At 39.4% G+C, this 144,179-nt stretch overlaps 1 protein-coding gene across 2 annotated transcripts; it reads right to left on the bottom strand.

Moving 5' to 3' along the window:
* Positions 1 to 76,407: 76,407 nt before the first annotated feature.
* Positions 76,408 to 139,657, bottom strand: GPCPD1 (glycerophosphocholine phosphodiesterase 1). Of its 2 annotated transcripts, XM_004321881.3 has the most exons (20): positions 139,517 to 139,657; positions 133,842 to 133,918; positions 130,539 to 130,635; positions 125,944 to 126,028; positions 120,130 to 120,205; positions 118,215 to 118,256; positions 116,104 to 116,227; positions 112,317 to 112,548; positions 110,019 to 110,181; positions 109,582 to 109,714; positions 108,761 to 108,815; positions 104,328 to 104,420; positions 100,409 to 100,486; positions 99,667 to 99,706; positions 97,949 to 98,010; positions 95,240 to 95,305; positions 93,723 to 93,859; positions 93,121 to 93,256; positions 92,536 to 92,696; positions 76,408 to 79,803 (listed from the first exon to the last, which is right to left on the bottom strand). In XM_004321881.3, exons 2-20 carry the CDS (start codon positions 133,888 to 133,890, stop codon positions 79,614 to 79,616), a joined length of 2,019 nt encoding a protein of 672 aa, XP_004321929.1. In that variant the 5' UTR covers positions 133,891 to 133,918; positions 139,517 to 139,657; the 3' UTR covers positions 76,408 to 79,613. The 2 variants fall into 2 exon arrangements, with proteins under 2 accessions (XP_004321929.1, XP_019797024.1); XM_019941465.3 differs by lacking the exon at positions 104,328 to 104,420.
* Between the last annotated feature and the right edge of the window lie 4,522 nt (positions 139,658 to 144,179).

The following is a 144,179-nucleotide window of genomic DNA, read 5'->3' as shown; positions in this document are numbered from 1 at the left end:
ATAGTCTGAAGCCAGGGATTCTGACTCCTCCAGCTCTGTTTTTTCTTTCTCAAAATTGCCTTGGCTTGGAATTTAATTTTATAATTTAGTTTTCAGGTAACAGAATATTCAGTGGAGCCATGATGAATTCTGAAGAATAATTAATATAGTCAGCAATGTATATAATGACTGTTGGAACTGTGCATTTCCTTATTATGGAGAGAGGGTGAAAATGTCTTCAGATATACAGAAGAAAGCTGTATTTTGTTTGGTGGAAATACACAGTTACATTGTTTTATATAAGTTCTAACATGTGTTGAAGGGTGCATAAGGACACTCAGCAAACAAAAGGGTGGGCAGTTGTCCCTTTCCTTTCTCCTTGTAGGTGAATTTACATTCTAAGGGGCAGAGTCTGCTTTAGACTTAATCTTTCACAGCAAATTTTGAGAAATATGTTCACCATGTTGACTCAGAAAATATTCAAATCATACACAAGCAAAAGTGGGATTCAGGAGTGTAATTTTCTACCAGCTGTCTTGGGAGTGTGGAGGTTGGGTAGGTGGGAAGAACACAAGAGACAGGAAAGAGCAGAGAAGGGAGGTCGAGTCAGAAGAAGCAGAGTCACCAACCGTGATGTTCTTTGTAGAAGCGGGAGTTTTGAGCATTGTGATTGGAAGAGTCACTGTGGCTGTGCTGAGCAAGGAGAGAGTTGAGAAGGGAATGGCTGCAGATATGAAGGGGATCAAGGAAGAAGGGCACTGGCCACACAATACCTCTCCCTGGAACACTCTTCCCACCCCACTTAAAAATCTCATTCTTCCTCCAAAGCTCACATCTCTCCCAGGAAGTCTGCACTGATTTCAGTGGTCTGTGCCAGCCCTCTTCTCTGGACTTCCTACCTGTGTGCTCACTCCTCTCCCCCACTGTGGCCACACTCTGTCTCTGATTAGAGTCAATTATCGTTTCCTTCTCTGGCTCATCCAATGAACCACGAGCTCCTAAAGGAAAGGAACAGAGTCTTACTTTTGCCTTTTATCTTCAATATCTGCCACATAGGAAGCCACACACAGAAGACAGGTCAATTTATACATGTTTTGTTCGTGAATGATTTCAGAGGTGCAGAGTGGGCATTTGATTGTACCTTTGCAGAGCAGTTCTTGGGGATTCCCCAGGTGGGCCCCAGTGATGGAAGTGAAGCTCTTCATGTAGAAGAAGCCCATAAACCTGCCATCCTGCCAACTGAGGAGCTATGGTGCAATATTGGAACCTGTTATGGGGGCCAGGAGATGTGGTCATGCTTTTGAGGCCTCTCTCCCAAACTGCGGCAAGCTGTCTGCTAGAATTTGCAAAGAGTATGATCTTTGTGGGGCTCTCATAGACTGAATTTAAGGAACATGTGTACTCTGAGCCCCATCTTCAAAATCGCGCTGTTATGAGACCATTCTTTTTTGCTCTGATAGGGTGTATTTCTCACCTGCACTGTGGTCCAGGACATTCAAGGAACCATCTCCACCAGGTTTCTCTCATTTTGAAGCAGGCCTGATGACCCCAGGTTGGCACGGATATGCAGGGACAGATCACCAGGAAAGTCAAGGGGAGCCTTTTGTTTTAAGGAAACCTAAGAGCAGGACCCAAACAAGGAGAGAAGCTGGAGGTGGGTGGGCCACAAGTGGAAATGGGGAGAGGATGTGGGATGGCTGGGGCATCCTCAATGCAGCCCCATGCATCGGGCTTCTCTCGGCAGGTCTCATTAGCATGGTACAGCCAGCCCCACCTGCCACTGACCCACAGTAAGAGAAGCCTGTGATCTGCTTCTGCTGGGCTCAGAAGTATCAGCAGGCACCTGCCCTGAGCCCTACTGAGGAGAGAGAGAGGGGAGGAAGTTGGAGTTCTCGTTAGAGGAGGTGTGAAGGGGTCAAAGAGGTTGGGAGCGCCATCTCTCTGAGCCCATCTCCCTGTTGGGCTCAGGTCCTGGCAACCAACCTCTGATTTATCCTCCCCATTCTGTTTTCTTAGCCAATCCCCACTCCACTGGGCAAGGAGTGTGTCACAATGAGACCCTCATGACATCCCTACAGCCCAGCCCCCCATTCCTAACTGTGAAATGCTTCTAGTCACTGCCCCAGAGGGACCCAACCAGTCACAATCCTTTCTTCTAGCTCTTGCCTTGCTCTCACTCCATTCTACCTCCGTCTGTCCAGTGTCCGGATATATCAAGTGAGCCAAAGAAAAACGATTGGGGCTCAAAAATGGTGACATTCTCACTTCAAACCATCATGTTGAAGCCCACAAGCCCTTGAACCTGGAGCTCTCAGAGAGTCAGGACACCACCTGGACCAGCTGCTTCCAGGATGATGGACAGCTGAAGAACCCAGCACTAGGGCTGCCCAGAAACACTGGGGGTGGGGTGGAAAATTTACCCTGCCCCCTCTCTTCTGATCCTGCCCCTTGAGTGTCTAGCTGGCAGTTTTCCTTTTCTTTTTTTTTCTTTCTCTTTCTTTCTTCCTTTCTTTCTTTCTTTCTTCCTTTCTTTCTTTCTTTTTCTTTCTTTCTTTCTTTCTTTCTTTCTTTCTTTCTTTCTTTCTTTCTTTCTTTCTTTCTTTCTTTCTTTCTTTCTTTCTTTCTTTCTTTCTCTTTCTCTCCTTCTCTCTTTCTTTCTTATTTGTTGAAGTATAGTTATTTCACAATGTTATAGAAGTCTCAGGTGTACAACATAGTGACTTACAATTTTTAAAGATTATACTCCATTTACAGTTATTGTAAAATATTGGTTATATTCCCTGTGTTGTACAATATATCCTTGTAGCTTTTTTTTTTTTTTTTTTTGCGGTACGTGGGCCTCTCACTGCTGTGGCCTCTCCTGTTGCAGAGCACAGGCTCCGGACGCACAAGCTCAGCAGCCATGGCTCATGGACCCAGCCGCTCCATGGCACAAGGGATCCTCCCGGACCAGGAACGAACCCACGTCCCCTGCATCGGCAGGCAGACTCCCAACCACTGTGCCACCAGGGAAGCCCCTTGTAGCTTATTTTATGTGTAATAGTTTATACCTCTTAATCCCCTATTCTTATGTTGCCCCTCCTCCCATTTTTCTCTCCACTGGTAACCACTAGTTTGTTCTCTATATCTCTGAGTCTGTTTCTTTTTTGTTATATTCCCTAGTTTGTTTTATTTTTTAGATTCCACATATAAATGATATCATACAATATTTGTCTTTGTCTGTCTTTGAAATAAGCATAATGCTCTCTAAGTCCATTCTTGTTGCTGCAAATGGCAATATTTCATTTGTTTTTAGGACTAAGTAGTATTCCTTTGTGTGTGTGTGTGTGTGTGTGTGTGTGTGTGTATATATATATATATATATATATATATATATATATATATCCCATCTTCTTTATCCATTCATCTGTTGATGGATACTTAGGTTGCTTTTATACCTTGGCAATTGTAAACACTGCTATTATGAACATTGGGGTGTATGTATCTTTTCAAATTAGTGTTTTCAGTTTTTTAAGGATATGTATACCCAGGAGTGCAATTGCCAGATCTGTGGTAGTTCTACTTTTAGTTTTTTGAGAAACCTCCATACTGTTTTCCATAGTGGCTGCACCAATTTACATTCCCACCAAAAGTGTACAAGGGTTCCCTTTTCTCCACATCCTCCCCAACATTTGTAATTTGTGTTCTTTTTGATCATAGCCCTTCTGACAGGTGTGAGGTGATATTCCACTGTGGTTTTAATTTGCATTTATCTGATGATTAGTGATGTTGAACATCTTTTCATGTACCTGTTGGCCATATGTATGTCTTCTTTGGAAAAATGTCTATTCACGTCTTCTGACCATTTTTAATTGGGTGTTTGCGTTTGTTGTTGCTTTTGATGTTGAATTGTATGAAATGTTTATACATTTTGGATATTAACCCCTTAACAGTCATATCATTTGTAAATATTTTTTCCCATTCAGTAGGTTGTCTTTTTGTTTTGTCAATGGTTCCCTTTGCTGTGTAAAAGATTTTGTTTAATTATGTCCCATTTGTTTATTTTTGCTTTTGTTTCCCTTGCCTTAGGAGGCAGATCCAAGAAAATATTGCTACGATTTATTGCAAACAGTGTTCTGCCTATGTTTTCCTCTAGGGGTTTTATTGTCCCATCTTACATTTAGATCTTTAATCCATTTTGAGTTTATATTTGTATATGGTGTTAGAGAATGTTCTAATTTCATTCTTTTACATTTAGCTGTCCAGTTTTTCCAGTGCCACTTGAAGAAACTATCTTTTCTCCATTATATATTTTTGCCTCCTTTGTCATAGATTAATTGACAATAAATTGGGCTTATCAGAGTTCTCTATTCTGTTCCATTGAGATATGTGTCTGTTTTTGTGCCAGTACCATACTATTTTGATTATTGTAGTTTTCTAGTAGAGTCTGAAGTCAGGGAGTGTGATACCTCCAGCTCTGTTCTTCTTAAGATTGTTTTGGAAATTCAAGGTCTTTTGTGTTTCCATACAAATTTTAAAATTATTTGTTCTAGTTCTGTGAAAAATGCTATCAGTATTTTGATAGGAAATTTCATGAAATCTGTAGATTGCTTTTGGTACTATTGTCCTGCCATTTTTTTTTTTACATCTTTATTGGAGTATAGTTGCTTTACAATGGTGTGTTAGTTTCTGCTATGTTCTCATAGCTCTACCCTCTTGCATCTGCCTCCCTCCCACACTCCCTATCCCACCCCTCTAGGTGGTCACAAAGCACCGAGCTGATCTCCCTGTGCTATGCGGCTGCTTCCCACTAGCTATCTATTTTACGTTTGGTAGCGTATATATGTCCATGCCACTCTCTCACTTTGTCACAGCTTACCCTTCCCCCTCCCCATATCCTCAAGTCCATTCTCTAGTAGGTCTGTGTCTTTATTCCCGTCTTACCCGTAGGTTCTTCATGATATTTTTTTTCTTAAATTCCATATATATGTGTTAGCATACGGTATTTGTCTTTCTCTTTCTGACTTACTTCACTCCGTATGACAGACTCTAGGTCCATCCACCTCATTACAAATAGCTCAAATTCGTTTCTTTTTACGGCTGAGTAATATTCCATTGTATATATGTGCCACATCTTCTTTATCCATTCATACGATGATGGGCATTTAGGTTGTTCCCATCTCCTGGCTATTGTAAATACAGCTGCAGTGAACATTTTGGTACATGACTCTTTTTGAATTATGGTTTTCTCAGGGTATATGCCCAGCAGTGGGATTACAGGGTCATATGGTAGTTCTATTTGTAGTTTTTAAGGGACCTCCATACTGTTCTCCATAGTGGCTGTACCAATTCACATTCCCACCAGCAATGCAAGAGTGATCCCTTTTCTCCACACTCTCTCCAGCATTTATTGTTTCTAAATTTTTTGATGATGGCCATTCTGACTGGTGTGAGATGGTATCTCACTGTAGTTTTGATTTGCTTTTCTCTAATGAATAATGATGTTGAGCATCCTTTCATGTGTTTGTTGGCAGTCTGTATATCTTCTTTGGAGAAATGTCTATTTAGGTCTTCTGCCCATTTTTGGATTGGGTTCTTTGGTTTTTTTTTATTGAGCTGCATGAGCTGCTTATAAATTTTGGAGATTAATCCTTTGTCAGTTGCTTCATTTTCAAATATTTTCTCCCATTCTGAGGGCTGTCTTTTGGTCTTGTTTATGGTTTCCTTTGCTGTGCAAAAGCTTTGAAGTTTCATTAGGTCCCATTTGTTTATTTTTGTTTTTATTTCCATTTTTCTATGAGGTGGGTCAAAAAGGATCTTGCTGTGATTTATGTCATAGAGTGTTCTGTCTATATGTTTTCCTCTAAGAGTTTGATAGTTGCTGGCCTTACATTTAGGTCTTTAATCCATTTTGAGCTTATTTTTGTGTATGGTGTTAGGGAGTTATCTAATCTCATACTTTTATATGTACCTGTCCAGTTTTCCCAGCACCACTTATTGAAGAGGCTGTCCTTTCTCCACTGTACATTCCTGCCTCCTTTATCAAAGGTAAGGTGACCATATGTGCGTGGGTTTATCTCTGGGCTTTCTATCCTCTTCCATTGATCTATCTTTCTGTTTTTGTGCCACTACCATACTGTCTTGATTACTGTAGCTTTGTAGTGTAGTTGGAAGTCAGGGAGCCTGATTCCTCCAGCTCTGGTGTTCTTTCTCAAGATTGCTTTGGCTATTCGGAGTCTTTTGTGTTTCCATACAAATTGTGAAATTTTTTGTTCTAGTTCTGTGAAAAATGCCAGGGGTAGTTTGATAGGGATTGCACTGAATCTGTAGATTGCTTTGGGTAGTAGAGTCATTTTCACAATGTTGATTCATCCAATCCAGGAACATGGTATATCTCTCCATCTATTTGTATCATCTTTAATTTCTTTAATCAGTGTCTTATCATTTTCTTCATACAGGACTTTTGTCTCCTTAGGTAGGTTTATTCCTAGATATTTTACTCTTTTTGTTGCAATGGTAAATGGGAGTGTTTTCTTGATTTCACTTTCAGATTTTTCATCCTTAGTGTATAGGAATGCCAGATTTCTGTGCATTAATTTTGTATCCTGGTACTTTATCAAATTCATTGATTAGCTCTAATAGTTTTCTGGTAGCATCTTTAGGATTCTCTATGTATACTATCATGTCATCTGCAAAGAGTGACAGCTTTACTCTTCTTTTCTGATTTGGATTCCTTTTATTTCCTTTTCTTCTCTGATTGCTGTGGCTAAAACTTCCAAAACTATGTTGAATAAGAGTGGTGAGAGTGGGCAACCTTGTCTTGTTCCTGATCTTAGTGGAAATGCTTTCAGTTTTTCACCATTGAGGATGATGTTGGCTGTGGGTTTGTTATATATGGCCTTTATTATGTTGAGGAAAGTTCCCTCTATGCCTACTTTCTGGAGGGTTTTTATCATAAATAGGTGTTGAATTTTGTCAAAAGATTTCTCTGCATCTATTGAGATGACCATATGGTTTTTCTCCTTCAATTTGTTAATATGGTGTATCACGTTGATTGATTTGCATATATTGAAGAATCCTTGGTTTCCTGGAATAAACCCCACTTGATCATGGTGTATGATCCTTTTAATGTGCTGTTGGATTCTGTTCGCTAGTATTATGTTGAGGATTTTTGCATCGATGTTCATCAGTGATATTGGCCTGTAGTTTTCTTTCTTTGTGACATCCTTGTCTGGTTTTGGTATCAAACTCATAGAATGAGTTTGGGAATGTTCCTTTCTCTGCTATATTTTGGAAGAGTGTGAGAAGGATAGGTGTAAGCTCTTCTCTAAATTTTTGATAGAATTCGCCTGTGATGCTGTCTGGTCCTGGACTTTTGTTTGTTGGAAGATTTTAAATCACAGTTTCAATTTCAGTGCTTGTTTTTGGTCTGTTCATATTTTCTATTTCTTCCTGATTCAGTCTTGGTGGGTGGTGCATTTCTAAGAATTTGTCCATTTCTTCCAGGTTGTCCATTTTATTGGCATAGAGTTGCTTGTAGTAATCTCTCATGATCTTTTGTATTTCTGCAGTGTTAGTTGTTACTTCTCCATTTTCATTTCTAATTCTATTGATTTGAGTCTTCTCCCTTTTTTTCTTGATGAGTCTGGCTAACAGTTTATCATTTTATTTATCTTCTCAAAGAACCAGCTTTTAGTTTTATTGATCTTTGCTATCATTTCCTTCATTTCTTTTTCATTTATTTCTGATCTGATCTTTATGATTTCTTTCCTTCTGCTAACTTTGGGGTCTTTTTGTTCTTCTTTCTCTAATTGTTTTAGGTGCAAGTTTAGGTTGTTTATTCGAGATGTTTCCTGTTTCTTAAGGTAGGATTGTATTGCTATAAAGTTCCCATTTAGAATTGCTTTTGCTGCTTCCCATAGGTTTTGGGTCGTTGTGTCTCCATTGTCATTTATTTCTAGGTATTTTTTAATTTCCTTTTTGATTTCTTCAGTGATCACTTCATTATTAAGTAGTGTATTTTTTAGCCTCCATGTGTTTGTATTTTTTACAGATCTTTTCCTGTAATTGATATCTAGTCTCATAGTGTTGTGGTTGGAAAAGATAATTGATACAATTTCAATTTTCTTAATTTACCAAGCCTTGATTTATGACCCAAGATATGATCTATCCTGGAGAATGTTCCATTAGCACTTGAGAAAAATGTGTATTCTGTTGTTTTTGGATGGAATGTCCTATAAATATCAATTAAGTCCATCTTGTTTAATGTATCATTTAAAGCTTGTGTTTCCTTATTTATTTTCATTGTGGATGATCTGTCCATTGGTGAAAGTGGGGTGTTAAAGTCCCCTACTATGAATGTGTTACTGTCGATTTCCCCTTTTATGGCTGTCAGTATTTGCCTTATGTATTGAGGTGCTCCTATGTTGGGTGCATAAATATTTACAATTGTTATATCTTCTTGGATCGATCCCTTGATCATTATGTAGTGTCCTTCATTGTCTCTTCTAATAGCCTTTATTTTAAAGTCTATTTTGTCTGATACAAGAATTGCTACTCCAGGTTTCTTTTGGTTTCCATTTGCATGGATTATCTTTTTCAATCCCCTCACTTTCAGTCTGTATGTGTCTCTAGGTCTGAATTGAGTCTCTTGTCGACAGCATATATATGGGTCTTGTTTTTGTATCCATTCAGCTAATCTGTGTCTTTTGGTGGGAGCATTTAATCCATTTACATTTAAGGTAATTATCGATATGTATGTTCCTATTCCCTTCTTCTTAATTGTTTTGGGTTTGCTATTACAGGTTTTTTTTCTTCTCTTGTGTTTCTTGCCTAGAGAAGATCCTTTAGCATTTGTTGTAAAGCTGGTTTGGTTGTGCTGAACTCTTTCAGCTTTTGCTTGTTTGTAAAGGTTTTAATTTCTCCATCAAATCTGAATGAGATCCTTGCTGGGTAGAGTAATCTTGGTTGTAGGTTTTTCTCCTTCATCACTTTAAATATGTCCTGCCACTCCCTTCTGGCTTATAGAGTTTCTGCTGAAAGATCAGCTGTTAACATTATGGGGATCCCCTTGTGTGTTATTTGTTGTTTTTCCCTTGCTGCTTTTAATATGTTTTCTTTGTATTTAATTTTTGATAGTTTGATAAATATATGTCTTGGAGTGTTTCTCCTTGGATTTATCCTATATGGGACTCTCTGTGCTTCCTGGACTTGATTAACTATTTCCTTTCCCATATCAGGGATGTTTTCAACTATAATCTCCCCAAATATTTTCTCAGTCCCTTTCTTTTTCTCTTCTTCTTCTGGGACCTCTATAATTCGAATATTGGCGCATTTAATGTTGTCCCAGAGGTCTCTGAGACTGTCCTCAGTTCTTTTCATTCTTTTTTCTTTCATCTGCTCTGCAGTAGTTATTTCTACTATTTTATCTTCCAGGTCACTTATCTGTTCTTCTGCCTCAGTTATTCTGATATTGATCCCTTCTAGAGTATTTTTAATTTCATTTATTATGTTGTTCATCATTGCTTGTTTTATCTTTAGTTCTTTTAGGTCCTTGTTAAATGTTTCTTGCATTTTCTCTATTCTATTTCCAAGATTTTGGATCAACTTTACTATCATTATTCTGAATTCTTTTTCAGGTAGACTGCCTATTTCCTCTTCATTTGTTAGGTCTGGTGGGTTTTTATCTTGTTCCTTCATCTGCTGTGTGTATTTCTGTCTTCTCATTTTGCTTATCTTATTGAATTTGGGTTCTCCTTTTTGCAGGCTGAAGGTTCGTAGTTCCCATTGTTTTGGTGCCCTTCCCCAGTGGCTAAAGTTGATTCAGTGGGTTGTGTAGACTTCCTGGTGGAGGGGACTAGTGCCTGTGTTCTGGTGGATGAGGCTCTACCTTGTCTTTCTGGTGGGCAGGTCCATGTCTGGTGGTGTGTTTTGGGGTGTCTGTGGACTTATTATGATTTTAGGCAGTCTCTCTGCTAATGGGTGGGGTTGTGTTGCTGTCTTGCTAGTTGTTTGGTATAGGGTGTCCAGCACTGTAGCCTGCTGGTCGTTGAGTGAAGCTGGGTGCTGTTGTTGAGATGGAGATCTCTGGGAGATTTTTGCCGTTTGATATTATGTGGAGCTGGGAGGTCTCTTGTGGACCAGTGTCCTGAAGTTTGCTCTCCCACCTCAGAGGCACAGCACTGACTCCTGGCTGCAGCACCAAGAGCCTTTCATCCACACAGCTCAGAATAAAAGGGAGAAAAAGTAGAAAGAAAGAAAGAAAGAAAGAAAGAAAGAAAGAAAGAAAGAAAGAAAGAAAGAAAGGATAAAATAAAATAAAGTAAGGTAAAATAATATAGTTATTAAATTAAAAAATAATTATTAAGAAAAGATTTTTTTAAAAAAGTAAGAAAACAAATACAAAAAAAATTGACGGATAGAACCCTAGGACAAATGGTTAAAGGAAAACTATACAGACAAAAATCTCACACAGAAGCATACATATACACACTCACAAAAAAAGGAAAAGGGGAATAAATAATAAATCTTGCTCTCTAAGTCCACCTCCTTAATTTGGGATGATTCGTTGTCTATTCAGGTATTCCACAGATGCAGGGTACATCAAGTTGATTGTGGAGATTTAATCTGCTGCTTCTGAGGCTGCTGGGAGAGATTTCTCTTTCTCTCTTTTTTTTTTTTTTTTTGCGGTTAGCTGGCCTCTCACTGTTGTGGCCTCTCCTATTGCGGAGCACAGGCTCCGGACGCGCAGGATCTGCGGCCATGGCTCACAGGCTCAGCCACTCCGTGGCATGTGGGATCTTCCCGGACCGGGGCACGAACCCATGTCCCCTGCATCGGCAGGTGGACTTTCAACCACTGCACCACCAGGGAAGCCCCCTTTCTCTTCTTTGTTCGCACAGCTCCCGGGGCTCAGCTTTGGATTTGTCCCCGCCTCTGCGTGTAGGTCGCCAGAGGGCGTCTGTTCTTCACTCAGAGAAGACGGAGTTAAAGGAGCCGCTGATTCAGGGGCTCTGGCTCACTCAGGCCGGGGGGAGGGAGGGGTACGGAGGGCGGGGCGAGCCTGCGGCGGCAGAGGCCCGCGTGAGTTGCACCAGCCTGAGGCGCGCCGTGTGTTCTCCTGGGGAAGTTGTCCTTGGATACGGGATGCTGGCAGTGGCGGGCTGCACAGTCTCCCCGGAAGGGAGGTATGGAGAGTGACCTGTGCTCGCACACAGGCTTCTTGCTGTAGGCTGCAGCAGCCTTAGCGTCTCATGCCCGTCTCTGGGGTCCGCGCTGTTAGCCGCGGCTCACGCCCGTCTCTGGAGCTCCTTTAAGAAGCGCTCTTAATCCCCTCTCCTCGCGCACCAGGAAACAAAGAGGGAAGAAAAAGTCTCTTGCCTCTTCGGCAGGTCCAGACTTTTTTCCTGTCCTGTCATTTTAAAACACCTTCCAAAGCTGAATGCCTGGGGTTTCCATAGTGATGGAAAACAAGCCTCCATTGCCTGGTCCACTCCTGCCAAGACGCTGGTCACCCTAAATCTTGTCATCAAGAGTGCTAGTCCAGACGTGCAGCTGTTATGTGCAGGGAGGTGGAGAAGTGCAGCCCTAATGTGGGGGCCTGGCCTTGGGAAGGGGAGAGATGTGGCTCTGTGGTTGGTGACTCTCAACCAGGACACTGGGCAGCACTGATTGAGAGAACAGGGTGTTGGGGGGGTCTCTGTTCTCCAGCTCCTCTGAGAAGCAGATGCCAAGAACAGACTAAACTTGCAAGGATTTTGATTAGAGGACACAACTGTATGAAAAGAAAATGATATTGGAGCTTCAAAAGTCTAGGAGAGCTGTCAAACCACGATGAGAGTCTCATCACCAACAGGCACAGAAGGGAAGACAGTGGGAGTGCCCCAGCCCCCGGGTCAGTCAAAGGAAAGTTCAGCAGAGCTTTTGGGAGTCTTTGAAACAAAGCCAGTCAACAAAGAATTCTCCTGGCAGGGAGTCGGATTTGGGATCTCCCCACACTCTGGAAGAGAGCTGGCCTGGTGGCGTGGCTTGGTGCAAATCCCAAAAAATGGATTCAGAGCACAGTCAATTCTACTCCAGCAGTGGGAGGTGGGCCACAGGGTCTCAGGTATGGAAACTGGAAACTGCAGAAGAAAGTGAGGCTGAGAGAGCCCAGAGGTTCCTAGGCGTCCAGAGTCCAAAGCTAAGACCAGCCAAGAGAACACCCACTGCAGTTCTGGGAAGTTCCAGTTCTAGGAAGAACTAGAAGACCTTGCTGGTGAGATAGTCTTAAAAGGGAGCAGGCAGGTGGGGCCTGAGCTGAGTGGTAGTCAAGAAAGAGGTTCTTTTCTATTTAATTTTTAAAAAATCAGTTATACATTCACTTGGAACCAACGAATGATGTGTCAAATATCTAAGGGGCTTTGTTTCAGAAAATAGCAACTCTGTACATCTTTCCTCGTATCCAGTCCCCTCAGAAGCCATTTTCTCCACTGTGAGCTGAGCCACGGAAGTCTTCTCCTACGTTGTCTACCTGGAGGGTGGGGGGAAAGCGCTGGCTACCCCTTATTCTGTGAACCCTTAGGTCCATGAAGGATTGCTGCATTGGTCATTTGTTGCAACAATTTATTGACAACAGTCTTGACACTTAACACAGTTTTCTGTGTGTATACCTTTTCATAGCAGATTAAGTGAGACTAATTTTCACTTATATTGCTGATTTTCTTTTTTTTAAATTAATTAATTAATTTATGGCTGCATTGGATCTTCGTTGCTGCAAGTAGGCTCCCTCTAGTTGTGGCGAATGGGGTCTACTCTTCATCGTGGTGCACAGGCTTCACATTGCAGTGGCTTCTCTTGTTGCAGAGCACAGACTCTAGGCGTGGGCTTCAGTAGTTGTGGCTTGCAGGCTCTAGAGCACAGGCTCAGCACTTGTGGCGCACAACTACTTAGTTGTGGGCTTAGTTGCTCCGCGGCATGTGGGGTCTTCCTGGACCAGGGCTCGAACCCATGTCCCCTGCATTGGCAGGCAGATTCTTAACCACTGCGTCACCAGAAAATCCTGCTGATTTTCTTAGGAATTGATATTCTTTATGGTAAAACACTGATAAGATACATATCAACTTTGGAAAGTTGGAATGGTTGACTTGCTTTATTTTATTGAAAAGTATGAAATTCTTCTTCCTTTAGAATAAGGAGAAAAAAGGAGGAGGGTCAGATTGTGGTTCTCATTTTTCCACTCTCTGCACGGTCTGACTGTAATTTACATTCTTTCACTCTCTTTGAGTTTTGCCCTGTAGCCATATCACTGTTCTAAGCCGCTGTCTGTTTAGGCTGATACTAGAAGACTTAGAACAGTTTTTCTCACTCTCCAGTATGGGAAAGACCCATATTATTTCTGAATAAGTTTTATTTCATGGTACCTCATTTGTTTCAAATTGAGAAAATAGACTTCTGATACCCAAAAAATCCAATTTAGTAGAAGCACACATATGTGGGGTTTGCTCTAACTATACTTTTTAATACTATGAAATTTAATAAAAGGGATGGTTTTATACTGAAGCCACTATATTTCAGCTCAAGACATGAAAGAAGCTTGTTATAAGGTCCTGTCACTTGTGAATAATTCTGGAACTTTAATTTTAAGGACAAGAGGTAAAGAAGTGCTAAGAGGCATGATGAGAGTCTTTCTCTCTGGTTTCCCTCTCTACAGCGCCTGGCTCAGATCAGCTTCTCCTCTCTCCTCAGTACGGTGTAGAGAACATCCCAGACACCCAGCATGTAATTGTGGAATTATTTCAGATGTAAATTAGGGTTGTAGTCATGCTTTGGAAAAACTTATATTTCATTCTTTTGTGACCTTATCTTTTCTAGTCTCAGATTAAAAAAATTATATGTGACTACTGAGAACATTTCCTTTTTTCTGCCTATGCATTATGTCTCTCTTCTTACCTTCTCAGGATGGTTGTGAATCCTTAAGGACAAGAACAAAACATTATCTCTATGTCTCTTCCAGCAGCACGGAGTGTTACACACTGAGTATTTGATGATGGGTCAATGATGATTTATTCTTTATATGTGCATGTATTAAGGTGAAAGAAGCCAATTCTTTATAAGAAGGGAAAATCTCTGTTGCCTACTGGGCAAGTCTGTTGTCTATCTTAATTTATTGTTATACCCATAGCTTAAGGGATGGTATCTTATGGGTGGGAGGTAATAAAATATTTTCTAAATGAATCATAAATGAATGAAAGTTGATATTTCAAATAAACACCAGTAAAAAAAATTGATAATTGCATAAATAAGTCCTAAATGGCCTGTCATCAGAGCTAATAAAATATTTTGAATGTCATTTGCTCTACAAAATAATGAGGATGCTCTGGGCCAGATGAAAGGCCTGTCCATCCACCTAAGGCCCCATAAGAGTAGGAGTAGGTGGTGGCTTGACCACAACTGGAACATTCTGGAAGCTCTGGTGTTGTGAATCCCTTCTTGCCTTGCAACCTTAAAGTTTCATGCCTTTGCCTACTCAGTTATGTCTGAGGGGGTTTCTGACTCTCGCATTGTTGCCATCAGCTGTATGGATTTGAGCTCTATCCTTGTTGATGCTCAACTGGCAGACACTTAAGTACCTGGAAGCTTTGAGCCAGTACTCAGTTGTGGGCCAGGAGTGGCAATATGAAGGCAGCTATCATTCATTGGCAGAGATACAGAATAAGATATTGTCCTTCCCCTTAAAATTAAAATCCCACATCAGAAAGTGAATATTTATTGAGCCTTTTGCCAGTTATCAATATATTGCCTCTCAGTTCCCAATTCACACTTCCATTCCTGCTGTGTGATAGTGGTTGGGATTCATTTCAGCAATTCTCATACAGGAAGCACAACGTTAGGTTTATTAATAGATGGTGCTGGATGAGCATTGCAGGAGGAAGGGACTTCTCATGCTGGTTCTTGCAGTAACTGGTCACTGGTGTGGGTGTGTCCTTCCTTGGGTACAGTCCCTCAGCTCTACCCTATAGAGTTTTCTTTCGTCTTATCATTTATCATAGCTTAATTATTCTCTCTTACCTTATTAAATAAGGGAAGTTTCTATATTAAACTTCCCTTATTTAAATCACTCTGTGGTTTCTGTATGATTGGACCCAGACTGCCATAAACATTTATTATGTGCTTAGGCCCTTTGTAAGTATGTTACAGGCATTTCCTTATTTGTCCCTATAACCCTATGATGTAGGTGGTTCTGTGGGTCTCATTTTTGAATGAGAAAACTGATGTCCATTGACATCTAGTAACTTGATGAAGGATAAAGTGAAAAATGTGAGATGCATATTTGACAGTCAAGTGGACATCTCAAGTAGGCAGTTGGCTCAAGTAGGATCAGGAGGGTAGTCAGGGCTGGAGGTAGAAATCTGGGAGCCATTAGTGTGTAGCTAAGGATCTTAGTCTATGATTCTAAATCTATACATTAATCCAAAGTCTCTTTTATGCCACCATTGAGCAGCCAAGATGGAGGAAGACCCCACTTTATATTTTTAATACTTTTTAAAATATATATCTTCTTAATATTTTAGTGAACTTGATATTATTATGCCAACTTGAACACCATACCAACTGTAAGAGGAATGGTACCTGGATGTTTCCTGGGTGATCAAAATCCAAGCTGGGATGTCCTACATTTTCAACCAGGACAAGAATGAGAACTACTAAAGAATCCTCTTTCTTACTATCACCTCTAATTCCATTTTCTGCACAGATTCTTGGATATAAGTTAGCATAATATTCAGTGCTCAGAGAGCCAGTACGGCCATGTAGGTGGAAGGGACTAAGGGCAGAAGGATTAGTGACCAGATGGAGATTAGGAATCATGATCTTATTGATCAAACTTCTGGCTTCAAGCATCCTTTGCCAACAGCAAGACTTTTAGAGCTGGTTTATACTCTGACTAAAGGCAAGGGAGCCATAGATGGTGTTTGAGCTGGTGAGGGCGCAGTGGAGCTGAGCTGGATATGGGTTGGGTTGGAGGCATGAAGCAGGAAGGGAAGGCCACATCACCTCCAGGGAGTGGGAGGTTGCTGAGGGCAGGACTCAGAGCTCACTCACATCTGGAGTTTGGATAATGCCCTCTAAATATTTGCTGATGTGTCTTGGATAGAATAGAATGGGGAAAGAAAAGGATAAGACAAGATAGAATAGAAGTGAACTAAAAATCTAAGGAAGAGGACAACACAGGGCACTTGGGGCACGGGAGTGGAGAGGAATGCAGCAGCCTGTGACAAGTGGTCTGGGGAATGTCAGAGGCAGAAAGCACACAAGTGAATCAGAAACCTCTTCCATTCGCCCCACCCCACCCCAAACAACAGCCAGCCCACAGGTGTGACTCTGTGCCTTGTCACTGAAGATACCAGCCAAGGGCTCTGATCCACCTACTTGTCCATTTTCAAACGGAAATGCTGAACCACAGAATAAGTGGAAGAGGAGCCAAAACTGTAGAACTGAGCACTGAAGATGTTCAAGGATGCAGGAGCTTGCAAGGTGTATCCCTCCAAGACGAGGGAGGCATCCTGAGCTGTAAAACAAAACCACTTCCTTGTAAGATGGGGCATGGGGTACACAGGTCCTGTAGGTACTTCCCTCCACTTGGCACCCAGCAGCAGAGGAGAGAGAGCCCCATGAGGCTCCAGAGACAAGTGATATTTGCGGGAAGTAGTTTGTTTGATGGAGAAAAGGGAGTCAGCTTATTCTTGTGAACAGGCCTACAGCTGCCTGTCACTATTAGCAAGGTCTGTTACTCTGGGGTTGGGGGTGTAAAATTAAATGTGGATCTTTCCTGTGAACCAGCAATTCTGTACCTAGATATATAAAGGGTCATTCTCAAATTGCTAAAAGCAATTCTCATATAAATAAATGGTAAGTATATGTCATAATGTTATTTAACCCATTAATGAAGAAAGCAGCATAATTCAAAATTAATTCAACAAGGACACAAGAACTAGTATTTATATAATCTATTGAAAAAGTACTGCTGAAATAAAATTGCTAAATTCTATACCAAATTGATTACTGGCCTACAAGGCAATAATATTTTAATGCTTTGTGTTATTATCTCCTTTATTAAATATTAAAAAAATCAATACACCTAGCCAGTTTTCTACAAAGTTCACCTTTAACATTAGAACCCTAATCAACTGCAAAAGTAAGTCAACAAAGTTTCATTCCATGAGAGTCAGATGACCTACGAAGAGGCTTAATTAAATGTCACACAATCATCTTCTTATTTTACTTCAAACTTTTGGATAGTTATGCTAAATAGTCACATAATCCATAGCAATTCTTGCACATTTGCCTTATTTGGACACATTTGGATACATTTGCAAGATTGTTCAAAACAGCATTATCTTCATTAGCAAAATCTAGAAACTACTGAAATGTTAAGAGAGCAATACATCAATGAAAAGGAATAAGTACATCTACATATTCCAATATGGCATAATTCCTCAATGTAATTTTGGCATTATTTGACTTTTTATTATGCAATATGTCTTGCTTTGGCCAATGTGATTAGTGGACATGACACAAACATAAGCTAAAATGACCTTGCATGTTTGGTCTTGTTCTCTTGTGCCACCCAAACAGCTTGCCTTGAGAAGCCATAGATTCAAATAGATCAGAGACATGTGGACCAGCTCTGGACAGAGCCTGGACCCTGAACCCCAGCCCAGCTGAGCCCCCTGAGCTCTCAGTTACACAGCCATGAAATAAATTTACTTTGTTCATTGTGGCATCCCACTGGGATTTGAGATGGTTTGTTATGCAGCATTATTGAACAATAACTACCTAAGACAGACATACAGACTAAAATCATTGATATGTAATGTTCTAGGACATGCAAACACAGTTAATGAATTCTGTAAATATACCAAAAAATGTAGCAAAACAACAAAGCAAAGCAAATTATTAATAAACATAAAATTCTAGATAGTGGTTACCCTACATGTGAGGGAGCTATGATGTGTGGGGGCACAGAGGGTCTCAAGGATAATGGTGGTTTCTTTCTTAATCTGAGAGGTGGGCACACAGTTTGACTTATTAGTCACTGTAGCTTACTATATATATTATAAGACCTCTCATATATACTATATATTTCATTTTCCTTCACATGGAAACCACACACAAAACCTTGAATTACAATGAAGTATATTAGAACCTGAGACACAGCCCACATGAAAGTTTTAAAAAGTTTAGTACAGGTAAACTCAATTCATTCAAATACGAGTTATCACAAAAGGTTGAGCACAAAATTTAATGAGACCTGAAAAAGGAGGACAGGAAAATCATTTTAAAAAAAATGTTGCCACAATGCAAGAAAATATGACCAAATACTTTCAAATTACAGAGTTTATGAAGCAATTAATACTAAAAGAGGCAAATGTAGAGATACTTGAGACTAGGGAAGAAATATTAGGGGTAAAGGATGAGATGAAAAGAGAGCTGAAGGAGTTTTTTTTTAAATAGGAAAAAATCAAATTACTAACAATATTTTAGTCTAAGAGCAGACAGTTGGGGGAAAAGAGGAAGTTCTTTGTGTGCCATGTAGAGCTATTTGTGTCTTAAAAGCATGGGAATTTGTCACTTGGGTTTTGGAAAATGCTAAAATGCACCTTTCCTACCCCCACCCCATGTCTGAGTCCCCTTGGCACTATCCCTGCAGCAGTGTTTGGGCCCCAATGCCTGGGAGACCCCACACTGATCCAGGTGTCTGCCTTGTTCTCAGACAACCTTCTAGCTCACTGTCTTTCCTCCAGCCAGTCCTAGCTCTGCATGCCCAGGCCACAGGAACATCAGTATTCTCCAAACCATGCCTATATTCTTCTTTCCCAGTATAAACTTGGTTCCCCTGGGCACTGCTGCTCTGCTCCCAAGGTTTGAAGCCCCAGAACTCAGAGCCCCCAGCTCCTGTTCTGACTCCAGTGCCACCACCCTGGGTCTGCCCTGTAACCTCAAGGCTCCATTCTCCCTTGATTCTGTTGCTCATATCTGGACATTCCGCATGGACCAGGATGAGAGGGGACATGGCAGTAATGGAAGAGGCAGTAGGTGAGGTTTGTTTACCATCACCATGGAAGCTTCAGTCCATGGGCACTGGGTGGGGCTTAGGTGGCAGGTTAGACAGCCCTCCTCAAGCCCCCTGCTCATCCCAGCTCGCTGGGAGTACTCTTGGACATTAGGAATCCCTGGGGAAAAGCCCCCTGTGTTATTGAGCCCTGGTTTCAAGGGCTTACTGCACTAACTCCATGTGATCTTGAGAAGGCCATCCTCTCTCAGCCCAATTTTTTTTTACCTCTAAAGCATGGGACATTTCCTGACTCCATAGGAAACAGTGGGCAGGTGGGATGGAGTGAGAGACAGGCCCAGGTGGAAGAAACAAGGAACATTGTCGGGATGTTTCACTAGGCGGCACAGAATTAGAGAGCAAGCAGATCCAGGGAGATGTCTGTGGATGAGTCACAGAGGGAGGAATGGGTGCAAAGGTCTCAGTGAGACCCAATCAGAGCAGGAGCTGGCTGTGGCCAGGCAGTCATCAAGAGGAGATAGAAGGCTCATGCCAGACCCTGGGACAAGGCAGAGAGAAGTCTGGGCACAGAGACTCTCTCCAGCCTTTACACTTCTTCTGACACATTTTTTCCCAACACCCTGCAAATATGACTCTGCTGTTGAGTCCACCTGGGGTGACCAGGGTGCTGGGAGGCCTGGGTAGCCAGGGTGAGAACGGCTGATTCAAGAAGATGAGAAGCCATGGGGATGAGTAGGGCAGCAGGCAGCACCTCAGTGTGAAGCTCAACACAGCAGGTCCATGCCCTCTTCAGGGTGTCCTGTTCCCCTGGCCACACCTTGGACCTTGGATGACAACTACTTAGTGACATTCCCTAATCAACAAGACATGGAGAAGAAAGGATGGAAACATCAGTAAGTGAACTAAATGAGGTCTCTCACTCATGCAGAAATATGAGAGGACACGAGAAAATGAGTCTTCAGGGGGAAGTGCCTATAGCTCAGATGTATTTGATCACATTAGAGCCAAAAACACCAAAGTTTCACCTTAAACCTGGAAGACCTCTCATTGGAAAGCTGCAGATGGAGAGGATAAGATTGGGTGGCTTTTGCTCACAGACCTGGGCCAACTTTGGTTGAAGTCTCAGGAGAGCCTACAATGACCATTTTTTTTCTTTTGGTAAATTCCATAAATGGACAATAATAGCAGGGGATCAACAATGGATTTAGTAGAAGCTCAAAAAAGTCACCACAAAAATACAGAAAGGGGTTAAAATCTTATCAGATTATGAAAAAAAGACAAACCAGTAAGGAACCTTTTGAAAATATCACCATGGCTCATGCAAAAAAGCAAATTCCAGAAAAGAATGGTAGGAGGTGAGCATAAGCTCTCCAGGGAGGTGAGCCACTGGAAAGTAATTACTCTGTAAGACCCTGTGAACAACCAGCAAATGAGCTCCAAAGACAATGGGAATGGAAGAGGACAGAGAATGAAAGTCATGGTCCAGCAAGAGAAATATTTCAAAGACCAAAACCTGTGATAACATCTCCAGGACGATCTGGTCATGAAACCCTTCCAGAGAGGTCCTCAAGCCCAAACTCACCGTTTGGGCCAAAGACAGACACTAGCAAGGTTCCCTGCCCCATCCTGTGCCACCTGCAATGACCTTCTCCCCTTTTAATGAGAGAGATGGGCTTAGAATGTAACTTGGGTTTGAAGGTGGGCGTCACTTCATGTCCAGGTGATTATAACTTGATTACAACTTAAGCGTACGTGAAATACATTCACATATTTTGTTTCGTGTAATTAAAACAAACCTGAACAAGCACACCAATAACATCGCCTGGTGATTCTCACTTAGGAAATGGACCCACTGGTTACATCAAAAGTACTCTGACTTGGAGAGTCTGGAGGAATGACACTTGCCCGGCTGGGTGGCTGTTGAAGAAGGTACTTGACCTTTACCTCATTTGACCTCACAAGCTGTACAACTGTGGCCAAGCTCTGAGAAGTCATCCTGCCCCAAGTCCCTCCTGGTAGCAAGGTGCAATGAGGAGTAAAGCTCACCCAGAGCCCCCAGTGCTGCCCAGGGTCTTTGCATGGAGATCAGTAGAGACCCCCCAGCACATCAGTGGAGTCAGTTCTTTTATTATCATCCTTCTGGGGAGGAGAATAAAGGCACAACGAGGTTAGTTAAACTTGCCCAAGGGCACACAGCCAGCGGGTGGCCCAGCCAGCCTTTGAAGTCAGCATCTGATGAGCAGCATCTGGAAAATGCTGGTTCTTCAGACTCCTTGCCCTGCCAGCTCTCTGCCCCACTCTCAGACTGTCCCTGGGCTCACGGCTCAGAGAAGGAGGAGGAGGAGAAGGCTGAGGTCTGAGAGCTCAGAAATGGACCCAGCAGGCCCAGCAGGGGCTGCACCCAAAATCCAGGTTTCTCTGGGTCCAGGCCCTTTCCTGGCGGACATGAAGGCTAAGGCCAGGGTGGCAGCAGAGGGGAGTCCTGCTGGGCAGAAGTTTCCAGGGGAAGCCAGAAGGTGCAGAATTTCCCCAGGGTCAGCCAAACCCAGGTGGGAGGCAGCATCTGGGGTCCCATGGCCTCCCTCAGCATGGGAGTCTGAACCTGAGGCCCCAGGAGGGGCATGGATCCCCCTTCTGGGAGGAGGGAGCCAGCCATGCAGCCACCTTCAGCTGCCTCAGCATCCAAACTGGTTCAGCACCTGTGAATTGGCAAAAGGAGAGTGTGAAAGGCCCGAGGGCTTCCGTGATCCCTACCGAGTCTCTGCTGGTTCCATCCATGGGTCTTTCCCTGCCTTCCTCATTTTCTGTCAAAATGAGAGGCTAAGATGGACAGGGCAGGTAGTGGAGAGAGCAGATCTCAGGACCAGCCCTGTGTTCCCTCCTCTCCCAGGCAGAGTGGCCAGAGTCACTTGCTCAGGCAGGAGTCACCTGGGTCCAGTGTCTGGGACACCCCTCTCTGACGGTCCCTCTTGGAGTCTGACCACTTGATGCATGCAACACCATTGAGCACCAGCCAGAGCAGAATCAGCAAGAACAAGGTCAGTCTGAGGCCTGCCTGCTGACTGTTACCTTTGCAAATCCTTCCCTGTTTCCTGAGCATTAGGTTTTTCAGACATATGAGGATTCTAAAAAATAATATCACAACCAGCAGGTGAACAAAAGTTTCATTTTGTTTCCATGACTCTGGTCCCCTAAGGGTCAGGAAAGCAGTGACCATATTCCCGTTTTCTAAACTACAGGGCCCAGGCCTAGGTGGGTGGTGGGGAGGCTTGCATCCTATGGCCACCTGGGATGGCAGAAATCAGGTATTTCATGTGGGGAAATGGGTCCCTAGATGGCAGGAGTGGCCTTTCAGCAGATGTGGAGTTGCACCTCTGTCCCAGTCTATGCAGATCTGAGAGGTGCTGGGGGAGGGCACTGGTCCCCTGTCCTCATCCCAGGGGAACACTTCAGCCACTCCAGTGGCCTTCTTCTGCTCTTGGGCTGCAGGGAGGAGAGCAGAGGTGTGCCTGATTGTGGCCGCGTCTCGGTGTGTCTGCTATCGGCATGCACGTGTGCACGTTTCTGTGGTTTGTGGGCACAGGCTCAGCAAACCACCTCTTAGCTGAGTGCCCAGCTGACTCTTCTCATCAGCTCAGGAAACCATCCTTGTGGGCCCTTTAAGTTCTGTGGCCCTGGACTGTGCCTACCGTGCCCACTGTCCCAGGGCCCCACCGGCCTGCCTGTGGCTGTGCTGCCTCCACTCACCTTCTGCCCCAAGACATTCCACACAGCATCTTTCCGCACAGAGGACAGAGGACAGTATCTCCATGTCCAGGGATGGCTCCCACATCACCGCTGAGCGACATGCGTCTGCCCTGCTCACAAGATGCTCTGTGCCTGCTTCCTTCCTTTACATCATCTGCTGACATGTGTGGGGTGCTTCCCAGGGCCTGGTAGTGCTCTAAGCCCATTCCATTGACTAACTCCAGATCCTCGACTCACTCCCACGTAGAAACACTGTCATCGCTCCCACTTTACAGATGAGGAAATGGAAGCACAGAGAGGTGATATGAATTCCCCAGGCCGGGGGTCTCTAATGGGGGAGCTGGTGTTGGAACCCAGCAGTCTAACCTAGAGCTGGTTCCCTTCCCCTCTGTGTGGACCATGGAAGTCATTCCAAGAGCCGGGCCAGCTCATTCAGGCCCTGTTTACCTCAGATAAGTTGGGTGGCTGGGATGAGGGGACAAAGGCATCTAGGCTGCAGATCTTGGCCCCAATGTCACCTTCATCTCCTTCCTGCATTTTCTGACCTAATTCTTAACCTAGAGATTCTGCAACCTGGCCTCTCTGGTCACTGGAGTTCCTGGAGTTGGAAAAACCAACTGGGTCTGTTTTTCTTTCAGTTGAAAGAAACGACCAAAGTGACAGTGTTTTCTATATTATGTGTCTTTCTCTGGCAAAATCAAACCGGAATAGGGTGTCTTGCTGACAGCCAAGAGAGGAGCAGGAAGCAGCCCTGGGTGACCTGCCTGAGGGTCCACCCATCCTCTTACCAGACTCCCGCGGGCTGCCGTGACGCAGTGTCTCCGGTTCTTAGGGAAGAGGCGATGTCCTCCTGGGCACCACACACCAGCCCTGGGGCCCTGAGGGTGTCCCTGCCCTGGGGCAGCCCCTACAAGAGGATGAGGCTTGGCTGCTCAGAACGGGACTGTCCTGAATGCATGTGATCCCCCGAGGGAGGGGCTGTTCCTGGCATTTAAATATGAGGAAACAGAAGAACAAAGAGGTGACATCACTTGCACAGGTTGACCTTGTGGTCATGACAGAACTCAGATGCGGTCCAGGTGTACTCAGGTCCCTGCAGCCCACTCTCCAAGGAGGAAAACAGGATGGACATTTAAGGCTGAATTTGCACTCAGCACCAGTGGTCCCGCCTCATTCAGGCCACGGCTCCTGTGGCACCTTTACCTGTGCCCACCAGGAGGAATCTGGTAAAACCAAAATCAAGGTTCAGACCGTGATCCCCAACAGCAACCACGGTGGGTGCTCTTCTCATTCCCCAGGGGCCAGGCAACCCCCTCTCGACCCCAACAGCTCAGATCCCAGGATCCTGTCCTAATCCCCGTACCCAGAACTCTTCCTCCCACTTCTTCCCAGGTCCCAGGCTGTCCCCAGCCTGCTCTGAAGGAGGCCTGTTCTCCTTCAGGTTACAGGAGGGAGTCCGGCCCTGGGAGACAGCCTGCTCTGGGAGGGGCACTCATCCTGTCCCATCCCTGCTGTGGGCTGTCACCTCTTACCAGGCAGATGGGGACTCTCCTTTCTGGAAGCTCCTCTGCCTGCCCACACACAGCCGGGTGTCTGCCCTTCTCTGGGCCCAGGGCATGCTCCCACTCTGTCCCTGCACTGCCTCACCTTCCACTGCCTCTCTGGCCACAGGAATTCCTCAACTACTCTCCTGACTGAGCCTAGACAAACAAATAGTCCTGACTCACTGAGGAGTCTGATGGAGGCCTTGTCACTTTAACTGATTCTGTCTCTAAGGGACCAAATGCTGGATGATCCTGATTGGCTGAGCCGTGCGGCCCACATGACCAACTGAATTGCCAACTGCTGCCTGTCAGTGTTACCAAGCTGCCTGTCAGATGGATGGACTCTGGGATCCTGGAGGGGCTGACAGACAGACGGACATCAGGCAGGAGAGGGGGCCTGGATGGGGAATGCCTAGGGGTCATCCATAGCCTCTTTGGTCACTTTTCTTTCTTCTTCTCTTTTTTGTATTTTTACAGATTTATTGAGATATAATTCACATACCATATAATCATCCATTTAAAATGTACACTGGTTTTTAGTACATTCACAGAGTTGTGCATCCATCACAATATAATTTTCAAACTTCTTTACCACCCCAAAGAAAAACTGTACCCCTTAGCAGTCATTTCTATTCACCAAGATGCCCCCAGTCCTAAACAACTACTGTCTAGGTAATCTACTGTCTCTATAGATTTGCCAACTTGAACATTTCTTATAAATGAAATCATACATGTGGTCTCTTCTAGATTATCTTCTTTCATTTAGTATGTTTTCAAAGTTTGTTCTTATTGAATCGTGTATCAGAACTTCATTCCTTTATTGCTGAAAAACAGTCCATCTTATGTATAAACCACATTTTATTTATCCATAAATAAATGGATGGGCATTTGACTGTTTCCACCCTTTGTCTATTATGAACAAAGCTGCTATGAGCATTCATGTAAAGTTTATGCCTGGATGTAGGTTTTCATTTCTCTTGAGTATACGCTTAGAAGTGGAATTTCTCGGTCAAAGTGTAACTCTATGTTCAACATTTTGAGGAAACACCCAACAGTTTTATAAAGTGCCTGCACCATTTTAGATTCTCACCAGCAATCTACAAGCATTCCTTTTCCCCCTATCCTGACACTTTCTGTCTGTCTTTTTAGCTATAGCCATCTTAGTAGCGGTATCATTCATCTTAGTGGAGTGGAATCTTATTGTGCTCTCAATTTGCATTTCCCTAGTGACTAACGGTGTTGAGCATCTTTTCATGTGCTTATTGGCTATTGGAGAAATGTCTATCCAAATTTTTTACTCATATTTTAGTTGGGGTTTGGGGTTTTAAAGTCGAGTTGTAAGAGTCATTTATGTATTCTGGATAAATTCTCTTATCAGACATATAATTTGCAAATATTTACTCCCATTTTGTGAGCTGTCTTTTTCACTTTTCACTTTCTCGGTGGTGTCCCTTGAAGCACAAAATTTTTAATTTTGATGAAGCCCATTATTTTTTCTTTAGTCACTTGTGCTTTTAGCATCATAGCTAAGAAATCATAGCCTGATCCAAGGTCACAAAATTTTATTCCTATTTCTTCTTCTAAAAGTTTTATAGTTAAGTCTTTGATTCATTTTGAATTAATTCTTGTATATGGTATGAAAGAGGGGTACAAATTCATATTTTGCTGGTGGCTATCCGGTGGTCCCGGCACCATTTGTTGAAAAGACTATTGTAATAGCAGCCTCCTTATCCTGAACCTGAAGCATGATGGGCCCTTCTCTCCTCCCTCCCTGTCGCCGACCCGCGCACGGTTAAGGTAGGGGCCGCTCACCTGTCCTCTCCCCACTTGGCCGCACCTGGCCCACCAGACTGGCCCGGCGCCTGCCGCCCACCCACTGAAACTCTGCTCTGGGATACCAGCTCCCAGGCCACTTCATGGGTCATGAACTGACCAGTGAAGCCAGGGGCAGGCTGATCCCAGGGAGCCCCTGTGTCAAGATGGTGATCCCAGTAATGCGCGCATCAACTGCCTCCACGTGGCCACCGCGGTTTCCACCGCTTGCGGGCCTTGCTCTACCGCAAGCTGGAGGACTATGTTGCTGGCAGCCTGGTACTTCTTCAGACCTGGCTGCTTTCTGGTGTCGCACCTTTCTACTCAGGGTGTAATAGCAGCGAGGCAGGTGCGAGCTATAGCAGCCCTGCTCAGCCATTGGTCGGTGCCACAGTGGTCCCTCCCCCTCTTGTATATAAAAGGAGCCCAAATTCAGACTGAGGTAAGATGGTTCTTTGAGAGGCTAGTCGGCCATCTTCTTAGTCTGCTAAGCTTCCTGATTAAAAGCATTATTCCTGTTCCAACAGCTCATCTCCTGATTTATTGGCCTGTCCTGTGGCGAACAGAACAAGTTTGGGTGCAGTAACACTATCTGTTCCCTATTGAATTGTTTTGGCATCTTTCTCAAAAACAAATTCACCATAAATATAAAGGTTTACTTCTGGACTCTCAGTTCTGTTCCATTGATCTGTATGTCCAAATAGTAGTACCACACTGTTTTGATTACTGTAGCTTTACAATAAGTTTTGAAAGCAGGAAGTATGAGTCTTCCAACTTTGCTTTTTTCTTTCCTGAGGTTGTTTTAGCTATTCTGGATCCCTTGAATTTTCAAATGAATTTTAGGATCAGCTTGTCAACTTCTCTGAAGAATCCAGCTGGAGTTTTGATAGGTATTGTGTTGAACCTGTAGATCAATTTGGAGAGTTATATTAATCAGGGTTCACCAGAGAAACAGAATACTATATATATATATATCAGCAAGAGAGAGAGATTTATTATAACGAATTGGATCACATGATTAGGAGGATGGTGAGTCCAAAATCTGCAGTCTGGGCCAGCAGACTTAAGACCAGGAGAGCCAATCTTCCAGTTCAGTTTGAAGGCCAAGAGCTGATGGTGTATTTCCAGTCTGAAGTCCAGCAGGCAGACTCAGGAAAGCTTTTGTGTCAGTTCCAGTTCAAAGTTTGGCAGGCTGGAGACCCAGGAGGACCAATGATGCAGGTGAAGTCTGAAGGCCATCTGCTCGGCAATCTCTCCAGATTGGTCCCTGTGCCTGGGGGGCACTGCTGTGAAGAGGGAAGTCTCTCTTTACTGTGGGTCTGTGGCACTCAGTAGAGTGGAGAACTCCCACCTCCGTTCAGGGCCAAGACCCCATATTCTGAACTGAGAGACCTGGCCCTGCTGTCTGGGGTGGGCAGGACCCTGCACCTGTGTGCACACAGGGAGAGAGCACGATGTGTCCATGCCCATGTGTCTCTGGAGGTACACACACATACACATGACACAGCTGATACCGCTGTCTGTTCATGTCCCTAGGGGCCATAGACCCCCACCACCCTCCTTTCTGAAAGCTCCATGGGGCTCTGTCTGACACACTGCCCATGATCATTAATGTGCCAGGAGGGGCAGGTGCTGGGTGTTCTGCTAACAAGCAGGTCCTCTGAAATCACAAACCCCAGAGATTCTCACAAGGCTTCAGGGTGGAGACCCCACAGAAGAGTCCCTCCCATGCTGACTGGCAGTACTGATGAGAAGCTCACTTCCTTGGGTCTCTGGACTGGAATTTAAGGTTAGAACCCTGCTGTAACCACATGGTTGTCATCCTGTCTGCACATGAGGCCCACCTGGGATTTCTCCCAAAGTCACTGCCACCAGGACCTCACTTCCCCAGCTCCAGTGATAATTGTTTTGTGGTGCTGAGTGAATATCAGGAGTTCTAAAGCCCCCCAGATTATTGCAATGAGCAGACATGGTTGAAACCTTCTGCTCCACTTGGCACCTCCCCCATCAGAACACCTGTTGCCACTATGGTCACCAAGTGTCCTGGTTTGCCTGGGGCTGTGGGACATTCCGATGATGTGGGCCTTCCAGGGCTAACACCAGCTCAGGCCTGGGCAAATCAGGATGCCTCATCACTCTAGTTGCGACACACAAATCCCAAGTCTCAGCCTCACCTTCCCCTGAACCAAGGCCTCATGCTTCCTCCTCCAGTCCAGCAATTTATCCTCATGGGCTCCTAATTGTAATCACAACACTCAAGCCCCCTTTTTTCTTGTAACTCACTTATAGCAATTCCATCAGCTTTCGTATAGACACAGGTCTCTAGGAAGCAGCTATACTCGAGGGCCACAGCTCCAGCCCTTTCCCCAAAGATCTCATCCCACAACCCACTCGCCTGCTACCACCTCCCCACTTGATGTCTCTCAAGAAGCCCAGCCTGGTTCCTTGCACCAAAGTCTAAGGATTCTTCCACCAATCCCCCCATGTATCCTTCTCAATCCCTTACTTCCTTATCAACCACACCCCAATTCCAAATCCCAAGCTCCATTTTTTCCCTAAATCCCCTATAGATGTCCCATCTCTAATCCCAGAGACCCCACTCAAATTGAAGGGATTTTTTCAGTTCATTTACCACATTTCCTGTAGTGACTTCCTTGATTCCCCCTGAAGGCCCACACACTGCTCTCTCACAGGTGCTTGTTTTTCCCTTCACTAGAGCCTGGTTTTCCCTCTCCATCCTTTCAGCTCTTTCACTCATCCCCACCACCCCCTGTACACATACGTGCTCAATGCCTACCATGCACTTAACCACTGCACTCAACCATGAGATACAGCCACAAACGGGGCCCACTGTGCCCTTTCACAGACCTTAAAAAGGCCTATATAGGGACTTCCCTGGAAGTCCAGTGGTTGAGACATTGCCTTACAATGCAGGGGTTGTGGGTTCGATCCCTGGTGGGGGAGCTAAGATCCCACATGCCTCTCGGCCAAAAAACCAAAACATAAAACAGAAGCAATATTGTAACAGATTCAATAAAGACTTAAAAAATGGTCCACATAAAAAAATTGAGGGCTTCCCTGGTGGCGTAGTGGTTGAGAGTCCGCCTGCCGATGCAGGGGACACGGGTTCGTGCCCCAGTCCGGGAAGATCCCACGTGCCGCGGAGCGGCTGGGCCCGTGAGCCATGGCCGCTGAGCCTGCGCGTCCGGAGCCTGTGCTCCGCAACGGGAGAGGCCACAACAGTGAGAGACCCGCCTACCGCAAAAAAAAAAAAAAAAGAAAAAAGAATTGAAAAAAAAAGCATATATATATATATATATATATATATATATATATATATATATGTAATATGTACACACACACACACACACACACACACACACACACACTCTACACAACAGATATTTGAGAAGTTGAGTTTGAGATGCTCAATAAACGAAACGGAGATGGTCAGGAGCAGGCCACTGTTCAGGTCGTAGACTAGGGGAATATGCTGGGGAGTGGCCAGTGTAGAGATGGCAACTGAAGCCATGGCAGGGACATGCTTGTTGGGTGGGAGAATAGAAATGGAGGAGAGGAGAAAAACCAGGGCTGATCCTGGAGATATTCCCATATAAATTCATGTAAAAGAGAGTTAGTTGTGCCCTCCCAGAACCCCTGATGTCCTGTTTATTAGTCTTGGTCAGTGTGTCTCCTGCCAGGGACTAAGGGGGCTTAGCTTAATGGATCACTCCTCCTCCATCCTCTGAAGGATCATTCTTGAATCCTCCTTTCTGCCAGACCAGGGAGTTGTGCCAGCCACCTCCCCCAATGTCTAAGGCAAAGGTCTGTGGCAAAGGCCTGCCTGGGGTGATGGGGAAAAAAGTCTGGAGACAGGACAGACTATGCAATTCACAATCCACAGCACCCCAGGGTCATGTGGAAGCTAGATTTCACCACACCCACAAGCAGGGAACCCCACCTGCTCACTCCTTTACAGTTTCTCCTGGGAGCCCCCAGTGAGGCACATGCTCATAAGTCCTGCACCCAGGCTCTGCTTCCAGGATCCTAAACAAAGACATTGAGGGAATAGAATCCAGTGGTGGAAAAGCCATGTGTTAAGCTGGAGCTTTGGGAATGTGGTGCTGCTGAGGTCTAGGGCAAAGAGGGATCAAGAAGGACAGAGTAGCAGACCCAGGGGTCCTGTCCACAGGTGAAGGGTCAAACGAGGATGGGAGACCTGGTAACGATGGGGATACCAGGTTTGGGATGGAGTGGTGGGTTGTGAGATCAGATAGGATTGGGCTAAAACTGTTCAAAATGTGTCGTTGTCATCTCAAGAAGTTTGCCTGTGAATGGAAGAGGGAATGAAAAGTGGGTAGAGAGGGATGAAAAAAATCAGATGACCAAAAACTATCAATCCATGGCCAGAAAAGAGTTCTAAACAGAGAACGCAGCCCATATGAGACAGAGGGAAATAGAACACTTTCCAGGTTATTATGCAGACTCCTTTTTGATGTTGGGTCTCTTCACAAGCATCCATGTTAATTTTAAGGTTGTACATATTTTAGTGTTTTTATCTTAATAATTCTGATTTATTTTTTATGTATTTATTCAATCACTTAACAAGTATTTACTGAGCACCGACTATGTGTGCCTTACACTCTTCTAGACCCAAAGAACAACTTTGAAAAGGCAGAGGAAACCTCTGTCTCCTGGAACTTACATTTTAAGAGGGAGGGGAAAACAACAATAAGTATATGTAGAGAGTGATATTGGGTGGTGAAAATTGCTGTGACTAAAAACATTTTTTTTAAATAAATAAATTTATTTATTTAGGCTGCATTGGGTCTTTGTTGCTGTATGTGGGCTTTCTCTGGTTGCGGTAAGCGGGAGCTACTCTTTGTTGCGGTGCACAGGCTTCTCATTGCGGTAGCTTCTCTTGTTGCGGAGCATGGGCTCTAGACACACAGGCTTCAGTAGCTGTGGCACGCTGGCTCAGTAGTTGTGCCCTGCAGGCTCTAGAGTGCAAGCTCAGTAGTTGTGGTGCATGGGCTTATTTGCTCCACAGCATGTGGGATCTTCCTGGACCAGGTCTCAAACCCGTGTCTCCTGCATTGGCAAGCAGATTCTTAAACACTGGCCACCAGGGAAGCCCTGACTAAAAACATTTTGATGGAGGAGGAAGGGGAGACTTATTCTTGTGAACAGCCTTACAGTTACCTGTCACTATCAGCTGGATGAAAGTGAAGGATTAATAGTAACGCAAAAATTAATGTATTTGCTGGGAAGTAGAATAGAGGGAACTCATTCTCTGGAAAAGAGTTTGGAAAAGAGTTTATCCATTGGCTTTATCCAATGAAGCTGAATGTGAACTTTGGCCCTGCAATTCCACTACTAGATAAAACTTTGCGTGTGTGTCCCAGAAGACAGGTAAATCTTGTTCAAAGAAGCAAAACTGAAAACAGTCCAAGTGTACATTAACAGAAGAATGGAGAAATAAATTGTGGTGAAGACATTGCACTGGAATACTTCACAGATGCAAAAATATACAAGGCAATCAGTTGAGAACCATAAAATTCCAGATAGTGGTTTCCAAGATTGTGACTCATGGAGGGTGCATGGGGCCTGCAGAATTAACACAGGGTCTGTTTCCAGAGCTGAGGGATAGCTACATTGGGAAAGCTTCGGTAATTAGTTCCCTTTCTGTTTGTTTTTTCATGTTAGCTACTGCATCTTATGTCTTCAAATAGAGAAAAACAACCACACACAAAAACCTTGGCTTCTAGTAATTTATGAGAACCTAGGCCACAGCACTCAATCCTCCTTTGGATGAACTTCCTGCTAAAAACCAATCTGGGAAAAAAACCTCATTCAAAAATAAGTAAAAAGAAGCTGGGGAGAAATATCAAGAAACTACAAAAAGAAGTGGAAAGAAAAGGCAAAGCAAGGCTTACTGAAACACTCACCAGAAAAACACTGCTTTAGAGCAAAGATACTATGACCCAAAATGTTGGAACAAATGGCAGTATAGCAATTGTGAGATCTAAGTGCTCACACGCAGCAGACTGGAGACAGCAGGAGTCCTTGAGCTAGAGCTGACCATGCTGGGGTGTGAGGAGAGGGAGGGAATATAAGAGAGTATCTTTGTGGCTCAGCTCAAACAGGAGAAAACGGCTTTCTAAGGGGGCAGGAAATGGGGACAGTCCAGGGGAGGAAGTGGCTATTTCCTTAAATAAAACCTTTTAGAGGTTATTTGTTCAATCTATGCTGAATGAATAAGTTTGATGTAAAAAATAGAAAATAATAGAAAGGAACCTCTGGGAATTCCCTGGCAGTCCAGTGGTTGGGACTCTGCACTTTCACTGCCAAGGGCTCAGTTTCAGTCCCTAGTGGGGAATTAAGATCCCACAAGCTGGATGGCATGGTCCAAAAAAAAGAAGAAAGAAAGGAACCTATTTCCTGGCCATTACCCAGTGATGACTCACAGATGGTGTTCCCTGCAGGAGGAGTCTCAGACTTCTGTTCACACAGCCAGAGCACCCACCACCCCACCTTCCTGGTCGCTTCCAAGACAACCCCATCAAGCACCAAGGTCTTCCAAAGACAGAGCACACCCCCCCCCCCCACCTCTCCCAGTGTATCTTCCTCAGGCTGGTTCTAGTGCTGGCCACCAAGGACCCAGGAACATATGGGCTCCTTCAGTCAAACCTCATCCATGTTCCCCAAAGCTGCTGAGACCCTGATTTCCTGTGTTCCCTGTCACTGCCACCCTGATACTCGGGTCCAATATCTCAAGTCCTCAAGGCTTGGCACTCTCCTGGAGGATCCATTTCTCTGTGTTCCTGCTCATCACATCTGTACATATGGGCTATAAACCTGTGACGATATTATACTCTTTGCACCTCAGTTATTTTTTTCTTGTGCAAATTTGGGATGTGTAGTCAATTCCACTCTGGACAGATGGGGGTGGGATGGGGTAAGATGGAAACAAGAGCTAGAAAAAGGGAAGCTCTGTTGCTGGATTGGTACCTCTGAGAATGGGAGTTGGGCTGGGGCAGGTTGGAAGGTAATTCCCAGAATAAAGTAACAGGGGTAGGGGCAGTGATGTCATGAAGGTCCCATTGTGACACCTACCCACACACCAGGAGGGGAGCTAGGATTGGCCAGGAGGGCATAGAAGGGAATGAAAGACATTTGCCCAGCTATCAAACTAGAAATTCATAACAAATAACAAGAAAATCTCCAAAGTACTTGGAAACTAAACCATACATTCTAAATAATCCATGGATCAAAAAGGAAGTCTCAAGGAAAAAAATTTTAAATAGAGTGAAATAATAAAAATGGTAACACAACATATCAAAATTTATGGAGCACAGTTAAAGTTGTGCTAAGAGGGGAATTTATAGCACTAAATGCTTACATTAGAGAAAAGAAAATATCTCAAATCATTTACCTAATCACTCCCTCAAGAACCTGGGAAAAAGCTAGCACAAGGAAGGAAATAATAAAAAACAGAAATCAATGAAATTGCAAACATAAAAATAGAGAAGATCAATGGAGCAAAAAGTTTGCTCTTTGACAAGGTTGGTAAAATTGACAGACCTCTAGCAAGAGTGACAAAGGGAAACAAAGACTACTAATATCTCTCTGATAATAGTTCTTAGAGATTATAATACATAAAAATCTAATACTGCAGTAAAACAGAGGATATCACTGTTACCAAGCTTGTTCTGCTCACCGCATGACAGGCCAATAAATTGGGAGACGAGTTGTTGTGGCAAGGAATAACAACTTTAATCAGAAAGCTAGCAGACCAAGAAGATGGCAGACTAGTGTCTCAAAAAAACCATCTTCCCTCAGTCCAAATTTGGGCTCCTTTTGTATAGAGGAAGGGGAGGAGGAGGGGCCCACTGTGATTCCAACCAATGGCTGAGCAGGACTGTTAATAGTTACTCACTAACAGCTGCTCCCTAATGGTAGCTCACTAATGGTCACTCACTTGGGGGAGGGGTCCACTGCAACCCCAACCACTGGCTGAGGGGAACTGCTACTGGCTGCTTACTAACAACCATGCAACTGTCCCGCCCCTATTACAATTCCCCACTGTCAATGTCCATTTCACAATCTTGTGGGGAAAGGGGTGATGATCTTTCTGGCTACTTCCTGCTGAGCAGGGGTGAGGAGGGGGTGATTGTGAAATGGAATTGACCAACTTTGTGTTGGGAATATTCCTTAAAATTTTTAGTAAGTAATATAATTCTTTCTTTATCTACAACTATTTGAACCTGATGAAGTTCCTTCTACAATGAAATTTTTATCTCAATACTTATCCTTTTTGAAGAGCAACCTTAACCCTTCTAAGAGTTCACAAACCCATTGCTGTCTAGGCCTCTCAGTGTAATAGAGCAGGGTAGTGAGCAGCCCTTAGCACGTGGCCATCACTGGGTGCCATTACTGGGCAACCCATTACAATGTCTGCCCAAGAGGGACGTTGAGTGACAAAGATAGAAGTGAAAAGTTCAGTCATGCAGATGGGGTCCTCTTGGTAAGTAGGTTTATGATTTTTACAATTAAACCAATCTGAAATTGAGAATGGCTTGTACACCCATAGAAACCCAGCTGGTTGGCCATCTGCATTAAGACCTCTTACAGGATATTGGCGCAAGGGAAATTGCCCTGCTCTGGAAGTGGGTCCCAGTCCAAATTGGGTGCCCTGTCAGGTCTTAGATGGTGACACCAAACCAGGCCCCTGTGCCCTGGAGGTTAACACAGAAACTTCTAATTGAGCCCCATAAGTAGGGGAAACAGGAGATGGTGAAAGGAGTGAGTATATTGGTGGCATGTGGGCAGTTGGAACAACTGCCAATGCAGCGTGCTCAGCCAGTGGGAGAGCTGGGTTTGCTGGAGGGGGGTTTAAGTTTTGAAATAACATGTCCTCAGTCTCATTTTCTCCCTCTCCCTCTTGCAGAACAGGTTTTCCCTTTAGACTGCTGTACCATAAGACAACAGCCATCTGACTTCTTTTCCTCCTGATGCAATAGCATAAATGCTTCTACATATTGGAATCTCATTTTAACCTGCTCTTTCACAAAACAATTCTAATTTCAAGATCGTATAATAATTAGGTGAGCCATTCAAGGTCCATCGCTCTCCTGATCCTAACATATATTTGGACCACACACTATTACAATAGAATATCATCTCTTTCTTAGTCACAGGCCCACAGCAATATTTTGTCCACTTGTTTAAGATATGTCCCAAAGGCCTTTCCTTAGGGACATATGGAGTATTTCCCAAATTTATAAGTTCAAAAACAGCAAAACACAAAAAGCACAAGCAAATTCTAGTACAAAAAGCACAGATCCCATCATGAATGAATACAAAACAAAAGCAAATAAACCAGTTCACAAATCAGGTAGAGTCCAACAACGATTCCCCTCTCCAACAGTGTACCCCAATCAAATGCAAAACGAATTGGCTTTTCTCCTAAAGAAAAAGCGAATACCCTAATATATGGAGCCCATTGGCTCCCAAATGTTGATTCCTTGCTCCAACTGCCAAGCGCTGGGGCAGCAGGTGTCACTTCAGGGAATTTTGAAGGGAAAAGCCTCAGGACAAGTGGTCCAGGCAGCTGCTAGGGCCTCACCCCAAAATTCTCCAACCAGGGCAATTGGCCCCAAGAAGCAAGGCTCCTGGCTGTCTTTGCCAAAATTGTTACCAAGCCCAGCCTCACTCTTCTCGCTGCATGACAGCCCAGTAAATTGGCAGACAAGTTGTTGGGGCAAGGAATAATGACTTTAACCAGAAACTTAGCAGATGGAGAAGATGGCAGACTAGTGTCTCAAAAAAACCATCTGTGATAAGGGCAGATCAGGCACAACTTGTAACATCCCCACTCAGCCATTGGTCAGTGTCACAGTGGACCCCTCCCCCAAGTGAGCAACTGTCAACAAGCAATGATTAGTGGTCCTACTAAGCCATTGGTTAGCACTGCAGTGGGTCCCTTCCACTCCCCCTCCTCTGTATAAAAGAAGCCTGAATTCAGACTCGGACAAGATGGTTTGGGGGACAAGAGTGAGCTTGGGCTCAGTAACACATCTTCCCTTCGTCCAAATTCAGCCTCCTTTTATACAGAGGAAGGGGAGGGGAAGGGGCCCACTGTGATTCCAACCAATGGCTGAGAAGGACTGCTAACGTTTGCTCACTAACAGTTGCTCCCTAACGGTTGCTAGCTTGGGGGAGGGGTCCACTGTGACGCTGACAATGGCCTAGCAGTACCACTACTGGTCACTCACTAACAGCCATGCACCTACCCTGCCCCTATTACATCACTACAGACCATGCAGACATCAAAAGATAATAATGGAATACTATAAGCAACTCTACACACATAAATTTAACAACTATTACTACAAAAGCACAAACTACCACAACTCACCCAATTGAAACAGATAATTTGAATAGCCACATAACTATTAAATGCATTGAATTTATAATTAACCTCCTGAAAAAGAAATCTCCAACCCAGATGGTTTCACTGGAGAATTCTAGCAAACATTTAAAGAAGAATTAAATTTAACTCTACAAAGTCTCTTCCAAAATAGAATAAGAGGGGTGAACATTTCCTAACTCATTATAGGAAGCCAGTATCACCCTCATACCAAAGCCAGATAAAGACTGTACAAAAAAAAAAAAAAAAAAAAAAAGAAAGAAAGAAAAAAGAAAAAAAGAAAAGGAAAGGAAAACTATGGGCCAATAGTCCTCCTGAATATAGATGCAAAAATTCTTAACAAAATATTGAGTAATAGAATTCAGCAAAATTTAGGGAGAATTATATATCATGAACAAGTAGGGCTGGTTCCAGGAATGCAAGACTGATTCAATATTTGAAAATCAATTATACAATGTAATCCACCATATCAGCAGGCCAAAAAAAAAAAAATCACATAACTATATCAGAAATTTCCTAGCAAAATAAATGGGTCCTCTTTGTGGATGACATGATGTTATACCTAGAAATTTCCAAATAATCTAAAAAAACAAAAATAAAGAAAATCCTAGAACTAATAAGTGAGTTCAGCATACAAGATCAACCTATGCTATCAACAAATATGTGAGCACTAAATTTGAAAATACAATACCATTTACAATTACTTAAAAAGATATACTTACATGCAAATGTAACATAACTTGTACAAAACTTACATGCTGAAAACTACAAAACACAGATGAAAGAAATCTAAAGAGGTCTAAATAAATGGAGGAACATACTATGTTCATGGATTGAAGACCCAATATGGAAAAGAGATTGATTATACCAAAATTGGTATACAGGTTTAGCAAATCATATAAAAATCTCAGCAGGACTTTTTTGTAGATTTAGAAAATATTATTGAAAAATTTATAAGGAAAGGCAAAGGAACTATGATAGTTAAAACAATTTGAAAAATAAGAATAAAGGGGAGAAATCAGTCTGATTTCAAGGCTTATTATATAGCTATAATTAAGACTGTGTTGTATTGGCAGAGGAATAAAGATATAGATCAAAGGAACAGAATAGAAAACCCAGAAATAGCCCCACACAAGTATAGTGAATGAATTTTTGACAAAGGTGCAAAAGCAATTCAATAGAGGAAAGACAGCCTTTTTCAAGAAAGGGTGGTAGAACAATTGGGCATCCATAGGCAAAGAATAAACCTTGACCAAATGCTCACACCTTATACAAAAATTAACTTGAAATGGATCATGAACTTTAATGTAAAATGCAAAACTATAAACCTTTCAGGAAGAAAAACAACACAAGAGAAAATGTTTATGATCTAGGGCTAGAAAAGAGTTGTTAAATTTTATACCGAAATCCTGATAAATAAAGGGCAAAATAATAAATTTAACTTCATCATAACTAAAAACTTTTCCTGTGCAAGAAATTCTTTAAAGAGGATGAGCATCTCTAGATAGGGAGAAAATATTTGCAAACTACATATCTGAAAAAAATGACATATCTAGATTATATAAAGAACACTTAAAACTCAATAGTTTGGGACTTCCCTGGTGGTGCAGTGGTTAATAATCCACCTGCCAGTGCAGGGGACACAGGTTTGAGCCCTAGTCTGGGATGATCCCACATGCCGTAGAGCAACTAAGCCCGTGTGCCATAACTACTGAAGCCCATGCACCTAGAGTCTGTGCTCTGCAACAAGAGAAGCCACCTCAATGACAAGCCCATGCACTGCAATGAAGAGTAGACGCTGCTCACTGCAACTAGAGAAAGCCCACATGCAGCATCGAAGACCCAACGCAGCCCCCCCCCCAGAAAAAAAACTCAATAGCTTGAAAAAAACCCAAACCAATTACAAAATGGGCAGAAGACACACTCACTGAAGGGGCTATACAGATGGCAACTTGACACATAAGAAGATGTTCAACATTATGAAACATTAGGGAAATGCAAGTTAGGACCACAGTGAGATATCACTATATAGTTATCAGAATAGCTAAAATAAAAAATAGTGACAGGAAGAGATCAAGATGGTGCAGTAGGAGGAGGCTGAGCTCACCTATCCATGAACACATCAAGAATACCTCTACATGTGGAACAATTCTCACTGAAAACAAACTGGAGACTGGCAGAAAGACTTCTATAACCAAGGCTCCCACACAGAGTTGGGTAGGAAGGGAGAAGTGATCAGCCAGGACCTGAGTCCCTAGCAGCAGACACAGAAGAGGAGGGGGACTACACAGGCTTGATAATCCTCCCTGGGGAGTCAGTATTTAGAACCACATACTGGGAAACCCAGTCCTGGGGTCCAACACACAGAAGACAAGTCCTCTTCACTGGTTTGAAAACCAGTGGGACTTAGAGGAGGGCTGTAAGAAACCTAGACTTTTCTCATGAAGTTCATGCACCTACTTGCTTACTCCCAAGAAACAGATGAAACTGCCCAGGGCTCTAGCTGGTTTCCTGCCACCACCCCAGTGTGTCCCCAGCCCATGATGAGCATCCTCTCAAGGCACTCTGGCTCCAGCACAGCTCCCTGCTAGGGTGGCTGCCATTGCTGAGGAGAGTACACAGTTCAAGGGGACAAAGCAGGGACTGCATCTGAATGGAGCAAGGGACCATTGCTGGTGCTCACAGAGGTGGTGGAAAGGGAGCTGTCCCAAGTTCTGACTAGAATTCTGGGACCATCCCAATGTACAGTGGGCACACACTCTTGCCCCTTTTGATCCAGCACTGCTCCCCCCTTGGGCAAAGGTGTTATTGCTGGAAGGGGGGGAAAGTGTACACTTAGAGGGAATGGAACTAGCTCAAACATGACCCTCAGGGCTTCTGCTCCAATACCTTGGAAACCACCCCTGCTCCCAATAGGGTGGTGATGCTGCTGAGCAAAGGAGAAGCCCTGGCTCCCACCTGGCTCTGGCTCTAGCTCCTCCTTCTCTAGCCCCACCTCTCACCAAGGTGATAGCTGCCAACACACCCTAGGAGAAGATGCAACCCATGCTCACTTCACATCAAGCTCTCCCACCAAAGCCACTGGGCACTTGTAGACTACATAGAGACACTCCCACACAAAGACACCCCTTCAAGACCAAAACAGGTAACTGTTTCACCTAATTTTATAGAGACAGAGAAAGTTAAACAAAATGAGAAGACAGGGGTATTTGTTTCAAATGAAAGAACAAGGAAAAAAACTTGAAAAAACAACTGATGATACAGAGAGAAATAATTTACCAGATAAAGAGTTCAAAGTATTAGTGATAAGAATGCTAACTTAACTTGGGAAAAGAACAGATGAGCACAGTGGAAATTTTAACAAGGAACTAGAAAATATAAAAAGAACCAGTCAGAGCTGAAGAATACAATAACTTAGATGAAAAATACAGTAGAAAGAATTAACAGCAGACTAGGTGATACAGAATTCATAAGTGATCTGGAATATAGAATAGTGGAAATAATCTAATCAGAACAGCAAGAAGAAAAACAAATTTAAGAAGTGAGAATAGTTTAAGGGACTTCTAGGACAAAATCAAGTGTACTAACATTCACATTATAGGGGGGTCCCAGGAGATGAGAGAAAGGGGTCAAAAATCTATTTGATGAAATTATGACTGAAAATTTCCTGAACCTGAAGAAACAGATACCCAGGTACAGTAAGAACAGAGAGTCCAAAACAAGATGAAACTAAGAGACCCACACCAAGACATAACATAATTAAAATAGCAAAAGTTAAAGATAAAGAATTCTAAAGGCAACAAAAGAAAAACAAAGAGTCACATACAATGGAATTTCCATAAGGCTATCAGCTGATTTTTCTATAGAAAATCTGTAGCCAGAAAAGAGTGGCATGATATATTTTAAGTGCTGAAAGGGAAAATCATAAATCTAGGATACTCTATCCAGAAAGAATATAATTCAGAATTGAAAGGGAGATATCGAATTCCTCAGGCAAGCTAAAATAGTTTGTCAATATTAAACTGACCCTAAAAGAAGTGTTATAGGGGCTTCTCTAAGTGGAAAAGGCTACAAGAAGTAAGAATTTATAGGAAATGAAAAATCCCACTAGTAAAGGCAACTATATAGTAAAGGCTGTGGATCGACCACTTGAATAAGCTAGTACAAAGACTAAAAGATAAAAATTGTAAAATCAACTATAATTACAATAAACAGTTAAGGGATAAACATGAAGAAGTAAAATATGACATTAAAAACACAAAACATGAAGAAGGGGATTAAAAATGTAGATCTTTTAGAATGTGTTTGAACTTAAATGATTATCAGTTTAAAACAAGTAGATATAGTCAACATATATGCACCCCATGGTAACTACAAATCAAAAACCTACAATAGATACATAAAAACTAGAGGCAGAGGAACACAAGCATACCACTAAAGAAAGTCATCGAACTACATGGAAAAAATGAAAAGGAGAAGAACTACAAAAACAACCAGAAAACAAGTAGCAAAATGGCAATAAGTACATACCTATCAATAATCCCTTTAAATTTCAATGAACTAAATGCTCCAATCCAAAGACTTAGGGTGGCTGATCAAATTTAAAAGCACAAGACTGAGTACTGGCACAAAAATAGACACATAGATCAATGGAACAGAATAGAGAGCCCAGAAATAAACCCACACACTTACGGCCAATTAATCTATGACAATGGAAGCAAGAATATACAATGGAGAAAAGACAATCTCTTCAATAAGTGGTGCTGGAAAAACTGGGCAGCGACACGTAAAAGAATGAAATTAGAACATTCTCTAACACCATATACAAAAATAAACTCAAATAGATTAAACACCTAAATGTAAGATCAGAAACCATAAAATTCCTAGAAGAAAACATAGGCAGAACATTCTTTGACATAAATAATAGCAATATATTTTTGGATCTGCCTCCTAAAGCAAGGGAAACAAAAGCAAAAATAAACAAATTGGACCTAATTAGAGTTAAAAGTTTTGCACAGCAAAGGAAATCATTGACAAAACAAAAAGACAACCTACAAAATGGAAGAAAATATTTGCTAATGATATGACCAATAAAGGGTTAATATCCAAAATATACAAACAGCTCATATAATTCAACAACAAAAAACAAACAACCCAATTTTAAAATGATCAGAAGACCTGAATAGACATTTTTCCAAGGAAGATACACATATGGCCAACAGACACATGAAATGATGCTCAACATCGCTAATCATTAGAGAAATGAAAATCAAAACCACAAGCTATCACCTCACACCTGTCAGAATTGCTACCATCAAAAAGAACACAAATAACAAATGTTGTCAAGAATGTGTTAAAAAGGGAACCCTTGTACACTGTTGGTGGGAATGTTCATTGGTGCAGTCACTGTGGAAACAGTATGGAGTTTCCTCAAAACACTAAAAATAGAAGTACAATATGACCCAGAAATTCCACTCCTGGGAACATATTAGAAAAAAACAAAAATGCTAATTTGAAAAGATACATGCACACCAGTGTTCATAACAGCATTATTTACAATTGTCAAGATATAAAAACAATCCAAGTGTCCATCAACAAATTATATGGATAAAGATATACATACACACACACACACACACACACACTAAATGGAATACTACTCAGTCATAAAAAATAATGAAACTTTGCCATTTGTAACATGGATGGACTTAGAGGGTATTATGCTAAATGAAATAAATTGGAGAAAGACAAATACTATATGATATCACTTATATGTGGAATCTAAAAAATAAAGCAAACTAGTGAATACAAAAATGAAGTAGACTCACAAATGTAGAGAAAAAACTAGAGGTTACCAGTGGGAGAGGGAAGAGGGTAGGGGAAGACAGAGGTAGGGAATTAAGAGGTACAAAATATTATGTAAAAAATAAGCTACAGGGATATACTGTACAATGTAGGAAATACAGCCAATATTTTATAATAACTATAAATGGAGTATAACCTTTAAAAATTGTGAATTACTATGCCGTATACTTGTAACTTATATAATATTGTACATCAATTATATCTCAATAAAAAAAAGACCCATCTATATGCTGCTTACAAGAGACTCAGAGGTAAAGACACACACAGATTGAAAGTGAGGGGGATGGGAAAAAAATTTCATGCAAATAAAAATGACAAGAAAGCTAAGGTAGCAATACTCATATCAGACAAAATAGACTTTAAAATACAACAAAAGACAAAGAAGGACATTGTGTAATGATTGAAAGATCAATACAAGAAGAAGATATAACATTCATTAACATATTTGCACCTAATATAGGGACACCTAAATATACAAAGCAAATATTAATAGACATAAAGGGAGAAATTGACAATAATACAATAAAAATAGGGGACTTTAAAACCTCACTAACATCAATGGACAAACCATCCAGATAGAAATGAATAAGGAAAGAGTGGTCTTAAATAACACATCAGACCAGCTGAACTTAATAGATATATACAGAACATTCCATCAAAAAGTGCAGAATACACATTCTTTTCAAATTCACATGGAATGTTCTCCAGGATAGATCACATGCTAGGCCATAAAACAAGTCTCAATAAATTTAAAGGGATAGAAATTATATCAAGCAGTTTTTCCAACCACAAGGGTATGAAACTGGAAATCAATTACAAGAAGAAAAACGGGGAAAACACAAACATGTGGAGACTAAGCAACATGCTACTAAAACAGCAACAACAATGGGTCAATGAAGAAATCAGAAAATACCTCGAGACAAGTGAAAATAACAACACAACTTTCCAAAATCTATGGGATGCAGCAAAAGTAATTCTAAGAGGGAAGTTTATAGTGATACAGGCCTACCTCAAGAAACAAGTAAAATCTCAAATAAACAACCTAACCAACTATCTAAAGGAATTAGAAAAAGAAGAACAAAGTCCAAAATCAGCAAAAGGGAGAAAATTAGTAATATAGAGACCAAAAAAAAAAAAAAAAAAAGAAAATATCAATGAAACAAAGAGCTGTTCTTTTGAAAAGATAGTTTTAGCAAGGCTCATTAAGAAAAAAAAAAGAGAGTACTTGCTTTGGCAACACATATACTAAAATTGGAATGATTTTCCATGTGCATTTGAAAAGAATGTGTATTCTGCTGTTTTGGATGGAATGTTCTGTACATATCTATTAAGTTCAACTGGTCTGATGTGTTATTTAAGACCATTTTGGCCCCTGCACAAGGATGACATGCAAATTCATGAAGCATTCCATATTTTAAAAAAGAAAGAAAAGAAAAAAAAGAGAGAGAGAACACAAATAAACAAAATAAGAAATGAAAGAGGAGAAATTATAACCAACATCACAGGGAAAGAAAAAATCATGGAAGAATACTACTACAATTATATACCAACAAATTGGACAACCTAGAAGAAATGGATAAACTTCTAGAAACATACACTCTTCCAAGACTGAATTGGAAGAAATAGACAATCTGAAGAGACCAATCATTAGTAGTGAAATTGAATTAGTAATAATTAAAAAAAAAAAAAAAAAAGCCTGCCAGCAAACAAAAGTCCAGGACTGAAAAGCTTCACAGGGAAAGTTTACCAAACATGTCGAGAAGAGCTAATGTCTATTCTTCTCAAACTATTCCAGAAAATACTGAAGAGGAGGGAACACTCCCAAATACATTCTATGAGGCCACCATTACCCTGATATGAAAATCAAAGACACTACAAAAAAAAAAAGGAAGCTATTGACCAATACCTCTGATAAATATAGATGCAAAAATCCTCAACAAAACATTAGGAAAACAAATTTGGCAATATATTAAAAGGATCATGCACCACAATCAAGTGGGATTTATTCCAGGGATGCAAGAATGGTTTGATATCTGCAGATCAATCAACGTGATCCATCACATTAATAAAAGGAAGGATAAACTCACATGATCGTCTCAACAGATGCATAAAAAGCATTTAAAAAATTCAACATCCATTCATGATAAAAGAAACTCTCATCAAAGTGGTTATAGAGAGAACATATCTCAACATAATGAAGATTATATATGACAAACCCAAGCTGACATCATACTCAATGTGAAAAGGTGAAAGCTTTTCCTTCAAAGTTAGAAACAAGACAAAGATACCCACTTTCACTACTTCTATTTAACATAGAGTTGGAATTCCTAGCCAGCAGTTAGACAAGAAGAAATAAAATGCACTCAAACTGGAAGGGAAGAAGTAAAACTGTCACTATTTGCAGATAACACAATAGAAAACCCTAAAGTCTGTAAACTAAAAACTATTAGAACTAATAAATGAATTCAGTAAAGCCATGGGATAAAAGATTAATATACAGAAATCTTTTGCTTTGTTATGCACTAGTAATGAGCTATCAGAAACAGAAAGCAAGAAAACAATTTCATTTAAAATCACAACAAAAAGAATAAAATGCCTAGGAACAAACTTAACAAGAGAGGTGAAAAACCTATACTCTGAAAACTATAAAACATTGATGAAGGAAATTGAAGATGATACAAAAAAATGGAAAGATATCTCGTGTTCATGGACTGGAACAATTAATAGTGTTAAAATGACCATACTTCCCAAAGAAATCTACAGATTTAATGTAATCCTTATCAAAATACCCATGACATTTTTCACAGAACTAAAATAAATAATCCTAAAATTTATATGGAACAACAAGAGACCCCAAATAGCCAAAGCAAACTTGAGAAAAAAGAACAAAGCTGGAGGTTCATACTCCCTGACTTCAGACTTTACTACAAAGCTACGGTACCCAAAAGAAATGAGAACTTATGTTCACAGATGTTGATAGCAACTTCATTCATAATAGCCCCAACCTAATAGCGCAATCCAGATGTCCTTCAGTGGGTGAATGTCCAGAGAAGTTTGAGGGCAGATACTGCAGAAGTTTAGACTTGGATTGTTTGTGACTTTCCAGAGAACGAGTACATGACTGGGGCAGAGTTAGGGTGTGTGCTGGGAGGCTGGGAAAGAACAATGATGACACACTAGAACTGAATACTTCAGTCTATAATTGGTAAATATTGAACTACATCTCTAAGGCCTTAGGTTTCCCAGATCTGCTTCAGTCCAAAGCACTTAGGAAACAGAGACTCAATAGGGCAGCCTCCTAGGCCTACGGAGGGACATGTGGTTTTCCTTCTTTGGAAGAGATGTGTCTTGTCATCTGTACTCCTAAATTTAGAAAAACCTGTGAATAACTTCATTCGCAAAGTGGCCCACTTTTTGGAACACAATTTTTGTGTGGGGATTTATGGGTGTTAATGTAAGAGGTATGTGTATGTAGTATGCAGTATGCAATGCTCAGAAAGATTAGACCTCACCAAGTGAGCTAACAGCGCCAGAACACATCAGAGAAATGTTCCTCAAAAGACCACTAGATGGCAGCACATGCACACAGCAGTTAATGCTCCTTCACCCAGAGAACTTTGCAATTAAACTGTCCTCCGGCAATACCCCTGCCACCCTGGAAAATCCTGCCCTTGAATAGACATTTCTCCAAAGAAGATATACAGATTGCCAACAAACACATGAAAGTATGCTCAACATCACTAATCATTAGAGAAATGCAAATCAAAATTACAATGAATTATCACCTCACATCAGTTAAAATGGGCAACATCAGAAAATCTACAAACAAATGCTGGAGAGGGTGTGGAGAAAAGAGAACCCTCTTGCACTGTTGGTGGGAATGTAAATTGATACAGTCACTATGGAGATTCCTTAAAAAACTAAAAATAGAATTAACATACGACACAGCAATCCCACAACTGGGCATATACCCTGAGAAAACCATAATTCAAAAAGAGTCATGTACCAAAATGTTCATTGCAGCTCTATTTACAATAGCCAGGAGATGGAAACAACCTAAGTGCCCATCATCAGATGAATGGATAAAGAAGATGTGGCACATATATACAATGGAATATTACTCAGCCATAAAAAGAAACGAAATTGAGTTATTTGTAGTGAGGTGGATGGACTTAGAGTCTGTCATGCAGAGTGAAGTAAGTCAGAAAGAGAAAATCAAATACTGTATGCTAACATGTACATATGGAATCTAAAAAAAAAAAAAAGGTTCTGAAGAACCTAGGGGCAGGACAGGAATAAAGATGCAGATGCAGAGAATGGACTTGAGGACAAGGGGAGTGGGAAGGGTAAGCAGGAATGAAGTGAGAGAGTAGTATTGACATATATATATTACCAAATGTAAAATAGCTAGTGGGAAGCAGCTCCATAACACAGGGAGATCAGCTCGGTGCTTTGTGACCACCTAGAGGGGTGGGATAGGGAGGGTGGGAGGGAGATGCAAGAAGGAGGGGATATAGGGATATATGTATACATTATAGCTGATTCACTTTGTTATACAGCAGAAACTAATACAACATTGTAAAGCACTTATATTCCAATAAAGATGTTAAAAAAAAAGGTTTATGATGAAGTATATTTTTATGATAATGTGTTGCAAACATGAAGAATTTCACAGGCTCTGTACGCGCAGGCCCAGCGGCCATGGCCCACGGGCCCAGCCGCTCCGCGGCACGCGGGATCCTCCCGGACCGGGGCACGAACCCGCATCCCCTGCATCAGCAGGTAGACTCCCAACCACTGCGCCACCAGGGAAGCCCACAAACATGAAGAATTTTGAGGTAGGAACATAGATTCAAAGGATGACAAGAGATCGTGTAGTTAGAATTCTTCACCTTTTGGCGAAAAGTATCTTTCTTGCACCTGAAGCCAGAAAGTAATTATACCAGATAAAAGGTTTTTTTTTTTTTTTGAAGTATAGTTGATTACAGTTTTGTGTTAGTTTCAGGTGTACAGCACAGTGATTCAGTTATACACACATATATATGTATCTATTATTTTTCAGATTATTTTCCCTTATAGGTTATTATAAAATATTGAGCATAGTTCCCTGTGCTATACAGTAGGTCCTTGTTGGTTATCTACTTTATATATAGGAGTGTATATATGTTAATCCCAAATTCCTAGTTTATCCCTTCCTCTCCCCTTTCCCTCTTGGTAATCATAAGTTTGTCTTCTATGTCTCTGGGTCTATTTCTGTTTTGTAAATAAGTTCATTTGTATCTTTTTTTTTTGATTCCACATATAAGTGATATCATATGATGTTTGTCTTTCTCTGACTTACTTCACTTAGTATAATAATCTCTAGGTCCATCCATGTTGCTGCAAATGGAATTATTTCATTGTTTTTTATGGCTGAGTAATATTCCATTTTATATATATATATATATATGCCACATCTTCTTTATCCATTCATCTGAGATGGACATTTAGGTCACTTCCACATCTTGGCTATTGTAAATAGTGCTGCAATGAACACAGGGGTGCATATATCTTTTTGAATTAGAGTTTTGTCAGGATATATGCCCAGGAGTGGTAATGTTGGATCATATGTTAGTTCTATTTTTAGTATTTTTTAAGAAACTAAAAACTGTTCTCCATAGTGGCTATACCAATTTACATCCCACCAACAGTGTAGGAGGGTTCCCTTTGCTCCACACCATGTCCAGCATTTATTGTTTGTAGACACTTGGATGATGGCTATTCTGACCTATGTGAGGTGATACCTCATTGTAGTTTTGATTTACATTTCTCTAATAATTAGTGATGTTGAGCATTTTTTCATGTGCCTGTTGGCCATCTGTATGTCTTCTTTGGAAAAATGTTTATTAGATCTTCGGACCATTTAAGAGGATTTGTTCGATACAGGTATCCCTCTTGGGTTCATGGTTCGAGGCTGGCTGTGCCATACACTATCCCTGCATCTCATAATTGCTACTGTTCATTTATTGAGAATTTAGCTTGATGCTGGGCATGTGCATTATGCATTAAACTTTACTGCAGCTGTCTGGTGTAGCAATTGTTATCCTCATTTTACAGATGGGAAAACTAACTATTAGAGCCACTAAGAATCTTGGTAATGGAACAGAGCTAGTAAAGACTGAGGTGCACCCTTAATCCTATGAACTTCCCAACATTCCCCCAGTACTCCTCCAGGTGGTGCTCATGTCTAAGCTTTTACTGCTTCATGATGGCTGAAGTCTAGGACAAATACTCTAACTGAAGGTGTCTTCTTTCTCTTCCACCAAAAATATCTTGGCAATCCCTATCAAGATACCAATGGCATTTTTTGCAGAACTAGAACAAATAATTCTAAAATTTGCATGGAAATATGAAAGACCCCAAATAGCCAAAACAATCTGGAGAAAGGAGAACAAAGTTGGAGATATCACACTCTTGGATTTCAAACTATACCACAAAGCTACAGTAATCAAAACAGTATGATACTGGCACAAAAACAGACACATAGACCAATGGAACAGAATAAAGAGCCCATAAGTGAATCTGCACTTACATGGTAAATTGATTTATGACAGAAAAGTCAAAAATATACAGTGGGGAAAAGACAGCCTCTTCAATAAATGGTATTGGGAAAACTGGACAGCTACTTGTAAAAGAATCAAACTGGACTACTTTCTCACGTCATATACAAAAATAAACTCAAAATGGATTAAGGAATTAAATGTAAGACCTGAAACCATAAAACTCCTTGAAGAAAACATAAGTAGTAATGCTTTCACAATGGTCTTAGCAAATTCTTTTTTTTGATATGTCTCCTCAGGCAAGGGAAACTAAAGCAAAAATAAACAAATGGGACTACATAAGACTGAAAAGCTTTTACATAGCAAAGGAAACTATCAACAAAACAAAAAGGCCACCTACTGAATGGGAGAGGATACTTGCAAATGATATATCTTATAAGGGGTTAATATCCAAAATATACAAAAGACTCATACAACTCAACATCAGAAAACCAAACAATCCAATTAAAAAATGGAAAAAATAAATAAATAAAATAAAAAATGGACAGAAGGGCTTCCCTGGTGGCGCAGTGGTTGAGAGTCCGCTTGCAGATTTGTGCCCCAGTCCAGGAAGACCCCACATGCCGTGAAGCGGCTGGGCCCGTGAGCCATGGCCGCTGAGCCTGTGCGTCTGGAGCCTGTGCTCCACAACGGGAGAGTCCACAACAGTTAGAGGCTCGCATACCGCAAAAAAAAAAAAAAAAATTGGACAGAAGATTTGAATACACATTTCTCCAAAGAAGATATGTAGATTGCCGATAGGCACATGAAAAAATGCTCAACATCACTAATCATCAGAGAAATGCAAATCAAAACCACAATGAGATATGATCTCACACCTGTTATAATGGCTATTATCAAACAGACAACAAATAACAAGTGTTGGTGATGATATGGAGGAAAGGTTACCTTCATGCACTGTTGGTGGGAATGTAAACTGGTGCAACTATTGTGGAAAACAGTATGGAACTTCTTAAAAAATTTAAAAATAGAACTACCATACAATCCAGCAATTCCACTCTGGGTATTTTTCTGAAGAAAATGAACACTAATTCAAAATAATATATGCACCCCTATTTTCATTGCAGTATTATTCACAATAGCCAAGATATAGAAACAACTTAAGTGTCCATCAATAAATGAATGAATAAATCAGAGAAGAAAAAGAAATAAAAGGAATACAAACTGGAAAAGAAAAAGTAAAGCTGTCACTGTTTGCAGATGACATGATACTATACATAGAAAATCCTAGAGATGTCACCAGGAATCTACTAGAGTTAATCAATGAATTTGGTAAAGTTGCAGGATACAAAATTAATGCACAGAAATCTCTTGCATCCCTATACACTAATGATAAAAAATATGAAAGAGAAATTATGGAAACACTCACATTTACCATTGCAATGAAAAGAATAAAATACCTAGGAACAAACCTACCTAGGGAGACAAAAGACCTGTGTGCAGAAAACTATAACACACCGATGAAAGAAATTAAAGATGATACCAACAGATGGAGAGATATACCATATTCTTGGATTGGAAGAATGAATATTGTGAAAATGACTATACTACCCAAAGCAATCTACAGATTCAATGCACCCCTATCAAATTACCAATGGCATTTTTTACGGAACTAGAACAAATCATCTTAAAATTTGTATGGAGACACAAAAGATGCCGAGTAGCCAAAGCAGTCTTGAGGGAAAAAAACGGAGCTGGAGGAATCAGACTCCCTGACTTCAGACTATACTACAAAGCTACAGTAATCAAGACAATATGGTACTGGCACAAAAACAGAAATATAGATCAATGGAACAAGATAGAAAACCCAGAGATAAACCCACGCACCTATGGTCAATTAATCTGACAAAGGAGGCAAAGATATATGATGGAGAAAAGACAGTCTTCTCAGTAAGTGGTGCTGGGAAAACTGGACAGCTACATGTAAAAGAATTAAATTAGAACACTCCCTAACACCAATACAAAATAAACACAAAATGGATTCAAGGCCTAAATGTAAGACCGGACACTATAAAACTCTTAGAGGAAAACATAGGAAGAGCACTCTTCGACATAAATCACAGCAAGATCTTTTTTGATCCACCTCCTAGAGTAATAGGATTAAAAACAAAAATAAACAAATGGGATCTAATGAAACTTCAAAGCTTTTGCACAGCAAAGGAAACCATAAACAAGACGAAAAGACAACTCTCAAAATGGGAGAAAATATTTGCAAACGAATCAATGGACAAAGGATTAATCTCCAAAATATATAAACAGCTCATGCAGCTCAATATTAAAGAAACAAACAACCCAATTCAAAAATGGGCAGAAAACCTAAATAGACATTTCTCCAAAGAAGACATACAGATGGCCAAGAAGCACATGAAAAGCTGCTCAACATCACTAATTATTAGAGAAATGCAAATCAAAACTACAATGAGGGGGCATCCCTGGTGGCGCAGTGGTTGAGTGTCTGCCTGCTGATGCAGGGGACGTGGGCTCATGCCCCGGTCCGGGAGGACCCCACATGCCACAGAGCGGCTGCTCCTGTGAGCCATGGCCGTTGAGCCTGCGTGACCGGAGCCTGTGCTCCACAACAGGAGAGGCCACAGCAGTGAGAGGTCCGTGTACAAAAAAACAAAACAAACAAACAAAAAAACTACAATGAGGTATCACCTGACACTAGTTAGAATGGGCATCATCAGAAAATCTACAAACAAATGCTGGAGAGGGTGTGGGGAAAAGGGAACCCTCTTGCACTGTTGGTGGGAATGTAAATTGATACAGCCCCTATGGAGAACAGTATGGAGGTTCCTTAAAAAACTAAAAATAGAATTACCATATGATCCAGCAATCCCACTACTGAGCATATACTGAGAGAAAACCATAATTCAAAAAGACACATGCACCCCAATGTTCATTGCAGAACTATTTACAATAGCCAGGTCATGGAAGCAACCTAAATGCCCGATAGACAAATGGATAAAGAAAATGTGGTACATATATACAATGGTATATTACTCAACCATAAAACGGAACGAAATTGAGTCATTTGTTGAGATGTGGATGGATCTAGAGACTGTCATACAGAGTGAAGTAAGTCAGAAAGAGAAAAATAAATATCGTATATTAATGCATGTATTTGGAACCTAGAAAAATGGTACAGATTAACCGGTTTGCAGGACAGAAGTTGAGATACAGATGTAGAGAACAAACGTATGGACACCAAGGGGGAAAACCGTGGTGGGGTGGGGATGGTGGTGTGCTGAATTGGGCGATTGGGATTGACATGTATACATTGATGTGTATAAAATTGATGACTAATAACCTGCAGTATAAAAACAAACAAACAAACAAACAAAATCAACTAATACTAAACTTTCTTTTTGTATTTGTATGGAAATATGTTAATATAAATGTTTCAGACATTACATGAAATTTCTAAAAATCTTATATGTTCTTGTATAATGTTATAAGTCATAATTCTAGTTATTATTTTAAAATGTATATCTCAGAAACAACTAAATTTCCTTGTCATTTGCATTATTATGAACTTTCATCAAATCTTTAACTGTGGTCATTTTTGTCTTTTGTCATTTTCAGACAGTTCTGGGTGTACTCTGATGCTTTTGCAAAAATGTTCCTATAAAAGGGTTTCATCTTCAAGGAATCCATGGAAAAGACTCTGACAAGTACAGGTTTCTGGTAACTGACTATACTGCTGAACTGAATGAATAAGCATTTTCAGAACTCTAATGGAAAACTGATGAATTCATGAAAGTGCTAACAAAAGATCAAGATGAAAAAAAATTAATTACATGGGACTGAGTGAACTGATGAGGATGATTATAATTTTTGTGACTTTCTGTTTGAATAATAATAAAAAACGATGTCTCTCACACACAACACACACACATGCAATGGAATATCACTCAACCATAAAAAGAATGAAATCTTGCCATTGAGACATGGGTGTACCCAGAGGATATTATGCTAAGTGAAATAAGTCAGACAGAGAAAGACAGATATTGTATGATTTCACTTATATGTGGAATATAAAAAAACAAAACAAATGAACAAACATAACAAAACAGAAACAGAGTCATAGATACAGAGAAGAAACAGGTGGTTGCCAGATGGGTGGTGGATGAGAGGATGAGTGAAATGGGTGAGGGAGATTAAGAGGTACAAACTTCCAGTTACAACATAAATGAGCCATAAGGTTGAAATGTATGGAGAATACAGTGAATAATAATGTAATATCTTTTTATGGCAACAGATGGTAACTAAATTATCATGGTGATCATTTTGTAATGTATAGAAATATCAAAACATTGTGTTGTACACCTGAAACTTAACATAGTGTTGTAAGTCAATTATACTTCAAAAAACAAACAAGCAAACTCAAAGTAAAAGAGATCAGATTTGTCCTTACCAGAGGTGGAGGGTGACTGGGTGGGAATTGAATGAAGGCAATCAAAAGGTACAAACTTCCAGTTATAAGATAAGTACTAAGGGTATAATGTACAACATGATTAATATAATTAACATTGCTGTATGTTATATATAAAAGTTGTTAAGAAAGTAAATCCTAAGCATTCTTGACACAAGGAGAAACGATTTTCTTTCTTTTTCTTTTACTTTGTATCTCTATGAAATGATGGATATTCACCAAACTTATTGTGGTATTCATTTCATGGTGTATGTAAGTCAAGTCATTATGACGTACACCTTAAACTTATATAGTACTGTATGTGAATTATATCTCGATAAACCTGGAAGAAGGAAAAAAATATTTTGAAACTAATATGTTCAATCTAATACCAACTGAGTATAGCCTTTAGCTTGGGATAGTGAGAATAGTAACTAGCAACTTAATATCAAGAAAAAGATTCATAAGATTCTTTACATGGTTACTTGTTGGGCTTTTTTTTCCACATCAATAATTGTAGGACTAAATTACATTGATACCTAAAATGCCATCAACTGACCAATGACTCACGGAAGTGACAGATTGCAGGCAAGCATATACAGCTGATTTTGCATGGCACACTTCCAGCCACATGGCTAGTTTGGTGTTGGGCAGGGGGCAGGTGAAATAGTTTGTCATGGATGGTTATATCTTTTTTTAACTTTTTGAAAGTTGGCTTTTCTCAATTCCTATTTATGACCATGGGTGGAGGCGATCAATATACTTGATGCTAAATAGAACTCAAGTAATATAATGGTGAATGGCTGAAAAGACAGGTGGGCAGGCAAGTAGGAGGGAGACAGGTAAAGTCTATTTGAGGCACGTATACCTCATCTACATAGAGACTACCCATGAGGAATCCTGCTTCCCACTGCCATGCCAGGCTTAGCAGTTCACACTCCCCCTCCTGACTCAGGCACCGACTTATTGGGGAAAGGGAAACAAGATTCAATTTGGGATAATGTAAGTAGGAAATCAGAAGCCCCTATCATTTTTTTAAATTGAAAATGCTAAATCCATCTAATGCACAGCATTGTGATTAGAGTTAACAACACTGTATTGTACTTGAAAGTTGCTAGGAGACTTGATCTTAAATGTTCTCACTACAAACAAGAAATGATAGTTTTGTGCCATGATGGAGGTGTTAGATAACACTACAGTGGTAATCATATTGCAATCTATAAATGAATCAAATCAACACATTGGGAACCTTAAATATATACAATGTTATATGTCAATTATATCTCAGTTTTTTCCAGTTTTATTGACAAATAATTGACACACGTCACTGTGTAAGTTTAAGGTATACAGCATTTACATATTGATTTACATATATTGTGAAATGAAATGATTACCACACTGGGCTTAGTTAACATTTATCATCTCATATAGACACAATAAAAAGAAAAGAGCAATTTTTGAATGTATAATGTTGTAAGAGATGAAGATTTAATATATCCATCTCTCCTTCCTCATCCTCTCTCTAAAACTTTATTATCCTTTTACTTATATCAATAAGTCGTGTTTGCGTCACTTATATCTCAATTTAAAAAAGAAAGAAAGAAACGCCAAATCCTATCAGAGCAATTTGGCATGCAGTTTTCCCCTAAAAATTATGTCTCTAATTTTTGACATGCACACTTTTGATATATGTGACATATAAGTTATGTAAAGTTATATAAAACCTTCAAATTAACCCTGTAGTTTGGGCATTATCTCTCTTTTATAAAATAGGAAAATGAGATATCATGTAACTTTCCTAAGTGACATACCTAGGAAAAAATGCATTTAGTTAAGTGGAAGTCTTTTGTGCCTTTATAGGGGCAGTAAAATGTCATACAGGAGAATGGGAGGTTGACTGGACAGGGAACTGCAGACCAGCTGAGTTTTTAGTGGCCACGAATGCAGTGAGGCCAGTTAGAAGTGCTGCTTGCTCTTCTCCAGCCATATCCAGAGGTGTGGGTACAGACACAGACTTGGAGGCAAGGTGGACATAACCAGAGGGGTGTGATGAAGCAAGACAGTGTAGGGGCCTTGAGGGCACAAGGGATTCCAACAATTGACCATCTAATGAAAGCTTGACGAGGCAGGGAGTGAGAGCACGAGAGGAGGTGGGCTACAGTTAAAGAAGATGACTGAGGCATTGCGGCGAGCCGCATCCGACCAGCAGAATGACGAGTCGCCACACGCAAGATTCTTCTCGTATCACACTTTATTGGAGCACAGCTTGGTTAAAGAAAAGATGGAAGGAAGACACCGCAATCCTATAGCAGTCTGCTTATATAGGGATTAAGAACATGTGTCGCTCTGTGATTGGCTTTCGCCGATGGTGCGACTTGTGAGCCAGCATCGGATAGGTCGCTACTTTAAAACCTCATTAGTATACTTAGCGCAAGCGCAGTGGCCACAGGAAGGATGATTCAGCTTACTTCAGCTTCCTGCTGCGTGGCAGTTAGCTGACCGCGCCCTACAAGGCATTAGTGGTTCTATTGCGAGGAGGGTACCAGAGGAAGTGAGCAGTGATGAGGGAGTGGGGTGCGTGAAATTTCTGAGAGGTGTTAATACTGGACAGGACATGTCTGGGGTGTGACCACGGGAACAAACAACTGAGGAGACAAGATCATTGGTGGAGAGCTGGGAGGCCAATGTACTGGAAATACTATCTACCAAGATATTGATCTTACCAAGGGTAATGACTAGGGAGTGTTAGAGAAAGTGACAATGATCCAGGAAGTGAAACTTCAAGGAATAAACTCATCTACCCAGACTTTGGTAGATGATTGTGACCACAAGGCTGGTAGGAAAAACAATCTGTGGTGGGATGGAGGGAGCATGTTCCAGGAAAGCAGCAAGCAGCTGTGGGACTGTGGCCCATGAGAGGCCAGCAGCCAGGACTGGGACATCCCAGTGGTGACTCATCTCAGGGCTGGGTCATTAGTGAGGCCTGAAGTAGGGACATGGGTGATGCCACCAGAACATTTAGGAAGTCACTGACCCAGACTAAGTTCGTTCCTCTCTCCCTCCTACTGCTCACCCAACTTTGGAGGGAAGTCCAGAGCTTGTCGTGACACCATGGAAGAAGTTGCCTAGACTATGAGGTCAGAACAAAGCCAACGGGTGTTTACAACAAATACTCATTAAATTTCAATGTTGGCTTTGAAGGTCATCTCATCTAAAAAGACAGTTGGTGAAGCATCCCACCTCATGAAAGGGAAAGGGCCCTTTCTACCCCTAAGGCACCTCAACTTTACACTGTTCCGAGGGTCAAGGACCCTCAAACTATAGATGAAATGTGTTTACTCTGTGGCACCTAGCACATATTAAGAACTCAGTAAAGGTTTGTGGAATAAATGGATGAATGGATAAACAATGTCTTCTCAGGGCTTCCCTGGTAGTGCAATTGTTAAGAATCCACCTGCTAATGCAGGCGACACGGGTTTGAGCCCTGGTCCGGGAAGAACCCACATGCCGCGGAGCAATTAAGCCCCTGCACCACAACTACTAAGCCTGCGCTCTAGAACCCATGAGCCACAACTACTGAGCCTGCGTGCTGCGACTACTGAAGCCTGCGTGCCTAGAGCCCATGCTCCGCAACAAGAGAAGCCACCATAATGACAAGCCCGCGCACCACAACGAAGAGTAGTCCCCGTTCGCCGCAACTAGAGAAAACCCGCATGCAGCAATGAAGACCCAACGCAGCCAAAAATAAATAAATTTATTTTTTAAAATGTCTTCTTGGTAGAATCAGGAGCTGGAGACAGCCCTCCGGGTACAAGCAGCAGGAAAGTGTCCCTGGATCTTTAAGTTTATCCTAAGGATCTCACCTCCCCATCACCTCCTCCGTGTTTTAGGAGAATCCAAACAGAACTGCTTCCCCCACCCACGTGGCCTCTAACTGCCTGCAGCCTAGACACAGGCTCTCAGGGGTTTCAGACAAAGTAGATGAAGAGAAGCAGTCTGTCAGTCCTTCCCCCGAGGCTGCCTTCCCAGAGCTTGCTTGTTTCTCACAGAGCATCACATGCCCAGTGCTGGGAAGGGATGAAGAAAGAGCCGTGACCTTCATACACTGGGGCAACATCCCTGCTCTGAATGGAGATCTCTCACAGCTACAGAGCACCATCCTCCCTGCTCCCAAGAAGGGAGGTCCTTCATTCTGGGTTACAGAGTCATGGAGTGACTTAGTGGGTCCCAGGCTGACTCTGCAGCTCTCTTGGAGCAGAAGGCAGCTGGGGCACATCATCAGGGTGAAGCACATCACCCCTTCCTGCTCGTCATATCTCCCAGTGTGGTCTCCCAGGGCCACGGCCACATGGTCAGCTCCCCAAAGGCAGTGAAGCCCTTGCCCCCGATTTTAGCCCAGGTCCTCAGCAGGCCCTCGTGAGAAGCAGCAAAAAGGACAAAGTGCCAAGTGACCTTTTTAAATGATGCTGAAAAGACTACTAAAGCAGTTCAGTTATTATTATTCCCAAGATGTACAATTCAGTGGAAATAGGCAAATTACAAGCAATAATATACTGTGTGAGCATACACACTCTTCTGTTCAGAGAAAGGTCTGAAATAGCCTAACCAAATCAGTGCCATTTCTCAGGGATAATGTGAGAAATGGCCTTTACTTTTATTTTGTAGATTTTTGCTTATCTATATTCTAAATTTCCTTAAAGTTGCAAATCAAAAAGACATTTTTAAGAGGAAAAAGAAAATGAGATTGTATCTCACAGTGTACCTTTCATCCAAAGCTCGGAGGTGTTTTTCTGAGAAGCCTGGAAAAGAGCCAACCCCGCCACTCAGACTTGCCAGGTTCTCTGGGGCCCACTCCAGGCATTCAGGAACCTTAAGGCCCTGGCCTGAGCCCACCTACAGGGGACAGACCTGATGTGTTATACTTTGGTCATTTTTATTTATTTGTCCATGTATCACCTGGGGCCTAGTGAGTGCCAGGCTCTGAACCAAGTGTTGGGGTTAAATTCTGTCCTGGTGAAGAGAAGGGTGCTAGGTATTGAATTGTGTCCCTCCAAATCACATTGAAGCCCTAGCTCTCAATGTGATGGTATTTGGAGATGGGACCTTTGGGAAGTACTTAAATTTAGATGAGGTCATGAGGGTGAGATGTCCGCTATGGGATCAGTGCCCTTATAAGAAGAGGAAGAGAAGCTCATTCTCTCTCCAAGAGCACACACCAAAGAAAGAAAGGCCATGTGAGGACTCAAAGAGAAGGTGCCCATCTGCAAGCCAGGAAGAGAGTCTTCACCAGGAACTGATCATGCTGGCACCCTGATCTTGGAATTCCAGCCTCCAGAACTGTGAGAAATAAATTTCTGTTATTTATGCCACCTCTGTCTGTGGTGTTTTGTCATGTCAGCCCAAGCAGACTAAGACAAAGGGCACATAAATCAGAAGTACAAAGCAATGTGCTAAGTGCTGTAGGTGGGGTGATGATGCCAGAAAGTTCTAGATAAACCCCTGCTCTTTTGCAAGCTGCTCAGTGCCCTGGAGCAAGGACATAGCTGGCCATATGGTGAAGGCAAGGCTGCCCAGAAACTGGGTGCAGATGCAGATGGAAGGGAAGGGAGCTTTTTGTGCAGGGTCCCAGGCTAGCCCAGCACACGTGCATGCTGCTGAACTGCGGGACACATACTATTAGTCTGAGTTTCTTGTCAAGGGGACGAGAGAGTAGAGGAAGCCAAAAGACTTGTCCTTTCCTGGTACGGGGCCAAGCTAGGAAAAGTGCCGTTTATTAGTTTCTCTTCTCTTTGGCATCCTCTCAACCCTCCTCTAAATCCTGTAACTGTTTCCCTGCACTCTTGTCCCCCATACTGTCTTGCTGTATAGAGGGCAGGATAAGACCTACTTGTGCTCCAAAATTATCTGCCTGTCCTCCTAGCCAATCAGAACATCCACTCCCTCAGCACCTGCATCAGAAATTAATCCACACTGAGATGCAAATGACTGATTGGATCAAAATCTTACTAGAGAGTTTCCCAGAAAGAGTATGTAGACAAGTGATTTTTTGAAGTTGGACATTCTTCTTTATTACTAATTCCCCAGAGCTTCTGATATGCTGTCGGTCAGAATTTCCAAAGGTGTGGACTGGGACTGTCTCCCTAACCTTTTACCTAGAGAATGCTTTTTTTGTATAACACCTCTTACATCTTACCTTTGTCCCCAGAATTCCATAGTAGGCACTATAAAAACTTTGTCCCGAAGTTTTTGCATTTTAAAAATAGGTCTATGACTCTAATAAACTGCTGTTGGAATTTCTGACTGTAATGAAGAGTAAAGGAACTTTCCTGGCTTGTGTGTGTGTGTAGCAGTCAGATCTATGTGATGATGACTCTGAATTGTCTATCTGACATCCTGCTCAGTTCCAGACCAATATATCCAGCCGCTCTTAGGACTTTCTTCTTGGGTGTACCCAGACACTTCAGACCAGAGAGGCCCAAAGGGGAAATCACTATAGGCCCTCACGTCAGCACATGGCAGGATTATTCACCCAACTGCTCAAGACAGAAACCTAGGAGTCATGATCGACACCGCCCTTCCCCTCACACCATGCAGCCACACCAAGGTCTGCAGGTTCTGTTACTCAGTATCTTCCAGATCTGAACCTCCCCTCCTCCCCCATCACTCCTGCCAGCGCTCATGCTGAAGACCTCATTACTTCTCTCCTGATTGACCAGCAGTCTCTTCTCTGGACAATTGGCGTAATAATGGTATCTGCCTCACTGGGTGGCTGTAAAGAATAAAACACTTAATAAACATAGAGCAACAATCTTCTCACTCCTCGGCTAAATACCCACCCATTCAGTAAATATTACATGTGTGCATTACTTCTGGATCAGTGCTTGGTGCTAATGTTACAGAGTAGATATTTTCTGTTCGCTCAAAGGTCTAAGAGAAGAAACACACAAAAAGTAACTGAGGTAAAGTGTCCCAGGTGATGAAGACACAAAGGAGGAAGCAAGTGGCCAATTCAATCCCAGGGAATTGGGAAAGAGTCCACGGAGGACAGATGGGGACCTAATGGGTCAGAGCCGTTAAGCGATCAATGTCATGGTCTTGTCCATAAAATTCACTTGACGTGGCACACACCTCCTTCAACGAAGCAAGCAAGTCAGACACTGACCTGTCAGCCCCAAGTAGTTCCTGGCTTCTGCCATCTCTACCTCCTCATCTAGACCTTCTCCAGTTCCAACCAGGAGAGTCTGGGGTCCTTGGGGGTCCAAATATGCTATTTGACATTTCTGCTGACTCACTCATGATGGCTTGCTTGCATGTTTGGCAACTTTTTCGTGTACCAATATTTGGCTTGCCTTAATTTGAAGGATGAGAGTAACTTATTCCAAGTGAAATTTGGATTTACTTCTGCAAGGTATCCCAGGGTACGACCAACAAGGAAGTATTTGAAAATCATTTCTCGGTCTGGGTTTTCTTCTGATCATGTGGTAGTGTAAATTCAAACCTGGAAACAGTGTGAGGATAGACCTGTTCTAGGAAGGGGGACCCCTTCCAGGGCCTGAGAGTGGGCTCTTGTCTAACACTCTGAAATGAGTTGTCCGGGGATACACATATGCTGACAAAACAAGAGACTTTATTGGGAAGGGGCACCCGGGAGGAGAGCAGCAGGGGAAGGGAACCCAGGAGGACTGCTCTGCCATGTGGCTCGCAGTCTCAGGTTTTATGGTGGTGGGGTTAGTTTCTGGGTTGTCTCTGGCCAATCACTCTGACTCAGGGTCCTTCTGGTGGTGTGCACATTGCTCAGCCATGATGGATTACAAAGAGGAGGATTCTGGGGAGTTGGTAGGACATATGGACTGATGTCCCCTCTCTCCTTTTGACCTTTCCCTAATTCTTCAGGTTGGTGGTAGCTTGTTAGTTCTGTCTTCCTTACCAGGACCTCCTGTTCTAAGATAACTCATGCAAGTGGCTACTATCTTGCCTGGCCAGGGCAGGCGGTTTCAGTCAGTGTTTCCCCTAACAGACCTATGATTTGAAATTTTAGGGAAGACTTTTCTCCCACTTAACCCTGAGCAGAGGCCTGAGAAACACTGACAGTGATTTTCTGGGAGTCATTAACTTTCTAGATCACCCTTTCACCCAAACTGTAGCCTTTTGGCATCCCTGGCATTTGGAGAGTCTCAGTTCCATCCTCCATCTTGCATGGGCCAAAAACATTATGACCTGTCCCTCCCCGGGGTCTTTGAAATCCACTCTCTAGCTTTCTGGAACAGCAGACTCTTCAGGGTAGCCATAATTTCAATTTTGGTTTTGTCTTTTGTGGGGTTTTCTTGCTTTCTAGAGCATTTATTATTTTAAATAAGTTTATGTTTTGTGGTGAGAAGCTGTTTCAGTGTATCTAATCTGCTATATTTCTGGACATGGAAGTTTCCCTCTGATATAGATAGATAGATATATAGATAGATAGATAAATGATAGATAGATAGATAGACGATTGATAGATAATAGATAGATAAACCAAACCACACCTTGATCTTGGACTTCTAGCTTCCAGAACTGTGAGAAAATAAATTTCTGTTGTTTAGACTACTGAGTCTATGGTACTTCATTACGGCACCCCTAGCAGATGAATACAGTAGCCATCAGTCAACTTCAACAATTATTAACATTCTACCATTCTTGTTTCATATCATATCACCACCTCCCCAGCTTTCACTTAATTTTTGGCCGGATTGTTACTTTAAAGCAAATCTATGCCATAGTATTATTTTACCTGTAATTGCATCAGTATTTCCAACAGGCAAGAACTTTTTAAACATAGCCACAGTATCCACATGGCTTTTGACTAAGAATTCTAGTTCCAGGAATTTATCCTAGGTACAGTTGCACGCGTGCTCCACTTGGCCTTTGGGAGGGAATAGCGTTCGTGTTGCGGCTTGTTCACAAGATCCCCTCTGTCACTGACCACCTTCTAACAGGCCAGGCTTCTGCTGCTCCCAGGAGCTCGCTATGCCCTCAGCAGCCAGCAGCATAGCTCAGGCTGTCTACTGAAGACCCTTCTTTCACCAAGTCTCCTGCACTGGAGCTGTGCAACCTGTCCCAATCCCATGTGTGTGCAGCGATGGAGCCACTAGTATTCCACAAGCCTCCCTACTTATCTAGGGGCTGGTTCGGCAGCCCTCCCTACTCTGCCTCAAGGGGAGGAAGTGAGATGCAAGGACCCTGGAATCTCACCTGCTCAATCTCCCTCTCTCTTTTTTCCCCACACATGGCTGGCTTGGAAGTGCTTTCTCTTACTTTCCTTTCTTGTTGGGAAGGGATGTCCCGTGCTTCTTCTTTCCCAGTGTCCTTGACTCACACCTTCTGTAAGGCCACATGGCAGAACAGTTGCCAGGGAAGATCATTTGAGGCAAAGAAAAATATCTGGAAGTATAATTCCAAACTGTTATCCTTGACAAACTTTCGTATGTTTGAATTTTCTGTTGCATGTGAATATTGTTTAAAAAAAGAAAAGACCTCAGAAGAAAAAAGAAAATTCAGGTAAAACTCAAGCTTCTGAATTCATTGTGATGTTGTAGTCTTCTATAGGAAAATTCTGTATCTTAAGCCTACTTATTTGATACTAGCAAATTAATGCATGCTTACTTCTTTTTGATCCAGTTATTTATTGTTTTTATTATTATTTTGTGTATGTGAACCCAGTCTGCCTTAAGTCAGTCAAACAAACAAGAACAATTACTTTTCATGTCATCGGGCATCTCTGATATCTGACCAGACTGCTTCATTCCAAAGCAGTGCACTGGGCTAGTAGCAGTCCTTACCACAAGTGACCCGAAATGTGCTGAGCAGAGGCTGGCTCATGTCCACCATTAGTCCTCAGCATGACATGGGATCTGATGTGGCACAGAGCTGGGAAGATGTTTGTGGAATGCTGGTGAAATGCAGCCAGCTCTTTTCTGCTCTACAAAAGACAATGGTACCTGCTAAGCTGCACAGAATCCCCCTTTCCTGGAACTGGCTTCCAGGAAGAGAGACAGCGGCCTCCAGCTAGTTCACTTGGAGCCATTGGGGACAGAGACAGCCCTGATGGGCAGTGCTGAGTGGCCACTCTCTCTAGCAGCAAAGGCAGCAGAGACCACCTCGACTCAGAGATCTGGGTCCCTTTGAGAGAAGCAGGTTTGACTCAGTGACAGCTGGTCAGCTGCCATGATATCTGACATTAATTCGAAGAATAAGGAGGAGGTAAAGTACTAAGAGACAAAGACAGGACTTCCCTGGTGGTGCAGTGGTTAAGAATCCGCCTGCCAATGCAGGGGCCACGGGTTCAATTCCTGGTCCAGGAAGATCCCACATGCCGTGGAGCAACTAAGCCCATGTTCTAGAACCCGTGAGCCACAACTACTGAGCCCGCATGCTGCAACTACTGAAGCCTGTGTGCTTAGAGCCAGTGCTCCACAACAAGAGAAGCAACTGCAACGAGAAGCCTGTGCACTGCAACAAAGAGTAGCCCCCACTCACCACAACTAGGAAAGCCTGCACACAGCAAAGAAGACCCAAGACAGCCCTAAATACATAAACTTATTAAAGAGAAGGAGAGAGAGAGAGAGAGAGAGACAAAGACATCTTTTCCTCCATACTTCTAGAAATACTGGTGTTTTGGTAACTGACATCAACAAAGACTGAAAAAGAATGCATTACCAGGTAGAAGCAGGCAGTCCCAAATTTCTGTCCTTTCCCACTCAATCAACATTTTTGGAAAAGGGATCCCATGACCAGTGTGGCAGGAATAAAGCCTGGCCTGAGCCATTCAGAGGCCCCAAGTGCAGTACTGAGGAGACGGGGAGCCCCTCTCCTAGCTCTCAGAATTTAGGACTTGGGGGATAGACTTCTCCTTAGAGGATCCCTCATAGCCCCCTTTCTCCAAGATGAATTGCTGGCTACTGCTACTGCCAATCCACACTTTGTACTTGTGTGGATTCTCTGCTGTTTCATTGATGTGTGTTTCTATCCTTTCACAGTACCACACAGTCTTGATTCCTGAAACTACATTAAGTTTTGAACTCAGGTAGAGTGATTCCTCCCACTTCATTATTTTTCAAAATTGTTTTTAACTACTCTAGGTCCTTTGCCTTTACATATAAATTTTAGAATAATCTTGTGTATATCTATAAAATGCTTTGCTGGGACTACCATAAGACTTGCATTAAAACTGTGTATCAGTGTGGGGAAAATCAACACGTTTACTAGAATGAGTCTCCCAATCCATAAACCTGGAATACCCCTCCATTTATTTAGATCTTTGTTTCTTGTGTCAGTGTTGAATAGCTTTCAGCATACATGCCCTACATTTTGTTATATTTGTACCTAAGTACTTTTCTTTTTTTAGCAATTGTAAATGGTACTACATTTTAAATTTTGGTGTCCACATGTACATTGCTAGTATACAGAAGTAGTGGTTTTTTTATGTCGATTTAAAATTTTTTTTTGATCTTTGTATGTTATTCCTCTGACCTTGCAGAACTCATTTACTAGTTCTAGTAGTTTGTTTGTTTGTAGGTTCCTTGGGATTTTTCTATGTAGACTATCATGTCATCTGCAAATAGGGACACTTTGATTTCTTCCTTTCCAATCTGTATGCCTTTTCTTTCTTTTTTCCTTTTTTTAATCTGTTGCACTGGTTAGAACTTCCAGTACTATGTTGAATAGCACTGGATGGTGGGCATTGTTGTCCTGTTCCCAATCTTGGGGGAAAGCATTCAATCTTTCACCATTAGTATGATTTCAGTTGTATGTTTTTGTAGATATTCTTTATCAGTTTGAAGAAGTTCTCTATTCCTTTTCTTTTGAGAGATTTTATCAAATGGTGTTGAATTGTGTCAAATGCTTTTTTCTGCATCCATTAATATGCTCATGTCATTTTTCTTTCTTTTTTCTTTTTTTTGCTGTGTTGGGTCTTTTTTGCTGCATGCGGGCTTTCTCTAGTTGTGGTGAGCAGGCTACTCTTTGTTGACGTGCAGGGGCTCAGTAGTTGTGGCTCGCAGGCTCTAGAGCAAAGGTTCAGTAGTTGTGGCTCATGGGCTTAGTTGCTCTGTGGCATGTGCGATCTTCCTGGACCAGGAATCAAACCCATGTCCCCTGCATTGGCAGGAGGATTCTTAACCACTGTGCCACCAGGGAAGTCCTGCTCATGTCATTTTTCTAATTTAGCCTGTTAATATGGTGAATTACATTGTTTGATTTTCAAATATTATATCAGTTTTGAATCCTTAAAACAAATTCCACTTGTTTGTGGTATATAATTCTATTTATATATTGCTGAATTCTATTTGCTAACATTTCAAAAGGATTTTTGTGTCTACATTCATAAGGAATGTTGGTCTGTAGTTTTTTTTCTTTTCTTGCTTTCTGTTTTAACAAAGTACTGTCTTTTTGGTACTCTCTTCATTTGGTTTTGGTTTTGGTATCAGGGTAATAACTAATAACTAGCTTCCAAGAATGAGATGGAAAAACTTCTATTTTCTAGAAGAGATTTTGTAAAGTTTGTCCTAATTCTTATTTAAACATTTGGTAGAACTCTCTGTTTGAGCCTGGAGATTTCTTTTTCAGGTTTTTAAAATTCAATTTCCTTAATAGTTATAGGGCTATTCAATATACATCTCATTTTGGGTGAGTTGTGGTAGTTTGTGTCTTTCAAGAAATTGGCCCTTTTCATCTAAGTTGTCAATTTTATGTGTAGAGTTTTTCGTAGTATTGCCTGATTATCCTTCTGATGTCTGTTAACAGGACCTGTTTTATTCCTGATATTAATAATTTGTCTTATCTTTTTTTTTTTTTTGCCAGTCTTGCTAGAGGTCTGTCAGTGTTATTGATCTTTTAAAATAACTAGCATTCTATATCATTGATTTTTCTCTATTCTTTTTCTGTTTCCAAATTTACTCATTTATACTCATTATTTCCTTTTTTCTGCTTGCTTTGGGCTTATTTTGATCTTTTCTTTCTAGTTTCTTGAGATGCAAGCTTAGGTTATTGATTTGTTTCCTCTTTTCTAACATACACATTTAGGTACTATAAATTTCCTTCTCAGCCCTGCTTTTGTTGTATCCCACAAATTTTGGAACATCAGCTAGATCCTGTTGGTTGATGTTGTTGAGTTCTTCATATGCTTGCTGTTTTCTGTTTAGTTGTTCTATCAGCTTTTGAGAGGAGATTGCAGTCTCCAACTATGATTGTGTATCTGTTTCAGTTCTAGCAGTTTTTGCTTCACATATTTTGCAATCCTGTTGTTTTTCTGTTTTTTGTGGGTTTTTCTTTTTGCATATACACCATTAAGATTGCTGTTTTCTTGGTGTATTGACCCTTTTATCATTATGTGATGTCTCTTTTTTTTTTTTTTTTTTTTTTCGGTACGTAGGTCTCTCACTGTTGTGGCCTCTCCCGTTGTGGAGCACAGGCTCCGGATGCGCAGGCTCAGAGGCCATGGCTCACAGGCCCAGCCGCTCCGTGGCATGTGGGATCTTCCTGGACCAGGGCACGAACCCGTGTCCCCTGCATCGGCAGGCGGACTCTCAACCACTGCGCCACCAGAGAAGCCCGTGATGTCTCTTGTTGTCTATGGTAACTTTTGCTCTGATGCCTACCTTAGTTGATATTAATAGTTGTTGTACTTGTCTTTGGTTTTTTGCATGGCATATCTTTTTCCGTCCTTTTACTTTCAACCTGCCTTTATCATTACACTTGAGTTTCTTGTCAACAACATATTCACTCTACAAATCTGTCTTTTAACTGGTATGTTTAGTTACATTTAATGTAATTACTGATGTTAAGGCTTAAATGTGCTATTTTATTTTTTGTTTCTTACTTGTTCTGATATTTTTCTTTGCTTTCTTTTCCCCAACATCCTGTGGGTTACTTGATCATTTTTTACAATTGCATTTTTATTTGCTTATAGTATTTTGAGTGTATTTCCTTGTATAGCTTTTTTATTATTACCTTTTATATATACAACTTATCAAAGTGTACTGGTGCCATGATTTTACCAATTTGAGTGTAGAAACATCTCCTCTACATGCTTTTCCCTCTCCCAAATACTTCCCCTATATACACTGAGAACCACATTAGGCAGTGTTATAATTTTTGCCTCAAGCATCAAACATAACTTAGAAGACTCAATAGGATAAAGAAATTCTATTGCATTGGCCTGTGTTTTTGCATTTCATCTTACCATTTTCTCTTTAGAGATCTCCCCCTCAGCTCTTCTTTCAGGGTAGGTCTGATGGCAAGAAATTCTCTTAGTTCTCCTTTATCTGATACCTTGATTTCCCCTTCATTTCTAGGGAATATTATTTCTGCTGGATATCGAATTCTGGTTTGGCAGTACTTTCAACACTTGAAAAATGTCATATCCTTCTAGTCTCCATAGTTTCTGAAGAGAAACATGTTGTTTGAATTGTTTTTCCCCTATAGGTAATGGGCCATTTCTCTCTAGCTGCTTTCAAGATTTTGTCTTTAATTTTCGGAAGCTGACCTACCATGAGTCTTGGTGTGGATTTCATTGGGTTTATTTTGTTCGTGGTTTGCTCAGCTTCTTAAATCTCTAGGTTTACAAGTTAGTTTTCCCCCCAAATTTGGGAAATTTACAGCCATTTTTTCTTCAATCTTTCAGCCCCACCCTATTTTTCCTCTTCTCTGGAACTCTGATGACATGTCAAGATTTTTGTTTTAGTCCCACATGTTCCTGAGGTCATGCTCATTTTTCCCCCCAGTCTACTTTCTCTCTGTTTAGATTAGGTAATTTTTTTTCTATCTACAAGTTCTCTTATTCTTTCCTCTGTCCTCTTCATTCTGCTGTTGAGCCCATTCACTGACTTTTAAAATTTGTTCATTTTCATTCTAAAATTTTTGTGTGGTTCTTCCTTATATCTTCACTTGAGACCATTTTTCACTTGTTTCAAGTATGTTTCTAATTGCTTGTCAAAGCATTTTCTGACAGCTGCTTTAAAATCCTTGTCAGATAATTCTAACACCTATGTCATCTGTGTTGTCTTTTCTCACATGGTTTGAGATCTTCCTGGTTCTTGGTATGACAAGTGATTATTAATTGAAACCTGGACATTTTTGGTATTATAAGACTCTGAATCTTATTTAAGTCTTGTATTTTTAACAGGCTCCCTCTACCACAGCGCTGCCTCATTACTGCCAGGTAGGAGAATGTTCCTGTTGACACCTGGGGACAGGAAGGGCTGGGAGTTCCGGCTTCACCCTAGACCTCCTCTGACACCACCCAGTGGGCAGGGGGAGAGGCACCTTGTTACTGCAGGACGGGGATGAAGTCTAGCCTCCCTGTGCAGTCTCCACTGACACTACAGTGCAGGCAGCTTTGTTACCTCTGTGCAGTGGTGAAAACCCTGATTCTCCATGGGGTCTCCTCTGCTTCCATCCCAGAAAGCAAGGAGGATGGAGTCCAGGCTCCTCACTAGACCTCCTCTGACATCATCCTCGTAGAGGGTTGAGGTGCTAAGTTTAAGCCTGCTTGAGTGGAATCTAGGTCTAGGCTCTCCCCTTAGCCTTAACTTGTGGGGGTGAGGATAGGGTTGCAGTCTTTCCTGAGGTATTTGATTGGAATAGAGCAGTTACTGTCTAATAGATTTCTGCCTTCTTAGGCTGCCTTTTTCCTGGTCCTTTACCTGGAGAGAGCAGGCTTTTGCTGTTTTTTTGTTTTGTTTTGGTTTGGTTTTTGCCTATACCTACTGGTGTTTCCTGGTTGCCAACTTCACCAGTATTGTCTGGGATAGATGAGGCAGATAAGAAAACCCAGGGAACTCACCACATGTTGTTCCTTGAGTCCTGAGGTTCCTAGTTAGTCTGTCTTCTCTTCATCTTTGAGTCTTTTTATGCTTGTTTTGCATATAATTGTTCATAAAATGTTCAGGGGTTTTAGCTGTACTGGCAGGAGGAATATGGGAAGTATGTATATTCCATCTTTCTGGAAGAAGTTCAATTTTTCATTATATACGTTTTAGTCAAAAAATGAAAATACAGTAAGATCCACAATTTTGTTAAAAATAGAACATATCTGCCTAGAAAAAATACCAAATTATAATAATGGTAATATGTGGGTAGTAGACTTCTGGATAATATTTATGTTACTTTTGTTTACCTCTATTTTCCATGTTTAAAATAATGAACATGTGTCACTTTGGAAATAATAAAGTCATGTTCCTACAAGTTGATTTCTACTACTGTCTTCCCTTCATATGATGCACCCCAGGTTATGTTCACTTTTGCAACGGGAGTATGGGTTCCATTCAACTAACACCGAATAGCATTTGAATCCTTATTTTAGTGTGCTTTTTAAAACTCCCGATAAGCTGATACTTAACAGATTTGTGTCCTGGCCCCTACTTTCCAGGTATGGATCCCCTGGGCTCTTTCTGCCCAAGGGAATCAATGGAACCATAGGGGAGAAAAGTTGGTATCTTGGACAAAGGTGTAGGCCCTCTGTGATTGCCACCACTGACAAATGACACTTGTAAGTGGGCTAGTCAGCCCGACAAACATGAGTAACCCCCATCTGCCTGTATGGATACGATGGATACTCTTGAGAGTCAGAGTATTGAGAGAGAGAGAGAGATATATATCCATATACATATATTTCCCACCCTACAGCAACATGTTCCAGTCTGGGGATCAGTTCTAACAGCCTTTCATTTGAGACCTGGCTTATCTTCCAAACACATCTGGTTTGTTTTATTCAGATGGAGCTGCAGTACAAATAAAAATTTTTTCAAATAAGCATTTTCAATCAAGATACTAAACATATCTATCACTCCCCCAAATTTCCTCATGCCTTTATAATTCATTCCTCTCTCCCCACTTCACCCCCATTCCTCGGCAAGCACTGATCTGCTATTACTCTAGATTAGTTTTCATTTTCTACAATTTTTTATAAATGAACTCTTATGGCATTAAATCCTTTTTTGTCTTGCCTTTTATACTAAGTAAAATTATTGTTGAGATTCTTCTGCACTGTTGTATTGATAGTTTGTTCCTTTTTTTTGTAACCATTCAATTGTTAATGGACATATAGTTTGTTTCCAGTTTGGGACTCTTACAAATGTGCTGCTATGAACACTCACATGCAAGTCTTTATATAGACATTGGCTTTCATTTCTTGTGGGTAAACAATTAGGAGTGGAATGGCTGGTTGTATGGTAGGTGTGTATTTAACTTAAAAACTGAAAACGGCTTACACATAAGGTCAAAATAAAAACAAAGTCATTGTTCATTCTCTTACAGGTCATATGAGATTTTTTTCCATTTCAGCCCAGAGTAGCACACTAACTAAAAAAAAAAAAAAAAAAAAAACAAACCACACAAAACTGCTACCTGTTCAGATCCAATAACTTACAACAGGAAACCTTCCTAACTGCCAATACAAACCCTACCTCCAAATCTTTACATCTTTTCTTCTCAGTCTTTAGTAGACTAAAGCAGCCATTTACCGTTGTCACCTTCAGATTAGTAACTCTTCCCAGAGACCTCATACATTCAGCTCATTTCCTATGGATATTAACTAGGTGAGATTATTATGAAGCTATTTCACCTGTTATAAAAAGTATTAAATATTTAAATATGGACATATTGGTAGGCCCCTGACCATTTGAGAAATCTATTTTCTATTTTCAGGAGACTATTACGGGGGAGGGGGGGAGGGATAAATGAAGAATTTTGGATTAAAATATAAACACTACTATATCTAAAATAGATAACCAACAAGTACCTACTGTATAGCACAGGGAACTATACTCAGTATCTTTTCATAACTTATAATGGAAGAGAATCTTAAAAAGTACCATATATATATATATATATAACTGAATCACTTTGCTGTACACCTGAAACTAACACAACATTGTAAATCAACTATATTTCAATGCATATTTAAAAAAATAATTTAGTTAATTTAAAAAAGAGAGACTGTTACCACCTCTAATTGATGTAGGCTGATTTTGGCTTTTATTAGTTCTCAGAAATTAAAGTATCTGAGTTTCCTCACTACCAAAGCAAGAAACTGGATTTAAAAAGTTCTCTATATACATGTAAACAGAGCATTTCTAGGAGCCACCCATAGGGTGTGGCTCTATGATCAGAGGTCCAGGTTCCAGGAGTTGAGGACATGCAGGACCTCAGTCTCTCCAATTGCAACTCTCAAGAAAGTTTCTGACAGCTCAAGAACTAGAGTCAGCCATAGAAAAAATCAGCCATTGGTTGTTACTCATTGGCTAACACAAGTTAGATGATGCTGTCCCCTCTCTAATCATCAGCTGCTAGAGGGGCAACAAAGATTCTCAGTACCAGGGAGAGGTGGGAAGACAGGAAAAGTTAGCATAGAAAGTGACGGGCCATAAGGGAGGAAGAGGTTAGAGATGCTGGGAAGGAAGTTACATACTATAAGTTTCAATAAGCAGGTTTCTGAGGTGAGAGTGGAGTCAAATCCTTTTGGGGGCAGCTGGTTTCTATCTTTGGCACCAGGTAATAAATTTCCTGTGTGCGTGTGGGATCTGCTACCTTAATGGATAGAGTAACACAGATATAATTCCCTGATGGGCACTCAAAAGACAGAAGGCAAGTATATGTGTATAAAGCACTGGGACAAGCTTCTCTGATAAGCCATCAAAGCAACATCTTGTTGTTTATATCCTGGACTCACAGACACATAAGTATACAAGGCAAGCAACTAGAAAAGAGAAAAAAAAAAATTCTTCTTGGACCAGAAATCAAAACGATGCTGCTGGGTGACTCTAGGGTGGGGTTTAATGTCCCTAGTGTCCTTCCAGGCATTAACTGTCAGGTGCCATGATATACCTGGATCTAGACTGAGGTCTTGGAGCCCCTAAGGGAGGCAGCCACAAGACCAGCAGAGAGACTGGAAGAAGGAAGGAAAGACACAGAAACATGATCTTGCATACCAAAACTCCAAAACGCATTAGGCATGAGGAAACTCAAAGCTAAGAAAAAGCCGATAAAATCAAAATGAGAGTTCATTCCAGAACAGCCGGAAAAGGATAGTATAATCAAATAGATTGAAAATGTTCAAAGAGTTAAATGGAAGTTACACTTCCATTTAAAAAAGAACTCTAAATTATTTAATAAAAATGGAAGGGAATGAAATAACATCAGATGGACATAAAGAATCAATTAGGGGCTTCCCTGGTGGCGCAGTGGTTGAGAGTCCGCCTGCCGATGCAGGGGACACGGGTTTGTGCCCCGGTCTGGGAAGATCCCACGTGCCGCGGAGCGGCTGGGCCCGTGAGCCATGGCCGCTGAGCCTGCGCGTCTGGAGCCTGTGCTCCGCAACGGGAGAGGCCACAACAGTGAGAGGCCCGTGTACCGCAAAGGGAAAAAAAAAAAAAAAAGAATCAATTAGAACTCTTGCAAATGAAAAATATGTTTTAATATTTAAAATACAATTAACTGAGTAAGCTGGATATAGTGAAAGGGTGAATGAGTGAATTGGAAGACAACACTGAGGAAATCACCCAAAATGCAACATACACAACTCTCAAATTACATGTATAATAGGCATCTTAAATATTTTTAGCCAAATCACATCTTCAAATCACATCTCTACTAGAAGAAATAAAAGTTGTCAAAGCAGAGCCATTCCAGTTAAAGTGGAGGTGGTAGGACTGATCTATGTCGCTAAATGAGCATTAGGATATAGCTTGGAGACTTTCCTTCTATTGTTCTCTTGGACAACTACTACAATTTTGCATTTTTTAAAATATATATTACCTCAACTAAATAATTAGCATACTGAAAACAGAAGCTAACTTTATGCTACTGCCCAAGCCCTCAACAAATATTTGATTTTGGTTATGAATATGAATATAAGGAAATTCAATGCAAGCAAACTAGTTAGAAACTAAAAAGATTTACACTTTATATAGTGTATACAATATACAGTGCATAGTTCCATTATTATAGAAACATCAGCTCTTAGGAGTACATACTTTTCTTTCCTTTTTTTTTAAATTAAAGTTCTTGGGACTTCCCTGGTGGCACAGCGGTTAAGAATCCACCTGCCAATGCAGGGGACACGAGTTCAAGCCCTGGTCTGGGAATATCCCACATGCCGTGGAGCAACTAAGCCTGTGCACCACAACTACTGAGCCTGCACTCTAGAGCCTGTGAGCCACAACTACTGAAGCCTGCATGCCTAGAGCCCATGCTCTGCAACAAGAGAAGCCACCGCAATGAGAAGCCCACACACAGCAACAAAGATGCAACGCAGCCATAAATAAATATAGATAAATAAAATTAAAAAATAAAGTTCTTGTTCCATTTCCATTAAAACAGTATTTGTCTAAGATCAGTTCTATTATTCCATTGTATTTAATATTGAGGTAGATTCAACTCAAGAAGGTATAAATAAATCAAAATTAGGTAGAATTTTTAAAACTAAATTTAAGAGCAGTAATGAACAGGCAATAACTAAAGTAGAAACTGGAACGGCAGTAAAAAACACTTGAAAATATGCACATAGGAGAGTTTATCTAAACTTTCAATGAATAGATGACTCTCACAACATATAAACTGTTTGACAAAATAGAAAACCTGAAGAGCTTACTCATTTTATAAGGCTATCCCAAAGGTCTCTTAAACTAGACATAATAGCATAAGAAAACTAAGTCAATCTCATTTATGAGTGTAGATAATAAATCCTAAACAAACTAGCAAATTAGAAGTTCATAAATACATTTATACTAGTTACTGAAAGGTAATCCAAATTCAGAAACTATATTAGCATCATTCACTACATTAAAATTCACAAATAACAACTAGAATTATATTCTAAATCTTCAAAAACTCACTGGATAAATTCAAAACGTATCCCTTGGGGGTCAAGGGTGGGGGGGGGGGAAGAGATCCTTTAGCAAACTAAGAAGAAAAGGAACATTTCTTAACTTGATAAAGGTCACCTACTAGAAACTTCAGCAGCCATCATACTTACTTCCTATGATAGGCAGGAAAAAAAACAAGGAGGCCTCCAACTGTTATTAGCTAATGAAACACGGCAAGATAAAGAGCTGTTACTTAAAATCAGAAAAACACATTTGCAGATCAAATTTATCTATTTAGAAAATCCCAGAGACTTAATACATAACTATTTTGACTAATTGAATTCAGCAAAGTAGCTAGATAAGATAAACAAAAATTAACTGCTAATTATTAGTGAAGAACGTATTTAAGGAAAGTAGTGTTTAAAATAAACTTTAAAAAAGTATACAACACCTAAACAGTATACAACACCTACAGGAGGACATAAAAATTCTGAATGGAAACACACCTGTGCTCTAAATATTTAGATGTCATATTTTTAAATACTAATCCTTCCCTCACATTAATCTAGAAAATCAATCCAACACTGATCAAGATCTCAAGGGGACTTTGTTGGCTTGAAAAGGTGATTCTTGTGTTATTAAACAAAATATGTGAAGTTTTTAAAAATTGAAAAAGGATAAATGGACCACCGACCTATTACATATCATAGTTAAAAGTTGTACTAATCACAAGGAAATAGGAAAATAATGCCACTTACTGAGATACAGAACACTAGAGGAGGTGGGATGGGAGCAGGTTTGGTGAAAGGAGGGAAAAAGAGCTTTGTTGAGGTACATTAAATGTGAGATGCCCATTAGAACTCCAAGTAGAGAAGTGGTGACAGCTGGAATATATGAATCTGGAGCTTAGGAGAGGTCTGGGCTGCAGAGAGACACATTTGAAATCATGGGAAGCCATGGAACTTTTACTAGGTTTTAGTTTTCTTTCTGTGAAATTATATAATTTGGCTTTGCAAGTAAGTTTCAGAAGTTCACCCATCCCACCTGCGTTTCTGTTTTCTATCTGAGGAAACAGGTAGACGTACGTTTGGATCAATTTAGTAGAGGACTAGACAAATTAATCTCTGTACTTCTTTTATTATTATTCCTGTACTAATATTACTTTCTTCATTATTTGAAAACACATTTCATCTTAATGTCATTTTCCTTTAAAATCACAATAAAATTTTATCTCCTGCAAGGATGCAAAGTCTCTGACATCCCAAAATCCTTTCCACTGTTGTGATGGCCCCTTGATCCTCTCTGAACACAATACTACTCTGGCCTCTGAATTTACAAAGGCTGTGCCCCAAACTGGCTTCACAAATTCTGACCTCCACCCCATTCTGCAAGGGCTTGAGAGCCTCATGAAGTCTTTGCTCCAATCCATGAGCTCTCCTTCTTACCTCCAACACATACTCCTGTGATGTTAATCATATGCTCTCTTACTTTTTTAAACATTTCACATCCATTTCTCAAACTATATAAACCCGCTGAGATTATATTTCAATAAATTTTCACTCATGCACACCAAATAATGCAGTATTTCTAATATGCATACTTTGCTTTCTACCCCAAAACCACATGATCCAAACCTAAAACATAAAGGAGTAAATCACTTGTATCCAAATCTAAATTAACAGGACTCCACTGTCAACCTAGAGTACCAAACCAGGAATAATGTGAAAAAACAAAATGCAGTCAAGATGTGGTGAGTCAAGGCACAAAGGACAATGATGCTCCCTCAAGACTCATGAAACAGCGCCCCCCACAGGTCACGCAAGTTCTATCTGAGGCAGTACCTGCTTTACTTAAGGGGCACCGGCTGCAGGATTTAGGTGTACTGCCCTAGAAAGGGACAAGGCCTGGGGGAAAACTGTACCTTATCTGCCACTTATTCCCGTGACTGTCCCCATTCAGCATGGACTAGAAAATTGGTTGTGGTAACCCCTTAACTATGTGACCCCAAGAAACGGGTAGAGTGAGAACTCCATGTGTAAACATGCCAACGTACATGCACATGCAAGCACACACACTCCAGACAACACGGCCACGCACACCATATGAAAACATATGTATATTGTGAAACAATCTGAGTTAAGAAACTAGGATTGTATTCACCACCATTTATTTATCTAGTTCATAACTAAGTATAGAACACTATGGTAGTGCCAGAAATGCAATGAAGTCCTTGCCCTTAAGGGGCTTACAATCTTATTAGGGAAATATAACAGGCACATAAAAAGTGGGACTACAAGAAAGCATATGCTAAAGAATGCCACAAAAATTCAGAAGGCAGCATTGTATAAGAACACGGGTTTAGGAGTCACAAAGCCCAGTTCTAGTCCCAACCCGGTAAGTCAGTTAACTTGTCTGGGTTTAAAACCCAGGCTGAAAATAAAACTGGTAAGATTTAGAGGCTGTCTGTACTTGTTTGCATCATGAGCTGAGGAATGGTTTTTGGAAGAGGTGGCACCTGAGCTGAACGCAGAAGGAAGACAAGGAAAGCGGTGCTGAGGTAGGCCTAAGCATGGGCTTCAGAGGGGAGAAGAAAGACGAGTGTCACAAGGAGCAATGGGAGTGAGGTCACGGGTGGCTGTGGCTGCCCTCAGGCACCACTGACACAGCAATGAGCTGTAGTCCTCACATTTACATCCAGGCGGTTACAGTACGTAATTCCGGACAGTGGAATTATCAGAGAACAATGGCAGCATTTTATCAAACATTTCACTCAGTTTCCAGAAAATATAAAATAATTTAACATTATACCTCTACATTTAAAACTGACATCAATAAACTGTTCCAACTGCCAAATGTAAACCAATTCAAACTTTACATTCTTAGTAAACATAACTAAATCTCTTAATTCAAAAAGACATTTGATACAAATTATCCCCACAATTCCAAAGTTTAGTTTCTACTATGTTTCATGCACTGTGGAAATAAAAATTTGTAAGACAAGGTCCCTGCCCCTGAAGTGCCTGCAGCCTGGTGAGACAAACCTCAACTATGTCTACCTAAAGTGTGCTATGATACATGGCATGATCAAGGAATGAACATTGGGCCATGGAGTAGAAAAGGTGGATTCATCCCTTCTTAAGTTTTGGCAAGGGTGCAGCGGAGAGAGGTCAATGAATGGCTTAAGGAGAAATGAGTTTGGCAGGGAGAAAGTATCAAGGAAAAAGAAGGCTTCCAGGCAGAGGTCACATGGCTACAGACAGGAAGTAGTGTAGGAATATGGCGTGGCTAAGGCCTAGCACAGGTACAGTGTAGCTGGAGCAGAGTATACAAGGCAATAGCTAGTGATATGGAAGCCAGGACCTAGTCCTATAAAAACGAGAGCCACTGCTTGCTATGAGTTAATCATCCACTAACCCTGGTGTTTATAAGGTCAGGAAGAGACAGGAAAGAAACTGAGCAGTGAGGTCCTGTCCTTGTCAGAAGCAATGGCTGTAAGCTCTTCTCAGCAAATTACACAGTTCAGGAAACTGACCCCCACATCACTTCCTTTCCTGTTTTTTCATGATCTGCAGGTCTTCAAAATGGAGCTGGAACTGGAAAGGCACAGGGGAGGAGCAAACAAACACGACTTGAAATACACATATGGCTAATCAAGTTACTGTAAGGTAATGGTAATTGTACTGTACCAGGTCTGCAGATCAAGAAAAGTAATTCTTTTTCAGTTTTCTAAAAGTGCCTAATTCACATCAAGTGATGGAAAATCTCTTTCAACATGAGAAAAGTATATAAAACCCCTGCAGAAGACTCCATTTCCTAAACTATTTTCCATTAAATATCAGTGTTACAAACACAATACCATAGGCTTTTAAAGCCTATCTTCACACAATTTAGATCTGACCAAAGCTGCATTGCTTGGCTTAAAAAAATAAAAAGATACAAATATATAATCCAAGTTTCAGGTTCTCAGCTACTACCAAATCATGTCAATACATAAATAAACTGCCTAGTGAGGAACATGCAATAAAAGGTATATGCAAATAAGCCATCCTTGCAGAGTAGACACTAAATTCCAATTTCTCATAATAATAATATAGAACCAATGCTATAAAAGTAACACCTTCTTGAAATTTCATTTTATAATGAAGAAAATAAATCTGTGTGTTTTATTCAACATTCATTCATAAGTTACAATTATGCCAAAACAATCTGCTTCTAATGAAAGAAACCTTGGTATAATCCTAACAACATGCATATACATTTAATAGAATCTTCTGCATTTCTAAATAAATTACATGCATGATATTCATTAACCAATAAAGAATACCGATATAAGAATTCAGGACATTTATTTTTCTGCACAGAGATTTAACTACCGTACAACACACACACAAAACAAACCCATAAAGCAACGGTGTGTAACAGGTAGTGAGAGACACTTAAGCATATTTAAAATGCCTACAAATAGGCTTTTTTTTTCCTTTTTTTTTTTTTTAGGCAACAAATTATTTTTCTGTCCTTGACACCTTCTCACACTCACCTAGCACCACAGATGCAAGGACTTACAGTAAACGTGTACTATCTCATGCTTAAAACAAAAAGCATGCATTCAACAGAATTTATACATTATCATCTACTGTACTAAGTCTTCAATCCATTCTTTTAATACTTTATACATTAAGTTACCCTGCAGCTTTTTGAAATTTTAGTATTTATGCAAAACAACTTTTGAAAGATTTATGAAACAAGTTTTCAAGGATCACCTCTAGGCTATTTACACAGGCATTGGTTTGGTTAAGTGGGGAAATGGCAGCAGCCTCAAGGTTCATACTGAATGAAAATGGTGTGAATGTCAATTCATGTCAAAAATACACAGATGGCACAAAGGTTTGTGCAGTTGGAATCACCAGTGCAAATGCATGCATTTGAGGTACTTATTTTTCCCATGGTCAGGTATAATTATGCATAGTCATGTTCCTTGAGTGCTAAATATTTCAGACCTGATCAAATGAAAAGCTGTAATAAGTGTCAATATGAGATATTTGTATAGTTAATTTCAAAGTGTTATGTTTTTAATGAATATTTGTTTAACATTATAACTTACATATTTAGTTTAAAATATTTACCAACCAATAAAGTTTTTCATTGTAAAGAGACTGACTGGTAATTATACCTGGCCAAGTGATTTAAATAGAATACTTGAAATTCTAGCAAGAACTGTAGTGAAATATTAAAATACTTCATTATTGCTTCACTGGACTGAAAACCTAAAAGGCATAGATAAACAATGCTCAGTGATGAAAAGTGAATACCCAGAACAGCGATGCATGCCCCGAATGGTCTCCACCCAATAAACACTAAGCATTCTCCACATTATCTATGCCATTGGCATCCACATGGATGTCAGGCTCCCCACAAAAAGACGAGGGGACAAAGCGGCTAACAGTGGGACACAAACAGCTCTTAAGCTCTGGCAATTCTTGCTTCAGACGTTCCAACTGCTCCACTTGGAATATATTTGGCTGTTCAGGCATCCAATCATATATCCTGTGATGAAAAAAACACAAAACATAAAATATGGTAATTTTATGGTTTACTTAGGACCTGGCTTAACTTTTTCAGGAGAATTTGCTTACCGAATGCCTAAAACACCTATACTACAGAGTCCTCTTATTTTTTCTTTAAAAGATATAAGCATCAGTTCTATTCAAAAATATTTCTCTTCTCCCAGTCTTTCCAATAATCCAGAATAGCATCACTGCCTTTTGTACCCCTGAAGCAAAAGAGCTGATTATAAATTGATAGAATGTGAAATCTGTAGCTTATTAGTGATTCTTCAAGTATCTTTTCTCCAAGTTAATCAATCAGCAATGCCTCATTTGACGGAAGGAAAGTTACTACACAGTAGAGCTGGAATTCATATCCAGTTCTGACTTCAAAGCACTGAAGATCAAGATGAAAAGGACTGCCCGGGACTTCCGTGGAAGTCCCAGTGGTTAACACTCCGAGCTTCCGGATTGGTTCAAGATGGTGGAGGAGAAGGACGTGCACTCACTCTCTCTTGCGACAGCACCAGAAGTACAACTAACTGCTGAACAATTCTCAACAGGAAGACACTGGAACTCACCAAAAACGACACCCCAAAGACAAAAGAGAAGCTGCAATGAGATGGTAGGAGGGGCTCAATCACAATGAAATCAAATCCCATAATCGCTGGGTGGGCGACTCACAAACTGAACAATTACACCACAGAAGTCCACCCACTGGAGTGAAGGTTCTGAGCCCCATGTCAGGCTTCCCAACCTGGGGGTCTGGCAACGAGAGAAGGAATCCCCTGAGAATCAGACTTTGAAGGCCAGCGGGATTTGACTGCAGGACTTTGACAGGACTGGGGAAACAGAGACTCCACTCTTGGAGGGCACACACAAAGTAGTGTGCGCACAAGGACCCAGGGGAAACTAGCAGTGACCTCACAGGAGACTGAATCAGACCCACCTGCTAGAGTTGGGAGGGTGTCCTGCAGAGGCGGGGCGGGTGGCTGTGGCTCACCACGGGGACAGGATACTGGGAGCAGAAGTTCTGGGAAGTACTCATTGGTGTGAGCCCTCACAGAGCCCACAATTAGCCGCACCAAAGAGCCTGTAGGCTCCAGTGCTGGGCGGACTCAGGCCAAACAACCAACAGAGAGGGAACTCAGCACCACCCATCAGCAAACAAGTGGATTAAAGTTTTACTGAGCTCTGCCCACCAGAGCAAAACCCAGCTCACTAGTCCCTCCCATCAGGAAGCTTGCACAAGCCTCTTAGATAGCCTCACCCACAAGAGGCAGACAGCAGAAGCAAGAAGAACTACAATCCTGCAGCCTGTGGAAGAAAAACCAATATCAAAGAAAGACAGACAAAATGAAAAGGCAGAGGACTATGTCCCAGTTGAAGGAACAAGATAAAACCCCCGAAAAACAATTTAATGAAGTGGAGACAGGCAACTGTCCAGAAAAAGAATTCAGAATAATGATAGTGAAGATGATCCAGGACCTTGGAAAAAGAATGCAGGCAAAGATTCAGAAGATGCAAGAAATGTTTAACAAAGACCTAGAAGAATTAAAGAACAAACAAACAGAGATGAATACAGTAACTGAAATGAAAAATACACTAGAAGGAATCAATACCAGAATAACTAAGGCAGAAGAACAGATACGTGACCTAGAAGACAGAAGGGTGAAACTCACTGCCGCGGAACAGAATAAAGAATGAGAAGAAATGAAGACAGCCTAAGAAACCTCTGGTACAACATTAAACGCAACAACATTCTTATTATAGGGGTCCCAAAAGGAGAAGAGAGAGAGAAAGGACCCGAGAAAATATCTGAAGAGATTATAGTCGAAAACTTCCCTAACATGGGAAAGGAAACAGCCTCCCAAGTCCAGGAAGCACAGAGAGTCCCAGGCAGGATAAACCCAAGGAGAAACACGCCAAGACACATAGTAATCAAATTGACAAAAATTGACAAAATTTAAAAATTTAAAAATTGACAAAAATTAAAGACAAAGAAAAATTATTAAAAGCAACAAGGGAAAACTGACAAATAACATACAAGGGAACTCCCATAAGGTTAACAGCTGATTTCTCAGCAGAAACTCTGGAAGCCAGACGGGAGTGCCACGATATGTTTAAAGTGATAAAAGGGAAGAACCTACAAGCAAGATTACCCAGCAAGGATCTAATTCAGATTTGACAGAGAAATCAAAAGCTTTACAGACAAGCAAAAGCTAAGAGAATTCAGCACCACCAAACCAGCTCTACACAAAGGGTAAAGGAACTTCTCTAAGTGGGAAACATAAGAGAACAAAAGGACCAACAAAAACAAACCCATAACAATTAAGAAAATGGTAATAGGAACATACATATCGATAATTACCTTAAATGTAAATGGATTAAATGCTGCAAGCAAAAGACACAGGCTTGCTGAATAGATAAAAAATACAAGACTATATATATGCTGCCTACAGGAGACCCACTTCAGACCTAGGGACACATACAGACTGAAAGCGAGGGGATGGAAAAAGATATTCCATGCAAATGGAAATCAAAAGAAAGCTGGAGGAGCAATACTCATATCAGATAAAATAGACTTTAAAATAAAGAATGTTACAAGAGACAAGGAAGGACACTACATAATGATCAAGGGATCAATCCAAGATCAATTACAAATATATACGCACCCAACATAGGAGCACCTCAATACGTAAGGCAACTGCTAACAGCTATAAAAGAGGAAATCAACAGTAACACAGTAATAGTGGGGGACTTTAACACCTCACTTACATCAATGGATAGATCATCCATTCAGAAAATTAATAAAGAAACACAATAGGCCAGATAGATTTAATTGATATTTATAGGACATTCCATCTGAAAACAGCAGATTACACTTTCATTTCAAGTGCACATGGAACATTCTGAAGGATAGATCACATCTTCGGTCATAAATCACACCTTGGTAAATTTAAGAAAACTGTAATCATATCAAGCATCTTTTCCGACCATAACACTATGAGATTAGAAATTAGAGGGAAAATATGTAAAAGCCATAAACACACAGAGGCTAAATACTAGTAAATAAACAAGAGATCACTGAAGAAATCAAAGAGGAAATCAAAAAATACATACAGACAAATGAAAACAAAAACATGACGATCCAAAACCTATGGGATGCAGCAAAAACAGTTCTAAGAGGGAAGTTTATAGCAATATATCCCACCTCAAGAAACAAGAAAAATCTCAAATAAACATCTAACTTTTTACCTAGAGGAACTAGAGAAAGAAGAACAAACAAAACCCAGTTAGTAGAAGGAAATAAATCATTAAGATCAGAGCAGAAATAAATGAAATAGAAACAAAACAATAGCAAAGGGCTTCCCTGGTGGTGCAGTGGTTGAGAGTCCACCTGCTGATGCAGGGGACATGGGTTCGTGCTCCGGTCTGGGACGATCCCACATGCCATGGAGCGGCTGGGCCTGTGAGCCATGGCTGCTGAACCTGTGCATCCAGAGCCTGTGCTTAACAGGAGAGGTCACAACAGTGAGAGGCCCGCATACCACAAAAAAAAAAAAAAAAAAAGCAAAGATTAATAAAACTAAAATCTGGTTCTTTGAGAAGATAAAACAACCTTGATAAACCTTTAGCCAGACTCATCAAGAGGGAGAGGATTCAAATCAATAAAATTAGAAATGAAAAAGGAGAAGTTACAACGGACACCACAGAAATAAAAAGCATCATGAGACTACTACAAACAACTATATGCCAATAAAACTGACAACCTGGAGGAAATGGACAAATTCTTAGAAAGGTATAACCTTCCAAGACTAAACCAGGAAGAAACAGAAAATATGAACAGACCAATCACAAGTAATGAAATTGAAAGTGTGATTAAAAATCTTCCAAGAAACACAAGTCCAGGACCAGATGGCTTCTATCAAACATTCAGAGAAGAGCTAACACCCATCCTTCTCAAACTCTTCCAAAAACCTGCAGAGGAAGGAACACTCCCAAACTCATTCTATGAGGCCACCATCACCCTGATACCAAAACCAGACAAGGGTATTACAAAAACAGAAAATTACAGACCAATATCACTGATATAGATGCAAAAATCCTCAACAAAATACTAGCAAACAGAATCCAACAAAACATTAAAAGGATCATACACCATGATCAAGTGGGATTTATCCCAGGGATGCAAGGATTCTTCAATATATGCAAATCAATCAATGTGACACATCATATTAACTAATTGAAGGAGAAAAGCCATATGATCATCTCAATAAATGCAGGAAAAGCTTTTGCAAAATTCAACACCCATTTATAATAAAAACTCCAGAAAGTGAGCATAGAGGGAACCTACCTCAACATAATAAAGACCATATATGACAAACCCATAGCAAACATCATTCTCAATGGTGAAAAACTGAAAGCATCTCCTCTAAGATCAGGAACAAGACAAGGATGTCCACTCTTGCTACTTTTATTCAACATAGTTTTGGAATTCCTAGCCATGGCTATCAGAGAAGAAAACGAAATAAAAGGAATCCAAATCGGAAAAGAGAAGTAAAACTGTCACTGTTTGCAGATGACATGATACTACACACAGAAAATCCTAAAGATGTCACCAGAAAACTATCAGGGCTAATCAATGAGTTTGTTAAAGTAGCAGGATACAAAATTAATGTACAGAAATCTCTTGTACTCCTATACACTAATGATGAAAAAATCAGAAAGAAATTAAGGGAACAATCCCATTCACCACTGCAACAAAAAGAATAAAATACCTAGGAATAAATCTACCTAAGGAGGCAAAAGACTTATACTCACAGAACTATATGACAGTGATGAAAGAAATCAAAGACAACACAAACAGATGGTAAGATATACCATGTTCTTGGATTGGAAGAATCAATATTGTCAAAATGACTGTAGTACCCAAAGAAATCCACGGATTCAGTACAATCCCTATCAAATTACCAGTGACATTTTCTACAGAACTAGAACAAAAAATCTTAAAATCTGTATGGAGACACAAAAGACCCCGAATAGCCAAAGCAATCTTGAGGGGAAAAAATGGAGCTGGAGGAATCAGACTCCCTGACTTCAGACTATACTACAAAGCTACAGTAATCAAGACAATATGGTACTGGCACAAAAACAGAAATACAGATAAATGGAACAGGACAGAAAGCCCAGAGATAAACCCACACACCTATGGTCAACTAATCTATGACAAAGGAGGCAAGGATATACAATGGAGAAAAGACACAGTGTCTTCAATAAGTGGTGCTGGGAAAACTGGACAGCTGAATGTAAAAGAATGAAATTAGAACACTCCCTAACACCCTACACAAAAATAAACTCAAAAAGGAATAAAGACGTAAATGTAAGACCAGACACTATCAAACTCTTAAAGGAAAACATAGGCAGAACACTCTATGACATAAATCACAGCAAGACCCTTTTTGACCCACCTCCTAGAGAAATGGAAATAAAAACAAAATAAATAAATGGGACTTAATGAAACTTCAAAGCTTTTGCACAGCAAAGGAAACAAGAAACAAAACAAAGAAACAACCCTCAGAATGGGAGAAAATATTTGCAAATGAAGCAACTGATAAAGGATTAATCTCCAAGATTTACAAGCAGCTCATGCAGCTCAATATCAAAAAAACAAACAACCCAATCCAAAAATGGGCAGAAGACCTAAACAGACATTTCTCCAAAGAAGACATACAGATTGCCAACAAACACATGAAAGGATGTGCAACGTGACTAATAATTAGAGAAATGCAAATCAAAACTACAATGCTGTATCACCTCACACCAGTCAGAATGGTCATCAAAAAATCTACGAACAATAAATGCTGGAGAGGGTGTGGAAGAAAGGGAACCCTCTTGCACTGTTGGTGGGAATGTAAATTGATACAGCCACTATGGAGAACAGTATGGTGGTTCCTTAAAAAAACTAAAAATAGAACTATCATATGACCCAGCAATCCCACTACTGGGCATATACCCAGAGAAAACCATAATTAAAAAAAAACATGCACCCCAATGTTCACTGCAGCTCTATTTACAATAGCCAGGACATAGAAACAACCTAAGTGTCCATCGACAGATGAATGGGTAAAGAAAATGTGGCACATATATACAATGGAATATTACTCAGAGATAAAAAGGAACAAAATTGGGTCATTTGTAGAGACGTGGATGGACCTTGAGACTGTCATACAGTGTGAAGTTAAGTCAGAAAGAGAAAAACAAATATCATATATTAATGCATATATGTGAAATCTAGAAAAATGGTACAGATGAACCTGTTTTCAGGGCAGAAATAGAGACACAGATGTAGAGAACAAACGTATGGACACCAAGGGGTAAAGCAGGGTGGAGGGGGGTGAATTGGTAGATTGGGATTTACATATATTCACTAATATGTATAAAACAGATAATAAGGAAATAAATAAATAAAATACCCACCCCCGCAAAAAAAAGACTCCAAGCTTCCACTGCAGTGGGCACGGGTTTCATCCTTGGTTGGGCAACTAAGACCCTGCACGCCATGTGGTGCCGCCAAAAAAATAATAATGAAATAAAGTAAAATAAAATAAAGGACTTCTCACCAGTGTGAAAATTATCCTAAAGCTATGCAGTACTGGCAGGTGTACCTAGAGTTGAGAGTCCAGAAAAAGCCCCAAGTGACAATGGCAGCACTAGCATTGCCTATCAGCAGAGAAAGGAAGGTCTTTCATGCTTTAAATGTGAAAGCCAGACAATTTATGTGAGGAACTAACTCTTTATGACCTCACAGTAGGGAATAATTTCTTAAACAAGATTTTTAAAGTACTGATTCTATTAAGTATTTGACTATTCTAATATAAAGACTTTCTGTTAAAGACATACATAAGAGAATGAAAAGTTACCTCTGGGTCAAGGTATCAGACAGAACAAAAGCATCTAAGTTCACCCCCTATATTGTGTTAAAAAAATAAAATAAAGGTATTAAAAGAAAATTCACTGAACATGAGAAGAACCAAAGAGACAGTACAACAGAATTTTGGAAGCTAGAAAACAGATGGATTAAGTAATAACAAAGTGTTTCAGTTAGCAGAATGGATAGGTCAAACCACAAGCCAGTAGTTGAAAAAATGAAAAGGGTGAGTTAAAAGCAGCCCCAAACTTCTGTAGATCTTGGGGGGGAAGGAAGGGGCTCAAAGAGGGACAATGAGATGAAGGCTTGAGCAGCAGCAAGTGGTTCCCTTCCTCTTACTCCCTGCTGTGGAGGCTGCTCTTACCCCACTTGGTTGAGGTTTATTTCCAGAATTAAACAGGAAATCTGGAATGGAGGACAAGACCAGGTTAGAGAGTTTGGGGCATTTTATAAAATGGCCATCAGCATCAGGGATATTAGAGATGGTACAAATACAACACATGCTAAATACAGACATGCCCTCCTTCCCCCATCTCTCTTCCCACACTTGACTCCAAGAAACCAGACCTGTATCCTCTAAGAATATATTATAGCGTCTTCTACGAGGAATCTGACTAGTCAAAAAGCAAAGTTTTTTAATCTACTGACAGATGTATGACCAAACAGGTCACCCAGATCACCCCATAGTAAAACCCCATAAGCCCTATTCACATGCTCAGAGCTTCCAACAAGCTTTTTAGATCTTAATTCCTTATCGTAAGAAGCAGCCAAGAATTTCTAAATATCTGAGGAAAGCTTCTAACAGGTAAGGTAGTAAGCAAAAGAAAATTTTTTTTAAAAAAGTTCCTTAATGCCTTCAAATAGTACTTTCATCAAATGAGAACAGGATTTTTTAACTATATATAGAAAAAAGAGAATCCAGAGAAAAAAGGACAGTTCTTGAAAATTAAAAACACAATAGCAGATATGAAAAACTCAATAGCATGAGTGGAAGATAAGTTTGAGGAAATCTTTGAAAGTGGAAAAGACAAAGATAGAAAATATGAGAAAAGATAAAGAACTTTAAGTCTCGTCCAGGAGTGTATAATATACAACAAAAGGATTCTATAAAGAAAAAAAAAACAAACTCAGAAAAATGGAAGAAATAAAAATCAAAGAAATAATTCACTAACTATTCCACATCTTCAAGGACATGTATCAATAGACTAAAAGGGCTACCAAGTGTCCAGCACGATGGGTAAAACCAGACCCACAAGACCATCTCTATGAAAGTTTAGAACACTGGTGATGAGAAGAATCTCCAAACTTCCAGAGAAGAAACAAAGAAATCACATGTGAGGGAGTAGGAATCAACATGGTTTCACATTCCTTAACAGCACAATGGAATTGTGAAGAGGATGGAGAAATGCTTTTAAAAGTCTAAAGGAAAATGATTTCTAACATGGAATTTTATGCCTGGCCACAATGCTTCCAGACACACAAGACCTCAAAAACATTTACTTTCCATCCTTTCTCAAGAAGATACTGAGGGATGTGTTCCATAAAAATGACAGTAAAGTAAAAGAAAAAGATTTGGACTACAGGACACAGAAGGTCTGACACAAGAACTGTAGCTCAGCATGGCAGCTGTGCCCAAAGAAGTCAAACAATATGTACTGGAGGAGCCTGCATGGGTGGGCAGGTATGCTCAGGGCTATCACTCCAGGAGGGCCCCTGCCCACCCTACCAGCTTTGAAACCTACAGACAGAGTGCCCTGAGCCATTTAACATGTGTTGATTCAGTGTCCACTCTACCTGACAGGTTTATTATGGGTGGCCTACTCCTGAGAACTGGTAGGAGGCTCCAATGAGCATTGAACAGCCCACTCCATGTACCCATATTCCTGCTGTACTTCCAATGCCTGACCCACGGACGGATGTCTTGTCATGCTGAGCTAGAGACCTAGTGGGTCACAAAATCAGTTCAGAAAGTTAAGAAAAGCATTGAAATAGGTGTGAGCCAGTGGCACAATCATTTAAAAAGCACACACATATAAATAAAATATTCAAGGGGCATTATCTTTTTAATTTAGTTTCAGGTACACACTTGTAGATATACATATCTATGTGTGCACTGGGCTGCAACGTGAAATGCATTTCTAACTGATTTTGGGGTCAAAAGGTTTAAGTCACTGCCCTAAAGAAACTTATACACGTACCACAGGACAGCTGGTCAACGATGTTTACAGCAAACACTGTAATAGCAAAAACCTGAAAAAAAAAAAAAAAGGGCTTCCCTGGTGGTGCAGTGGTTGAGAGTCCACCTGCCGATGCAGGGGACACGGGTTCGTGCCCTAGTCCAGGAAGATCCTACATGCTGAGGAGTGGCTGGGCCCGTGAGCCATGGCTGCTGAGCCTGCGCATCGGGAGCCTGTGCTCCACAACGGGAGAGGCCACAACAGTCAGAGGGCAGCATACCGCAAAACAAAAACAAACAAACAAAAACCTGGCAACCACCTCAGTGTTCTCCAATAGTAGAATAAATTGTGGTAGAATCATACAGCCAGGAAGATGAATAAAGTACAGCTAAACGTAACAAATGGATTGATTTTAAGAATATAACAAGTAGGAAAAGAGTACAAATAAAGCTTAAAGCCATGAAAAACTAAATGTTATATTGTTTAGTGATAGATATAAGAATTTAAAAACTTTTAAAAGAGAGTAATTGCTTGCTTGTCAGTTATATCTATGGGAGGAGGTAGGGGCATAGAATTAGAGAGGAGAACACAGGGGAGTTCAAATCTAATAATAATGTTCTTTAAATGTGGGTGTCTGTTACTGAATTTTTAAAAATAATTTGAGCAGACACAGTATAGAAAGAGGAAACATTGCTCAATTTACTCTACGAGGCAAGTATTATCCTCATGCCAAAATTAGACAACAACCATTTGATAAAGGTAAATTAAAGGCCACCTTACTCATTACTACAAATGCAGAAATTCCAAATATCAGCAAATCAAGCATAGCAGCTTATAATATATCACAAAACCATGATTAAATGCAAAATCTGTGTTAATGCCTTTGTAAAAGAGAACAAATTGGTTTTTGATAAACTAAAACACATCACAATGCTCCCACATGTAAAATGAAACAAAGGTTCTTCTGAATCACTATCATTCAAACCTTCTATAGGTCTAAATTTGGTAATGAAAAAGTAATAGCATAAGCACCTTAAGTACCAAGAAATAGTTCCAAAAAATATTAGGGCACAGGAATTCAGCTAGAGACAATGGAAGGGATAGGTGTAAGGGACTGCTACTTTGTTTTTTTAAATTTTTTTTTTGGCTGCACCTCACGGCTTGTGGCATCTTAGCTTCCCAACCAGAGACTGAACCCGGGCCCTCAGCAGTGAAAGCACAGAGTCCTAACCACAGACCGCCAGGGAATTCCCAGGACTGTTGGTTTTTACTGTTAGTCTTGTAGAACTATTTGAAGTATATACACACACACACAACACACACATAAGTGTGGCTGATTATATATACATATGTAGTTCTTTGACTAAAATTGAAAAAAGAAGAAAAAACTTCCAAGGATAATAAAGACTGACTTGACTCTAACACAGTCCACCTCTCCTCTCATCAGGTCTGAACAGAAGGCCAGTGCTGGGCTGCCTCCTCAACATCCTCCACACCCTCAACACAGTCCTGCCCTGGTGCCTGCTTGCACCTCTGCCTAAAACGCAAATCCTGTCAAAGCTGATTTAACCCCCCCCACCCCACCCCACCCCTGCCCAAATCCAACTCAATCCTTCCTCTTTAAAATTATTCTTGTTGACCCTGAGCCAGGAAGAACTCACTTTCTTTAGGGCCTTTTGTATCACATAGTATCTTCCTGTTCTCCCTGCAAGGTCAGTGTTTGGCTACAACCAAGTAAGGCCCTTTAGTGAAGGATCTAACTAAAATTTGTATACCCTACAACTGCCATACCTGGTATAATCTCACAATATACTTTTCTTGCCTGAAAATATTTGCAATCATCCCTTCCTCCTCCTCCAAGAAAGAAATATTCTCCCAAAATTTGCTAAATAAAGCACTTCCATCAAATTGTAATTTAAAAATTTTAATTTTCCTTTAATAAGTTGGAAACGTCTATTAAAAGGAGCTATGGGGCTTCCCTGGTGGCGCAGTGGTTGGGAGTCCGCCTGCCGATGCAGGGGACACGGGTTCGTGCCCTGGTCCGGGAGGATCCCACGTGCTGCGGAGCGGCTGGGCCTGTGAGCCATGGCGGCTGGGCCTGCGCGTCCGGAGCCTGTGCTCCGCGATGGGAGGGGCCACAACAGCGAGAGGCCCGTGTACCGCAAAAAAAAAAAAAAAAAGAGCTATGAATCATGCCACTTAAAGCAGTATTAACCAAACACTTTAAAAGGCAGGCATTATCTGGGTGGCAGTTTTAAAACCAGACTAATTCAGACAAAAAAGTTGGGGTGGGGAAAAGCTTTATTAAGAAAGTGATATAACTGTATAGAACAAACAGTAATATAAACTAAATCCAACGACTGTATTTTTTAAAGCAGGCCTGGTAACAATTTCATCACTTACTCTTTGTATGATGCTGCTCAAGCATTAGCAAGCCCATTAATCCCCTCAGCAGGACAAATGACATTCCCTCTAACCCAAAATTTCTTTACGCTGAGCAACCTTTTCATCTCTCTGAGATCTCAGACTTACATCCTAAACACCCAGGGAGTTTATTTAAAAAGAAAAGATTAGTTCAACAAATATTTGAGCTTCTACATCTAACCTCTGGTGATACAGCAGTGCACAAAACAGGCAAAGTCTTGCCCTCATGGAGCTTCTGTTTTTGGGGGTGTGTTGGGGGTGGGATGGGAAAGGAGGTTGGGGAGAAAATAAGTAAAATATAGTATGTATATGGATATATCACGTGGTGGTAAATGTATGGAGAAAAGTCAGGAAGTGCACTGTGAGTAGAGGTTTTGATTTGAATTAGGATATTCGGGGAAGGCCCTACTAAGAAGGTGACATTTTAGTCTTTCCTGACATCTTTATCAGAAGAGAAACAGCAGGAGGCCAATTAGGGGTGGGGGCGGGGATCATCTCACGTAGGGCCTTGTAAGGATGTGGGATTTTACACTAGGAGACACAGAATAGGGGGGGAAGGTTAAGCAGTAACATGATCTGACTTCAGTTTTCAGTCCTGCCCGCCCCCATAATGGACAGCAGGGTGTATGAGTGGACGCAGTCCCAGTAAGCAGGTTACTTTCATAATCCACCTGAGGAACGATGTGGCTTAGTGGAGAGTGACAACAGTAAAGGATTCAGGATATATTTCGAAGACAGAATCAACATGATTCTGATTTTGTCTGATTGGATTTGGGTATGAGATAAAGAACACAATCATGAAAGACTCCAGGGATCTGGCCTCAGAAACTGGAAAGAAAGTTGTCATTTATACTGAAATCAGGAAGTCTATAGGAAGAATAGGCGTTGATAGATGGATATAAAAGTTTAGAGGTCAGGGGAAAAGCTTGAGTTGGGGATATACAAAAGTAGGAAAAGGCACAGAACTGGATGAGATCACCAAGAAAGTTGGTGTAGATAGAGAAGAGGTCTAGGGCGGCCACCTTCACCCGCAAGATGACTCAATACATCTGGGTTAGGGCCCAGTCATCTGAATTTTTAAACAAGCTTCCCAAGTGACTGTGGTATAACTTCAAAATTTGAAAAATTCCACTGACAAATGTTAAGATATTTCTACTTTTTTTCTAACAATCCATTAAAATTTTTCATGAAAAACAAATACCTATCATAAATTAGACCATTAACTCCAAATTCCTTTAATTTCTTTCTGTTTTCAGGATCATTGGTATCATCACCCCAGCAGAATATGACCAGTCCCTTAGCTTTTGCCTCTTGAATATAGGATGGGTTTCTGAGAAGGTCTTCAGTATGTGCATTTATCCCCTAAAAGAAGAAAGATAAGTTACTCATGAAAGAGAAACTTATTATATGTATAAAATACATAACTAATAAGAACCTGCTGCAAAGCAGAATGGACAGGGAAAGAAAACGTTAGAATTTTTTCTTCCAATTTATGCGATCAAACAAGTTTACAATCTAACCGTTTTAGATGATTCATAAAACCCACTCAGAAAACTAAACTACAAAACTTACTTAACCTAGGCCTGCAAGAAAATCTTTGTTGGTGGTGATCATTTAACTGTTTTTCAGTCTGAGATTTAATATCCTCATTTTAGGTAGAGCTACCTGCTCATTATACATAGGTCAAAACTAACCAAGTAGATGTTAAATTAATATATAACTTTATTTACTAGTGCTCTAAAACATTTTTAAAAAACAAATATTAAAATATTCAACCACAGCTTACCAGTAGATTTTCAAACTGTGCAAAGCTCATTGCAATGGGGGTTGTCCGAGATCTGAGGTCCATGAGTTCAGGGTAAATATCAGATTTCCCCTGAGTCAAAAATAATATGGGATATTTGTTCTGCTTTTGCCGAACCCTGAAAAAGACAGTTTAAAAAATACTTTTCATTGGGGAGATAACCATAACATATTGTTTTGAAATTTTAGAAAATACTAAAAATATAAAGAAACAAAATTTTAAAAGCATACTCATTACTGAGATATAACCACCATTAATGTGTATTGCCTTTTAGTCAAAAAAAGAAAAATTTAAATTATTCTATACAAGAGTTAAAATATTCTCAGAAATGGGCAAAAAGAAATCCCTTGAGGGCTTACAATTTGGTAAGGAGGATATTATACATCTGTAAAATGAAACACAAGGCATGAGGTGCTATAACCCAGCGGGTGTGGAGGCCATCCCAGTAGAGAATATATACAATGGGACTGAGAAGACAAATCAAGGGTGAAGTCTGGGAACTTCCCCACCTCCAACTACAATCTCTGTGCCCTTAGTCCTAGCTACAGTCTAAGCATATAGGAGAAAAAAACTGAATTACTCACATTGTGCAAATATCTGCATCAAATGAAGAAAATACTATTCTCCTCTTCCCAGAATTTTCTAAGACAGTTTTTAAAATTATATCCAAAAACAGATTCATGTCAAAATATGTTGATAAGTTACCATCCCATATTCCATCCTATATAGAAGAATAGGAAAACAAAAGTCATTAAATACCTTAGAATCACAGTGCTAGGAAAAATTCTCGAGAACATTTAGTCCAACTCTTATTTTACAGATGAGAAAGCAAAGGCCTGTGTGAATTATTATCATAATCAGGTATAGAGACACTTATATACAAAGCAATTATAACATCAAAAGACTTTTGCTTTAATAAGGTTAACAAAATAAAAACTAAAACTCTGGAAATTTGAAATCTACCATGACTTTAAAATATTTTTATGCTATCTTCATAAACTATAAGTGGACAAAAAGACTCCACTTCGTTTGCTAACTCACTACCCCAAAAACCCTGGTAATTAAGAATTACCAGTTAAAAATCTCATTCTTTGAGTCTTAGGCATATCAAGTGCCCTCAATAAATAATAAAAATAATTTTCTAATTATAGCTAAGATACCAAGAGCCCTATTGATATTCAAATATTAAAAATTTTAAGTATTAGTCATTACAATAATTCTAAAAGTTCTGAAAACTAAAAATCACCTACTAGAAAAATCATGGTTGTGCACTTGCATGTTATATGTTAGCCAGGACCGGCTTATCATAAATAGCTACATAGAAGACATGCTTTAAGGGCAGTTATAGATTATTCTGACCAGAACAAATACCAGGACTGCCCAATCATGATGCCTGGATTAACTACTTCCAATGTCCCCCCACCCCAATCAGCCCTCTTACCATGCAGCCTTATCCATTTACACATATCCCCATCTGATACATCCAAGTTGTTTTCCTCGACTAAAAGACTGTTAAGTTTCAGGAAGGCAAGGCTTTATTCTGTTTTCTTCACTACGTAAGCACAGAACTCAGAAAATGCCTGGCGCATAGCAGCTTTTCAATAATTATTGAACAAAAGAATGACTAAATTTCAGAGTGATTTAAAACATGTCTGCAGAAATTTCTTTTCCTGATTAATTATTACTAGCTACTGCCACTTAACAGAAAACTGCTTAGGCACTTATTTAAGGTATATATTGAGACGGGGGTTAAAAAAAAAAAAACCAAAAAACTAATCAGAGTTATAAAGTTCTGACTGGCCACAGTTCTCACTGTTCACTTTATAAGTGTGCCCAGAAACCATCCATATTAATGTGCACATGAGACACATGTAAATTAGAATTTCTACTATAATACATTCATCACTACTTTTAAGAACTTAAATATTAGTGTAAGTGTAAGATATACTTTACTTCAAAGTTCCAACAAGCACTGTGCTTGCTGGAAGAAGCCACAATTTCAGTTTCATTTATTCCATTAAAACAAAGAGACAGGAATGAATGCATTTAAAGAAACGGGGGAGGGAGGAACGAAGAATGTGCCACATGGAAAATGACTTACCCTTTGTTGGCAGATCCATTTTATTTCTATGTTAAACCCTACATCTTCTGGCAAAGACTCTAAAACCTAGAGTTGTGTTTGTTGGTGGTAAATTTTGTTTCATTTTTGGTGAGATGAATGGTAGAATAAGAAGGAAAAAAGAAAAATGGATTAATTACAAAAAGCAAACTATAAGAAAACATATCACTAGTAAGGATAAAGTGTTTTGTGCCTTCAGCAAAAACCACTATCTTTTCTTATACTCAAACTGACAACCTGGTTGATGATTAAGTTGAATAAGAAAGTCAAAAGAAATTAAATAGCAAAGGCAGTAGTCTTTAGCAATATCTGTGATAATCTATCACTACTAACCGCAAAGATGATCCTGACCTAAAATCCTTTTCACCATCACTACTGAACAGCTAAAGTGAGCAGTAATAAGATAGGCAGCCTCATGAATTTAAAAAGACATTTGTCATGTTTTCTGAATTGCATTCAGGTATGTCAGTCTACTTTACTAAGATATGGTTATATGAAATACCATGATTTCTAGCTTGCTGTGAAGGTGGTGATGCTTAACACCACAGTGATAACCTCCTGGAAAGATGTTAACTCCAAATTAAAGAGGCTCATAAATAAATAAGTCTATATCTATATAAATTAACAAATAATATAGTGTCAATATATCTAAATTATCTAGAAACTTTGGACTTCCCTGGTGGCACAGTGGTTAAGAATCTGCCTGCCAATGCTGGGGACACGGGTTCAAGTCCTGGTCTGGGAAGATCTCACATGCCACGGAGCAACTAAGCCTATGCGCCACAACTACTGAGCCTGCGTTTTAGAGCCCGTGAGCCACAACTGAGGCCCACACGCCTAGAGCCTGTGGCCTGCAACAAGAGAAGCCACTGCAATGAGAAGCCCGCGCATTGCAATGAAGAGTAGCCCCCGCTCGCCGGAACTAGAGAAAGCCCACGCACAGCAACGAAGACCCAATGCAGCCAAAAATAAATAAAATAAATTTATTAAAAAATAAAAACTAAATTATCTACACACTTTGCAATAACACCACTTGGGCAGCATAACTAGAAAATCCAATCTAAAATATGAAGCTTGGGGCTTCCCTGGTGGCGCAGTGGTTGAGAGTCCGCCTGCCGATGCAGGGGACAAGGGTTCGGTTCGTGCCCCGGTCTGGGAAGATCCCACATGCCGCGGAGCGGCTGGGCCCGTGAACCATGGCCGCTGAGCCTGCGCGTCCGGAGCCTGTGCTCCACAACGGGAGAGGCCACAACAGTGAGAGGCCCGCGTACCGCAAAAAAAAAAATGAAGCTTGGTTATTAACTTACAATCAGCTGGTTTAGTCAGTATTTCAAAGTGTAGAAATCCTTAACATGTATAATATATATGGTATTTAATTTTATAATAGCAAATAAAAGAATGCTAACAGAGTAAGAACACAGCCTGGGACTCTGGTGACCTGGGATCTAGCCCCTGTTGCATGAAAAGTACAGTACCTAAAACAGGTTGTACTCAATCTCCTATGGGGCTTTTTGACTTTCTCCGAATTTCTCCGATACGTTTAGCCTTTTTTAGTTAACATACCTTCCACAATTTTACTGGACTAATGCAAAATCAGAAAAATAAGGACAATAGTGTATATTAGTGTTGAGATTGGTATACATCAAATTTGCAGGATTCCCCTTTATACTAAGATTGCGTTTGGCCTTTCTTTGGATTCAAACTTTCTGATTAAATTATAGTGATGGCAAAGTGAATGAATAAATGTGTGTTTATTTGGCTAAATGAAAGTTGTCAAACCTTTGATAAACAATTTTTTTAAAGCCTGTTTTTCTGTTCTATGAAATCACAAGTCTAGAAATCATGGAATTTCTAAGAACCAAACTATTTCAGAATTTTGGACTAGAAGGAATGACTTAGCTGGGCTTCATAAATATCTGAAAATTTATACAAATCATGCTCTAAATTCACTAAGACAATGTCTATTTTAGGGGCTCTCTTGTAGCATCCTTTTTGGAGGGTGAATAATCATGATAAACTGAAATTACCTATTTTTGCCTAAGAAGTCTATTGTACCTGACACATCACCAGAAAAAGACAGTGGAGAAGAGAAAAAATTAGGAAATGGAGCCAGCAAGAAAATGAGACTCAGCATGGCCAAAGAAGGTATCTGGTATTCGCGCAGGCTTGCCTGACGCTGTCAAAGGAATTCCTCTATGAATTGGGTCTAGTTTTTAAATGTTCATGCCAGTTTTTGTTACACATTTTCAGAGTGAATACTTGAAATCTGTATTTCATTTTAAGTAACCAGGGTACTTATTTTCTTTGGTTGGGGAATTTCTCTCTAAAAGCTAAGGACCAGCCTTACATATTGTAAAAATGTCTCTCCCATCGTCACACTCCCCAACCCCTTTTCTGTGCCCTTTCCTTCCTGTTTGTATACAGAAATATGTGAATTTCCTATTCTTACCAAATTAACCCAATGAGGTAGGAATTTTATTCATTTGAGCAAATAAGTTTCTCAAAAAAAAAAAAAAAGGCACCATAGGCACACTTCACAAGAATGTATCTTCTCTAAAAAGCATCAAACATAAGTTTACATTAATGTTGTCTTTTACACAGCCTTTTTAGTGCCCATTGAAAAGACCATAATAAACTATTCAGATATAACAGAATAATGATAGCCTGCCCTAGTTTTCCTAAGGAACTTACCATCTTAAGAGAAGGAAATGGCTGATTTTCAGAAAAGGAATTTTCCTCCTCAACCACAGATTCTGAAAATTTAAATTACAAAAACTCAGTAGATAAATGCCATTTTATCACTAAGACCTTTTCCTAAATTCTGAAGGCAAAAAAAAAAAAAGATGTAGTTATGAGATCCTTTCATATATAGTATTTTTGAAGGCTCCTGTATTTATTAATTTTAACCATTAAAACCCCCATTTTCAAAATAAGCATCCTTTATGAAGACTGGTTTACAACATTTAGTAGGAACATCACAGTTTATGACCTCAACAGTGATTATTTTCTTATAAAAACTGTAATATAATTTTAAGAAAGGAGTCACAAGCAGTGATTTGTTATTTCTCAGTGAAATTAAGGGCTGTGTAATCTTGCTAATACTTCTACTTGAGATATCAAGTTAGAAATTAAGAGAATCTATAGGTAGCATTACCATTTAATCCAAAATTGATTATGTCTCAAGGCGCACAAGAATTTTTTTCCAAAAGAGAAAAATTTTTATATCAAGATTAAAAAGAAAAATCACCCAGGAACAAACAAAAAGCAAAACAAAAATTACAACAAAAATAACCAACCCTAGTGCATTACAAATTCAAAAACTAAATCATGTAAAATTTTCCAGTCAAATAAATTAAAGGTAAAATTGATTTTACTACTAATAGTTATGAACTATTTACAAGCTTGTAAAGTCATATTTACGCTCTGAGAATAATCTTTGGAGTCTTTGGCACCTCACTAATTTCTTCATAAAGGCATTCCAACTATCCTGTTATCCTAAATGCAGATTAACATCTAATGAGTACCTACTATAACCAGAGTACTGTAAATGTTTCAGGGAATATAAAAACATTTCCCCCACCCTTGAGAGGTTTACATCCTGGAGGAAGAGAAAGGACATACAGAAAAATAAAGGGTTAAAGAAAGGACACACCAAGGCTAAAATGAATGTCAAAGACTACTAAATTCTGTGGAAGTAGAAAGTAAAGTGGAATTACAAAGGGATTTTGTGGGTAGGACAAGCTTTGAGGAAACAGGCACAGAGTGGTTAAATAAAGTAACCGAGGTCACAGTTGGTAAATGCTAGAGCTGGTTTCAAATTCCTGGCTCTGGAGCCAGATTCTATACTTGATACATTCTGTACTTTGTAATGCTTAAGAATGTGTGGAAAGAGGGACCTCCCTGGTGACACAGTGGCTAAGACTCCGTGCTCCCAATGCAGGGGGCCCGGGTTCGATCCCTGGTCAGGGAACTAGATCCCACATGCATGCTGCAACTAAGAGTTCGCATGCCACACTAAGGAGCCTGTGTGCCACAACTAAGGAGCCCACCTGCCACAACTTAGGAGCCCACATGCCACAACTAAGAGGCCGGCGAGCTGCAACTAAGGAGCCCACCAGCTGCAACTAAGACCCAAATTAATTAATTAAATAAAAAAGAATGGATAGGTACAAAATTATAAAGAATTTTTGATCATCAAGCTAAGAAAATTCATAAAAGTGAAAAATCATGCTTACTATACATGACATGTATGCATTTGGCAATTAATACATATAAAGCCTTCATGTCTATAAAATTACATTTATATAACCCAGTATTATATTAAAGTCACCAAGAGAAAGTTAAAATGGATAAGGAAATTCATGATGCTAATTATGAAATGAAAACAGTGTTTTCACATTGGTACATACCTTTCAGTTCTTTAGATTTTAGTGCAGTCACATGAGTGAGCTAGAAAACACACACACACACACACAAAATGTAATCAGAAAAAAAGGCCTTAGTTTATGAAGATATGGTTAATAGAACTATAACTTGAAAAGCTAGCAAGTTAGGAGAAATTATAAAATGTAGAATCATCAGTTTAATAAGAATAAGCACTTACCACTGTACATATTTTATATTTACATACATATGCATAAGACCATGATCAAATACCCAAGTAGGGGAGAATATAAAAATTATTAGGTTAGGAAACTGTTTATACTCAATCAACCAATAATTTAGGTATCTAATGAGAATAAGAAGAGGGATCATGTAAAATTACATAGTAAAATACAGGAGGATTTTAGATAGTAGCATAGCTATAAAAATCAACAATAGCATAGAAGGCTAAGTATAAAATAAAAAAGAGCTAAAGCAGACCAGAGACAACCTAAGATTATGGCTAGTCCCTATGGCCTATAAAGACTTATAGCCCATCTCCTCCAAAAAAGCAAAAAAAAAGATGGGGTCCATAGAAACTGTTAAAGAAGACAGATGGATGAGCACGAACCCATTTTTCCTAACAGAACAGAAAACCAAAGCACAGACTCAGTACATGCTGTATGTATCTAGTCATCCCCATGCACAAAGAGAACATTACTATATACAAACAAGTACAAATAGTCCTAAAACTAAAAGATAATTTACATTTTACATTATTATTACTACCTTTAACAACTGGAGTTGGTCAAAGGTTAATTCTTTTACTGGGATTTCAAATAATTCAACTGGATCAGCATCAAATTTCTAAAAGAGAAAATTGGGCCCCACGTTATTACTGAATGTTTACTCTAAACTGGCCTAATATCTCAATTTACTGATGAGAATAACAGCTTGGTGGCCTCAGTGAGCCCATGCAGGGGAGCCCTTGCTACCGAACACCACCTCCCAGCTTAAATTCTGGCTTTTGTTTTTAATGTAGGTGGGAGTGCCTGGAAGAAAACAGCTGGGAAGAAGCTGTAGCACTAAAGACACACTGAGAACCAAGCCACAAGTCAGTCATTTCCCCTATTTCCTGTCATGCTGTATACATTTTATTTGACACATATCCATGCTACAGGACTAGGAAATCAACAGGCATGCAGGATCTAAGGATTAGTTTCTATCAGTAAGTTTCTAAACCTTTTAAACTGAAGTTTGGTTAAAAACAGCCATAGAAATCAACTGTCATGAAAAAATCGTCTGGTTAGCTGTAAGTAGTAATATTTAATAGGAACCCTAATCTATTATAAATGCTTTCCCAAGGAGCAAATCTGTTTTATTAGATTTTAATATCATATCAAATGTCACACTGTTTAGGCACTTCTATCTTAAGAAAATGAGTTAATGTACCACCAATAAATCATCAATCCAACAAATATATTAAAATCCGTTACATTTATATTCATTCATGTATATATAGTATGAGGCTATATACGTATAAATTTCTTCTGGAAGGACACGCAAGAAACTATTAAGAGAAAGGAGTACCACCAAGGAGAAAAAGTAAAGGAAGATTTACTTTTCATTTCATAATCTTCTGAACTACTTATAATTTTATAAATGAACATAAATTGGTTTTTTAAGGAAAATACCAACTTAAAAATTAATACTAAAAAATATATAATTTATTGCTTTCATTCTGCAATTAACTGAACCAGGTTCAACTTAAGAGCAGGACAAATTCTGGTGAAAACTGGGGATCAGTTATACTCTTCAATTAGCCCTCATGGATTTTTAGAAATTACAGCTAGAGTCATTAATCTCAATCTTGGTTAGTGAGTTCCTTCACCACTCCATTCCTTCTCATTTCGCTTTGCATTAACATTTCCCCACAGCAAAAAAAACCTGCCCCAATTCTATTAAGTAATTCTACTTCTGTCATCTAAATAGGTGCACCTCGGAAATTCCCGGGAGGTCCAGTGGTTAGGACTCAGTGCTCTCCACTGCCAAAGGCCCAGGCTGAATCCCTGGTCAGGGAACTAAGATCCCACAAGCCACGCAGCGTGGCCCCCCAAAAATAAATAAATTTAAACAAATAAATAAATAAATTTAAACAAACAAATAGGTGCATCACCTTCCTTCCTTCTCCTAATACCCTTTCACAGAAAGGGAAGGGTCCTTTTCTATAAATGATAATAATCCAAACTGATACGACTGTTTAGAATCCACTAGCAGGCAGAGCTAGGTGCCTTGTCATAGGTGCCTTGCATACTACACCAATGCAGTGTCTGATACATGTTAGCAAATCAAACTTTATTTATCTTGAAGTATACTTAAGTTACAATATTGTGTTACTTTCAGGTGTACAGAAAAGTGATTGTTATACTTTTATATATGTGTGTATACATATATAAGTAATTATGTATCTATTCTTTTTCAGATTCTTTTCCATTACAGGTTATAAGATATTGAATATTGTTCCCTATGCTGTACAATAGGACCTTGTTTATCTATTTTATATATAGTAGTTTGTATCTGCTAATTCCAAACTCTTGATTTATACCTCAGCCACCCCTTTTTCCCTTTGGTAACCATAACTTTGTTTTCTAAGTCTGTTTTTGTTTTGTAAATAAGTTCATTTGTGTCATATTTTAGATTATACATGTAAGTGATATCATATGGTATTTGTCTTTATTTTTCTAACTTACTTCAATTAGTATGATAATCTCTAGGTCCATTCATGTCACTATAAATGGCATTATTTTATTCTTTTTATGGCTGAGTAGTATTCCATTGTATGTGTGCATATCTTTACACATTCATCTGTATCCATTCATCTGTCCATGGACATTTAGCCATGTCTTGGCTATTGTGAAGAGTGCTGCAATGAACACTGGGGTGCATGTATTTTTTCGAACTATAGTTTTCTCCAGACATCCCAGGATTGGGATTGCAGGATCATATAGTAACTTAATTTTTTAGTTTTTTGAGGAACCTCCATACTGGCTGCACCAGTTTACTTCCCACCAACAGTGTAGGAAGGTTCCCTTTTCTCCATACCCTCTCCAGCATTTATTATTTTTAGACTTTTTGATGATGGCCATTCTGATTGGTGTGAGGTGATAACCTCACTGCAGTTTTGATTTGCGTTTCTCTAACAATTAGAGATACTGAGCATCTTTTCATGTGCCTGTTGGCCATCTGTATGTCTTCTTTGGAGAAATGTCTATTTAGTTCTGCCCACTTTTTGATCGGGATTTTTTTTTTGATATTAAGCTGTATGGGCTCTTTGTATATTTTGGAAATTAATCCCTTGTCAGTAGCATCATTTGCAAATATTTTCTCCTAGTCAGTAGGTTGTCTTTTTGTTTTGTTTATGGTTTCCTTTGCTGTGCAAGAGCTTTAAAGTTTAATTAGGTCCCGTTTGTTTATTTTTGTTTTTATTTCCATTAGTCTAGGACACAGATCCAAAAAAATATTGCTGCAATTTATGTCAAACATTCTGCCTATGTTTTCCTCTAAGAGTTTTATAGTATCTGGTCTTACATTTAGGTCTTTAATCCAATTTCAGTTTATTCTTATATATGGTGTTAGAGAATGTTCTAATTCATTCTTCCACACGCAGCTGTCAAGTTTCCCCAGCCTTAACTTTAGATCAACACAACGGAAAATGATACCCAACACAGTTTTAAAGAAAATGCCAAAGAAAAGGGTTTTTAAAGGACCCTCCTAGTTTAAGTCCCTGAGAAATCACTTGGTTAACTTGTATACTGAAGTCCAGATGCTATATAATTATTACAATTATTTCCGTACAACAGTAATTATAATTTTAAAGAAATTATATGCTTTTTAAATCTCCTTCTGGACTTTCTCCTCTATCATGCCCTCTTTTCCATTCTCACTGTCTCTACTCCAGTTCTGGCTTGTCTTAAGGTTTGGCCCACATTTCCACTCCCCTTGTCTCTAGTCTCTGTCCTCTTAAGTTGTCCTTACATCAGGTATCAAAATATTCATCTGAAAGTTTACTTCTAAAACATTTCCCTACTCGGTTCAAAAGTCTTTCAAAAGAAGTCCCTAGCTCCTAAGTCTAAACCCCTGAGGCTCTCCACTATCTGGCTCCGAAGCACTTCTCCAATTTTATTTTTCACTGTGGCTCTTACCACTAGTTAAATCATATAAGCTTATTAACTTGAGAAAAAGCTTGAAGCAAAAAGAGAAAGGAGCCTGAAAACAAACACTCTGATAGCTTCCTTTCCTGCCTCAACAGAGGGACAGTGGCAGAATGATACAGAAACCACGTGTAATATCCTTTTTGTTAAATAGCATTAAAAAAAGAAAATTCAGCCATACAGAGAAAATACTCTAGAAAATTAATTCCTGACTCCTCCCTCTCTCTTGATGTTGTAGGAAGGAGCTTGAGAGAGGAAAGAACTGGCAGTAATTCCCTAAGAAAATGAACTAACCAACTCTATTAAATAAATAATTAAATATATAGTCATCCATCAGTATCTGCAGGGGATTGGTTCCAGGACTCTTCACAGATACCAAAATCTACAGATGCTCATGTCCCTTATATAAAATGGCATAGTATGTGTATACAAAACTTCCTAGTTTTAAAACCTACTGTCTAACTGTAAGAGTTTAAAATAAAGGAATTTCTACATACCTTTTTCATAGTCAAACAACAGGTCAGATCATGATACACTACAGGCACAAAATCTTTTGAAAGATGTACATCAAATTCTACAAAGGCTGCACCCTGACAGAAATAGAAGAAACAAGTATTTGAAAAATATTATCTGGCCCACGATACATCTAAAACTATAAGAACATGAGAAATTTATTGTTCACCATAAAATTACAGACTTGTACACACAAAACTTCTTCATGAATCATTTAATGCTATACTTCAAGCTTTTCTAAAAGGTAATTTCTTCTTTTAAAACAATTATAATTTCTTTTTTGCAATAGCACACCAATTTTTTCCTGGCAAAAAAATGGGTTCTGATCCTACTCGAACACACCCTGGGGCCCTTCTGTGGCAGTGGACAGCCTCCACCAGTGTCACCTCTGCTATTGCTATTAGCAGAAATGGCGCCTGGAGCATGGCTACCTCGCACCTCATTGCCCCTACACACCTCAGATGGACAGGGGAACCTCAACGGTGAGGTGGGAACAAGAATAAGCTTCAGTCTCTTAGCTCTGCTCCTTGGTGCACTTGAGCAGTACACTTTACAACCTTTCTTAATAAAACCTCAATAATCAGATTAAAGAGGAAACTGTAACTTCTGCTGAAAAGAAAGAGAAAGCAGAAATGGGCAACAAGAATGATGCATATGCCAAATTTCCTAATAGAAGCCTAAACAGAAGAAAGGTGGACACAAATTAGACTTAAGTCAGATCCATCATGACATATGAATTAATCCAAATAAAGGCTGAGAACATAAAGTGACATACAAATTTGTGCATTCACTAAAAGAAAGCCAGCTGGGATCAAAGAATACAAGGTTTGAGGATTCTGTAATGTGTCTATGGTCCAGACAAGTGCTGTATAAGAATGGATGGACACGTTTCCATCCCTTACCCTAGCTTTAGGTCAAGGAAAATGCTCAACTTTTCAGTACGTATGGATCAGAGACTAGAACAAAAGGAGCCTACTTCCTCAATGACTTCTGAAGCAGGAAATAAGCTTAGCTCCTTCTATTGTCAACAAGACAATGACACAAATCATTTTTACCAAAGAGAACAAACCCTATGTCCCCTAAATAGTTACAATGATTAAAAGAAATTATAGCTTTCCAGTTTAAAAGTTTAATTTTACATGATCACCATCCTTTAGAAAGATAAATTTACTAAGAGGTAAAACTTGATCTCAAAATTCATGTGTAAGGGACTTCCCTGGCAATCCAGTAGTTAAGACTCCATGCTTCCATTGCAGGGGTGCAGGTTCGATCCCTGGTCAGGGAACTAATCCCGCATGCCGTGCAGTGCAGCCAAAAATTTTAAAAAAAAGAAAAAAATCATGTGTGAGCAAGCTTTAAGAAATAAGCCAATAATAACCAAAATCTCTTCAAAGATGTCTTTAACATTAAAATCAAACCAGATTTTCATAACTAACATAAGATCCATAAAAGTACAAAGGGTTTCGACAGAAGAAAAGGGCTTAATGAAATCCTCTCTCAAAAAGCAGAGACCCTAGGGCTTCCCTGGTGGTGCAGTGGTTGAGAGTCCGCCTGCCGATGCAGGGGACACGGGTTCGTGCCCCGGTCTGGGAAGATCCCACATGCCACGGAGCGGCTAGGCCCGTGAGCCATGGCCGCTGGGCCTGCACGTCCGGAGCCTGTGCTCCACAACGGGAGAGGCCACAACAGTGAGAGGTCCACATACCGCAAACAAAACAAAAAAGCACAGACCCTAAAAATTCTTTATCAGGGATCTTCATGTGTTGACAGCTAATAAAACCACGCTTAGATTACTTAGCTACAGTGAACTAAAACTCGTTCCAAATAATGACCTACAGCACAACATACTCACAGATTTAATATCCTTTCAATACAAAAACAGAACTATCCACTATTAACATTTTTAAATATCAAAATAATTATGATAATCAATCTAATATGTCATGAAATATAAAAAGCATCATTATTTTATATACCACTAAGAGGGAGAAAAAACAATGCCAATCAAACCATGACAAGCTAAAACAGCTGTAAAACTATCCCAATTTTAGAGATATTAAAATATGAAAAAAGTATGTCTTAGAATAGATGTTTGCTCATATAAGTGATAAAGTTAAACATATGACAAATCAAATTTATTTGGTGAACTATTTTAAAAAAGGCTAAGTTTAAGGCATGTGGAGGACACTGGGAAAAAAAAACAAAATAAAATGAGATGTTCCTCCATTTTTCCCTTAGTTTAACTTGAGAACATGAGGCTTAACTTGAGGTACAGTGGAATGTGGGGGGAAATAATGCAGGTTCTTGATTAAAAATGTCAAGTTTCAGGTGCTGAAAAAACTAAAAGCTGAAAAAAGAAAAAAGGACTATCTCTGAATAATTACATAAAAGGAGTTAAGAAATTCAACATAATCAAGTTGGTATACAGGATGCAAACTGACAGACTTCAAAAAGTGTTACATAAAATCACTATCAGGGCTTTCCTGGTGGTGCAGTGGTTGAGAGTCCGCCTGCCGATGCAGGGGACACGCGTTTGTGCCCCAGTCCAGGAAGATCCCACATGCCACGGAGCGGCTGGGCCCATGAGCCATGGCCGCTGAGCCTGCGTGTCCGGAGCCTGTGCTCCGCAACGGGAAAGGCCGCAACAGTGAGAGGCCCGCATACCACAAAAAAAAAAAAAATCACTATCAAATCCTTCTGTAAACATTATTTCCAAAGTGAGTATCTAAATAAGCATAGTAATTCAATTGATGAAATGCAGTGCTTAATGCGGAATGTTTTTCATGCCTCAAACACTTAAAATGTTATCTCAAAAAAAAAGGATGCTTAAAAAACAAACAAATGGGACAGAATTAAACTTAAAAGCTTTTGCACAGCAAAGCAAACCATCAATGAAACGAAAAGACAACCTACTGAATGGGAGAAAATATTTGCACATGATTATGACTCATAAGGAGTTAATATCCAACATATATAAAAAGCTTATGCAACTCAACATCAAAAAAACAAACCACCCAAGTAAAAAACTGGCAGAAGAAATGAACTGACATTTTTCCAAAGAGGAAATGCAGATGGCCAACAGGCACATGAAAAGATGCTCAGGGACTTCCCTGGTGACGCAGTGGATAAGACTCCGTGCTCCCAATGATGGGGGCCCAGGTTCGATCCCTGGTCAGAGAACTAGATCCCATATGCATGCCACAACTAAGAGTTCGCATGCCACAACTAAGGAGCCTGCCTACTGCAACTAAGACCTGGTGCAACCAAATAAATACATAAATATTTTTTTAAAAAAAGATGCTCAGCATCACTAATCATTAGGGAAATGCAAATCAAAACTACAATGAGTTATCACCTCACAACTGTCAGAATGGCTATCATCAAAAAGAACACAAATACAAATGTTGGAAAGGATGTAAAGAAAAGGGAGCCCTCCTACACTGTTGATGGGAATGTAAACTGGTGTAGCCACTGTGGCAAACAGTATGGAGGTTTTTCAAAAAATTAAAAACAGAACTACTATATGATCCAGCAATTCCACTCCAGAGTATACAAAGAAAACAAAAACACTAATTCAAAAAGGCATATGCACTCCAATGTTCACAGCACATTAGTTACAACTGCCAAGATATGGGAGCAACCTAAGTGAATGGATAAAGAAGGGGTGTGTGTGTGTGTGTGTGTGTGTGTGTGTGTGTGTGTGTGTGTACATACACACACACACACACACACACACACAATGGAATACTGCTCAACCACAGAAAAAGGGTGACATTTTGCCATTTGTAATAACATGGATGGACTTGGAGGGTATTATGCTAAGTGAAATAAGTCAGAGAAAGACAAATACTGTATGACATCACTTAGGTGGAATCTAAAGAACATAACAACGAGTGAATATAACAAAAAAGAAACAGACTCACAGATATAGAGAACAAATTAGTGGTTACCAGTGGGGAGAGGGAAGGTGGAAGGAGGGGCAATAAAGGGGTAGGGGGTTAAGTGGTACAAACAATGAGGTTTAAAATAAGCTACAAGGATATATTGTACAACATGGGGAATACAGCAAATATTTTATAATAACTATAAATGGAGAATAATCTTTAAAAATTGTGAATTACTATATTGTATAGCTGTAATTTATATAATATACATCAACTATACTTCAAATTAATTAATTAATTTTTTTAAGAGGATGCTTAGGATTCCATTAACTTCAATCTTCACCATGAATCTAAATAAAAATGCCTAGAAATACTTTACCTTCACTTAGAAATATATTCAGAAAAAGCATAAATATTCTCCCTTTTAACCTATTAATGCAGACTGAAGGAAGCTCTCCAGGCCTACATTTCTCTACTTTTCTACCTTTGGACCATCAGTCCAAAGTTGTTTAAAGAAAGAGAGATTCACTTACATGACTAGCAGCATTTCTTAAAGAAGCAATAGTATTTTCCTGAACTTTAGCAAGCCTGCAAGAAAAGAAATATATAGAAATATAGTTATCATTACTATAGAAAAAAAAAATTTAGTAAAGAAGTCAACTACATTTTAAACAATGGACATAGTACTTATTCTCTATTTTGAGGCTAACTTTGCCATCCCCAAAATAAGACTGTGACCATGACTTAGTTGGTGTGTGCATTCATTCCATAAATCAAGCTCTAACAATTTTAGGTATTTACAACCTGAATACAGATATATCCTATACCACCCCATACCTCCCCAAGTGAGGTGACCAGTTAAGGAAAACAATCCTTTGCAATGGGCATGAAGTAGTAGAGAAACTTGCTCCCTGCATTGAAGCCTCAGGTGACTTGATACTGGCAGACCAGGGAAGGGTGGAAAAAGGCAGACACACCAACAGGGTGAAAGAACGGAAACTGTACTGAGAACTGGTGAGGAAACTAAGACCCTGAGAGAACAACATGCTGAAAGTCAGGACCACAACACAGACACACTGATATCATCAGGCTGACTGCATCAAGCTCTCCCCTCCTGGCTTTCTAGTTTTAATGTCTCTCTCATCAATTCAGCAGAATACTAAAAAGACTGACCAGAATCTTACAAGAGAGTTAGTCTCTAATTAATTTGAACTGGAAACCCCAATTACCAAATTACATTTAAATCCCAGGGTAATAATTAAAAGGATCGTTTGACCTTTTAGTTGGTCAAACCTATTTAACCTTATCAAGCATGAGCTACCAAATGCTAGTACTACTCAAATATTCAACCTACTGAGCAGTTGTTGTAGAATTTCCTGCACCTCGATGTCCAACATCCAATGGTATTCTTGGCTTCCAATACTTGGAAAATGAAGATTTCATGTCACAATTGTATCCTGGTAACGGCTTAATAATTATATAGTCAACTTTCATATGAAAAAAGGGGGAAGGGAAATAAAGACAATTAAAAAGGCTATGATGAGCTCAATTACACTTAAAAACCACTCAAAACAGCTTTATCAATCGATCAAATAGAAAGAAATCAAGTCAAAACGCATTCAAATTAAAGCTTCCAGAAAATTAGATATGTCTTTATTGTTACTGTATTTGTTAATATTCTAAAACAATTTATTAATTCTTTACCATTCTCAAAAGCTCAATTTGAAACTAATTGAAATCCTAACTTAATCTGCTTATTTGTAAAGGGTCACCCTGCTTCTCCAGGCTTACCTCTCACTTTGCCTATTGTTTTTCTGGAATTTCTGCTCATGATGGGAAGAGTAAGGATTCCAGCACTCTTCCCACTCTCTGCAATGGTGGATGATAAGAGGCACGCTGTACCCACATGTCCAGGAAGAGTGTCGCCCTGAACTATGTGTTCACTGAGATCTTCCTGAAAAATGAGGTTAAGAATAACCCAAATTCTTATACTTCAATATTTTCCATTTAAAGATCAAAAGACATCCTTTAAAATCAACTCAGAAGCTATGGAGGAAGATCAGTATGAAACACAACCAAATTTATATTCAGGTACTTTAGATAGCTTTGTTGTAATGAGTAACACATTTTCTTTTAGTATATAAAGATATTTAGTATATAGTATATTTAAGATTTTATGTGTTACTTTATTGATCAAAACTGTTGATTTGCACTTCTGATACTCTAACATGTATTAGGCGAATATAAAGCTCAGACTGAAAGTTTCTAAGTACTTTTACATTCCAAGACTAAGATATACCTGTAGTGACTTTTAATGTATATTTTATTCTTTAAAAATGCATCTACACAGATGACACAGAGGGATAGGACACCAAATACTCAACTTTGAGATTATACAGCATATTTCATCCACCTAGTCTATGAATAAATTTGTATTTCCAAAACTGCTAACCAAATGAAAGGGAAGTTAGGCTGCTCGAGAGATTATTAAGAGGTAGGTACTAAAAGAACAAGGAAATGTTCAACCAAAACCTCATATTTTTAGAATAAAAGTCTCCCAGATCTTATTAATTAGGCAAGATCTAATTATAAGGTTATAACTTTATTATAAGTGTTACTTACTGGATTCTAATCCATCCTGAATTTTGCTTTTTTAAGAAACAGTGGCTAGGTGCTACTGTTGGGCAAGGAATATTCCCTACTCTCAAAAAGCTAAACTCTAATCTAGTGGAAATGAGCGTGGAAACACCAAAGAGCCAGGACCTTAGGGGAGGACCCAGTGTTATTCGTGAGGAGCAGCTGAACAGCCCATAAGCAGAGAGCTCTAGTGTAAAGTGGCACAAGCAGCTCTGGAAAGTTGGCAGCACAGACTCTGAATAACCTGGCACAATTTTCATAGCAACTATTTTTTCTTACATATTTATACTATCAAGTAAAGTTGCAAAAATGGGTCCACTGTTACAATGAATTCTTATAAAATGCTTCAATAAACCACAGACTTCAGTCATAAAGGACTCAATCATGCTAGTTACATCAGTTTGCCACCAAAAGTTACACAGCCTGCACTTCTCTCTATCCTTGGAAGCTCCTCTGGATACAATTCATTTATATTTGGAATAGACACAGACATCAAGACATCTGGTCTTGATTTAAAACATCAATTCTGAATTCTGCAGCCTGTGGAATGAAACCCCATTCACAGAAAGATAGACAAAATGAAAAGGCAGAGGACTACGTACCAGATGAAGGAACAAGATAAAACCCCAGAAAAACAACTAAATGAAGTGGAGAAAGGCAACCTTCCAGAAAAAGAATTCAAAATAATGATAGTGAAGATGATCCAGGACCTCGGAAAAAGAATGGAGGCAAAGATCGAGAGGATGCAAGAAATGTTTAATAAAGACCTAGAAGAATTAAAGAGCAAACACCTAGAAGATTAAAGAACAAACAAACAGAGATGAACAATACAATAACTGAAATGAAAAATACACTAGAAGGAATCAATAGCAGAATAACTGAGGCAGAAGAACGGATAAGTGACCTGGAAGACAGAATGGTGGAATTCACTGCCACAGAATAAAATAAAGAAAAAAGAATGAAAAGAAATGAAGACAGCCCAGGAGTCCTCTGGGACAACATTAAATGCACCACCATTCACATTATAGGGGTCCCAGAAAGGTAAGAGAAAGAAAGGACCCGAGAAAATATCTGAAGAGATTACAGTGTAAAACTTCCCTAACATGGGAGAGTAAATAGCCATCCAAGTCCAGGAAGCACAGAGAGTCCCAGGCAGGATAAACCCAAGGAGAAACATGCCGAGACACATAGTAATCAAATTGACAAAAATTAAAGACAAAGAAAAATTATTGAAAACATCAATTCTGAAGTTCTCAATTATAATTTTAATAGTACCTGAATCTGTCAACTCTTGCGTTTTTAAAATCTGCTAACATGTATAGAGGAGTAACATCTAAAAAGTTGTATGAATCATGCATTTGTACAAATTAACCTATGATAAAAATCAAAGCATATGTAAAAATAAGCTCTTGTCTGCGTTGTCTCTCACCCCTCTCAGTGAAATATACTCACCTCAAAAAAATCAAATATTAGTTCCAGGTTATCTGGTTCCATTGTCTGTATACTATACTCTGTCCAACGATCAGGCTGTAAGCCATACCCACACTCCGGCTGTGAATGCCTGCACTTGAACTCATTGTCGCTTATTAAGGATATCTCCAGACTATTGGACATTTTGTGAAGAACAGTGGGAGATACCCTATCATCGTCATCTTCCTCCAGACCCTCTAGTGTCAACTTTACCCTACATAAAAGGAAAAAATAATGAAATGCAAAAAGTGAAAAAGAAGGAAAATCCATATAAATGTTACCAAAACATTAAATTTAAAAATGCTCCTTGTATATGCTAAACCCTCAAATAAAAATATTACGCAGACTACACATACTACAGGTTAAGGCATTAGTTATACTTTATAAAATAGTGATTTTTTTATCTCCACACATTTCTGCAAAGTATTAAAATGAGATAAATGCTCATTATGCCTAAGGCTGTTTTCATTAATTCTTTAGGTTTTTAAAAATGAATCTAAAAGGGCATTTACTATTATCCATTTATAATTGGCTATCTCAATTTCTTATGAGAAGTTTCACAAATATATATATAAAACAAGTACAAATTTGAACCATATTGTTAGTGTGCATTAAAAGACTGTTAGAGTTCGTAGTTGTAAATTTTTAAATTTCCTCTTTCTTCTCACCACAGTGAGTCCACGTACTTTGTGAACAGTACATCATTAAAGAAAACTATTGTATTAAATATATATATTTGCATGTATTCATGGTTTTTATGTATGTATATTTATATGTATGTACCTTTTTAATGAAACAAATGAATAAAAAAATAAACCAAGAGTCTAAAACTCTTCCAGACTCCACAGCAATGAAAACAAAATACAAGTTACCCAAGCTATTGGGTCACAAAGACTAGTTTACTCCCAATGAGAAGCGATTAGTTGCACACAGCACTTGTAATGCCAAACAGTCAACTCAATTCTAGAATATTTCTTGCACCAACTGGAATGTACATAGATTAAACAACTTTAATACCAGTGATGTAGAAGCAACGTTATTGTACAGAATACAGCTGCGCTAGGAAAACTTTTCATTCTAGATTTAAATGAGATCCACTTAATAATACAAGTAACAGAACTGTATTAGTGAGGCCTGCTCTCTCCAAATGACGCTGCTGCCTTCAACCACCGTGCAGACTTGCCTCATAGGCACACACTCTGAAACCTTCCAGAGGGGATATGAACACAGGTTATTCAATTAGTAATAAGGTTCCGTAATCATACTGTAAAACCAAAAGCAGCACCACTTTAATAATCCAAACAAAAATGATCATCTCTTCTCTCCAAACTTTTAGGAACAGTTCTGAACAACTGATTTTGTTGGTCAGCCTGAAGGAACAAACATTCTCTACCAGGACATATGAAAAGCGACCACAAGTGGATAGTAATGAACAAGCAAGGAAGAAATGGAAGATTAAAAATGGCTATTCCAGGGACTTCCCTGGTGGTCCAGTGGTTAAGATTCCACGCTCCCAAAACAGTGGGCAGGGGTTCGATCCCTGGTCAGGCAACTAGAATCCCGCGTGCCATAGCCCCCCCCCCCAAAAAAGGCTAACCTACAAATAGCAATGTGCATCTATGCCCCCCCAAAAAAATCAAGTTTAAAGGGATCTATGAAAGAATTTAGTTCTAAATGAACTAAACATTAAAGGTTTTACTCAAATAGCTATATAAATGTTATAGTCTATCATAAGTAACATTGCTTTCCAAGTTCTGGTGGAATCAAGCGAAAGAGAAACTTGTGTTGTTGAAAATGTGGTGGTAATGAGATAAAACATCATGTCTAGTGTTTTATTTAAAATTTAAATGCTGTTGCTAAGTTTTTAAAAGTCCTGATAAACCTGCAGATAAATTTATTTTCTAGCCACTGAAGGCTTAACCTATTGATAATATGAATTTTGGGGGAAAAAGATGGTCAAAACAACATTGGTTTCTAGCTATGCACAATTATTTCAGTAGGAATCAGTCACTTAATTTGTAGAGCCCAACTAAGCATGGTTATAAAAATCTTCCAGTTTAAGCTTAAGCAATACAATAATATAATCAATCACTATATAAACAAGAACAGTACAGGACTCAGGATGCATGTACAATGCAATCAGAACCCCATTAATTATCTATTAATTTTTTTTTTTTTTTTTTTGGCCACACCGCAGCATGCAGGATCTTAGTTTCCCAACCAAGGATCGAACCTGTTCTCCCTGCAGTGGAAGCACAGAGTCCTAACCACTGGACTGCCAGGGAATTCCCTCTATTAATTTCTTATAGTCAAAGAAAAAATAAATCCTAATAAGCCCAACCAACCAAGGCTTTATCTTCTACTGCTACCTTTATTTCAAGGTCTTATGCTAATAAAACACTTTACAGCGGTTAACACAATTTATTTGCTTCTTTTAACATGTAAATAAAATATTCAGTTATTTATGACTAACTGGTTAGAGAATCTCTGTGATCAAATGGATCTTGCAGATCAGCCACGTGGTCCAATTACCTAGGTTTTTCAGAAGCAAAGCAGAGGCCTAGAAAAGCTAATGAACAGAGGCAAGGTACACCCAACACTCTTTACTCACAGAATAGCCAATGGAAAGGGCTGTGAAGTGTTACCCACCCTTTCCCTTATGTATTTTATTACTGGTATAGGTAAGTACTATAATATTTTCAGCAGTTATTGTAAAACATTTATGGATTTACAAACTGCAACATCATTATCAATTTTATTCTGAAGATAATAAGTATTACTATTAATTACTTCAGTTACTGAAAATGGCCCTTTCAACCCAGCCCTGACATTTTGTCAGAAAAAGCTGCATAACGTATCAAGACTTAGAACTCTCAGTCCCAAAGTTATAAAAATTCAAATGATAGGGCTGCCTCTGTCGTTGAGAAATCAGTTCACTCAAAGATATAACATGGTAGGGCTTCCCTGGTGGCACAGTGGTTGAGAGTCCGCCTGCCGATGCAGGGGACACGGGTTCATGCCCCGGTCCAGGAAGATCCCACATGCCGCGGAGCGGCTGGGCCCGTGAGCCATGGCTGCTGAGCCTGCGCGTCCTGAGCCTGTGCTCCACAACGGGAGAGGTCACAACAGTGAGAGGCCCGTGTACCACAAAAAAAAAAAACACAAAAAAGCCCCACATATACATGGTGACATTACAGAAAAATTAAGTTACTTACTATTCTGTTATTTATACAAAGCTTGACACCTAAATCTTCTTAAATTAAGATTAAAATTAAACTAACCTGGAACTGCTATGGTAACTGTGACCTTCTTAACGGAAAAGTTTCTCGTTTTCAAGCCACCGGAAAATTTAGGACACTGAAGTATATTTCCAACAATCATTTTTCTCTGTTCATGCCATTCTCCCTTCATTTAGCTCAAAATCATTTCGTTATGTCAATTTTAAAACAAAATATTTATTGCTACACTAAGAAATTTTAAATGGTAGAAACTACAAAGATAGTAAGCCTAGAAATCACTTATCTAAGTAAAAACAAAATTTTCTTGTTTCCAATTTGGAGATTAAGACTAACATAAGTACATTTAACTGTAGCAATCTTCAGGCAGGGAAGCAGTTCACTCTCACAAGACACCGCATTTATTAGAAAATGTGACATTATCTGTGTTTATTTTCTTAGTTTATACACATAAAGGCTATAACCAGATGGATCAGAAATCTACACCATTAGTGAAAATAAATAGGCTAAGTAACAAATACACATGGTCATACCTAAATCTAGATTTTTTTAATTTTTTCTTGGTTATTGAGACAGGAGGTTTCTCAGAATAATGCAAACGTAATCTGATTTCAGTCTGACACGTCAGCCATCCAGAATCCAGAGTCTCAACACCATCTGGCAAAGTAAATATGAAGAACAGTAATTAATATACATATTTTTAAAGCCAATCCAATAAGTACAATATATATTGACAATTCTAGTTCACATTCCGTTTAATATACTCAGGTTATCTATCACTGGTATTTCTCTCCAAAGCAAATATATAAGTAGTCTTACTTGTCATTGAAAAAGAACTTTTATATCAAGTAGGAGGGAAAAGTTAAATGAACATTAACAACTAGCCAAACTTTAGCACTAAAGTAAATTAAAATACTCTTGTTGAATATATTATTGAAGTAATACAAATCTATCTCAGAAAGAATACATATTGCAAGATGGCTTCTCACCTAGCATTTGTTCCACTGGCAGTGGATCACTACTACACTTCCAAAGTTTCACATGAAATATTCAGCTGAAACTAGTTATTCCACTAGTGCTGGCAGCGTAGATATGAGGTGGTAATAACAAAACAAATGTATTCTCTGTTTACATATTCTGCCATAGATAAACTGCATGATTGTGATAACACTGTTAGCACTGTTTAACTTGAAGTTTCTTACTAACAAAGGTAATAACATTTTCATAAATACCAGGGAGCTGACAACTGTTTTGGACCTAAGTTCTTCATCAAGAGAACTTCAAAAAAAAAATCAAGAAGCTTTTCTCCTTAGGTATGATCTATCAAATTTCATACATGAAGAGAAACCACTACCACCTCTTAATTTTAAACTGTTTTCAGAAATGGACAGAGTTGGAGAAATGGCTTTCTATCCTGAAGGCCAACTAACGCTGAATTTAGGAAGATGATGACAACAGCAACAGATGACGAAAGAAATGCCATCCGTTTATAACCATGCATAGTAACTAACATATAATAGAAGGATATAATGTCATCATTACAGTTGAAGAAATGAGAAAACAACTTCTCCATTAAAAAAGCTCTCCAAAACATGTAGCATAAATTTTGTGTAGTCTCTAAAACACTAAATAAAACTATTCGGGTATGTTAGACTACCTTATGATGTGATATAAATAATCCCAAATAAAATCAAGAAAAATAAGTTAAATTCCTGCCCAAATACTGCAAAAGCATGTACATTTCTAAAGTGGATAAACATATGTACTTAGTAAAACCACAACCAAAACATTCAGGCCCTATTTCTTCCTGTACTCAACAGGAATGCAAACTGGTTATGAGCAATTATCTCTGGTTCACAGTCAATGCAAGCACACATTCTGTCCACCTCCTTTACACCTTTTGACTCCTACAGTATAGTATCTAAAATGAAAATGCAGTTTAGCATGATAATGCTGATACACTGTGAGAATTCCAGTCATTGAAGAAAAAACTTGAATCCTTAGGATAAAGTATTTACTGATGCAGAAAGTATATGAATGCATATTCCACTGTAAATTAATTGTTTAAATACTCAGCCATAATTACTAGAACATTCTGCTACTTAATCTTGATTTTACTATAAATGCACATACAAACACAAAATGCACAAACATAGCTTATGAGTAACATTTCACACTTTAAATGTTGAGAACAATTAACATCATTTTCAAACATAGTAGTGTTAAGTGATGATATAGTAACAGTTAAGTACAATACTTTTAAATTGATTATATTAATTCATATACCTAAAGTCAACAGCCAAATAAAAACTAAAAAATAAATAAAATTTTAAAGCATAAGAAGTATACTGGAGGGAATTCCCTGGCAGTCCAGCGGTTAGGACTCTGCTTCCACTGCAGGGGGTGTGGGTTCAATCCTCCTGGTTCGGGAACTAAGATCCCACAAGTCACGTGGCATGGCCCAAAATAATAATAATAATACTGGAAACTATTATTTAACAGAATGCATTTGTTTTTTGGATCTAGTCTTCTAGTCTCTATTTTCAATATCATACTGTCATATTTCCCTGTGCTGTTTCTAATGAAATGTAAGGTAACATCTCAACCATGTGAATAAAAATTTTCAAAACTCAGTCTCACTTACTGTGGATTCCAAATTGTCCATCGTCAATAATAATTTCACTTTCTAAAATTGAAGGAAAATAGAAAATCTAGTTAAAATTCATGATGTATATACAGAATGAACAATTGAGAAATTACCTACCTTAAGGATTTTTTAAAAAATTAATTTAGAATTTAAAAGCAGCCCAAAGTGAATAAGCATATTTATTGTAGCCCTCAATAAAGAAATCCCTTTTAAGGAGGCTATCAAACAATAATGGTTCTTATATTCATGGTGATTATTCACAATGTTGTAAGGAAGAGAAAGAAAACTCCTCAGAGAGGTGCTCTAGAGGCACTGGGACAAATGTTTATACCAACCAATGCATGAGACTGACAAGTTGCTGGACAACAATATCTCCTGGTTGATTTTTCAAACCAAAGGTCTTGGCACAATTAAAATGCTTATTCTTACGTAGTGCGTATTCTGAACTTACCTAAAATATAATGCTCCTCAAACCCCAACTATTCTCTATAGCCAACTAAAAGCTTTTTAAATAGCATAAACTTACCTGTATATATAGAGCTATGAGGAATTACCAAAAAGTAAGTGTTTGCACATTGCCTCCTAACAGAAATTTCAACTAAATGAGAAAAGCTGTTAAGCCCCACCCTCTGAGTAAAATACTAATTATCTTCCCTGCTATTTCCTTTCCCAGTTTACTTTAAACATAAACCTGAATTTGTTAAAATAAGTGTGACAGTTCCCAATAAAGATTCTCTGGTATATTTCACACAGTTCTTAAGTTCAGAAGTTTTATTTTCCGAAAGTATAAAATACATTTATTAAAAAGACCAGAAACAAAATCATCCTACTTTCTCAAAATAAGAAAATATATTTAACTGCAAGATGCTTCAAAATGCAATTTTTTAAATATTCAATTCCTAATAATTTCCAACCTCAGTATGGCACTCTTTTAATTCTAAAGTACACTACATAAAAATTCTAAATATACTATCAAAAATGTATTACAAAAATGTATATACAAAAAGAAAATCCAATAAAGAGGATGGAATGAGATAGCTGTTTAAACAAGATGTGTCCTTGCTATATACAGGGTAAAGCAGAATCTCTCACTACTTTCTAATCTAAGCTAGTAAATAACAAGCCATTTATTCTTTAAATTCTAATTTTCTCTGGAAGCTAAAACAGAGTTTTCAGCACTAAGTCAATTTATAGATGAAACCAAGTAGGTAATTTAATGTATGTGAAAAGAACTTCAAATTTTAATCTCAGTATGGAAAAGGAAATTCAAAAATACTTGTATGAAGAGAAATGCCATTTTTAGGCACAAGAAAACTAAATAACGTTTAAACAAACAAACAAACAAAAATTATCTGAATAGCAACTTTAACATAGCCAGCAGGGTATTGGGGAAAAATGTCTGCTACAACCAAGAAATCTGAATTCATTCATACAAGTTTATTCAAGTATTTACTAGTTTAAAAAACACACAAATAGAATAACTTATTCTATTACTATTCAAAGTTAAAAATGTAAGAATCATTGTTTTGGATTAATTCTTTCCTCAAATGTTCTAAGTTCTCTGAGCAAGTAATATCAAAGCCACGGATGGATGCTCAGTTAAAAAAAATGCTATTTTATAAACTTTTGTAACTACTCCAAATATAAATATATATTCCACCATAAACCCATCTAATTCAAGAAATTAAAAATAACTAGGCAAGCATTTCTAATAAAGTTTATGAAGAAAGGCAATTAAGAACTGTTTAGTTTTGAAAGTAAGACCCATGATATGCTCAGTGAAACTTGTAGTACTGACAATGCATTGACCTTAAACTTTAAAATAAATATTTATTAAATCCCACTAAGCCATTGTGCAGCATATTAGTAACTTTATGCATATGCCTCAAACAGATGCAGTTAATGCCCATACCTAAAGGGGTTATTGATCGTGGTTGTAGATGAGTCTCCCACTTGTGAACTATGACTTGACATGGACCACCGATAGTCTGCAATTTAAAAGTTAAACGTCTGCAATAATTTCTTGTATCTTATTTTCTACCCATGATGCCATTAGATGTTTGTGGCCTAAGTCTTATACTAATTATGAAACCAAGAGATTCATCTTGTTAATATCAATATTATATGCGAAAAATCAGGAATGTACCAGGTCAAAAAACATGATGAATGCTGGAAGAAAATGAGGGTGAGGCAGTAAACAAAAATAAGATGAACTGGCAAATAAAACCATTTAAAACCCATTCTTAAATCTGCCTACAATACTCAGTTTTAATCTTTAACTGATACTCTGTCGTAAGTTAAAGTTAACAGCAAATATACTTTATGTTTGGTATGTCGGAAGTCAATGAAGTATTACTGGAAGACTGAAGTAACTCCTCAAGTGTTCGGAAAAAGCCTAAACTCTCTGATAGTAGAAATACTGAGAACAAATACTTCAAGATCAATTATCACAAGTTACTCAAGGAACTAGAGGGCATAATTAAGTCCTTCATTACATATATTTAACTAGTAAGTAGGTAACAGGAAGAATATTAGATTCTCGTATTTTAGTAACCAGTGTTTCTAAGGAGCACAGGAAGCCCTTTCCTTTAGGAAAGGACACATGCATGGGTAAATCTGAAGAACAAGTTTGATTAAAGGGGAATGAACATCCAGTTTTACTCTTACTGCCTTAAAGTTTATAAATTCATACAGTGTGAAAAATTTTAATACTGTCTTCTGGTATCAAATTCTCTTACTAAAAAAGAAAATAAAGCTTTATGTATTGTTGATAATGTCTACAGCAATTTAAACGCAAGAATGAACTACCACAAGAATTCTCTTGTGTGTTCCTAAAGTACTGAAGTATATGAAGTGTTTCCTAATTTTCCTTGAAGTATTTAAAACAAAACAAAAAACCCTACACTTGTCTAATTAAACTTATGTGCCAAAATACAATCCTTAAATACATATTTTAAAAGAAAATTTTCAAACTATATCCTTACAAGGTATTTTTTTTCTTCTTCTGAAGAAATTTAGTAAAATACAGAGAAGCAAAAAGAGACAAAAATCACCCATTATCACACTACTTAGGGATAATCACTATCAATATTTTCACTTATCTTTAAACCCTTGTCTAGGCACATATATACTCTTAAGTCTGGAACATATAAGCTTCTCTCTTTATTACATCTGTAGATGACATTAAATACTCTTCTATAACATTTTATAGGATTTCAATATTGATTTTATTTAATAACAAATGAGCCGAATGATAACAAATAAGTATGTAACAAATTAGGCAAGAGATAATTCTGTCATTTAAAATAACCAGAGGTTAAAATCTTTTTTTAACACTTGCAAACTTTTGAAGATTGAAAACTAAAATTAGATATACATTCAATTCCTTAATCCTGGGATAATACAGGAACTCATTTTCTCTAGCTGAATACATCCTTGTTATAAGGGTTCACTTGTGAATTGATAATAAACTGTGTAGACATTTTTAAAAATGTAAATGTGAAAGTACTAATCTTAAAATATGGTGAATTACGCTAAAAAAACAAGAAACATCTGATCCTGCATCTGCTAGACGTTTTTTACTATAACTTTTTGCTGTCACTTTTTTGAATTTGTTTTCACACATCAAACTTTCTAACCCTCAAAAGATACAAATGTATATAATAAAAATAGGAATGTTTCTTAGCAATAATGGGCAACCAGAAATAACTAATCTATTCCCTTCTTCCACCCCTCCCATGTCCCCTGCACTCCCCTCAAAAAAAAAAAAAAATCCTCTTTGCTACAAAAGTGGTGTAGATCCATATTCTTATAAAAGTTACTAATCAAATGTGACTTGAAAGGGTGCCATGAACATAATAGTAAATATCAGCAGGGATTAAAAGTGGGTAGAAGAAAGGAGAGACTTTGTTTTTGTTTTAAGTTTTTGTTTTAATTCAGGTATCAGGGGAATTTCACAAAAAGTGTTGATTACAGTATCTATACTTAATCATGTAAGAATAGTCCTGTGGATTAAACACTTGAGAGGGAACATATTTTAGCAGTAATTTTTAAAACTCCACTCCTGTTTACAAACCCAGTAACCATAGCATAAAGCTAACTAGGCTTGAACAGAATGGAGTCTTGAGGAGCAGTCCAAAGGGTCAATTCAACAGATGGCTTATAATTGTGTCTACTGGCGTTCACACTACAAATTCATGGTTGGTACATAAAATGTGATAATATTGACAAATGAACCAAGTTTTAAAACACACTGAATTTCCAAAATTGTTGTGACTACTTTATTAAACTTTAGTAGGTAATCTTAAATTTTAGCTTACCAATGTTCTTTAAAACAAAAAAAAAACCTTAACACCTGAGCATTGGGAAATTAAAGATCTTAGCAATGATTCCAAAACATGCAATCCTTTTTAATATGCTAAATGCAGTAAGTCATTCTTCAAGATCTTAGGCAAAAAACAAGAGTTCCGTTCTGTAAGACTGCCACAATTTTAAGCACTTTGGAGACAAAAGTAACAATATCAGTCCAAGACAGTACTCCACTAACAGGACTGGTAGAGTTATTTCACATTTTAGCATGTATTAAATCAGAAGATTGCTGGAATGTTTCTCATACAAAAAACCTGTTTCTACAAAAAAGTAATAATGACTGCTTTCTTAAACAGTTATTGATTGACATCACTCAGCTATATCAAGCACTGAGAAAAAGAAACAAGATTATATAAGAGGTAGACTGGGGTTTTTGTTTTTAACAGACCACCAAGCAAAACTATCACTATCATGGAATATCACTGCTTTCAAATATCATAAAAACTGTTAAGCGTAAACTGTAAAAATTTCACTGTTTCCTTTCTACGATTTTGAAAAAAATGGGAAAAAAATGCCCATGTAAAAGGGGCTCTGAATTTTTAATCTATGTCAGAGGCCAGAACCAGTTAGTTAAAAATCACTATTTTTAACAAGACCAGGAAGAAAAACGGTCACTTAGGAGTGAGTAAAGCAAAGAAGGCTAGGCCGACATACATCTCTCAGATGGTTCAAATTCATAGTTAACAGCTGAGGGTATTTAGCATGCAGAAGAATTTTATTAAGAAACCACTGTACAAAATGACAACCTGGGCTATTACGAAAATAAACAATTGTCTGCCTACCAGATGACTGATTCTTTTGTTAAAGGATTTAAATAAAAATCAAGGGACGTTAAGAACAAGGTAAAAGAATTTGTAATGAATCTAATTATGAGTGAATGTTAACACCTGTAAAAATTAAAAGCAGATGTTACTGAAAAATAAGCTATTTCACTGAAATGAATGAAAAATTTCAAAGACAATATAATTAAAAAGTGGCTAACATCTCAGTATGAGACAACAATCCCTAATTCCAGCCACAAATAAAAAGGGGTGAACATGGATTAAAAAATGTTTAAATTACACATTAATTCAAAAATTATCTTTGGTGAAGATATGAAATTAATGGGTTATCTGCAGACTCACAGCAATGTTTCCATTCCAGGAATATCTACTACTTTTGTTTGCTATGTTTAAATAAGATAATATTTGTCACCTGTAAAAAATTATTTTAGAATTTAATATATTAACACCTTATTCTAATTCTACAAAGCATAAGAAGATACAGCTGTGAGAAATTAAAGAGAAAAAGGACTTCAAGAGTCTTTAACTTCTAAACTAAAAGGAATATGCCAGAAAGAGCAAATTACGGAAGAGAAATTATGAATGGCAAAATTTTATTCATAGAAAAATTTTAGCAATGGAAGGGATGTAAGAAATCTATAGTTCAAACCCTTCATTTTATAGATGAGTAAGCTGAATTCTGAAGGTCAAGTGACAAGATCACAAGATTTTTAGCTTAGGTTCTACAACTGCTTGGATAACCTAAAACTTTTGACCCAGTAAAATTAACCTTATTACCCATTTCAGTTTTTCAATGCTTTCATAATCATTTTGCTTTCCAATCATTCTTTATATTCATAAAATATATACTCCAATAATTTACATCATTTCACGATTTAAGATTCCTTGCACATTAGTTCTATCATTTGACAATGCACAATTGAGACAAAGTTTCTAATTCTATTAAAAATTATGATTCATTTAAAAAGCGCCACCAACTTTAAAAAGAAGTGTCACTTTAAGCTGGCATGTGGGAAAAAAAAAAACCTCTAGCCATATGCATGGGATTTTATGTGGCTATTTACTCTATTCCATGAAAAACATACTTACCATGGCAGCCCCTGCATCACACGGTACATGTGTACACGATACAGAGCACCTACTTAAAGAAACACACTCACCAACACATACTGTAAACTTTTGCAAGTATTACAAGGGGAAAAACTTGTTTCTTACTGTAAGCAGACTTCGTGCCAATTTTTTGGAAAAGGCATTTTGGAAGGATTTGCTGCTTTTGGTTACATTTTCAATGAAAAGAGAAAATACTGTAGGTTGGCTTAATTTGACCTGTGTTGACAACAGTCTTACTTTAGGAAACTACGCCCAAAGGACTCATGATTTTTCTTGTCCAAATGCCCCCGTAAGTAAAATTTAGTTAATTTCACATACCAGGATCCTCAAATATGCTTTCAAACTCACAAGTGCTATGATCTACATAACTCTGCACAAATGTTCACTTTATACTAAAGAACTTTGCCACAATGTACAACCCCTATGCCAAATAAATGATCTTTTCCTTAGTCATTAAAGTGAGACTATTGTCAAGATAAGCCAACATAATGATCAACTATAATGTAATTTAATTTTAATTACTGAGTATATTCACAATATATTCTTGGAATAAGAAACGTAATAGGTGCAAAAGACAGCTGAAGTGGGTTTGTCAGTTTTTCTCTTTTATATAATGGTGGCTAAGAGACTGAGGTAACAGTGGCTGCTTGCAATTTTTTTTTTTTACATGTAACAAGTATTCAAGGACCCCAAAGGGAAATAAATTTTTAAAAAGATCTAATCCATGTTTGCTTCCTAGACTCCTGCCTAAGCCCTTGTTCACATGCAGCCCAAAGTGTGCTCAAAGGTAAAAATCTGAAGGAAACTAATCCTTTCAGCAAATAAGTATCTTTAAAATAAAGAATCAACTTTTCTAAATATGAAAATGTTCCCAAAATAACCAATAAATCATTGTGAGCAAGCAGATTTAGATCTAACTGATATTCCAAAGGCCTTCAGAAAAGATCCTGGTCTATCAACACTATCACTGAAAAAAAATCTAAAAGGAATGACTTCAGTTTTGATAGGAGTTAATGCAGCCACTAAGAGATGGCTGCGTTGAAATAATTTTTTCGAAGTTACTCACTTAAAGTTGGCTATATACACTTCTAAATATATCTTTACCACAGATGAATTAAAAAAATGAAACAAAAAGAAAAACCCTTACTACTGGTTACTAACTAGTTTACAAAAGTTATAGAAAATGCACACCTATCAAGAACACTTATCATTAAAACCAATTTCATGATAAGAATATTGCAGAACATACTTACTATTAGTCTTTTAAAAATTCCATTGCACACACTATTTGCCTCTGAAGAGGCTACTTCCTTTCTTTTTGGTACTAAAATATTATTAAGCTAGAGTTCTTTTTTCCTTATTTGATCTAAACAAACTCATTTTACTTTTAATGTTTCCAAACTTAAGTTAGTTGCTTTTGAAAGAAGTCTTCTAAAGAAACTGGAAACTAGATAAAGAAAACATACCTTTGGTTCTAAAAAGCACCCTTTGAAGTAGCGGTACTGAACTGATACTCCTCTACTAAGTACAATGGTTGCTTTCCATAACATGCTGTGAGAAAAAAGAATTAAAGTAGCAGCATCAGTATCAAACTAAAATTCATAAAGTCTTCATTAATTCATAAAACCCCTCAAGTAAGGTCTGTGATCAATACCATTTATTTATTCCTACACAAAATTTTACTCCAGGCCTAATCTGAACCAGGTACTGGGAACACAGTGATGAATAAGGCAGAAAGAGCTCCATCTTCAAGGAGATTGCTTGTTTATGTGGATAGACAAATATATAAGCAAACAGCATACATAGGAAGGGCTAGCTGACCTTTCTGAGGTGACAAGAAGTTTTGGAGGGAGATCTCAACAAGAACGAACTGTCTGAGCTGAGACCTAAATGATGAGCCATACAAAGAAGCAGAAGTAGTATTCCAAACAGAAAAGGCAAGCAGTGCAGACCTCTGAATCTCCTCTCACTTTCCACTTAGCTAGGGATGTTACATGGCTGCTAAGAGGCTTTGAGGCCAAGGTCACAAACTTAAATGCCTGTTCCCAACTGTCCCTTATTCTGTCCTGCCCAGCCTCTGGCTATTTCCCTAGCCAAGCAATCAGTGTCTGTATCTTACTTGTACTTGTATCTTACTCAACATCTTCCTCTGAACTATGTCATTCTACATATTCTAATGCTAATTCTAAAGCTTAGACTCAACAGTGAAAGAATTCACTACAATTCATGATTATAACTGATTTTTAGCTTCAAATCATAGGCCAATGTTATTCAAAGTGTGGTCCCAGGACCATCAGTATCAACTGGGAGCTTGTTAGAAATGCAAAATCTCAGGCCAGGGCTTCCCTGGTTGCGCAGCGGTTAAGAATCCACCTACCAATGCAGGGGACACGGGTTTGAGCCCTGGTCCGGGAAGGTCTCACATGCCGCAAAACAACTAAGCCCATGTGCCACAACTACTGAGCCTGCATGCCACAACTACTGAAGCTCACGCACCTAGAGCCCATGCTCCACAACAAGAGAAGCCACTGCAGTAAGAAGCCTGCGCACCACAATGAAGAGTAGCTCCCGCGCAACGCAACTAAAGAAAGCCTGCATGCAGCAACGAAAACCTAATACAGCCAAACAAACAAAAAAAAATCTCACGCCACATCTAGACCTATTGAATTTGAAACTCTGGGGGAGGGCCCAAGCACTCTGTAATTTAACAAGTGTCCAGGTGACTCTGATGATGAACACAAGTTTGAGAGCCCATGTCATAGACCATTACCCAAACATTAATTCAGCATGAATAGTTCAGTGACTAAATGGCAGCTCCAAATATTCTTCCATGATACCAGATGGCTAGCACTGCTCCCCACCTGGCTCTGCCAAGACAGACTTAGGGCATTATCCTCACTCTTACTCAATTCTGGTTTCTAACAAAATATCCACAACCAGCTGTCACCCCTGGTCCTAGCTTCAACAATCAGATTAACCTGGTAATAATAAAATACATATGCCCTGGCTCCACCCTGGGAAACTCTGGTTTCATAGGTCTGGGGTGGAGCTTTGTCTCGTGGAGTTTGATAAACTGGACATATGTGATTGGTTGAGAAGCACTGCTGCACAACAAGGACAGCCTAAATGCTCGGAACATGTGCCCTTCTACTTCTCCCTGATAAGCCTCAGAATCCTTTTCAACACAGGGCTCCAGGCAGATTCTACCAACTCTGAGATGAAATTTATTTCCCATCTCTGCTACCCAAAAAGAAAAAGGCAAATTTCCAGTATTATTTCACCCATAAAACCAGCCAGAGTATGTGAAACTAGCCCCAGATGTGCACAGTAGAATTAGTGGGAAGCTTTAAAAATGTGCTGGGGCCCCTCTCTCGTGCACTATTTATCAATCTTACAGGAGCAGGGTCTCGGCATTTTTTTAAAAGCCCCCTTTTAAAGTGCTTTAAACCAGTTAAAGTGCTTTTTAAATCATTTTTTAAAGTGATTCCAATGTGCTCCCCTGGTTAAGAACCACCAAATGAAAAGATCAGATGGTGAGAGCAATAAAATGAGTCTTTTTACTTTACTTCCCTAAGCAAATATAGCAAAGTTATAAATGAACCAGAGGGACTTCCCTGGTGGAACAGTGGTTAAGAATCTGCCTGCCAATGCAGGGGACACGGGTTCGATCCCTGGTCCGGGAAGATCCCACGTGCCACGGAGCAACAAAGCCTGTGCGCCACAATTACTGAGCCTGTGCTCTAGAGCCCGTGAGCCACAACTGCTGAGCCCATGGGCCTACAGCCCACGCTCCACAACAAGAGAAGCCACCGCACCACAACAAAGAGTAGCCCCGGCTCAGCGCAACTAGAGAGAAAGCCCGAGTGTAGCAACAAAGACCCAACACAGTCATGAATGAATGAATGAATAAATAAATAAAATTACTTAAAAAAAAATGTACCAGAACTGTTCAGTGACATCAAGAATGAACGTAACCTGATGAAACTGAAGAAAAACCAGGAAAGAGGGGCAGTGAGAAGGTTTAGTGCACCTGTCTAATTTTGAATTGCCCTAATATCCTCCCCACAAAAATACCATGAAATCTCCAAGAAGGGCAAATAAAATCATAAGTGACCCACATTTTCTGCATTATTAGGAAATAACACCACAACCTTCAAATTGTTTGTAAGAAAAAAATTCCAACAGAGCTCTTGTCACCACAAACCTGTAGGTACAGAGAGACTTAAGAGACTGAAAAGGAGGAACAGAGGACTTAAATGCAGAGTACACTGAAATCCCAAAGAAACACAGTTCTAAAACACAAGACTGGGGAATTTCCTGGTGGTCCAGTGGTTAGGACTCTGAGTTTTCACTGCAGCAGGAAGGGTTCAATCCCTGGTCCGGGAACTAAGATCCAGCACGCTGTCAAAAACAAACCAACCAACCAAAAACCCCCAAGAGACTGTTGTTTACAGGCAAACAGATTTGTTTACCTTTTGTATCATCTTGTATCAACTACTTATATCAACTGTGTCATCTACTTCCTTTCTCTTTGTGAAGCACTGTTTATCTGCCATATATGAATCAATTATACTTCATTGTACAGCGATGTCAAAATGGCTGCTTCCTTAAAATTAAGAAGTTAACTGTTCTCATTCTGTTCACATCACTTTGACCAGGTTGGCCAGAATGGACTTAAGACAGGTAACAGGGCAGCTCAAGAGTTCAGAGCAGAGGTAAACAAGTTTAGAAAGACATGAGGTTTCACTTCAGACATGAGTGACTAATCCACAAATCAAGGAAAAAATAGGCACTAGAAGAGAATAAACATCTCGTTTTTCTGTGATCCCAATATCATTTGTCAACAGAACTTAACTTATAAAAACAGAAGAGAATTGGCTGAGAAAATGTGTCACACTAATGACAAATAGAGAAACGGGTATTCTATGTATGCTTTTTGTTTTCTTTTCCTGAGCTTACATTATGGTATTGTTTTACTTTCCTTGTTACTTCCCTCTGCTTTGCCATCAGTGCTCCTCAAACTGTCTGCTGTGAAGGACCAGTTTCTGTTTACTTGTGTTACTCTACTTGTCCCATGACCAATACTTCTGGTCTATGATGTACCCAGTTCAATGAGATAAGTCCATGACATGCATGGGTATCCCAGCAATGTCAAACTGTCATAAACATTTCTAAATGCTTGCTCTCAATCTTTGTATTTCTCACATCGTGCACTGATAAAAAAATGTTTTTTGTCTAGCACTGAGTCCACAGGCCACATTTTTAGTAGCACTGCTTAACAATCATCTAATCTGATGTTTCTCCCTGGGGGCACTGCATGTATTTGTATACTATTTAGAATCTCCTCATCTTTCCTTTACCCCCATGCATACATCCTGACAATCCATAACACTTCAAAATATCCATACAGAGAAGGACCACCTTTGTTGACAACACTGATTCTATCCTAACCCCTTTACCATGCAGATAAAGGAACCAAGGCTTAGAGATGTGAGATCTGCCCAAGATCACAGCTAACTGCGGAACTGAAACTGGCACCCAGATCCTCCTTTCCCCACTCCAATGCACCAACACACCCATGCTAAGTTTAGTGCTGTATTTAATGTCAGTAGTAAACTTATTTCATTACATTAGCTAAAATTTCTAAGGATGTGTTCCACCCTCTGCTACTTTTAAAAGAATATATGTCTCAAGAAAATTATTTCATAAGCTACAGCAAAAATTAGATCTTTTATCAAGAATAGTACTGAGAAGCAAAAAAATGCCTTAATTTTTTTTAAAATAAGAAATAACAATATAAGCCTGTTTAGAATTATGGTATTAAGCATCAAAAGAACCAGCCAAGAGCCAAGAGTTGAAAATGACTTTTTGCGAGGTGGAAATTGAGAAACAGAGGAACTTGTTTTTTCACAGCAAACTCTGTAAAATGACTTCACTCTTTATACATATGTGATAAGTTTGATAAAAATTAAAAGAAAAATATACGAAGGTATCTTAGAAACCCCCAAGTTTATAATCTGAATGTCACAATTATTCAGTATTATGACATGCCCATGCTTACCTTTCACCTGTCTCGTTCTCTGGAAGAAGAGCCACAGCATTTTGAGGATTCCAGTTTCCCAAAGCATCAGAGCTTCCACATATTGCAAAAACCTCTCCTAAAGAAACATAATGAGTTATAGTGGGTTAAGTAGGAACATCTCATTTTAGTTTTAGGAAACTGCACTAATTTAATGGGATGCAGAGTCCCTTTCAGTGGAGATGGAAGAGCTTCCGTGGAGAAATGGGTTTGGACCCAGGTGCCACTCACACTAGCACCTACGTTATTAACCTGACCCACCTCTATAGAACCAAAGGCAGAGAAAAGGAAGAATGTACAGGGACAGACTTTTCTTCATTTTTCAACTACTTACTGAGCCAATAATGAGTACCAAGACAAAGTGATCAAATGGCAGTCCTTGCCTTCAAGGCAGCTTCCAATTTAAAGGAGCATATAAGTATCCTACAGAACCAGTACCTGATATTTTCCAGGAACTCAAACAGTAGCTACCAAGAAGCTAAAGATCAAGAAAATTATCAATGGGATATGAGCAATGTAACAACAACAAACAAAGAAAAAAAAGTCCCCAGAACAAAGCCTAGTGAAAAACTAGACAAAAATCTCGTATTCCTTACTAAAATAAAGACTATCACACTTCATCTGAACACTTGTCATCAACACACAAACCAACATATAGTCATCACCTATATTTGCTAAATTCCATATATTTAGCAAAAGTCTACAACTTCTTGAATATAAGTATGCAGATATCTTTAACTTATATATCAACACATTCTGAATTACTATAATTAAAATCCATAAAGAAAAAAACAAGGAACTGAGCCCAAGTGAACAAACTTCAGGACAAACTCCTCCACACTCTGAGAGTAGCTTGGTTTCCAAGCTCTGGGCACTACTATAGTAAGACTAGAGTTCTAATTGGCTTTAGCCACCTGCATGGCATTTTATATGCTTGGACTGTCTAAAACCTAACTAAAATCCCAAATGTGGTAGTCATTCAGGAGTTTTCAGGGTTCTAAACACATGTCTGTAAAAGCATAAGGTGGTTATGTATAAAGATTTCATGTTAAAATACTCACCAATCCTTTAAAGTAACCAGATTTTTTTTTGCAATTAACTTAGGTTATTACTACCTCTTCGCATTAAAAAAAAAAAAGATAAACACTTGCTAAATACAAGGCACAAATATTTATTCTCAAGATCATATATGTTGCTCTGCATATGTACAGCATATGCAGTGGCTCCTAGCTCAAAATACAGATTACCATCAAATCACTGATTCAGGCCGGTTATGCTTCCTTTGTAAAGGAGAGTCTCATTAACCTTCCTCATGGAGTCAGTTATTTCTTATCCCCATACAAAACAGCAGCTACTCTCTGCTCTGGAAAGAACATGTATCCCACATGGAAAAAGTGAAACTTGGACAATCTGTGGTTACTTTCCTTCTATATAAGTGCTCCTGCATTTTACCAATTCCCTCCTGGAATGTTACTCTGTCTTTCTGCTGATTGCCTTTGAATATGGTTTCTATGAGGAAAAACGGGAAACTTTTTACCAGAACAGACCTATTTCTTTAATTGGATTTCATTTATTGAAGATTATAAAGACCTGAATGCTAACTAAAGGAATCTGCAAACAGCACCCCCAAATATTCTTTTTACTTGTTCCCTCTTACTTCACTTCTCTCTGCAGTCTTTCCACTTTCAGCAGAGAACACTTCCTCCTTGCTTTGGGGAGGAAATCAAGGTGACATGAGATCTGGGGGGGAGGTGAAAATCCACCCCAACATCCCCTCCCTGTCCCTCTACCTCCCTTCCTTCCCACCTACATTCACATCTGCCACTAGTCCTTGAGAAGGAGTTCCACCTTGTCAAGCTGACCCTTCTGTGGCTAATTCTGTGGTCACCACATTTGCCTGATGTGGCCAGCTCCTCCTAGCTTAAACTGCCTACGCACAAAAGTATGATATAGGTCTGCAGTCTTCTCTCCACAGAAGAGGTTACACACAGGACAAGAGGTGAGTACTAGACATAAGGGAGCAACCCCATCAACTGACTAGCAATCTTCAATCTGCAGAATCTTGCCTAGAGGTGGAGCTGTACAAAATCATCTTGGCTAAGAATCTGAACTTGGACAAACACACACCGTCAGGTGCTGTGATGGATGCTGTATCAAAGATGCCTGACATACAGAATGAATCATTCATTCATTGTTCGAACACATACTTACCCCTGCTCTGAGCCAGGCACTGTGCTAGGTACAGGAATTCAGCATGAATAAGATAAAGTCACATTTTTTTTCATAGAGCTTACAATCTGTCCACAAGAAAAATTACTCATATGACTCCATAAAACTCATAAGAGGTACTACAAAGAAGAACCTTGAATTTCACAGGGACCTTAACCTAGTTGAATACGGGAAGCTGGGATAAGGAGAGTTAGGGGGGTGGCGGGTGGGGGCACAGATCTAAACAAAGGAAACAATCTGAGAAAGCCCCAAAGGAGGAAAGGAATGCAAAAGATTTGAGGAACTGGCCAGCATAGCCAGAGTGTATTAAACAAGGAATTTTTAACCCAGGCGTGATACTGTTTGTTTTTTTTGTTTGTTTGTTTTTTGGGCCGCACTGTGCGGCATGTGGGATCTTCGTTCCCCAACCAGGGATCGAACCCGTGTCCCCTGCAGCAGAAGGGAGGAGTCTTAACCAGGTAAGTAGCAAGGTGTGATACTGTTTTGACATGTTACCTTACACTAAAATTATTTCACACTGCTTCAGTAGACAGTTAAAAAATACAATAAAGCTTAAAAAAATAGATGTACAAGTAAGGAACAAATTTACCTTCACCAAATATTTCACCAACTCCTCAACACTAGAAAAATTTCCTTCATTTTCATGACTTAAAAATCATAGCTCAGAGAATTCCCTGGCGGTCCAGTGGTTAGGACTCCACGCTCGCACTGCCGAGGGCCCAGGTTCAATCCCTAGTCTGGGAACTAAGATACCACAAGCTGCGGAGTACAGCCAAAAAACAAACAAACAAACAAATTACGGTTCAATTATCTGTCCTGTTCAAAATTCACAGCTTTCCTGGAAAACATGAGACTAAGACACTTACTATTTGGGAAGTTTTTTTTTCTTGAATTTGTTATGCTCCGAGCACATTTCTGTTATCAGGCATGTCCTAAAGATACTTTCATCTAATAATTAGGCTCACTCTAGTAACAACTCTATATTTAAGGTAATCCAGATAAGAAAAACACTCATTTATTTTTTTTTAAATGTTTAAAAGTAAAGTTTTACAATACCTGGTAAAAGAGCTCCTCTTATTTCAAAGGTAACCTGAGAAGGTGTCATTCTGATGGATTTATTTTAGGACGTTGTGCTAGAAAGAAAAAGATGTCATTTATAGTACATGAATATCAGCTCTAGATAGCTACCACCAAGAAACAAGTTAAAACACACAAAAACAAAAATGAATCTCAACTGTGAGCAAAACATTTCAGATACCTTATATATAGAATTATTTAGGAAGTATCTAGCAAGTTTTAGGACCTAGTGTTACAAACCTATTCTGTAAGAATGTATGGACCAGAAAAATCTGCAAAACAAGTGTGTCCAAACTTTTTTTAAGAATTCAAGATTATCTTGTCATATACCTTCTCCTCTAATAAGCAGCTGTTCTGAACTCAACCTATCTTTCCTGACCAGGCTCATGTTTATAGTGTAGGGAAACACACACAACCAACAACTAGAGACAAAAAAACTTGGCTCAAGAGAGCATTTCTACTTTAATTAAGAAGGTTCCAATTTTAATAACAAGAAAACAACCAAAGAACTTAAGTACCACCCACTGAAACAAACTAGTTAAGTTCTGAAACAAGTTTGAGAACCTGCTTCTAAGTGACCTAACCAATGCCTTAAAAAATACAATAACAAAAACCCCTTCCCCCTCACAAATCACTCTTTTCAAGTTTCTCTTTATTAACCACAGGCCCATCATTACTGTAGTTCTGCAGACGTGAATTTAGAGTCTCAACTCTGCAATCTATTGGGTTGGCCAAAAAGTTCGTTCGTTTTAAGTAGACCTTTTTTTAATATATTTATTTTTGGCTGCATTGGGTCTTCATTGCTGCGGGCGAGCTTTCTCTAGTTGCTGGGAGCGGGGGCTACTCTTCGCTGCAGTGTGCAGGCTTCTCACTGTGGTGGCTTCTCTTGTTGCGAAGCACGGGCTCTAGGCGTGCGGGCTTCAGTAGTTGTGGCTCAGAGGCTCTAGAGCGCAGGCTCAGTAGTTGTAGCACACAGGCTTAGTTGCTCTGCGGCATGTGGGATCTTCCCGGACCAGGGCTCAAACCCATGTCCCCCGCATTGGCAGGCGGATTCTTAACCACTGCGCCAGCAGGAAGTCTGCCATTTTTCATTTTCACCAAGAACTTTATTGAACAACATATTCATTAACCGAATGAATTTTTGGCCAAGTCAACATTACCAAATCCTGTAGATTTTAATTGATCTTATATACATGCCTTTCTTTCTAAGTTTAAACTTCATTAAAAACCCTAAGTCTCCTACTTATATTTTGGCTTCTCGATCGCTTCCCAACAATACATTTTATGTCAATTAGAATATCCCTCACATTCCTGGCTTGGAATCACTTCCATTACTTATAGAAATCTAAATCCCGAAGTCTTTGATGTCCTTTATTCCTTATCCACATTTTCTCTCCAGCTTACTTTTCATTTCTTCACTGTTTTTCCCAGCCTAACCAACCTATTCACCTTATTATCCCTTAATTTAAGTACTTAAGAAAAGACTGGAAATTTAAAATTGTTTTTAGTTTTATTTATTTATTTATTTATTTTTGGCCACAGCACGCGGGAACTTAGTTCTCCGACCAGGGATGGAACCCCATGCCCCCTGCAGTGGAAGCACGGAGTCCTAACCACTAGACCACCAGGGAAGTCCCAAGATAGGAAATTTTTTAAAAAAATTAATGTACATCAATTCTCATGCAGTTTATAGAATTTAAATATAGAAAGAATACATACTCCACACAAGGTCACATCATATTGTACATAACTACTCCAACACCTCCAAAAAAACTTTCATACCCCCAATCCATCAATGTTCCTAAAATAATTCCAATGATGTCTTTACATCATTTCCTTTAATTTACCAACTGAAATTGCTTATCTTCATTTACACATTATTTTATTCAAAAAAAAATCCTCAAGTACCTTTCCTAGCTATTCTTTCTTCCATTTTCGCTATGTTCCCCTCCCTGTGAACACATGCACAACTCTGCAATGGTCATTTAATGAACACTAATACCCACAGTTAACCACGCTTCCAAGTCAAGGCAGATAGATCGATAGCAGCAATTGCCACTGGAGGCAATTTTGTCCTCTAAAGGACATTTGGCAATGTCAGGAGACATTTTTGGTTGCCACAACTGTGGGTGATGCTCCTGGCATCTAGTGGGTAGAAGCCAGGAGTGATGCTCAACACCGTACAATGCACAGAACAGCTCTCCACAAATAATTGTCCAGCTCCAAATATCAAGAGGGCTGAGGATGAGGAATCTCTAATATCTAACCACAGGGGGGCTGCAACGAGGATCATAGTTTATAGCCAATGTTAGCTATAAACTATGCATCATCCCACCTACATCAATTACAAAGTGTAAATACAGTATATATACTAAGCAAGAACACCAGTCAATGTGGTTTCATGTCACTTGGCTAAAGAATTCCGTATCTGGCGACTCTACCATTTCAGTTAGAAAACCCAAGATTCCACACTGGAGGAAAAAACACCTGTCCTTGATACCTTAATCTACTTTCTGTGTCTAAGAGTAAACATGATCTATTTAAAGCATATACATCCAGTTGTAGCATGGCCAAAGAATGTTCCAAATCTAAAATTAGCTCTAGATTGTTACCTCACCTTTTACCTATTTAACCCAAATATCTTAATAGTTGTCTTTTAATATGACATCTGATATGAATCTGAGTATAACCCTAAGATAATAAGACTATTTCCTTTCCTAATAAATAAAATGATTCATTGAAGCACTGCAATCTTACATTTATCTATATCTTACATTTAATTTATCTGTATCAATCATATCAAGAAGAAACCTTAAGGCTAGCAAAAGCTTGGTTTTTTAAGTTACTGAATTAATTTTGAGACACAGCAAAAAGCCCTATCATCCAGCAAATTGCTTAATAAACAACCACCATCTCAACATATAACCTGTACTTTCACCCAGTGTTTACTGCCACAGTTACTAAGAGCAATCTCATCTACATAATTAAAAGCTGGTGTTCAGTTATTTGTTGATCAATTTTAAGTAACTATTTTAACCAATTTTAGGGAAATCAGATGTAATTATTCCTATGTATTAAAATCAACACCTAGTACAAAATTATCTCTAAATTTCTACTGTGTTAAATGTGAAACATGTAAATTTAATGAAAAGGAAATCAACTGATTAAAATTGAGCTTCTCATTCTTAAGGTTGCTTGTAAAAGTGGCTATAGTAACTTGACTGGAACCAGCTGCAGTATCCAGTATTTACTACACCAAAGCTACATACACAAGCACAAAGTTACCGCCCCCCCCCCCAACCTCCCCAGTCCTCAACAAAGCATCATCTCCAACTTGGATTGCCTTAAGTCATATAATCTGGTTAATTTCCATTCCCCCCATTGCCCAAATTTAATACCGTACCAAATAAGAGCCTGCAGAGCTGCTCCTACAGCAGTTTACTTGATCGTGGACAGAGGCCAAAATTCTGGTGCAGAATTGAAGCGTACAATTTTGGCACCCTGCTACCACCAAAGTAAAATACTGTTCTGTTGTGGAACGAAAAATTTATACAACCAACACTTCCTCTTCTTCCAAACAAGCAAAGAAAATCTCAACTTGGACAGGGGAGGTCTTCTAGATATACATACAACAAGAATAAGATGAAAAATGCTAGTCATTTTTACATACATGAGCTGACTGCATATGTAATTTAACCAATTCACCTATAACCTCACGTACAGACTTTCTGAGATAGGTTTTTGGTTTGGTCTGGTTCTTAAACATAACCTCCACTTTGTGCTTTTTGAAGATAAGCATTAAACAGCATTCTCATCTGGGACTTTGAATAGCATTTTACACTACTTTAACTTTTTTAAGGACTCACATAATTTGCAAAATGACATTGTAATTTACATTTAAAAAATATTTCAGAGTTTACACTACCTGAAATAAGTTTTACTCGATTCTTTTTGTCAAGTAAACTATCCCAACACATTCCTTTACTGGTTTGCCAGCTTGGGGAACAAAAGGGAGATTTAAGCAAACAAAGGTACAGGAACATTTACTTTAGAGCTAAACTGAAGTCACAGATATTTTCAGCTAAAATGTGTTTTTTTCTAGCCAAAAACATTCCACTGTTTTCCTTCAAATACTTTTTCAAAGAAAAAAGCTGTTTCCAATTCTCCTTGCTCTTTCCTAGGCTCCAACAGCCTAACTGACTATAGGAAAACAATATATGAAATGCCTGTATTTTCCTGAGTTAATTCCTGCTCATCCTGTTGGAGGATCATTATGACCCCACTATTCAGACCCCAGTATATTTTGAGCCAGTATTTTAATCAAATGTACACAGACATGAATGGATTTTTATTAAGAAAGCAGTTCTGGAGATTTCATTAAGCCGGTTAATTCTTTAATCACCTTTCTAAACAATGTCATAAAACTATTCCAAATTTTTTCCATTTCATCTTGATATTATTTTCATATGCATTTCGTTTATTTTTCCTGGTTAAGTTATACACAAAGATTTGATTCATCAACTTACTTTTTGTACATATCAAATTTTACTCACTCTGACACTGAGATTTCCTTTGTGGTCATTATTGGAGTCCAACTTTCCTAATCTTATTTTGTCTAGAATACTGGTTCTCCCTAATGAAGTTGAGAACCACTGAACCACCGTGTAGTTTTACCTGTTTGTTTTATCTTGTGTTATTTGTATCCAGAATGTTAGGAGTTGGAAAAAGGACTGATAATTTGTATTTATTTCTTAGCTAAGTCACAACTGTCAGAAACGTAGCAAGACACACAAGGGGGTGGGGGGGAGTAGTGGATAGGAACTGGGCAGAAATAGGAAGGGCTAAAGAAGAGTATGAAGAAAACATCAAGTCCAAACATCCTGCTTCGTTCTATCAGTTCCTCTATGTGTTACAGACTAGGCAGCTACCTCAATGATGAAAGATTTCTCTACAATTCGTGGCTGAATTCACGCCTAATTTCCTTCTAACCGGGCAGTGGGATAAGAGGGGGCCGATGAAGCACCTAACTGATGAAGGCTTTCTCCCAGAAGTCATCAAGGCAATTTGAAGAGCTTTGGAAAAAGAAGAGCTTTATAAGAAGGGGAAACTGTCTTAAAATTGTATCAAGGGCACTGATGACTGTTCCTGGAACCTTTTCCTAAGAGACTAAGGCACTTCGGTTTCTTGGAATAACTGAATTATACAAGCACACCCTAGACTACTTGGTTAGGCAATTTCAGAAAATAAGCAGTTGTCAAAACACTATGAATTACTTATGGATAAAGCCAGAGAGTGGTGGTGAGCGAGACTTGTTTCTTTTAATACTCATGGTGGTCCTACGGTTTATGCATTCTCGTATATCGAAAACGCTGCAAAATTTTTGGAGGGGAACGAAGCACCAGCAGCCCAGCGGAATCGCGGCAGCAAAGGATAAATACAATAAACATGTGTCACCCACCGACTTACCGGGGCGAACGTCCAGGCCGCTGTTTCCCCGACGGGCAGAGCCCGCCCGGGCTGGGGAACCCTGCCCATGCCTCGCCCCCCGCTCCGCCCGCGTCCCCCAGCCGGGTCGCCCTGACAACTCAGCCGCCACGTGAGCGGCCACCACGGCCCTCGCACCGCGCGCCCGGCCCCCCGACCTCCCGCCTCACCTGCCGGGTCCGCGGGTCCGCGCCGCCACCGACGCCGCGCCCGAGAGGCAGTGCCGCGGGCCGAGGTGCCGGGCGCCCGCTGTCCGCGCCTCGCCAGCGCTCCCCCAGGCGGCCAACCGCGGCGCTCAGCGGCAGGAAGCGGCTCCGCTCAAACCGGTTTCAGCTGCTCCAGACCAAACCGCCAGGCCACTCCGCGGGGCGGGGCCGGAGAAGTGGCGGGGCGGGGACTGACGTCACGCCCGGCGCCGTTGGGCCAATGGGCGGCCGCGTGCGGGGGGCGGGCCCGCGCGTTCCTGGAAAGGGCCTGCGTCCGAGGCCGAGGGCGGCCGGGCCTCCCCGCGATACCCGGCGCTGGGTTTTTCTCTTGGCCGGGAGTCGTCGCAGAGACCTGGCCTGGGTTCATAGATGCCTACCTTGGTCCCCTAAGCCGTCTTAGGACAACCTAGTTTGGAAGGTGGAGCTGCGATCCTGAACTGCGTTTTTTTCCCATTGGAAAACGAGGGAAATTAACAGGCCTGACGTTCTGTGGAAACTTTCTTTCGTTACAAAATAACAAGCACACTTGGATCAAATCTTTAGCGTTAAGAAGGAGAATTAGGTGACCTAAGATGGTTGAGAGTTTATACCTCTGCTAAGCAAAGTATGGTGTTCGGACCGGCAGTATCACCTGAAGGCTATCAGAATTTGCTCTCTCAGGACCCTCTCAGACCTGTCTATTGGAATTGCGTTTAACAAGATCCCCAGGTTATTTGCACGTAAAGTTTGAAGGAAGCTTTCTGGAAGCTAGAAAGAACCTCTCTGCAAAAGTTGTAGTCATTTATTTTCTGGGAAAAAAATTGGCCCTACCAAGTAAAAAAAAAAAAAGGCAAGGGTTGTTCTCTCCTTTGACGGTTCCAAAAAAATTAATCAGCATTTGCTACTCACCCAAATTAAACTGTTACTTTCCAGTATCAAGGTTAACTGCTGGTTCACCCGTAATAGAAGATTGTTATCAGATTTCATTTAAATCGAGTGAGATACTAAAAATTTAAAAAGAGATGTTGAAGGACTCTAAGAGATAGCTCGAGCAGCAAGTTGTGGTCCTATTGAAAAGGCATTTGAGTTAGATAAGCTCTAGCTTTTAGACAGCTTCTAGTTTTATAAATCGGATCATTCATGACGGAATTTGATATTTGAGCTTGGATTAGATCCCAGAGCATGTCTGTTATCCATTCAGTTAATAAATAATTACTAAGTGCCTGCTTTGTGCGAGGCACAGAATGCAATGGTTTCTTGATGGCACTCGTTTTAATCCCAAATTTCTTAAGGAATTAAAAATTCCTCCCAGGGCTTCCCTGGTGGCCAGTGGTTGAGAGTCCGCCTGCCGATGCAGGGGACACGGGTTCGTGCCCCGGTCCGGGAAGATCCCACATGCCGCGGAGCGGCTGGGCCCGTGAGCCATGGCCACTGAGCTTGCGCGTCCGGAACCTGTGCTCCGCAACGGGAGAGGCCACAACAGTGAGAGGCCCGCGTACCACAAAAAAAAAAAAAAAGAAAGAAAGAAAAATTCCTCCCAATTTTGTACTATAAAGTCTGCTGTTGTACATTTCATAAGAGCTTGGAGTTGATTTCATTCCTCTGCTGTTAGTCACACTTCAGTGATGAATTTCTTTCACATGAGTTTGCTTCTTTTAAATGTTTATAGTAGATCTTTATTTTCCTATAATCACCATTTAATCAAGCTATTATTTGCCTAATGTTTATAGTCCAAGTTGATGATCTAATCCATGCTCCTTCCCCAAATCCTATTGAAATAGCAGGAGAATTACACATATTTGAAAGTTGCTATCAGAGGGCCAGAAACTGAGGAATTTCTAGAAGATATAAAATAAGCCAGCAGCATTGGATAATTGAAAAAATGAGAACAGAGAAACCTGGACCCATGCAGGGGAAGAAGGGACTCCTGGAGCTGCCACTTTACACAGCCTTGCTTAAAAACTCTTTAATAATGCAATATATTTTAGATTATATCATGTATACCCTGTTTGGTTGAGATATTGGAGTAAAATATAAACAATAAATTCCTTCTTCCTACCTCTGTGGAATGTCATAACTATTCCGAGAAATGTTTAGAGATTAAATTGGATCTTACCTCATTTAAAAATATTTTACATTATCTTATTTGATTAAATAATGAAACATGTTATCTCATTTGTCTAAAATCAGCTGCATGATCTCACTTTATACCTTCATTTTTTAAAGGTGGTAGTGGCATTGGTGGAAAAACCTCTAAACTTAGGTCCCAGACTTGAACGTAAATCCTACCCCTCACTATCTGTGATTAAATATAAGTCTTTGGAAAAATTTTTACCACTATTGACGAATTTTGAGGCTTTATTCTGGAGAAAACTCTATTAAGCCCATTTACTTTCTTAAATTTTCTAGAAGGTAGAGTTAAGTTGTTGCTAGTTCCATTTTTATTTTATTGAAATTATTTTTATTGGGTTCAGTTTTTGTTTTTGGGGGTTTTTTTGCGGTACACGGGCCTCTCAATGTTGTGGCCTCTCCCGTTGCGGAGCACAGGCTCCGGACGCACTGGCTCAGCGGCCATGGCTCACGGGCCCAGCCTCTGCGCGGCACGTGGGATCTTCCCGGACCGGGGCACGAACCCATGTCCCATGCATCGGCAGGCAGACTCTGAACCACTGCGCCACCAGGGAAGCCCTGGGTTCAGTTTTTTTCATATAAATTTTACTGCAAAAAAAATGCTTTATGTTGGTATCATTTTCTTTTTTGTTTTTAACCAGCTATAGCTTCTACCATTGTGAGTTTACTTTTGTGGCCCTTATTTTACCAAGTCTAGTTTTGCAAGCCTATATTTTTGTCACAAAGTATTGGTTCCTCCAACAATATTTACATTAAAGCACATTTTACTTTGGTGATTTTAAACAGCTTTGTTTTGTGCTGAGCCTTCTCCCAGAAATACTCATTATGACTTGGATAAAAGACTGATCATTTCATTTGTACTTATCTCTTGATCAACCCATGAAAATATTATGAGTATTCTCCTGAGATACTTCACAATTGCTGTACTGTCAGAATCTTTTTACAGACTCAAAAGGCTATCAATTTTGTGTTTCATTCACCTCACCGGTGGCCCTGTTCCTCAAAGGTAAGGTCCATGCCTTTCATTCCCTCTACATGAGTCCATGAGCAATTCCCAAGTTATAGGAGGTGCCACTTATTCATCATATAAGTGACACAATTGTTATAGTTCATTTTTGCTGTTAATTTTTCTTTCATATGAGATCAACCCTACATGGAGGAAACCAAGGAAATTGCTGATTTCCAAAGAAATTTAAGTGCTGCAAATGTGAACCTTTAAACCAATTTCAAATTGGCTGCAGCTTTTGTGGTGTATACATTCCAAGCTCTCAACTGTACCATTAGATCAAAATGTCTGTAGTGGGAAAGATTCAAATGGGAAGCTCAAAATGCCTTCTTTGACCTGTTTTTTCATCAATGAAGTGGAAATTTAAGTACCATAGGTTATTTCAAATGAAGTTTGAGAAGGCACCCAGCACACAGTACACAGTACCTGCTGTTACCTAATGCCTGTGTCCCTCCTAGACTTTCTCTGTGCCTCTATTCTATGAAAGAACTACCAATTTCATCAAACCTAAAAAGTTGATTTGTAAGACAATACTAAGAATCAAAAAGTGCTGCCCTTTAAACTATGCCAAAATACTTATATTTTATAATGTTTCATTTTACTTACTGAAAGTGTCCTTTTATACTTTTTTTTTTTTTTTTTTTGCCTTTGACTGCTTTCACATTGCAACAGGATAGTTGGGTACTGTCCTGTCAACAAAGACCTTGGCCCACAGCCACTACGTGGCTCTTTTATACCTATTTAGACATAAATTTTATTACATATTATTCTTGTGCATATATACGAGAAGGAAAATATAAGTGAAATAAATGGTTTAGGTATTTTTCAAACTTCTTCACATTTATAGTTCAACCATAAATAATATTGTAATGCCCTTGTTTTCTAAACAATATTATCCAATAACATTAGTGACACAACATTTTTCTAAGTGCTCAGATATTATCTCTAGGACATAAACCACTGATAGCCATTGGGCAAGTTTTGATGCCATTGTTATTTTTGATCCTAAGAGAAGTTATCAACAAAGGTCTACAGATAATAGCCTGGACACCTACTCCATCTACAAATGGTATTCAGGGAAAACAACCGCATTCAAGTGTGTCTAAGGCATGACAACAATGTCAGGGCTGCTGCCTGGCCATCAGTGATTTGAGAGGTTATATTTTAAAAAGGGGATGGTAGAATGGATGAAATAAGGTAATGTCCACCCTAACTCACAGAATTGTGGCAATTAAGCTAATTGTTTAGATAGATACTATTATTTACCCATTAGCTTTCCTTATCCATATTTTATTGTTTTTTTTTTGTTTGTTTGTTTTTTTGCGGTATGTGGGCCTCTCACTGTTGTGGCCTCTCCTGTTGCGGAGCACAGGCTCCGGACGTGCAGGCTCAGCAGCCATGGCTCACAGGCCCAGCCGCTCCGCGGCATGTGGGATCTTCCCGGACCGGGGCACGAACCCGTGTCCCCTGCATCGGCAGGCGGACTCTCAACCACTGCACCACCAGGGAAGC

This window comes from Tursiops truncatus, chromosome 15 (assembly GCF_011762595.2).
Source record: "Tursiops truncatus isolate mTurTru1 chromosome 15, mTurTru1.mat.Y, whole genome shotgun sequence".
NCBI lineage: Eukaryota > Metazoa > Chordata > Mammalia > Artiodactyla > Delphinidae > Tursiops > Tursiops truncatus.
The sequence above is the reverse complement of the archived record's forward strand: the minus strand, read 5'-3'. Positions and strand labels throughout refer to the sequence as shown.

Coding starts and splice junctions, on each gene's coding strand:
- GPCPD1 (XM_004321881.3), bottom strand. CDS start 133,890: ATGACACCTTCTCAGGTTACCTTTGAAATAAGAGGAGCTCTTTTACCA. Junction 126,029..130,538: donor GAGAACGAGACAGGTGAAAG/GTAAGCATGGGC, acceptor TTTTTCTCACAG/CATGTTATGGAAAGCAACCA. Junction 92,697..93,120: donor CACAGTTTGAAAATCTACTG/GTAAGCTGTGGT, acceptor TTCTTCTTTTAG/GGGATAAATGCACATACTGA.